Genomic DNA, 134,660 nt, shown 5'->3' on the forward strand with positions numbered 1-134,660 from the left:
GCTACAACAATAGGAGTTCGTCTTCTTGCAGAAAAATTGGTTGCTGTTTCCACAACTTCAGTGTCAGCATCACCATCACAGTGAGTTACTTGCTGTCCATCTTTCTTCAAACTCTCAGAAATCAGATCGATAAATTGAGCTTTGTTGTGTTCATTCGAAAGAAAACGATCCTGTGTAGCTGGTACAGAATTGATAGACGCCACTTAATGATAAAGTAGGCTATGCGTTTCCGTTAGAAATTTAAATTTTAACTTATAAGTATGACAGTTCAAAGAATCATAACATCAAAAGTGGGCACTTTTGGACCACAGTTGTTTTATGAAAGCGATTCAGCATAAAATTATCTTTCTAATTGGGTATAAAAGATCAATTTTAGACGATTTTGAATTTTTGGTCTGTGGGAGCTGCTGCCATCATGGAAAAATAGCCAGAACTCACTATTCCCAAGGGGGAATTATGGGGCTTTTTTGGTGACTCCACATCATCAATAGAACCACCTGGCAAAGTTTCAGCTTAATATTATTTTTTTCCGTGTTTGACCATATTTTTAAGTTCAGCGACTGGACTAAACGGGGCGGACAAATTGACCTTACATTTAAATAATCAATAATTAAGGAGGAATTATGAAATTTAGCGGAAGTAGGAAAATATTGGACTGGAATAAGATTTGTTAATTTCATGTCAGTTTGTTTTCGATGAAAAGTTATAATCCTACTAGATGATTTTGTGCATACAACTGAAATTGGTCTTCTGAAACACTTTCCTGCTTTTTTTTCTCTCTTTCCTGTTGATTTTCAATTTTATTAACTCATTCCAAGCTGTTTCCAATTGATAGATTTTTTACTTTTAACAAACTGCATCCTTAATAAATGTAGCCTACTACTGCTATCTTGATTTTAATTTTCCAGGCTCAAGGTCTGCTGCAGCCATAAAATAGCGCAAAACAGAACCGCAAAATTAAAAAATTAAGTCCAAGAATGAAGCCCTTTGACCCAACAACATTCTTAGACAAATCTTCATCTTTTCCAGACAAGACGCAGATATTAATCGGAGGCTCCATCGTGTAGGTTCATAAAACAGAGGTATAGCTTTAGTAGAGAGGTACTTTAAGAAAACCATAGACAGATAATCGATAAAAGCTTTATAAGATTGAATTGCATAATTTAAAAAATTTGGTTTGACATATTGTTACCACCTTTTGTGTCTGTTCGTCAGTTGTTGCTTGTACGCAGGTCCGTGCAGTTTTATTTATTCTCAGTCATTTATTATTAGCATTTCACGAATATTCGTTTTTGTTTAGATGAATTAAGGTATTTTCCTGACGAGGGCATAAAGTTTTGCCGAAAACGTTTGAAGTTATGTACCTATTTTATTTTATGTATTATTTTTTGAATTATACAATTCAATCTTATATAGCTGTTATCGATTATTTATCTGTCTATAAAATAGAGGTATTATAGAAAGTATTAAATACATCAAATATAGTTATTTCTATCTAAACCCTTGACAGCCTGTTTCACTTAAATGAGGATTATCAGAAGGTCCGGGTGCCAAATGTTTCGTCCCTGAGATCTTTCGTCCCGACGTTTCGGCCCTACAAGACATCGGCTACTTTGGTGGAAAGTGCGAGATTAACAGTGGCAAACACACCGCGACCGAAAAAAAGTTTTATTCGAAGTCGGCAAGGGGCCGAAACATCTCTTGAGCTGGCGAACACCGCGGCCGAAAAAAAGTTTAATTCCGCGGGCGAAAAAAAGTTTCATTCGAAGTCGGCAAGAGGCCGAAACAACTCTTAAGTTTTCAATTTAACAACCTTTGGGTTACGGTCGTGTGACACACGATGAAGAAAATCAATAACTACAGCCTTATGTGCCTACAATACAGCCACTGCAGGATTCAACATAACAGCATTTGATTATATTCGTCAGAAGTAGATGAAGACATGACTTTTAATTTCAACTGTCGGATAGTGGAAACGAACTAATAGTAGGCCTATCTGAATACAATTATGATTAAAAAAGCTATAGCCTAATTATCATGACATATTCATTGATTTAGACTAGAAAAAGAAACGCATGTCGTTTTTTTGGTTATTCACAAACGTATTTTAGCCTATAAAACATTGTTTGAAAAAGTAGGCTAAAACAGCCACAATAGGCTACATCATGTCTATTCATTGTTGGCCAGAACAATCAAGCAGCGACGATCGCTCCCCGCGGAGCAGCTGGATAATGCAATCATTTGTAGGTACTGCGGTAGCCTACTGTGTAATTTTTTCAAAACGAATTTGTATAGAATAAATATGCCAATGGTGTGTTTAGGGAAAAAATACAATTGTTACGGTATTTCAAAATAATTATTTTATAATTTTTCCCATCATCAAAACAAGAATTCGAACTCCCAAAATTACTAGGCTACATGCAGTGGCGTACGCGCGGGGGGGGGGGGCATTGGGCCATGCCCCCCCCCCTAAAATGTTTTAGTAGTTAACGATGTAGATTAAGGCATTTAATATGTTTTGCATTGCTCTGTCAAAGCAATTACTGTGTCGCCTTCCGCTTATGGATGGGTTGGGGTCACCAGCTTAGCCCTTTGCTAAGCGTCACACGGTCTACGAAGCAACTGTGATGGAAGTCGCTACGGCGACGCGACCGTGTAACTGTATAACTATAACTGTGTAGCCTACTTATTACCGTATTCACTGTTCACTGCGTCCAGTAGTTTATTCCACGTTACTGTACATCCAAAGGTTGAGGGTTGTATCTCCAATATATAATCATTACTTTGATACAAGATCCGAAATAAATCGATTATGCATTTAAACATATATCCAGTGCTTGACTGTAATAAGCGACCGTTAAGCAGACGACCAAAACGAACTAACTTTCTTTTTCAAGTTTCAGAAATAAAAATGGCTTCTTACAAGAGAGGAGCGCATCTCTCATAACGAAGAAACAAACACTGCGCTCTCACTAAATCTAACGTCACATTCCAGAACTGTGGAAGAAAGGACCAATCACGTGCTACTACGAGCTTGTCTCCTCAGTGATGCACAAAACACATTATTATTTGGGTTCCATGGAGGGGAGTACCGCGACATAGCTCTCCCTCTAAGTGGGTACGAAGTTATGCGAACACACGACAAGAATACAAAACGAAATGACAAAAATATTGGTAGTTCTGGGTGAATCGGCTGATGGTCGTTGTTACGGCATGAAGCAGGCGGAGAAGAATGATCGTTGTTCTTCTAGCATGACGGTCATTCCGAGTAGCAATCCGGATGTGATAAAAATCCCGCGGAACGGCCGCAGTATCGCGTGAGCGATCGACATGCAGAGTATCCCTGCTTGCGATGACATAATGTCCGTAATTGTCCAATCAGTCCTTAGATTTCTTCTGATCTTTCAAAGTTGTGTCACCCAGTCTACAGCAGTGTTGGAGGTGAATATCTACAAAGTATATACAAGGCAGTAAGAGTCCTTCATAAGGAAGGTGTCTAAAGTAAGTCAAAAATTTTGAATCACACTCATACTCAAAGATGTTCAAGACTCACCAGAGAAACGAAGGGACACGAACACAGAATCCCTAGACTCAAGGTAAGGTAAAAAAAAAAAAAAGGAACTGTGTACAGCAGAAAGGTACGGTAAAGGCAAGGGTTCATCACTTCCGGAAACGAGTAGGTAACCTGACTTCTCTGCCGGTACGTGTCACGTAGTGTGAAGCGGTCGATGAGACTGGGAGCTCTTCGGAAACCCTAGGATCATCCTGGGAACGAACGTACTGCATAGAAGAAGTCGAAGAAGTTAAGAACGTATCGTCTCGAAACGGCAGTGACGTTTCGGCATGACTTGAAAAATCCTCATCAGGGGAAGTGTCCATATAAGCAGGTTTTAATCTGTCAATGGTAACTGTATCAGTGCGACCAGCGATGTCAACGGTAAAGTACTTCTCACAACGATCGATTACACGGTAAGGCCCGTCGTAAGGTGGACGTAACGGTCCCTTCACTGCATCATGTCGTATAAAAACGTGTGAGCATGTGTCAAGGTCAGCGTCCATATAAACAGAGCGTTTGCCATGACTCGGGCGTATGTAAGGAAAATTGTTGACAAAATCACGTAACTGACGCACGTAGTGGGAATTGACAGGACCTACAACGGGGTCTGCAAAAAAATCACCTGGTAAACGAAGGGTGGTGCCAAGTGTGGCTTCAGCAGAAGAAAAACCAAGATCTTCCTTTATCACTGCACGAGTGCCCAGGAGTGCCAATCCGAGGTGGGAGAACCAGTTGTTTGGGTTGGATTGAGCTCTGATGGCAGTTTTGAGTGTGCGATGCACCCTTTCAACTAATCCGTTGCAAGCAGGGTGGTAAGCAGTAGTTGTACGATGATCACACCCAAGGTATTGGCATAGCTCTTTCCACAGGAGAGAGGTGAATTGTCGACCACGGTCAGTGACCATGGTGACAGGGGCGCCAAAGCGTGATACCCAACCCCAGAGAAAGGCATCAGCACATGCACGTGCAGTAATGCTGGTCAACGGTAGGGCTTCGACCCAACGCGTGTGGCGGTCAATAACGGTGAGGAGATACGAATATCCGCTGGACTCAGGTAGTTCTCCGACGATATCAACATGGACATTCGCAAAACGTTTGTCAGGAGTAGGAAAATGAGTTAGAGGCGCCGAGACGTGCCGTTGAATTTTGGCGCGTTGACAAGAGACACATGTCTTAACCCAAGCTTTAATGTCAGCCTTCATGTCAGGCCAAACGTAGCGTTGAGCAATAAGGCGTTGTGTTGATTTGATTCTTCCGTGGTTGAGGTTGTGCAGTTTGTCAAAAACTGTTTGGCGATACGTCGTCGGCAACAGGACTCTAAAGCGTCCAGTTGAGGTATCCCCCTCGATGGAGATGCCGTGTTCAGGTAGGAGTCGTTTTTCCAACGTAAGAGAGGTAGGACTCATACGAAAGTCAGCTAAGGAGGTGTCATCGTGTTGAGCAATGGCCAGGTCACAAAAGTCGAAGTTGATACCATCTTCATAAATGGCATTGACTGCAGCGCGACTGAGACAGTCTGCGACCAAGTTTTCACTACCCTTTAAGTAGCGAACATCAGTGGAGAACTCACTGACGTAGGCCAAGTAACGTAACTGTCGTGCTGTGGCTTTCGCCATCGTTGCGCTGAAAGCTGCAGCTAGCGGACGGTGATCTGTAAAGATTGTGAAATCACGTGACTCAAGGAAGTAGGAGAAATGTCGGACGGCGAGGTACATGGCTGTAAGCTCCCTGTCAAAGACACTATACTTCTGTTGAGCTGTATTAAAGAAACGAGAAAAAACATGAGCGGCTTGGCTTCGCCATCGATGAGTTGTTGAACAACAGCGCCAGCGGCAGTATCTGACGCGTCTGTGACTAGTTGGATGGGAGCACCATGAACGGGGTGAGAGAGTAACGTGACTTTCGCGAGGCTCTGTTTCGCAGTCTCAAAAGCATGCTTCATGATGTCAGTCCAGATCAGAGGTTTCTTTGACGACTTACCAGGCGGTAAGGAAGTGTACAGAGGTTGAAGGATTTCCGCACAGTGTGGTATGAACATGCGGTAGAAGTTGAGCATACCCAGGAAACATCGTAATTGTCTTACGGTGGTGGGTAGAGGAAAGTTCAGGATAGCTGAGACTTTGCCAGGAAGCGGCCGTATGCCGCTCGAGTCGAGCTGGTGTCCTAGGAACTTCAGTTCGGGTACCGCAAAGGAACATTTTTCCTTGTTGAGGATGAGACCGTAGTGGTCAAGACGTTTGAACACCTGAGATAGGTGGCGTTTGTGCTCCTCTAAGTCTCGAGAATGGACGAGGACGTCGTCAATGTAACAATAGACATAGGGAAGACCCCGCAGCACTTCATCCATGAAGCGCTGAAACGTCTGTGCGGCACCCGAGAGACCCATAGCTGTACGTTTGAAGTTGTAACTCCCCATTGGAGTCACAAGGGTCGTCTTGTGACGATCCTGTTTTGCTATGGGTATCTGGTGGTAGCTCTTCACGAGATCCAGGCTGGAGAAGATAGTGGATCCAGAGAGGTGGTCTACAAAGTCGTGAAGATAGGGTATGCGGTAGGAGTCTTTCGTGGTTTGTTTGTTGAGCAAGCGAAAATCACCCGTGATTCTGTACCGCCCATTTGGCTTGGGTACAAGGTGTACTGGTGTACCGTATGGAGAGTTCGCCGGTTCTATAATGTCCAAGTCAAGGAGCGTCTGCAGTTCCTTGCGGAGACCCTCCAGCTTTTCTGGAGATAGTCGTCGTGCCCGTTGGCACACAGGTGGACCATTGGTAGGAATATAGTGTTCCGTTGTGTGGCGAACTGGACGGTTGAAGTTCTCCAGCTCAAAAACAGAAGGAAACTCTTCCTCTAGGAAAGCTAGTTCAGCAGGAATCTGTGCCGTGCTCGCAGAAGGTGAACAGGCATCAGAATAGAGTTGAACTTCAGAAGCATCAGTAGGTGAAGTAGACAAATTCGTATCAGGAGCAAAGTCAGTACTCGATACACAGGGATCGGCTGGGGTCGTCTGTAGGAGACGGCCGTTAACAACGTCAGGTGTTAAACAAAAATGGCGTAAGAAATCCAGTCCAAGAATGGGAAAATCTACGTCTGCAACGCGGAACGTCCACTCAAATGTGCGGTCAAAACCAAGCGACAAAGTCAATGGTCTTTCGCCAAAAATGTTAACCGCAGTGTGATTAGCTGCGCGTAGACTAGATTGCGGTTCGGAAACGTCGGTATAACAACGCGGCAACAACGAAAAGGTCGATCCTGTATCAACACAAAAGTTAATGTCAGTAAGAGTGTCAAGAATCATGAAAAGAGCGGAATGTGTCGTAGGTCCTGCGGAGCCGAGGCTGCCCACTCGTGCATCCCTCGGCGTTATTCGTTTTTTGGCTTGCCTCTTGGGACCCAAGAGCAAGGTTTTTCACAGCGATGTGCCTTATTACCATATGTGAGGTGGTAATAGCATAAAACACGCCTTGAGTCATTGGACCTCGGTTTGGGTTTGAAGTCGGTGGAGTCCGTAATTTTCGGAGTAGAGGTACTCGGCTCCGAGCGCCTAAAATTCGCAGGCGAGCTCAGTGTAGACATCGAGGTTGTACATGAACGAGAGTCAGAAGAAGCAGTAATGGAGGTTTGGAGCTCCTCCAGGCGGTCCGCGAGTGAAGAAATGCGGTTCTCCAAGTGGAAGTTAATTTCTGGCTGTTTATTGGTATCTTGTGTGGGAGCAGAATTAGATGGCTCTCCCGCAGCAATGATGTCATCTGCTCGTTCGGCGAGCGTTTGAAGATCGTCACCCTTACAGATGGTTAAAAGTTGTCGCACTCCAGGAGGAAGACGGTCAAGAAAAACTATGCGAAGGAGAGGAAAAAAATTCTCAGGAACACGACCGTTTATAGCAACTAACTGACGTAAACGCTTTAAGAGCTCGGTCGGCTTAAGGCCTCGATCTTTGTTACCATGTAAGAACTCGTGAAGTCTCTCCGTAGAAGACTTCATATTCTCGGCAGTGATCAAAGTTTTAAAATTTTCATACGGTAAATCACAATGTACACAATTATCCAAAATTTCTGTCATATCAGCCAATTGCTTAGGATCAAATTTTTGTACGATGCAATCGAACTTATCACGTGAGCTCATGTCAGGGTGCTGCATGAACGCAGATTCACACAATGATAACCATAATTGCACATTGCTATGAGTAAACACAGGTAATTTAAGTTTTTTTGATACTGGTACGTTTGCCGACAAGTTCATAATATTTTGTGCAGCAGTGTGAAAAGCCTCTGTGGCGTTATTATTTGCCTTAGTATTAATGCTACGCACTACGAAATACAGTAAGGTAGTTAAAAATGACGTCACAATAGCCAAAAGTGACACTACAATAACAATAAACTCCATGTTGGTTGAATTAGGCCAAGTTAAGTTACATAAAAAATTGTTGCAACGTTCCAAATCCAATCACGTCGGGGTCACCAATGTCGCCTTCCGCTTATGGATGGGTTGGGGTCACCAGCTTAGCCCTTTGCTAAGCGTCACACGGTCTACGAAGCAACTGTGATGGAAGTCGCTACGGCGACGCGACCGTGTAACTGTATAACAATAACTGTGTAGCCTACTTATTACCGTATTCACTGTTCACTGCGTCCAGTAGTTTATTCCACGTTACTGTACATCCAAAGGTTGAGGGTTGTATCTCCAATATATAATCATTACTTTGATACAAGATCCGAAATAAATCGATTATGCATTTAAACATATATCCAGTGCTTGACTGTAATAAGCGACCGTTAAGCAGACGACCAAAACGAACTAACTTTCTTTTTCAAGTTTCAGAAATAAAAATGGCTTCTTACAAGAGAGGAGCGCATCTCTCATAACGAAGAAACAAACACTGCGCTCTCACTAAATCTAACGTCACATTCCAGAACTGTGGAAGAAAGGACCAATCACGTGCTACTACGAGCTTGTCTCCTCAGTGATGCACAAAACACATTATTATTTGGGTTCCATGGAGGGGAGTACCGCGACAACTGTAACAATGTTGTTTTGTAGACTAAGCCAATACGAAATACATGGCCCAATCCACCTACCCCACCCCGGGTATGCCAATGTAGCATAGTGTTCTGTAAGCCTATTAGTATTATAGTGATTGGTGAGAGAGAAATGGATAAAGTCTAATCTAAACTAAAACCATACTGGGATATCATGAAGACGTCTGGGATATCAATGGCCAGTGGCATAGCCAAAGGGGGGGGAGGGGGGGTGGGCCTTGAGGGTTACAGCCCCACTTTGGCACGCGTGTGACGTCACGATATTGAGAATGATGCTTTCAGTTTCTTTATGCTTGGGAATGATGGTTTCAGTCTAAAAAAAACTTGCCTAATTTTAAACAAAACTGCATTAAAGAGCGAGTTTTGCCAATACCAAACATCTTAGCCAGGAATTAACAACAAGAAAACATAGAGACTTAGCTTTATTTCCGAAAAATGCCGAAGACAACATGATCTTATCCTTTTGCTATGCCACCTGACAGCATCATTTTACAGGAATATTCATACCCACATTTTTGTTGAAAATGCTCTCAGAATGCACCAAATTCAAAGTAATTTTTCAAAATTTTCTGGCGGAGGCTCCCCAGACCCCCCGCCGCTGGTTGTCGTCTTAAGCGAAAACGCCGTCGGGTTTCGCCCGCCGGTCGTCAAAACCCCCCTTTCAAAATTCCTGGCTACGCTACTCTCAAGGGACCCCCCCCTTGAGAAAATCCTGCGTACGCCACTGGGCACACCCGCTTATTAAAGTCAATTCCAAGGTAGATTACACTTGAAATTGCCCGAAACAGCTTGACAGGAAGCCAGAAACAAAACCATTACGAGTCACTGCCCAAGATGTTTCGGCCCTTGCCGACTTCGAATAAAACTTGTTTTCGGTCGCGGTGTTTTGAAACTCTCAATCTTGCACTCTCCTCCAAAGTAGCCGATGTCTTGTAGGGCCGAAACGTCGGGACGAAAGATCTCAGGGACAAAACATCTCGCAAGCCTAGGGCCGAAACGTCGGGACGATCTCAGGGACGAAACATCTGGCAAGCGAAGGTCCTTATTCCAATAGAATCTTTTTAATTCAATTTTAATAGATTCTACTTGAATGAGGACCTTCTGATGATCCTCATTTAGGGGAAACAGGCTGCCCAGGGTTTAAATAGTAATAACAATAGGCCTATTTGATTTAATTCGCTCTGCCTTTGGCTTGGCATTGAGCACTTTTTGTAGTACGGTATTAATAGTTTTCATTGTTGAAAGTATTAAATAGTTTATTACAAAATATATGGCGCTTGCTTACAACTTTTATTGAATTAAAATATCATTCTTTTAGTTTGGTACCGGTAGCACAATAATAAAAGTCCAACTTCAAGTAGAAATCCTACTTCACCGTTAGCCTATTAGCATACTTAAAAAAAACTGTCTTAGAGCACTGTTTCTTCACTATTTTTTTTTGCAATGGAATGGCTTCTTTCATGTTTGATAGTAGGCCTATAGGCTACCCACTAAATTTCATCAAAATTTCTCATATCAAAGTTTAACAGAAATTTGCAACTTTTAACCCTCTTTAGCTATTTTTCTGTACATTTTCAGGGTTCTGGTTAATAGAAAAAGTGGTTTCCCTTGAAAAATTCTAAAAAATAATGTATGATGTGTCTTATTTTGAAAAACGTAAAATTTTCATATTTTGGACCCGAAGGGATTGTTACGTCATTGGAAAAAAGGGCCCAAAAGAGGGTTTCCCGATTAATGGGAATTTTTTTTCTGAACCATTTTAATGGTATAGAGAAGGTCTGAACAAAGTATCAGATTGATAAAAAATTTTCTCACAAAAAATGTCACACGCCTGCACTAAAGTGTTGCGACCATGCCATATTTTAATCGGAAAATGTATTAAAAAAACGTCAAATTTCTAAACTTTGCCTGAAAACCTCCATTTCTGTTTGCCGTGCAAGATAAGGCCTAGCGTTTTGCCTCTAGTCCAGATGCTATTATAGCGACGTCGACGTTATACACAACAGTATTTTATTATTAAAAATGAATGGAGAATCAGAAGAGCCCTATTTGCAGTGGCGTAGGCCAGTGGTTCTCAACTCATGGGTCGTGACCCAAAGTTGGGTCGCCTGAAAAGTTTTTGGGTCGCTTGTTTTTCAGGCATAATGTATCTTGGGCGAAAAAAATAACAATAAAAAAATTTAAAACGTGATGAGATCGATCACAAAACTGGAAAATATAAACACAAGTCATGAAGCGTTTCATGTCGAGACATCGGAAAGCTTTGTAGCATGATCGTAGTGCAAGAAGTTTTAACAATTTTTGGTTTTATGATTGTTATTATTATTATTAAATGTTGTTACGGACAATTTTCACCAAATCAAACGTCATACAAAAACCGTTATGGTCTACTTAACCTAGCTGGCATCTTACGTCATGGAAATTGCTAGAAAATGTCCAAATATTGCACCATCGTTCGTAAGACCTGATGAAACATTGCATCATTACCTTTGAACACCTGTTTGAATTGCGTGACAATGTCTTTCATTATTGCGTCACAGTTACTGTTTACGTGAGTTTGAGATATCGCAAATTATTCTCTCATTCTTAAAATTGTTACTTGGAAGTTGGTCGCATATTCAACTGTTTTGATTATTGCTTGAATAAGCTGGACAAAATTTCTGTCTTTTAGCTAAGTAGTTTGGATTGTAGTGACAAGGTTTTAGTGGTGTATCGCGTTGCACCCCATTTTCGATAGCCGCGGGCTAATTTTACAGAAATACACTTTTTGAATAGACGTTTCAAAAGAGTGTTTTCTTTCGGTCACTGCATACAGACCAACGGATCCGGAATCTTATGTTACAATTTTCCCACGAAGAGATTATGGTTTACCGCTGTGACCATCAATAATAAAAGACGAGTTCTTGTCAGTTGGTAGGCTGCAGAAGCAAAATAATAAAAGACGATTCTCTGGCTAGTGTTTGTACGGAAGCACAGGCAAGACATAAATAATAAAACACGTTGTTGTCAGTTGGAACTTAGAAGCAAAATAATAAAAGACGAAGTTGTTGATTGGTAGTCTACAGAAGCAAAAGAAAATTAAAGACATTTCTTCTCAGTTGGTACTGAAGAATTTCAAGTTAAAAATTAAAGGCGTTTCTTTGTTGGTTCTGAAGGAAAACAACTTTGACATTCATTGGCAGGAAAGAAGATTAAAGACAAGCAATCCATCTGTGCTTGAAGATTCAAGTGAACGAATCCAAGCAAGTTTTGTGGAACTTTAGGACTTCATATACCCGTACAACTACGGTATTGTGCATTTAAATTCTTTTTGTAGTTTTACGGTCTTTGGAGTTAAGTTTTTTATAACTTAAATTTGTGTGTTTGTGTAACGTAATTTTTTTAATTGTTAAATTTAGCCCCAACATTTAATATGTCTACACTCGGTGGCGACAGGGACTCGACCGCCGTCGACTCGACTGAGTTTAAGCCTAATGATGTTCTTTGCGGTCGGGCAGGCCATTCTGGGGAGGGACCCAGTAACGATGAAGCTAAGTCAGTTCGAGAGGCCCGGCATCTTAGAAGGGATATTTTGACTCAAATTGGGGAACTTTCTGTAGCCCTAGGTTCTTTGAGTGATAAGCAGGAACTTTTAATTTTTTGATCTAACTTATCTACTTTAGAAGAGGAATTACGGCATTTTCATGCTCTTTTGACTAAAATTTTTAACTCTGCAATTCTGGCAGAACTTCGTGATAGGGTAGATCCCGAATTTAACTCGTTAAAAAATAACTTCGAACAAAAAGTAAGTGAGTTCTCAGATAGGTTGGATGCTGACATACATCCTGAGAATAGCGCCTCAAATGTAAGCACTGAGCTGCTGAGGCCACCGAAGCGAGAGCTGCTGAGGCCACCACGAGAGCTGAGACCATACGAGTTGAGGCCGAAGCGAGAGCTGCTGAGGCCGCCGCGAGAGCTGAGGCCATACGAGTTGAAGCCGCCACGAGAGCTGAGACCATACGAGCTGAGGCTGCCGCGAGAGCTGAAGCGAGAGCTGCTGAGTTCGCACTCAAAGACGCACGATTGAGAGCTGAACAACCTAAGGAGGTAGCTTTGGCTGAATATCGATCAGAGTTGGGCTCCCGGCGTAGCTCTAAGAAGGGCTCTTCTAGCCATTTCAGAAGTGAACATCAATCGCAGTTTAATTTACATAACCTTTTCCAGACGCCTGTTCAGTCCGTGAGTGGACCAGTGCAATCCACACGTTTTCCAGCTGCTTCAGGAGGTCTCGGGGCCGCGGCTAAGGGTCTTCCGAAGGCTGTAGAGCCAAGGCCTGCGAATTATAGCCGAACTCCTCCCGCAAAGCGTGCAGGTCACGGGGCCTCCATTAGAAGTAATGCTTTGCCCCCTTCACAGTTTTCAGCGCCGCTAGTTTTTGATCACCCAGCTACACGTAATTTGCGTGATTGTGAGAGGCGTATCGCGTCTCCTGATTTTAACGTTTGTGAGGATCGTGATCGGGCTGTGCATGTGACTGAGCCCCATCAGCCCCTTAAGGGATATAGCTTGTCTTCTCCCGCTAAATCGAGTTCTCAACAACAGGATTGCTTTTTTGAATACCAAAATAGCAGGACGTTTTTTGATAAGGCGGCCTTGATTGGTTACGATGGTAATAATATGCCATCTGTCTTCTTTAAAAATTGTGTTACGGCCTTGATGGCAGCTTCGCCCTTTAAAGGAACTCGTTTGACTTTGTTACAAGCAGCTTGTGTTAGAACAGCTGCGCAAACGATTGCTAATTTGGTTTCTGACACTCCTGGCTTGTCAGAAGAAGACAGGATAGAAATGTCGTTAGCTCGCTTGTCCCAGCGTTTTGGGGTTCGTGGAGGTCTTTTCGCCGAAACGGAAATTAGAAAGTATCGCTATGGTAGCAAATTGACTTCGATCTTTTCCAGTGATTTGAAAGAGTTTAAAGATGAATTGTCGCAGTGTTTGCTTTACGCGCAAGCTTATGGTCAGCGTGACAAATTAGAAGGACGTTTTGTTTTGGATTTGGCTAAGCGACTCCCGTTTGACGCTAAGCAGCGTTATCTTGACTTTTTAGGTGATCAGTATGGTAGCACTGATGAACCTACTTTTCAGAGTTTGTTTGAATTTGTAGTACGGGAGGAAACGCGCTAGTCGACTGATTTTAGCATTATGCTAATGGGCGATTCTGGTAAGTCGCAGCATTTTAAAAAGTTTGGCAAAGGAAAATTGCCTTCATGTCCGGTTAGGCAGATGTCGGTAAAACCCCATGATAATGTGATTTCAGGGAGTTCGCAGTACTCGACTGCTGTTGGCGCACCGCGCGATGGTGTAGCCAGTCGTAGTGACATACCGGCATGTTTTTATTGTTCGTCACGTGGTCAAGTTGAATATCATTTTTTGTCTAATTGTAAAGAATTTTTGCGCTTGACACCTAAAGATCGGAGAGATGTCATTGTGAAAGCTGGCAAATGCTTGAATTGTTTGCGCCAGGATATGGTTAGGGATTGCGTTCATGCAAACAACTGTCGTAAGTGTGGCCCTAACAACGATAGGAAACACTATTTTCTTCTGCATGATTTTTATGTGACGTCACGTGATTCTCTGGATTCGATTGGCAAATATGATGCTGGTGCCAGAGTTCCTGTGCGTAATGTTAAGACTGGAAATGTTAAAGCAGCTTTTAACCGCGTTACTGCTGCTCGTGTTTTGAATCCAATAACTGGCAAATCGAAGTTGGTGTAGTGTCAGCATGATCCTGGTTCGCAGTTGACGTTTGTTTCGAGTGATTTGGCGTGCGAGCTTGGCGTTTAACCGTATGACAAAGCGTCGTTTAAAATGGATACTCTGGCTGGTCAGAAACCTACTTGTGCTGACCTTGTTAAACTCAACATTCAGTCGTTAGAGACGAATGAACTATTTTGTGATATAACTTCGGTGGTTAACCCAGCTTGGGCTGACGATGTTAAAACTTTACCGCATAAGCAGGACTTAAGTGGTTTTCGTCATTTTCATGACTTGAATATGTTTCATTTGAATGATTGTAGTACTGTAGATGTAGCCTACTGATTGGCAAAGACAACGCTTATTTGATGTGGGCTAAAGAAGAGCGTGTTGGTGAGAATCGTAGTGAACCACATGCTTTGCTCACTCCTCTCGGTTGGTTGGCCTGTGGTGGTAAGTCACCCTTAGATGAAAGCAATGCTAACGTGTGCAGAGTACAGACGTCTTTAGAGTCGGATGTCATCTCTGGCTTTCAGCGTAAAATTGAGTCTCGTGATATGGAAATAGCAGACCTGAATAAAGTCATTCAGGATTTGACCTTGCAAAATGAAACCTGTGAATTGTCTCGCAATGACATTTTAGCTAGAGAACTTGTTGAAGCGAATATTGAGTTGAAAGATGGTCGATTTGAGATACCTGTACTGTTGAAGGAAGATATTGATTTACCTAACAATTTTGTGTTGGCGTCAGATAAAGCTGCTGCTTTAAAGAAGAAGGCTTTAAAACAACCTGAACTTTGTGATTTCCTTACTGACACCATGAAGGATCTTAAATCTAATGGTTATATTGAGCGTGCTGGTGAAGCAGAAAATGTAAAAGGATTTGAGGTGTAGTTACCATACTTTGTGATGTCTCAATTAAAAAAGCGTATTGTTTACGATGGCAAGTCTGAATTTCGAGGAACTTGTGTTAATGATGTAATGTTTTCGTGTCCTGATTTTTTAAACCCTCTGGCAGATCTCTTGGCTAGATTTCGGCTGAGTAGATTTGGTTTCGTGGCCGATATGACCAAGTACTTTTTTCACATTTTGGACTGTTCGCTACGTAAGCCCCATTTCATTGAACTGCTTACGTACACAGGCAGTGCCGTTCGGATCGTGAACGAACGCCCTTTTGTACCTTTGAGTGACGACCCTAGGGATTTTACTGTCATCACCCCTGCCTCACTTTTGAACCCATACTTAGACCCATATTGTGCTGTTGGGCAATCACATGGTCGTGACCAATTAAGAAGGGATTATCGGTTCAATTTGTCACTTTCTCAGCAGTTTTGGAGCAAATGGATAGATTTTTACTTGCCAGGTCTTCAGGGCCGGAAAAAATGGCTAAAAATGGCCGAGAATTTGGAGCCTGGTCAACTTGTAGTGGTGGGTTCTCTCCAAGACATTGGTAAACGTGGAAAGTATCAACTTGGGAGGGTGCATGAGGTAGTTCCACAAATTAGGAAAGGGAAGCCTGTGGTTCGTAGAACTAAAGTTGCCGTCTGCAACTATGATGAGAGTACGGGGAAAGTAAAAGTAGACGACGTGTTGAGGGATATTTCGTGCCTCGCCCCCGTAAAGAACACTTAAGTGTTAGGGTTTGAGCCTGGTTTTGTCTGCGGTGGCCGACACTTGTCTGAGCCCAGAACAGTCGGTTATTATCGCAACCATTGTATGTAGCGTCATTTTAGCGTGTACCTATGGTACCAATTTCATGTATCGTCGTGTATTATTCTTATTGTTGTTCATTCTTTGCATGCCCTTTGTATTTGCATATTAAGTTAAACGTGAGTGATTCAAACAATTTGTGTATGTATCGTGTGTTTTTATTCATTGGCTCACAATTGTCCTTAAATTTTTTTTAGTTATGCCATGTTAGACTGTCATAACTAAGGGCGCTATGTTACGGACAATTTTACCAAATCAAACGTCATATAAAAACCGTTATGGTCTACTTAACCTAGCTGGCATCTTACGTCATGGAAATTGCTAGAAAATGTCCAAATATTGCACCATCGTTCGTAAGACCTGATGAAACATTGCATCATCACCTTTGAACACCTGTTTGAATTGCGTGACAATGTCTTTCATTATTGCGTCACAGTTACTGTTTACGTGAGTTTGAGATATCACAAATTATTCTCTCATTCTTAAAATTGTTACTTGGAAGTTGGTCGCATATTCAACTGTTTTGATTATTGCTTGAATAAGCTGGACAAAATTTCTGTCTTTTAACTAAGTAGTTTGGATTGTAGTGACAAGGTTTTAGTGGTGTATCGCGTTGCACCCCATTTTCGATAGCCGCGGGCTAATTTTACAGAAATACACTTTTTGAATAGACGTTTCAAAAGAGTGTTTTCTTTCGGTCACTGCATACAGACGAACGGATTCGGAAATCTTATGTTACAATTTTCCCACGAAGAGATTATATGGTTTACCGCTGTGACCAAATGTAAACCCAACAAAAATTTCAGTCTCAAACATAAATTAACTTGACAAAGTTACGGGAGATATATTGTAACGTGCACTATATGTCACGAACGCTACTGTATGTCGGACAAACTATAACAAAGTTTTCAACACGTTGGACCACGCATAGTCTGGTGTGGTAAAACGCATCAAAGACAAAGCCCCAAGTGCTGTATGGACTTATTGCTTTCTCCACAAAGAGGCTTTTTCTGCAAAAAAGCTGTCTCAAGAGCTGCACGAAGTGTTGAATGATGTGAAGTGTGTAAATTTCATCAAAACAAGTCCACTAAATCGGCATTTGCTTTCGTCTTTGTGGATTCTGATTATTATCAAGCATTGCTGTTGCACACAGAAGTACACAGAAGTACGTCTTAGGGATGGTTCAAATATTACATAACGCTGTTTTTCCGAACTTTTGACCCCCACCCTCCCCCATGTGACGCCAACGTAACGTTTTGTCAAGCCAGTTAGAATACAGGTAGGCTATAACATTTCAGTTATACACTGCAGAACATTATACTGTACACACAGTGTACACTGCTATGATAACTTTGCAACTGAATGGCCTTTCATGTGTGCAGGAGTGGAGACGATTTTATATTTAGATTTTGCTAGTATATTGTTTTGTATTCGTTTTTAATGACCGCTCTTAAGACGTTTATTGGTCTAATTCTATGTCTACAGTAATTGTCTAGTCTATTGCACACAACTCATCAAAAGAGATGCTTTGGTGACAAGTGCTGACTGCTGAAGTTTGCATGTCAGCAATTTTAATAGCGAAAATCTAGAAAGGCTGATGTGATAAGCACATGCGAATGTACATAAGAACATGGAATACCAGTTTTTTCTGAATATCTCAATAAATATATTATTTACAAAGAAAAGTTGTTTTAGGACAGATAGAATTATGACTATTCTGCATCATTTGAGTGTAAGAACAGCTTTCTACCACAAGCGGTTCTCGAGTTACAGCATTGTCATGAAATTTGACTCCCCCATGACCTTGATGGGGGAGTTGGAGGCTGGTTTTAGCCCCAAACTCCCCAAAAATTTTTTTGGGATGTTTTTGGATCATTTGCCAGGCATTAGGAACTCCCCATTTGCAATTTTCAAAAAAAAATTTTTTTCAGCCCACCCTACTCTGAACGAACATAATAGCTTATAATAATCAGGGAGTAGTTAGATGCAAGCTGGTAGTAACTTAGTGATATATTCTTATCTGGCAAATATTAAATTATACAAAATGGTATAGTAGCTTATTCATGGAAGAGTAAAGATAGTAATGATCATCCTTATCCGGTCGTGTGTAATATATAAGATATACGTATAATAAGATATGTTAATGTATAATATAGTAATATATGATATGTAGGATAAATTTACAAAAGTGGCATTTGGAAAGGCATGCTATACCAGGATATGGTGCAACAATCAATAATACAGTCAGATAATTAAAGAGTTACAGCATAGGTTGTTAGAGGTTAATTTTCAAAACGCAAGTGCTTTTTCAGGTTACTGCAAAATATTGAAAAGGTTTCAATTTCAGTGATGGTTTTCGGGAGATGGCTCCACATTTTAACTCCACTAAACTGAATGGATTGTTGAGTCAAGCTTTTGGAGAAGTAGGGGAGGAAAAGTGATTGTTGCTTCTGGTTGATATTGAGTGCAAATTGTTATTAACTTGAAATAAAGAATTAAAGCATTGGGGTAAGTGATTGTGTTTGATTGTGGTGACAAGTTTTCTACTGCGTAGTGCATACGCCTTGCAGTGTCGTTCTTGAAATACAATTCGTGAAGAGGCTTTCAGAAGTGCGTTTCGCTGGTTATCGCATACAGACAAAAAGATTTGGAAATTTTATGTTAGCTACAACTTTCCCACCGAGATATTATGGTTTTCCGCTGTGACCAACCGCTACAAACCAACTAAAGCGCGTCAATCTACTTGTCCCCAAACGAAGTCTATTGTGGTATAACCCTCAATGGACCGTGGCCGCAATAAAATGTATCCCGCCTAAACAACAAAATAAGCCAAACTTCTCAGCAAATAAAATCATTGCAGGCTATAAAATATTTAAAGGACCATAACCAGGGCCGGATTTAGACCATGAGAGGCCGTAGGCCATTCCATTTGTGAGGCCCTTCTTTATTTTTGAGCTCAGAATTTCTTTCTAAACAACATCACATGTCATTGCTTAATGTTAAAAATATGAGTGCATTAAACTCTTCGTTCTTTTTATTTTCCACATTCATGGGTGCAAATTTTTATTTAAAAAAAAAATTTAATTGTTAAGGTTTTTTTGCATAAAAATTATAAATTTCCACAAAATTTAAACTTTAAGTCAGATGATAGATGAGTAACTTCTTTCTGAGAGAAGTGCTCCGTACGTTAGCTACTTTGTTTTTGCGTTGCAAATAGGTTTTGGATTCAATATAATTTGGTATTGTCCAATTCTGGAAAAGAATAGCCTACTGCTGAAACTGTCGACAGATTTAACAAAGGTTAACCAAAAGCTTAATAACATTTGATTTCAGATCATTCTTAACCAAAAACTTTTCAGTAAATGAGAACACTTCAAATGAATCATTTTTAACTTCTTGTTTCCAGACGTTTAATGTGTTGATGAACGCTTTAATTTTAGATTTCAATGTAAAACAAATGTAAAAAGCAGAGATGTTTTCTTTATGGAGGGACAAATTAAGTTCGTTCAAAAAAATCTGATAAATAGCTTAGCAAGCCTAATTTCAAGAACCAGATGTCATTGCGAAAATGATGGCAAAGACTGCATTTTTTTTCGTTAGAAAAAGTCACGACTTCAATTTTCAACACTAATAAACTTTTTAGCTTCAACTTTTGAAAGCCATCTTACTTCACATTTCAATAAAAAGGGTTTTGAATTCCGATTCCGTTTTACCATACCAATTTGCGAAAATACGTGTACTGGGTTCGTTACTCTCAACGTGTTTGGTTACAGTTCATAACTTGCACAGAAGCGTTAATATGCAGTTTCCTAGGCCAGGGTTTCCCAAACTTTTTTGGGCCACGGACCACAATTTGTGAATCTGTTTATTCGCGGACCCCCAATACAAAGGTAAAAATTAATAAAACCGAATTTTATTTATTTAAAAATCTGACAACATCAATGGTACGGATGGGATTGCATAAGTCATCAATTCTCGGAGTTATTTGTGAAAGGCAAACTCGTAAGTCAGGGACCACGGAAAGTCTGGACCTATATTTTGTCTTCATGTTGGTAGCCTAAGAGCTGAAAACGCTGTCTCACACATGTAGGGGAGACTCGGGTAAGTTGGCCCAGCAAAATGAAAAATTGAATTTGTGAGCTAATAACAAACATATGTTAAAGCGAATGCCATTGAAGAGTAGAGAATTCATCACTCTAGAAGTGGACATATTCTTGCATCAAACAAACATTCTTAGGTATATAATTTTTCAAGTTTTCCAAAAAAAATAAAATGGGCCATCTTGCCTTCCTGTGCGGGTAATTTGGCCCACCATGGAAGGTAAGTTGGCCACGTGGGTAACATGTCCATCTACGGTATATTAAGCAGTGGAAAATTTCTCTTTCTCCTCAATTTTATTTTCTTTCTAATTATTTCTTGGTTTTATAGAGGCATACATACCGTACATAATTTATTCTATGTATGCATTCATGTATGGTTTTGTTTGTTTTGTTTGTTTATCTTTATCCTGCATTGTGAGAAAGCGGACTTGAGCGCTATGCATCGGTGTACGCCTTCCGACATACACCTGACCCACGCTGCAGCCGACAGCAATGTCTGTTTCCGGTTGTCTACTTTACTTATGACTTAAATTTGGTAGGGGAAGGGAAGGTAATTTGATACGGAAGGTAATTTGATACACCCCCCCTGCAGAAATGTACAAAAAATATTGGTCAAAAATATTGTCATTAGGTGGAAGATCTGTGAAAATAATGCCTACAAAAATTGCACCATGCAGCTAACTCGTGCTTTTATGGCATAAAATTGTGAAAGTGTGTTTTTTGAGTATTTTCGTAAAAATTTTAACTCATGATTATTTTCGTCTGGAAAATTAAAGAAAATTTTCTGAAAGATGAAACCAAACTCATTTGACAGTTCATTGATAAGGCTTCAAGGGCATGTCACGTTTTTTCTGCAATGTGCATCCAAGCATACAAAAATCAGTATTTTATAACTTTTTTTGAAAAAGGTAAATTGATACATGTGGAGAAGGTAAATTGATACAGTATATTAAATTCTTTTTGTGACTGTAATAAATGTTGACATTGATCTACTTGATTTAAATAAGTTATTCTTTATTAACAAAACCTGCTATTTTGGGAAACAACTATTATATAGGCTTTCGTAGGCCTACACGCTATCTGCTGTCAAAAAAGGAGTAAAGTGCAAAGCACCCCCATTGAATAAAAACTCCAGCCAATGATCCTTCCCATGACCATCCCGCTGCAGAAGCTTCGCCGCACACATGGGCTTCAACAGTCATCTTTGCACCCAAGCACGCCAACCACATATTAAATTTTCATCTATTGCTTTGCTGTCAAAGGGGATTTCTGTATTAGTTTTACTGTATCAAATTACCTTCCGGGTGTATCAATTTACCTTCCGTGGAAGGTAATTTGATACATTTGAGTGACGTTTTTAAAATTTCAATTAAAAAAAAAGTAACAAAAATAAAAAAGTGAAAATGTTTTTAAAAAGTGTGTAAGGGAGCAGACTTTCATTTCAGCTTAAAATCAATAGTTTGTGTCAGATAATTTTCAGTTAACAGGCAAAAATGTTAAAAGTGTATCAAATTACCTTCCCTTCCCCTACTACCCATTACTCGAAATCGATCACTGGGTAGAGGCAATTATCGTAAAGTTTCTTGCCCAGAGAAACAACAGCAAGAGAAACAACAACAACTTTATAATATAATCTACTATTAGGCTATAATGCTGTATTTTACCTCAGTAAACTTTTTTTACATGAGTAGCCTACACCAAATAAGCTTTCGAAAATAACAAAGGCTGTATCAAACATCATGTAGTTGGAACGGCATGCCTTTATTCCTAACGATCTGGTCACCTCAACGATACTGATAGGTAGGACCTTGTTTGCAATAGGCTACAAACCCCATTTTTGCATGGGTATGGGTACCAATATCGGAACATTTTTTAATCTATCTCCGAAACGAGGTACGTTTTAGACCGTCGTTTGAGAAGTGGTTGATACACATTTCCGCGATTGGTTTTCTTGATTAGGCCTACTTACTATTATTCTATTTATTACCATATGGGTTAGGAATAAGTTGTCGCAATTTGTGGCATAAAAAGATGTTAGGAAGTGTATTATTGTTATTGATCGTTTAAAGCCGATGTAAAGCCGCGATTTATTTACTTTGGATACTTGATGATAGGCTATACTTCAATCTTGCAAAAATAAGTCATCGTATTAATTAGTCAATTATTATCATTCTATGTAATACCTCATGAAGGCAAGTTGGCCATGGTGGCCAACGTACCCACCCACGAAATGGGCCAACTTCCCTGCATGACAACCATATTGTAAAAACTAAAATTAACGTCTAACTATCGAGCTTCTAACAACGGTTTCACCGTCAAAGTGAGCCTTAATAACCACTCTAGCGCTGCACTCACCAAATAATAACCTTTCTCATATAGTAAGAAAAAACTCACTTGACATCTGAAAAATTCTAAAATCCAAAAATCATAATTTTTCATATAAAAATCGTGCTCACATGTTTTTACTGCTTGCTAGAGCCTTCCAACCTGGTGATAAGGTAGTTTCAACAGCACTTTCTTAGTATGCGTGCGATACGTAACAATAACTATTGTAGTTAAAAAATTATTTAGAGTGGGCCAACTTGCCTATTGGGCCAACTTACCTGAGTCTCCCCTAGGTCGTGGCAAAAGGCAATAAAATTTTAGTTGCCTTTTGCGATAGGAATAGGTATTCCTCCACAACACTTAACCAGAAAGACGCAATAGCTGTTTGAGTGAAACTAAGCATTAAAGTTTGATCAGATAATAATTCGGCTAATTCTTCTTCTTCGCGTCCTGACAGATCAGTCCTTGTAACAACAAAAGGGTTTAAAATCCAGTCAAAATTCTCTTACCGGTATGTCTCTTTTAAAAAGTACTTCTTAAAGTGTGCAGAAAGCAATTCCAAATGTTGTGTAACGTCAGAGAAAATCAACTCTGTATTGATTAAGGGTTTATTGGTAATGTAGTCACACAGAACAGGAAACATATCCACAACATTATCATTTATCCTTGCTTTCCATATGGTGAGTTTCTCTATGAATGCTGTTTTTTGTTCCCGTTCACTATTTGTAACTTTATCATTGCTGTTGTTTTCCGACAAAGAAAAATAAATTGAATTGAATTGAATTTTGTTTTGAGGAATACGAGAATTTTTCGTAAACAACTTTTTAACTGCAACGAAGATGTAACAAGTAAGATTTACAATACTGAATAGCAAAAGCTTTCGAAAGCATTTAAGTTGTAAAGAACTGCGGCAATTATCTTTGACAGGGTAGCCTACGTACTGTAGGCCTACTGTACAACGTATATGTGTGACTTTAATTTCTTGTCATATCGCCACGGACCACCTGTGCAGTCGTCGCGGACCACCAATGGTCCGCGGACCACAGTTTGGAAAACCCTGGAGTAGGCTAGTTTGAGTAAAATTGACACACTCTCTGTGATCCTTGAAGTTCGTTACGCGACCCCTTGCGGAGTCGTGACCCCCACTCCCCCAGTTTGGGAAGCCCTGGTGTATAGAATTTTCTACTCTGAAAAGCTTGATAGGCTATATATAGCCTATATACTTTAGGTAGGGTTTAAACTTGTCAAGTTTTTAAAAGAATTACAAACTTCGAAGTCGAATTTCGAGGCCCCTGGACGTTGAGGCCCTATTGGCTTGAGCCTGCCTAGCCTATTGGTAAATCCGGCCCTGACCATAACATCTACGCCCCTGCTGAATACTGTGCTGCTACTTGGTGCAGAAGTGCCCATACTGACCTTGTCGATGTACCAATCAACAACTGCCTGCGAACTGTCACAGGTTGGCTCCGCCCAACTCCAACTGACTGTTTGCCTGTCCTTGCAAACATTGAGCCTGCTGCACTACGGCGCCAACGTGCTGTTCTTTCCCTGAGGCATAAAGCCCTAAACCCTGGCCATCCGCTACACACAACCACGCTGAGATATCCACCAAAGCAGCGGCTAAAATCAAGAAAGCCGATTGTACGCGCTGCACAAGACCTTCTGGCAGCCTCTGGTGGAAGCCCTAGCAAACAGTGGTGCCACGCGGCGTGGTATGAACAATGGTCAAGCAGCACGTCCCCACTTCGCCAAGCATTCAGATCCCCGTCCGAAGACCAGCTGGGACATGGCCTCTCTAGACTTGCCTCATCAAGGCGTAACCGTTTGCTCACTGGTGTTCGACGCTATGGTGCAGACATGTTGCGTTGGGACTTGGCAGAGAGTGCTGCAAGTTTTGGTACTACCGGTACTTCTAAGCTTCAACTAATCGCTGCTTATAGCGACTTTACTAAACTTCCAATTGTTGCTGACTGAACTCAAAATGAGCCAGGAGAAGCACAATGTTGTTTTTGCAAAGTCACAATTTCATTGTTTAACAGTGGCTACAGTAAAAGAGAGACTCTTGTTTGATCTTTGTGTTGTATTGGCCGCAAATTAGATTTTGAAAACAGAGTAGGCTAAGTCACAAATTTTAATTGATACCAACCGATTTCTGCGCCCCAATCAATGTGGCGCCCATGGCTCGAGCCCTACCTGCTATACCCTAGGTATGCCACTGCTTGTTTGACAGTCCGAGATACATTTATAAATTATAATCTTAATTTTTTTTGTAATATTAGCCTACGATTCAATGCAAGAGCCACAAAATTTATGCTGAAGAGCCGCATGCGGCTCGCGAGCCGCAGTTTGCCCACCGTTGTACGGTTCAGCACTGATGCAAATAATAAAACCCAGAGGCAATGTGAAAACATTTGAAGAATACATTTTTTAAATCGTTTTCATATTCCTTACGTTACTGGCAAGGCAGCAAAGTAGGCTACAATAGTGTTGACATTGTCTACGATGTATATCTGAAAAATAACATCAAATTTTTTGCAAGAAACAAGCAACCATCTAGATGTTACGTGGCTGTCACAAGTAATAGCCTATTAGCCTACTCGTCTTCTTCTTAACTGGTCTGAGTTTTTGAAAAATGACAGCAACAAAACTGCGTTATATCAACTGGTTCAACAAGCTGTGATAACTTGTCGATCCAAACTTGTCTACCATTGTTGTTACATCGTTAGATACAGCTCTTAGCAATCAAACATGTCTGAGATTTCCTCGTGTGATCACGAAAGAGGAAGAAAACCGCTAGTTTTTTCATGGAATTGACAGTGTTAAGATTCAGACATTGCATAATCTGGTGTCGTGTAGGTCTTATTCATTTGTAGATCATAATTACATATTATTTTAAATTTTGAAGTGGCATGGCTAAAAGGGAAATTCACCCCTGGTAGTTGCTTTTCTGATTATATATACCCTTGATGACGTCACTATTGCGTCATACTGTACTGGTATTATTGTTATTGCTTGCAATTTCAAAATTTTAAGCATTTGCAGAACTTATAATGATAGTAGTTGATCGCTTTTTTCGGAATAAACTTACATTTGGTTTCTAAATTTCAAGTTGTCTAGTCTTAATAATGTAATGATGACGTCATAAAAAATGCAATCATGACGAAACTACTTTTGGGAATTGGTTCTAGTAACCGGTACTCCAACTAAAACCAACAGCAAACGACCAAAAACTGTTAAACAAACAAAAAAAACGATGACGTCGAAATGACGTCATCAGTCAAATTATTATTTTTTTCTCACTTAGGGGAAGGCGGGGCAAGTTGTGCAAGTCTCCGTTTGAAAGGAAAGAAATAGCGTAATGAATCTTTAACGCCATTATTATATTTTACCTATAATGCCTTTGAAGCACGTGAATCGCAGTTATCAGTTTTTTGGGCAGGTTAGGCGTGATCAACGATATAAGGTGTTTAGGATCTAAATTCGAATGCAAACGAAATTTTGATTTTTTGGATGCACAGTAGAACTAGTCGAACTTTAGCAGTAGGGGTCAGTAGACATATGATGTAGTTGTATTTTCGCAGGTAAATTTTTTTCGTACATTTGTTAGTTTTCTTGAAATTTTTGTTCTTTAAAAAAAGTGTGAATGGGGCAAGTTGTGCAATGGATGACGGGGCAAGTTTTGCAACTGTTCTGTAAACCGCCTTTGTTAAAATTGAATGTAAAAAACGACTAGTGAATGAATGTAAAAATAACTGATTTGTTAAATTATCTGTACTTTGGCTGGCCGTAATATGTTGCTCAACTTGCCTCTAGTCAAAACGAACGATTGTTGTTGCTCAACTTACCCCATGGTGCTACACAGCTTGCCCCATGGTGCTGCACAACTTGCCCCGGAAAATAATCCGGGGCAAGCTGTGCAATCGTTACTTAAACTTGAATCCTACAGTGCAAAATAATAAATAAAAACCAACCAGTTTTTGTCTAAAAACTTGGCTTATTAGCATGTTTTTGAAATGCAATACTTGAGTCTTCGAAAAAGTTAGTGAAATAAAAAAAAAACTGCTCAACTTTCCCCGCCTTCCCCTATTTGTGTGTGCTTTTTAAGTAAAAATATGCAAAAATCAAATATGTAACTGCACAAAAATGCCGTAAAAAGAGCTGAAACGTGATTTCTGGGGAAATCCCGATTTGGGGGTGATCACGGGACCCAAAAAGTTGCGGCACCCACTAAAATCAAAGTTGGGTTGACCAACTGCAAAAAACAACGTGTAACACGTTTAGCCTAAAGATTCCCCTAAGGACCTGAACTAAGTCAGTTTTCTCTGTTTCTTCCTTTGCTATAGGCTACTCATCAAAGCTAGATCACACAATCTGTCCTGACTCATTGAGGTTCGAAGCGAAGGTATGAAAGGATCAGTTTTAGTTTACTGAGAGATCGCTCGCAGCTTGCAATAGATACTGCCAGGTCAGCATTATTCGCAAAGCAATTCGAAGATTTAGAAAGAAGCATTCATCCCCAGGGTTGGAAGTCATTCGTCAAAAAGCAATGACTATTTCACTATTCGATTGTGCCCAAAAAAGCAATGACTCTCCGCTATCGATACTTAAAAAAAGCGATAAATAGCAATAACTAAAAATTGACTGGCCAAAAAACAAGTAACAAGCAAACTAAAAAAACAAGCCTAGACTTACAGTATTGCAAACCGTAAGGTTGGCAATACTGTTAACGACTCTCACTGGCATGGTTTTTCTGAACTGTGCAGCCGCAAAGTTTTCCTTGATCCTTTAAAGTTTGAAAACCGGAAGGGGACTAGGTCGGACAGTAAACCGAAAACTAAATCTCGTAAATTCGTTTTGACGACGAAGTAAACAACAAAAAATAATTCAGCAGTTCTCCTAAATATCGATTAGTGAAAAACGAATAATGATTTCGTTGCTTGCATAAAAAAGCAGTGAATAACGCGCATTCGATATTTATTTTTAAAAGGAATGGGTATAAGCATTCGATATTCAGAAAGCAACAAATAATCGAATAGTGACAACTAGTCGTGACTTCGAACCCTGTTCATCCATATATTCAACTATGAATGTCAGGAGGTCTTCAGGACGTGACAATTTTAAGCTGGCACGACTTGATACTTAAATGCTAATTTCTTCCTAGAACAGACTGAGTGCTCTGGTCAGGCCAAATTGAAGTCATACAACAGATTATATTTAAATCAAATATAGTTATTACTATCTGAAGCCTTCAGATAAGATAAAGGCTTCAGATAGTAATAACTATATTTGATTTAATTCGCTCTGCTTTGCCTTTTTGCTTGGCATTGAGCACTTTTTGTAGTATTAATAGTTTTCATTGTTTTACAGATTAGATTTATAAATTCTTATAAAAAGGAATAATAAGTTCTGGTGCTACTTCTAACCTTCAACAGCTTAGCGACTTTACTAAACTTCCAATTGTTGCTGACTGAACGCGAAATGAGCCAGAAGAGGCACAATGTTGCTTTTGCAACGTCACAATTCCATTGTTTAACATTGGCTACAGTAAAAGTCAAACTCCTTTTTGATCTTTGTATCGTATTGGGCGCAAATTAGATTTTGAAAAAAGTTTAAGTCACAAATTTTAATTTTTACCAACCGATTTTTGCTCCCCTATTAATGTGGCAGGGATGGCTCCAGCCATGCATCATTATAGTGCCTTATTCAAATAAAATCATTTTGAATAAGTTATAATAATTAATAAACAAATAGATTTTATTTGAATAAGGCAAATACCAACGTGGCGTAATCCAAAGGACCGAAATCGTACTGTAAAAAATTGAAACATTTGACTGACGTACAGATTCCAAGATAAAGACGACGGTGATATTGCAGCAGCAAACAGCTCGTTGAAGCCTGATTAACGAGCCTATTCATTTTCATTTATTCATTCATTATTTATCAAAAAGTGACGGAAAGTAGATATAATTTGATGCGTAATGGATTTAAACACTGTCTACGAAAATACATGTGTAAATCTCAACCATTGCACAACCGACGAAAAACTAAATCATTTTTACAAAGAAACAAGATTACGTTTCAAAACATGAATGACAATCGTCAGAAAATAGTCGCTCGAAAAGATTTTCAAAACATTTAAAAATGGAATACACATATACAACAAAATAATATCACTTTAGTCGTATTCTCCATAAATATTTGCTTCGTTGCTGACAAAAACCTGACGAACAAGATTTGTTTTTGTAGATATGAGATGTGTTGATGTGATACAACACTCCAAGGCTGCAATTGCAGCTTGCACGTTACTCGAAACAAACAATAATTTCAAGACATTTTCTCATTCTTATAATACATGTTACTAACGAAAATGTACGCTCTGAGATGCAAAGTCACTAAATAAGATGACAGAAAAAAATATACACACAAGGACAACAGCATCATGCTTATGTCTCAAGAAGCGGTAATCAGATCGACATCGTAAATTTGAAAAAAATTGAGCTAGCATGGCAGGCAGTATCAGGTTGAATAAAAATAAAAATATGACTGACATTATACCCCCTTTTGCGATATTAAGATAAGTAGACCAACAGTGAATAGAAGTGAGCTAAAACTATACAAATATTGCAACAATGAATGCACATTGCACACTGTAAGACACGATGGTCCCGTGTTAAGAGAAAAACAACATGATGAAATATCACTTTTACAATGGTGGAGAGCAAAAAAAAACATTTAATTAATAAAAATAATATTAATAATTAATAAGAATTAATTAACCCAGCTTACCAAACTGGGACGTGGACCTTTACCAACAAGCTGGATTCTGCAGAGAGAGTGATGTGGAAGACTGCAATCTGCACCGGCGACCACACTTGAAGTAGAAATAAAGCCCGAAGAAGAAGAATTAACAAAAAGTTACAAAACTGGGAAGATAAAGTGCATAGAACTTTTTCACGATCTGCATAAAACATAAAAAACACAAGTCCAACAGAAAAATATTTCAGTGATTTGGCAAAGTCATTGTTTTGGTTCATATCAATGAGTAATCATTATTCATTCTAGTTTAGAACAATCTCCACGATCTACAATAACTAAGTCGAGCAAAATAATATTGCTAGTGTTTCACCTGAAACTCTCGGTTTGTTGACATTTCAAGCCAATCTACAGTAGAATTCGCCTATAACGGCACCCCTAGAGGATTTGCAAAAACTGACGTTATAGCCGAATTGACTTTATAGACGAACTACCGCAAACTATTCCAAAACTGTCTTTTGATTAAAGAAAGAGGTGCATAATCCAGTCAGGTTTACTGTGTACCACCAAACTGACAAAAGTCACGCAGAAAATACAGTAAACAAAGAAATTGTTTTTAAAAAAATAACCTACAGCGAAAGGTACAGAAAATTTGCGCAATAGGCTACAGCTCGTTACATACAGTAGCCTATAGTAGAGAAGTTCATTGTTTATTAGCAAAAAAGGCATTGATTTTCAGCTGTTTCGTTTTTGACACGGATTTCTCTACTACATAGCGTTCAGCTTTTGCTAAATAATGTAGGATTTGCTCGCTATCGTCGTGACTTCGGATTTTTTCACGCGGGAAAAAAGTTAATTCAGTTAATTAGTTTATACAGTACTGCACGTACAACTGTTGCTTTGAGTTGTTTAAAGGTCAGCTGTAGAGCTGCTTTTTGCAGGTGATAGTTTTTCACGCGAAAAAAAAGTTAATTCAGTTAATTAAAGTCCCTGCTGCGAACGACGTAGCAAAATAAAGGGAAGACATTTTACAAGCAGCAGCGCTAACTGGATTAAAAGACTGACCGTTTCTGGGGAAGGTGATGGCTTAAAGTGACGTTATAAACGAACAAAAGACGTCTGAGGACCAATAAAGGGTGCTGTTACATGCGAATTGACGTTATAGGCGATGCTGTTGTAGCCGAACTACAATGTACGTAAAAGATAGGAATTCTGCCGGGACCGAGCAAAATGTGACGTAATAGGCGAATTGACGTTATAAACGAAGCCGTTATAGGCGAATTCTACTGTATTACATAATTTTTAACACTGCTTAGTACAACGGTAAGAAAATAGTGAATCTTCAATAAATTGAAAAAATGCGACTTTAATCATCATTTTGCAACATACAAATACGAAACGCTTCAAATACAACCTTTTATCAATGTTACTTTGCAAAACAAAAACGAACAAATTGTGAAGATATGTCATCAAAATAGCAAACATTTACAATACATATGGATGGCCACAAATTATTTACAGTTTTGAAAACGCCAAGTCAGCTGAAGCTGCTATTCTACATCTACGGACGTTGAAACGATGTGGAAACGAGCAGTTTTTTCAAAAGGGCAACAACTAGTTAACAATTCAAACTGAAACCAAAAAGTAGGAAATGGCTGATCATTCTGATACTTGCATTTTAACAAAACACAGACAAAAATCTTGCATCATCATTATGAAGCAAAACGTTTTGAAGCGTGTTGATTGATTAAAAAACAATCAGGAACATCTTTTAGGGCGAACCTGCAAACACGCGTCGCCCTGGCATTCAGAATGCCAAAAATAAGTAAAAACATGCACGACTGCTGACGTCAGAATGAACCAAACAAGTTCAGTTAACATCTGAGTACCCCAGTAGCAAAGTAAACAAATCATTGTAGGCATGCTGAATGCAGTCGATGTTGTTATTGCTGTTTGCAATCACTGTTTTTTCTCTTGCCGTCGTCACGTTTCTTATTGTCACCGTTGTCAGCTAAACGACCGTCCCCTTTACCGGAATTAGCAAGTTTTTTATTGGAACCTGACAAAGATATCGCATTGTTAGCGACGACTGAACAAGACAAATATGGCGTGGCAAGTTGAAAGTTTGAGAAATTGAAGTTAAGTTGGCAACTTTTTGGCTGTTTGTTATAATTTTCAAATCTCACTGTATGTTAGGAATAAGACACAATAAACAAGCCTTCAGTTAATTTTTCATTAAGAAAAATGAAACACCAGTGTCAAGAACAAGCCACTTAAGTTTTCATGTGCAAAAGTTTCAGATTGTAATTTATAATGGTGAATGTTCATGGTATCACCTAAAGTCCCTAACTGCCTTTCGTGCATGCATTTCCACCAACAATGTTAATCCGTTTGCTCACGAACACGGGCAGGTTGCGTGAATGGAAAAATGCATGACAACGCATGTTACCTGTAGGGATTCTTGATTCGTGAGGGATAGCAACATCTCCAGCTTTATGAGAAGCAGCACTTTCGCAATTCTTTGTCAACGACTCTCCAGATGATGTAATGCGGTCGTCCATTGATGAATCTGGGTGAAGGGGAAAGTTTTGTGAATCAGTGCTGTTGGGATGACTTTTTGAAGCCTTTCTGTTTCCTGGTAATTGATTTGTAGTTTCGATATGTTCATGATTTCTAACTGCAGCATAATCATCTTTTTGAGAAAGCCGATAGCGAGCATCTTTATAATCGCAAGTCTTCCTGTGATCTCGACAGTGCCTTTGATCATGAGGATCTCTATGATAATGCTCTCTGTGATCATGAGGATCTACATGATAATGCTCTCTGTGATCATGAGGAACTCTGTATTCATGCTGATCTCTGCGATGGCCAGGGTCGCTGTGATCGTGATAATTTCTGTGATTGCAGTGGCTTCTGTGATCACGAGAGTCTTCGAGAGCTCGATGGTGTTTGTGAAAATCCTTATTTTTTAAATGCTGTGGAGAATTCACGGGAACTGCAAAACCATGTTGAGCGATAGGACTGAAATCACAAATAACGCATTTAAATTTGGTATTCTTAATTTCAAGCATTACAAAATAACAAACACATAAATATTTTACATTAATTGATTTTCCAAACAAAAACACGGTATTGACACAAAAACAACTAATAAGCTTCACATGAAAAATCAGAATTTAAAGATAAAGTGAGTTTCAACCAGTAGCTAAACTTCTCCAAAGCACGTAGTTTCTTATTAATAAGCATAATAAATTACTTTGCAGCAGACAGAACGGGGATTGGCGTTGGTTTGCTATTTGTGATTTGCAATTCTGGAGACTTCAGCAGATTTTTCTTTTTTGATTTTTCTTTTCCGTACTTTTGTTGGCTGGAAGACGAATACGCGTGGGTTCCAAGATGAGAGTGATGAGGAGTATCGCTTTGGAACTGAAGTATAAATCATACCAATATGACAGTATAAACCCGTGCTCCTCAACCTATTTTCTCGTGATACCTTTTAAAAAATTTCAAGAAAGGCCTCGGAATGGCCCGTTTCAGCTATTTTCCTATTCGGCTACAGTCCGATTCGGCTAGTTCCCTATTCGGCCACAGTTTTGAATTGTATTTTATTCCACAATATCGTTTTTTTCATTCCGACAAAGAAAAATAAATTGAAATGAAATTTAGCGCAAAATGTTTGAACTATTAAATTGAAATGTTTGTTCACATCAAATCGACATGTATCCTACGTCACCGTCTGTATGCAAACTTCGAAGCTTCAGATGAGTGGGGTTTAGACCTAACCACTAACTAGGGGCAACAAAAATGGTTATTACAAGTGGTGTTTCAAAGATAAAACACTTCGCGAAAGAGATTTAGATCATTTAAACGGACTTAAAGAGTGCCGAAAGCGAAAAATATCCTATGTTGCTCTTGCCCGCAAAACAGCAGCTGATCGCATGGCTTTCTCAAACGGTATGGAAATTTCAAAGTAGATGATAGAGTAACTTACGCTGCTGGAACAGTCGCGTAACTATTCTTTGCAATATTACGCAAACCAGCTAAATTAGACGCGCTATTTTCAACGACGTCCCGCTGTGAGATCAATTATGATTCAACAGAACGCATTGTTTTGTTCGTAATGTGTGAGAATTGAATTGAAAACCGATAAAAGAAAAGGTGTTTAATGGTCTTGGACGCTGATATTGCCTGCAATAACGACGTCTCTTACCGCTTTTATCACCAAGCTAACCTGACATCATTGTTTTATGCGACCGCTTAGGTTTGACATCGACTTCAACGATCATGGAATGTTACGTAATAAGAACGATTATATCCTACACGCAAAAATAAAAAAATCGATTTCTTAAAACAGCTCTTTCTGTTTTGTCTCGTGAGCTTTGCATATTGCTCAACAAGTGCATAAAGTTTAGAATTGACAAGAAATCATTAAATTTGAAATTTAAGTTCGAATCACTGGAAATAAACGTATTCAAAACTTTTACTTTTCGACGCCGTTTCAAACTCCGTAATCTACGTCAACAATGATTTTGCGGCAGTAACTATGCGTTCAATTAGAAAACTGCCAAGCTGGAGACAATAGCTTGTCCCGTGTATAGGTTGAACCTGTCTTTTTGAGGTGATATTCACTTGTGAACATCTCGACTTATACTCGAGTATATACGGTATTCAATCGATTGAGTGAGGTAGGTGTGTGGTACAAGTAGCACCTTTGAACCCTGGGCAGTCGCCATAGATTGTTACACCATGGGTCTCGGGGAACACTGGTCTTGAATCTTGATCACACACCAAACTAACAAGTGGGTCCACGTCCCACCTCATGGGCAACAACCTCGACTGGTTGGCTAAAACTTGTTAGAAATCCTGCTGCCTTGCAGGAAATACTGTCTAAGTAAAGGCTAGGCCCACCGCCAATAACTGTGGTTAGCGTCAGGAAGGGCATCCGGCTGGAAAATCTATGCTCCAAAATATTATCTAAATGCAGCAAAAGTATGGCCCCTAGTCCCCAGCAGCCCTTAGATGGGCAAGGGGTGCGAAGAATCTCTGGGTTCCGAGAAAACAAAAAAACATTGAAAAAAGATTATGGTGTTAGAATCGGATGCTGGAATGTGGGAGGTTTGTGTGGTAAAGGAACTGAAATATGTGAAGAACTAAGAAAAAGAAGGGTGGATATATGTTGCCTAGAGGAAGTAAGATGGAGGGGACAGTCAGCGCGGTTTTTAGGTGCCAATGGGAGGAGATATAAGTTATGGTGGTCAGGAAATAACACAGGAATCGGTGGTGTTGGTTTCTTGGTAAAAGAGGAATTATGTGAGAAAGTAATAGAAGTTAGAAGAAGGAGTGACAGAGTGATAACAATGGTACTTGCTTTTGAAGAGGAGGTAGTGAGGCTAATCTGTGCATATGCACCTCAAAGTGGTAGGGATTACTTAGAAAAGGAAAGTTTTTATGATGTTTTGGCAGAGGAATGGGATTTACGGAGTTCAAAAGAGTTGGTGTTTGGATTAGGAGATTTTAATGGACATGTTGGAAAACAAGCAAATGGGTTCGAGGGCATTCATGGAGGGTATGGTTTTGGGGAGAGAAACATGGAAGGAAGAATGCTACTTGAATTTTGTGATGAAAGGAAACTTTGTATTGCCAACACATGGTTTAAAAAGAAAGAGAATAGGAGGGTGACTTACAGCTCAGGAGGACATGAGTCGGAAATTGATTTTATTGTGGTTGGGCAGGAACAGAGAAAGTACTTGAAGAATGTGAAAGTAATTCCGTGGGAGTTGCAGCATAGACTAGTAGTAGGAGACTTAAATATGAAAAAAGTGAAGAAAATTGTGAAGAAAGAACGAGATTTTGTGAGAAATGTGTGGAAACTGGAGGAAAAAGAAACGAGAATTAAGTTTGTGAAAAGAGCAAAAGAGCTGGTAAACATGAGTGCGCAGGACTTGTGGGCTTCATTTCAGAAAGGTGTCATAGCAACATGTGATGAAGTATGTGGGAAAAAGAAAGTGAGGAGGGATCGTGGAGACACATGGTGGTGGGATGAAGAGGTGAAGCATGCGATTTCACAGAAAAGAGATGCATACAAGCAGTGGTGCAAAAATGGGTCAGAAGAGAATAAAAAGAAGTATAAGAGTATGAAAAAGAAGGCAAAGAGGGTTGTTGCAAGAGCTATGAAGAATGGTGCTGAGGAGGAACTTAATAAAATGGGGGAAAGCCAAAACAATGTATTCAGACTCATAAAGCAAATGAAAAAGGATGGGAAAGATATTGTAGGGGGAAGATGTATAAGGAGTGGAGATGGGAAGTTGCATTTCAGCCCGGAAAGCAAAGGAGAAGTGTGGAAGGAACATATGGAAAATGTTATAAGGAGAATGTATGGGATCATATGACAGAGGTTGATCTGGAGGAGGGTCCAGTGGGACAGGTTACTCGTGATGAAGTGGTGGAGGCAATGGGGCAAATGAAACTGCATAAAGCAGCCGGTCCATCAGAAGTGAGCGTAGAGATGATAAAAGCAAGTGGAGAGTTGGGAATTGAAGTAATGCTGCAACTTAGCCAAAGAGTATTAGATGGAGAGGGAATGCCGGAGGAGTGGAAGCATAGTACTGTTGTTCCACTGTTCAAGAGAAAAGGGGATGTGAGAAGTTGCAGTGCATATAGAGGTATAAAACTACTAGAGCATGGAATGAAAATTGTGGAGCGAATACTAGAAAAGAGGTTGAGAACATTGGTGAAATTAAATGATATGCAGTTTGGATTTATGCCAGGAAAAGGTACAGTCTGAGTGGATGCTCTGTTTATATTGAGAAGAATGCAGGAGGAATACCGAGAGAAGCAGAGAAAACTATATATGTGTTTCGTCGACTTAGAAAAGGCATTTGACAGAGTACCAAGGAAAGTGGTGGAGTGGGCAATGAGGAAAAGAGGTATACCGGAGGTATTAGTGAGAGCTGTGATGTCTATGTATGAGGATGCAAGAACAAAAGTGAGAGTTGGATCAAATTATTCAAACGAGTTTTTTGTGAAGGTTGGTGTACACCAAGGATCAGTTTTGTCACCTCTGATATTTGCTATTGTGGTTGACGTTGTAACTGAAGGAGTGAGGGAGGGCCTATTGAGTGAAATTTTGTATGCAGACGACCTGGTCTTGACAAGTAATAGTATGGAGGGACTGGAGAGAAAGTTTGAGAAATGGAAAGAAGCATTTGAAACCAAGGGTATGAAGGTGAATCTTGAAAAAACAAAAGTGATGGTAAGTGGAGCAGAAGGAACAGTTGTTGAGAACAAAGTAGATCCCTGTGGAATATGTGGCAAGAGAGTGATGAGAAATTCAATGCAAAGCAAGGAATGTGGAAAGTGGGTACATGCAAGATGTGCTAATGTCAAGAGAGCCGCAACAAGATTGGCGAAGTTTTTTGTTTGTGGGAAATGCAGTAAAGGAAGGAATGAAATGGAAGGCCATGATGATGAGTTCTGCCATGGCATCGAAACAGTGACAGACTTCTGTTATCTGGGTGATCGGATAAATGGAAGTGGTGGATGTGAAGCAGCGGTGACAACAAGGGCAAGATTGGGCTGGGCAAAGTTCAGGGAATGTGGGGAAATGTTGCATGGCAGAAAATTTTCACTAAGGATGAAAGGAAAAGTATACTGTATCAGAGCTGTGTGCGGCCTGCAATGCTATATGGTAGCGAGACATGGGTATTGAGAGAGAGTGAACTGGCAATCCTGAGAAGAACGGAAAGGTCAATGGTGAGAGCAATGTGTGGGGTGAAAACCAGAAGGGAAAAAAGGACTGAAGAATTGTTGGATATGCTAGAGATGAGAGAGACCATAGACCAACTGGCAAGGGCAAATGGAGTAAGATGGTATGGACATGTGATAAGGAGGGAGGAAGGAAGTTTTCTTAGAAAGGCACTAGATCTTAAGGTGGATGGGAAGAGGAAACGCGGTCGTCCAAGAAGAACGTGGAAACAACAAGTGAAGGATGAATTTAAAAAAGTCGGACTGAAGGAGGAAGATGCAAGAGACAGGGTGAAATGGAGAAAAGGGATTAAAACAATTGCTGCGCGGAAACAATCGGCCACCCCCACTAGTGGGGAACAAACCGACGATGGATTATGATGATGATACGGTATTCAATAAAAGACTGTGAAGACTTTCGATAAAAAACAGAAGAGAAAACACTTCGCCGTTGTTAATGCTTTGAAGGTAAGTAATTAGCAAAACGTGCGATACGAGGTTAATAAAACCGATAGCGGTTTCCACTCTGCTTGAAATCATGATTTTTTGCGTTTTACTTCGATAACTTCACTGTCTTGATCATTGTTATTCACTAGCACGAAAAGAAAATGAACCGGCTTGTTTTCCAACTGTTCCAATTATGAGCTAACAATATTAAAATTTTTACGACTAGGCGTATTGCATGCGTAAAACTAATCGTTTCAAGCAGCGGTTCTAATAAATTCGGTTTGCGACCTAGGTGTCAATATAAACAAGACACTAAGCTTAATCAAAGACTACTTTAATTGAGTAAAATAGCGTTATGGTTGTGACGTCATCATCTTTCTCGCCCTCTAAAGTTTTTTGAAAAGTCGGCGCCTATGATTGTGGAATAAAATACTAAATACAATTCAAAACTGTAGCTGAATAGGGAACTAGCCGAATCGGACTGTAACCGAATAGGGAAATAGCCGAATCGGACTTGCCAAATAGTAGCAGACCCGGCTAGCCTACCTCACACATGGAAATGTTTAACTGCGTTTAAAAAAAAATTACAAAACTGAAAACTAGCATTAAATGGCTCGTCAAGTAATAAAAAAAAACATTGAACTTGTTTGTGCTGGGCACTACAATTAATCAAATAAAGGCAAAAAAACAAGGAGTAAACGTTATTTCAAGTTGGTAGTATAAAAATATATTTTGAATCATTTGGACATCGGATTTTAGACCTTCCCTCGTGTTCACATACGAGCAGTAGCAGATCTAGAAAAAAAAACATTTGAGAGGCTCTACAATTTCATAGCAGCAAAAATTTCAAGAGCAAATAGACAATGTGAAGAGTGATCATCCTAAAAAGCAAACCGATTGGTAAGAAGTCTGGGGGGCAACCTTGACATATTTATTTTGTTTTGGAGGGTTTTTGTGTATTTTGTGGCACAGCAATACTTTTTTTCGTAATGTGCACATTTTGCATTTGAGGTAGGCTACCTCTATTAACGTGTTGCATTATTTTCTCAGTTATTGAAGAGTACACCAAAAACTCTTTCTTTATAATCTACTGGTGAAAGCGCAAGTTCCTCATGCAACTGGTGAAGTTGAAGCTGTATGATTAAACGAACAAGAAAATTTTACAAAAAAGGGCAAAAAATTAGTGATTTTTCTCAGTTTTAGGGATGCAGGTGACCAAGTGCTTCCCCTGGATCCGCCACTGTGTACGAGTATAGGCAGTGCTGTGTTAAACCCTTTGTGGGCCCCGGGGCCAGAATAATTTTGGGCCCTCTACCGTCAAGCAGACCTATAGTATTGTGTATACTTTCACTGCACCGATATGGAAAAGTGGTTCACTTCAATAGACTTTCTCACCAGTTTAGAAAACAACATAAGTGTCAATAATCGCAAACACAGGTCTATCATTTCTCAGCTACACCTTTGCTGGGAATAAAAGCCAAAAGTGTTAACAATTTTTAATAAAAAAAAACGCTGGCAATGGAGTATAGTCACGACGCGGTAATATCACCGTACCGCGTAGATTTTTGACTGTTTGAACTTTGCCGCTGTACCGCGCAGATAAAATCTGAGGATAAAACAAAAACTGCAAAAATTATTAATTTTCATTCAGATTTGGTCACCTGGTAACATTATTGTTTTTCACCATTTTTATGGTTAATCTGGCAACACTACTTGTGCTGTCAACCGAGGTAAAAACATTGTGATGGTAGCCTAATTTGTAAACAAAAACAGTTTAAAGCGTTTTGAGAATCAAGTGTTCAATTATGTTTATTCAACATTATTTCATTCCAAGGCAAAGATTTCATTATTTTGTGCAGGCATTCAAGTTAATTAAAGTTTTTAGGGTATGGTAGCCTTGGTTAGTGGCAAGAATAATAAACAGGTCACTTAATTGTGAAAGAATGATTTTTGTTTTGGATCAAAGCAATTTCAGTAGGCCATCGTGCAACATGTCATATGCCAGGCCAATAAGGTAGTTAAAGATAAGAGCAATTTCATGAGCAATTGTGCATATATTCAGAAAAAAGTAAATACAGAAGAACGTTTCTGCTGAAAGTACCCAGCATTCAATAATGGATAATAATAAGTGGTGAAAGGTGGATAATAAGTGGTGTAAGTTATTCAATTGCTGAAATAGGGCCTAATTTTTTTCCAAAATTTGCTTTTGTTTAATAGATTCCTTTGCATTTCATGTGCACTTGCGCAAATGCACTCTTATTCTTTGTGGTGCAGAGGCAGTGTGACATTTCGAGATGTTTTGCATTGCAGTGTACGGGAAGACATGTGCAGTGCGGCAGCAGACAGGTTTTTCCTGCTCGCGACATCACTAGTTTGGATATTTATAATTACGGTATTGTAAATGTTAAAAATGAAATGATAATTAAACTATCAGAAATGCTATTTTGCTTACACCTAACAATTTTTTAAAACAAAACACTTTTGTCGATGATAATAAATTGAATGTATATATACTGTGTAGGTAAGTGAGTTCACAAAGGGCCCAACTTCATTTTTCTTCATTTCACTTTTTGTGCTTTCAGATTTCTTTCAATCAAAAGAAATTGAATAACGGTATGTGAATTCGAAAAAGGGCCCTCTAGTTTTTTTTTTTTCATTTCACTATAATATTTGTGCTTTTCGATTTCTTTCAATGTCTTCTAAATTATACAAAAAAAAAGCCAAATTTTTCAAACATATCAGTAAACATATAAAAAATACCCTATCCATATTTCCATTGATTTATTTGAAATGGGCCCAACTACATCAATTACACTTCAACTTCTCCATATTTAGATATGATGCTTCTTACCAGTGTGTTTAAGCATATAATTATTATCGAAGTTTCACCCCAAATGTAAATGACCAAAATAATTAAAACGGTTGTGCAAAAACACTTTGTGGCCCTTCTTGAGTTCACATATTCAATTGTATCCCACCCGTTATATATATGTTAAATACATTTCTGCAGATCATGTTACTAACGTTATCGCATTTTAACTTTCTTTCAAGATAGTAATGGTGTTTTTAGAGATGTTTCAGTGTAGTGAAGGCCCAAATTTAAGATGTTTTATTATAATAAGACCTAAATCACCTTCTTAATGGACAAGTACACGCAGTGAACTTTAGCAACTCAATTTTTTTTACTGATACGCAAAAGTCTATTATTTGTGGGCCCCCTGAGATGGTGGGCCCGGGGGCCGGGCCCCCCCTTAACACAGCACTGAGTATAGGCTACTTAATTAATTTTTCATATTTAAAAAAATATATCTATTATTAAAATCTTAGAAGTAACCGGTATATCCTATAATTTGCAATCTGGTATTGTGTACACTTCGGTAAACACATGGCCTTTAGAGTTGAGGCTAGCTATGCAACAATTTGTGAGCAATTTCTAAAACGTCTACTTTTGTTTTCTTGATCTTTTTACAAGTAAAGAACTGTAGTATTTGTTGAGGTTATGAACAGTTCGGGAAACTTGTTACAGTTGTTTTGACTTGATAATACTACAAACAAAATGGTTCAACTTCATGCAAAACCAGCACCTATAGAGCAATGCATGCAGCCGGAACTCTACAAACTCAAACAAACCTCAACAGTGTAATGAAAAACAGTCAATGTAGCGTACAATCGTACATGATTAAGTGGAAATTTCAAAAGTTTTGGACATAAATACTATTTTTTTGACCGGAGGTTTTAGAATATACTGCTCTATCCTAAAACCAGGGCTGAAGTTGGATTTGAAAAAAAACAGACGATTACCAACCCTACTAAGTGCAGCTCCACTAAAAATTGATAAATTAGGCTACTCATCGAACTGATGTCGTATAATCAAATTTAAATGATATATAACAAACCAAAAACAACTAAAAGTTTCCCGATCTGTTAGTAACCTCAACAAATACTGCAGTTCGTTACTTTTGAAAAGATCAAGAAAACAAAAGTAGGTCTTTTAAAAGTTGCTCACAAAACATGACATAGCTAGCCATAACTCTAAAGGCCATGGTATCCAGTACAATATACCACTTTACCCGGTTGAAGAGCACTGGTGTAAACCATAAAAAATGAAAAAGCATATACGAATTACTTTTAAGCGATTCGTCTACTATCAATCAAATGCATGTGCAGACAATTTTTTTCTAAACAATGATTTATTACTTATTTGATCTTGGTAACGAGTTGCTATACTGTGTATTTATCCTCTGTATCAGGCTACTCAATATCGTTGCTGCGAACACTTTATGTCTACAATAATAATCATGTTTTATTTTGCATCCATTGCGATGACATACATTACTCTGCGATCACAGATGCGATACAACAGGAAGCAGCGAAGTGACATATTAGTCTTCGAGTCAGCTGTTCCCCTTATTTTGGCATGTCATTAAGTGGCTTTGTCGAGACACAGCCCGTGCTCTGGAGCGGTATCGAACCCACGCCCGTTTTCACAACTCGGCCACGCAGCAGGCAAATAATGGACTTACTGTTTTGTACCATAAGTCCGTTTTAATATATATGTGACTATGTGTGTTGTAGTTTGCATTTGTGATGGTTGTTGGGTTCAGTCGTCCCTACATTGCTACAACAGTGGACACTTTTCAGTTTTTTTTTTTTATGAATGAGGAGACGACTAATTCCTTCAACCAACTCTTTCGTTTGGTTGGTGGCCGTGCCTATTTATATTTGCGAGAATTATATCTTTGCATGCACTTCTCAAGCAATTTCGGTTTTGTTATCTTTTTTGGTTTTGTTGCTGTATTTTATTTCCACAATATCGTTTCTTTCATATTCCGACAAAAAAAATTGAATAGTACATTTCAATCAATTGAATTCAATAATCCAATTGAATTGTAATGTCTTTCAAGATACACGCTCGAAATGGGCATGTTACAAGATGTAACTTATATCATACCAATTTTTCAGTCCGTTTCATTTGTTTTTCTCGTGCTCTTCTGCCTAGCCATTCTGCCTCTTCCAATTCCCTTTCGTGGATAAATCTGTATAGAAACGATGCTTAAGCACCATAGAAACAATGTCGCATTATGCAAACGTTACATCGTATGCAGTTTATGTCATCAGAAAGTGAAACGATGTTTCCCACGCGCGTCATCAGAATACAAAACAAACTAATCTAGATGGAACCGGTTCAATCATGTTTAGCTAGAAGTCAACTTTGATCAAAAAGATTGTCCTCGGTTAAACTTTTCGAAATAGAAAATGTGGTTGGGTACAACTTCAAATCATTAATGTGTTGATAACAAGTCTTGACCTTGCCAGTTCAGCATCTTGCATTTCGATAACAGTTTTCATATGGTCTTTGTTTTTCCCTTTACGCCTTAAGTGCATTTCTTCTTGTTCTTGTAAGCGCCTTGCCAGTTCCTGCAAGATGAATCTTAAGTTCACATCATTTCAGTGGGAAGCTTTCACATGCACCAATTTTTGACGTAAAACTTCGTAAACTCTTCTTCAATCCAGGTGTGTCTGCGTGGAGGCCTGCCATTTAGTAACAAAACAGCAATAGCAAGAGCAAATACATATTACTACAACTTAGAAAGCTACCTACTGAACGCTTTGGAAAGTAGTAATTGTGTGTTAGAAAAAATGGCAAAAGCATTCGAATTTTATTCTATTGTTAGAAAGATTCAAGTGGAATTGAACACTTTGTAAAACAGTCGGGTTGGAATAATTTTTCACACCATAGGATCTTAACCCTCTGTCTACCAAAAAAAAAATGTACAAGTTTTACCGTTGGGGTCCATTGGACCCCAAATTTCCCAGTACTTGTTTTGGACAAAAAAAAATCAGATCCGAGAATGAAATTAAAGCTCAATAGGAAAGGACATAACAGACTTAAAAATCATAACTTATAAACACTGTAGAAAAACCAATAATACTCGAAAATTTAACAAACAAGTCATACAGTAGCCCATGCACAAACCAAACTGATAAGGAATTGGTCTATTCTTGAGCAATGGTCAAAGCATTGAGAGATTTGGCTTTTGGATTTGGCTAAAAAACGCATATTAGGCCTACATATTAGGTCACAAGAAATATTGTGAGTTTATATATTATCGCATTCATTGCAAATGAATTGCGAATGTTCTTGGCAAACGTTGAGTTTGCAAGTAGTACAGAAATTTAATACCTCCCTGGCGTTGTCACTCCGTTTTACTAATGTATGACTTAATTCCCTTCATAATTTAAATAATATTGTCACTACTGCTCGCAGACTAAATTTATTTGTTTCTTAGCAACCGAAAAACACTATTGTTGATTTCTTTCTAAACTTAACTGCTGCATTCTTAAACTGACCTACTGAAGATTTTACTATGCCTGTTATAAAGTTGTGCTGAAGAGAATTTATTATTCGAAATCGCGATACACAACAAGATAACTTGACATCAATTGGACTAGTCGTACATTTGTCTTGAATTTATAATTATTTGGCAGTGCATCCTATGGATCCGTAATTGGGCCTCTCTCTTGCATCAGCTTGCTGGGCGTGCAGTTGTTCTCTTGCGTTATATTGCCTTTTTCATTATTTTTGCATTTAATTGATAGTGACTGTATCAATTTGATCCGTTATAGGGCAATTTTGTGTCACTTTTGTGCGAGGATGGCTTGCCTCCCCAGAATCCCTCCCTGGCGTTGTCACTCCGTTTTACTAATGTATGACTTAATTCCCTTCATAATTTAAATAATATTGTCACTACTGCTCGCAGACTAAATTTATTTGTTTCTTAGCAACCGAAAAACACTATTGTTGATTTCTTTCTAAACTTAACTGCTGCATTCTTAAACTGACCTACTGAAGATTTTACTATGCCTGTTATAAAGTTGTGCTGAAGAGAATTTATTATTCGAAATCGCGATACACAACAAGATAACTTGACATCAATTGGACTAGTCGTACATTTGTCTTGAATTTATAATTATTTGGCAGTGCATCCTATGGATCCGTAATTGGGCCTCTCTCTTGCATCAGCTTGCTGGGCGTGCAGTTGTTCTCTTGCGTTATATTGCCTTTTTCATTATTTTTGCATTTAATTGATAGTGACTGTATCAATTTGATCCGTTATAGGGCAATTTTGTGTCACTTTTGTGCGAGGATGGCTTGCCTCCCCAGAATCCCTCCCTGGCGTTGTCACTCCGTTTTACTAATGTATGACTTAATTCCCTTCATAATTTAAATAATATTGTCACTACTGCTCGCAGACTAAATTTATTTGTTTCTTAGCAACCGAAAAACACTATTGTTGATTTCTTTCTAAACTTAACTGCTGCATTCTTAAACTGACCTACTGAAGATTTTACTATGCCTGTTATAAAGTTGTGCTGAAGAGAATTTATTATTCGAAATCGCGATACACAACAAGATAACTTGACATCAATTGGACTAGTCGTACATTTGTCTTGAATTTATAATTATTTGGCAGTGCATCCTATGGATCCGTAATTGGGCCTCTCTCTTGCATCAGCTTGCTGGGCGTGCAGTTGTTCTCTTGCGTTATATTGCCTTTTTCATTATTTTTGCATTTAATTGATAGTGACTGTATCAATTTGATCCGTTATAGGGCAATTTTGTGTCACTTTTGTGCGAGGATGGCTTGCCTCCCCAGAATCCCTCCCTGGCGTTGTCACTCCGTTTTACTAATGTATGACTTAATTCCCTTCATAATTTAAATAATATTGTCACTACTGCTCGCAGACTAAATTTATTTGTTTCTTAGCAACCGAAAAACACTATTGTTGATTTCTTTCTAAACTTAACTGCTGCATTCTTAAACTGACCTACTGAAGATTTTACTATGCCTGTTATAAAGTTGTGCTGAAGAGAATTTATTATTCGAAATCGCGATACACAACAAGATAACTTGACATCAATTGGACTAGTCGTACATTTGTCTTGAATTTATAATTATTTGGCAGTGCATCCTATGGATCCGTAATTGGGCCTCTCTCTTGCATCAGCTTGCTGGGCGTGCAGTTGTTCTCTTGCGTTATATTGCCTTTTTCATTATTTTTGCTATTAGTACAGAATTGTTTGCATTTTTGGCTTTGTATCTTTCCCAAAAATAGCATTTAGCCTTCTTTGATTTTGGCACCTGATCTTCAACAGCTGTTTCTTTTATTTTGTTGCGGATTTAGATGTCTTGTTGATATTGAAGTCGAAACTGGTAATCCAGCAAGCTCTTTTCCTAGTTGGATCTAAAATTTTCTTCTCATTCATGCATGCCTGCTTCAATGTTGTGCTGCTATTTTCGCCTTGCAATTGATGCATATCACAAAAGCATTGACAGCAGTAACATCGATTATATTGTAAAATAGAGCTATCGGCCATCTTCTCGTCATTCTTTTGGAACTGTATTTCCTAAAAATTATGTCAATAGTGTGGAATACTCTTTTAGTGCTGTTGTGATACAAGATTACTTCGAATGCAGCAGGCTTGGGGTTCGTTGGACCCCACGATACAAGATGCTATTATTTTTTTCTATGCTAATAAATTTTGTTTGAGATCAATAATTATTATATCGTCATAACGATCAAGCAAAGCTGTGAAAAGTCAAGGTATATCAATATCGCATCTGCTATATGTCCTGAGAAATCGCAGAGCGAAATTTGTTTTGGGGTCCATTGGACCACACGGTAGACAGAGGGTTAATTTGTAAAAGTATTGATCTGAGGGCTTATCATATGCCTAAGCTACGAATAAGGTAGGCTACGTGTTGAAAGAACTCATTCACAATTGTTTTGAGATTACCGTAACAACTTAGTCATGGCATAAATGTTCAGCCGAACCAAAATTAGCTATATCTACAGTGTATGTGTTTGTCTATCTTGTCCACTTCAGCTACAAAGTACAAAACAGCACCTCATCGGATAACTCGTGTCGTCTTTCCCGATCCCCTAAGCTCACTCGCACATGACACATTTCTTCAAACAACCTTCCGTCATGTTCTGACCGCCGTTCATCTACAACAAAACATACATACTTTGTTTCAATGTTACTGAATATTGTACTGGCTACAATATGCCATTTTCCCAGTGTGCTAACGGACAGAAAGAGTGTCAACCCCCACAAGGTGTAAAACAGGCAGTATCATATAACCAATTGTTTGAGTAGCATATGTTATATATCTGTAACACAGCCACACGACGCAACGTTATGCACATTAACGTCGGTAATAGCACAGTATTCAGCAGGGGCATAAAGTAAGGCTTTCGCACCGCACTTTTGAAATGTCTTGCGGGCACAAGGTGGGGTGCTAGTCCCTCAGTGCTGAGAACAAGTGGTTTAGCCTTAGTCTACGACCCTGCTGAATACTGTGCTGCTATTTGGTGTAGAAGCGGCCATACTGACCTTGTCGATATGCCAATCAACAACTGCTTGCAAACAAGCAGTGGCGGTTTATGAGTTCTAGAAATGGGGGTGCTGCGTGTTCGTCGAAGGCGAATTTAACACAGGAGGTCTGGGGGCCTCCCCCAGAACATTTTGAAAAATCACCTTTGATTAGGTACATCCTGAGCATATTTTCAGCTCTAAATTGTGATAAAAGTTTAAGATAAAACTGGCTTATTTAAGAGTTTCGCAAATATGTAATATTTTGAAGGGGACGGTCAACAAACAAATGTGAATAACACGTTCTAGCTATTGTGCTGTCACAGCATCTGAACACGACAGGGTAATGTTACTCACTTGGTAAAACAATGTTAGTATTAGTAAAATATTAATATTCATTACAGTAGCCTAACAGGCGGCAGGCCTGACTGGTCAGTCATAAACAACAGCTGCAAAGCTTAAAACCAAACAAGTGGTTAGTCATGTGAACAACGTTTAAAAGGCCAAATTAAAAAATGCCAAAGAAAATTTTTTGGGCAAAAAAACAACAAAAAAGGCCAAAAAACTGACAAAAAGCCAAACAGGATTTTTTCATGCCAAACAACATAAAAAATGCCAACCTGGCAACCCTGAATGTGCTGTTTGTAACACAGCACAAGCGTTTGCTAGGGTCAAGCGGGGTCAAATGGGCCGCGGGGGCAAACGGGCCATTCTGGTACTCTGTTTACTTCTCACATTTTTTTTCAAACTTATTCTTTTCTAAAATCGGAAGTTAATAGCTCATTTTAAAGCTGTTTTCCCATAGATTTGCATCATGTAAAACAAACACAGATGTACATTTGGAAAATATACTTCACATGATGCATAAAGTGGCCAAAAAATGTGAAAATATTAAAATTTGAAAATTGATCAAAAAAACTTTGGTATACCTCAAAAACTAATTAACCCTTTAAGGGATATAATATTTCTAAGAAAGTTTTTTTCCAAATAAATATGTTTTGTAGTTTAAAATGGCAACTTAAATTGAATTTAAGAATTTTTTTTTAAATTTGTTTGTTTGTTTATTATAAAACGGTATGGTACATATGTGTACCATTGTCCCTTAGGGGAAATTTTATTGATAACTCTTTTGATGATAGTTGCTTCATATGAGGAGCCCTATTGTTTTTCATAATCACTTTCGCTTTACTGTCTTGTGATTTTAAGATTTTACCCACACGACTATTCAATGTTAGGTATTTAGGGGGTCAACCCAGCCCCATATTCACCCCTTTTATTATGAAAATGTTGTTTCCACGCAATATAACTTGATGATGGAAATCATAAATTACCACAATCATAGAGAACCAACTTCCAAGTGTAATGGTGACAGTTCAGTAAAGTTAACCACATTCATGGTACAATGAGGAGCGACTTAGTACGATTTACAAAGCACAGGTGGACATTGCACTCAACACATATAGGGGGTCAACTCAGCCCCATATTCACCACTTTTATTATGAAAGTGTTGTTTCCATGCAAAATAACATGATAATGGAAATCAGAAATTCCCACATTCATACAGAAACATCTTCCAAGTAAAATGGTGACAGTTCAGTACAGTTAGCCACACTCATGGTACAATGAGAAGCAATTTCTACCATTTACATAGCACAGGTGGACATTACACTCAATACATATATGGCTTGTTCTGTTTTGGAGTGTTTTTCTGGTGCAATGTTTGCATATATGTACAATTGTACATAAGCTATTAACATTTGATGATATTGAAGAGCTACGAATCAGCAACAACACGAAAAAACACTGCCTACAGGCTCCTCAATAAGGTCTGAAAAGTTATCTGATATTTCCCCTAAGGGACAATGGTACACATATGTACCATAAAATTTATATGATTTTTTTCAATGCTAAAATACTTTCAACAATGGTAAAAACGTTTATATATTACAATACAACAACTATCCTTTATGTTTCTGAATGAAATAGAGCAAACTGCTGGTTGTTGTTTCCACTAACATACCGTGAACAGATGTCACCGTGGTACTGCGATAACTGCTCAAAAACCGACCTTTGAAATGTGTGAAAAATGATCCAGAGTTTCGAAATTCTAATTTTATATTGAACAACCAATGTAGCAGAATACCATAAAAACGTAAAATTAACAAAAAAATGTTTATTTTAGTTGCGGAAGCCCAAAACTTTTATGGTACACATATGTACCATTGTCCCTTAAAGGGTTAAGCTGGAATTAAAATTTACTGAGCAGCATACACCCCAGAATGCTGAATTAGTATGCTGAAAAAATTAATAGTCTCACTTTTTTACTTTTTGCAATTTTTCTGTTTAAATAAAATGGGGTCAAATGGGCCACATTGGCTTTTTGACAAGTTTTAGCTCACTTCCGTAATTTTTTTAATTCTATTTAATTTATGGTATTTTTTAGGTGAACAGGCCTATTATTACTACTAGACATAGCTGTTGGTTGCATGATTAGCTCCAGACATGCCTAGAAAGAGAACACGCAAAACTAAAACTGCATACAATCCTGATCTTCTACCTGAATTGGCCCAGTTGGTGAAGGATGGCAAAGGTTCGTTACGAAGTATTGCAAAAAAGCACAATGTCCCCAAAGAAACTCTTCGCCGGTGGGTTTCAAGTGCCCCAACAAAAGTAGGTTCTGGTGGTAGAACTGTCTTAACGTTTGACGAAGAACTACTGATCGTGAATGCTTTACAGTATACCTCCAAGTGCGGTTACCCCCAGAGTAGAGATGATGTAAAGAACATGGTGGCATCTTATATCAGTTCTATAGGCAGGAAGAATCCATTTAAGGATGGAAGACCTGGTAGAGATTGGATGTTGCTCTTTGAAAAGCGACATACAGGTGTATTAAAACGACGTAAGCCTGAGATCTTAACTGAAGCACGCGCTGAAGGTTTGACCAAGCATGTTGTGAATTCCTTTTTTGACATTTATGAGAAAACTCTAGAACAAAACAAACTTGAAGAGCAGCCTCATCGCATCTTCAACTTGGATGAGACTGGACTTAGCACTGATAGAAGCAATGAGGCACTCTTTGTCTCCAAACAAAGCAAGAACGCCTACTTGAGGTCTCCTACTGCGGGCAAGACTATGTACACAGTGCTCTTTTGTATCTCTGCCTCTGGAAAGCATCTTCCTCCTTTGACGGTGTACAAGGCAAAACACCTCTATGAGAGCTGGACTGTCGGAGGCCCAAAAGGTGCATGTTACAGCTGCTCAGAGTCTGGATGGATGATGGATATTAATTTTGAAAATTGGTTTCTCAACATTTTTGTAAAATATGTCAGTGATATTGAAAAGCCAGTTCTTTTGACCTTTGATGGGCATAACAGCCATCTAACATACAACACTGTCAAGAGTGCCATGGACAATGGTGTTATTATCCTGTGTCTCCCACCAAATTCATCCCATGCACTTCAGCCTCTGGATGTTGGAGTATTCAAAGCTGTGAAAGTTATGTGGAAGAAGATTCTTAATGCCTGGTTTTCAGAGTCACGATTGGACGCTGTTGACAAAGCAGTCTTCCCTAGGTTGCTGTCAAGACTTTGGCCACGTTTAGACACAATAACTGCAATCAACGCATTCCGAGGTGCTGGGTTATATCCTCCAAACAGAAGACCTGTAATGGAAAGGGTTGTACACCTAGAAGAAAATACACAAGATGGGACTGATGGGACACTAGCAAAGCCCAGCACATCCGCAGACTCACCAAGGAAGTTGCTGCGGAATGCAATTGTTGGAGTAATAAATCCAACCCCATCACGAACAACTGTAGCAGCCATGGAACAAAAAAAAAATAAAAGAGCACGAGTTCAGGCACATGCAGGAGAAGTATTGACAGAAGAAGAAGTGCTGAAAAGACTACTAGAAGAAGAAAGACTTCGTAAAGAGAAGAAGTTGAAACAGAACAAGAGTAACATGACAATTTCAGTTAAAAAGCCTGTAAAGAAACAGCTTGTGGCTAGAATTCCAGATATGGCAAAAAAGAAGTTAACCTACAGCGATTCATTTGTTACTGCATCATCCAGTAGTGACAGTAGTTCAGGTGAGGAAGAAGCGGTGTCGATAACCAAAGTTAAAAAATTGAAAGAAGGTGTTACATTTGTTGTTGTCATCTATGAAGGATCTTATTTCCCAGGGCTAGTTACAAAGGTTAAAAAGACATGTGTTGAAGTTAGTTGCATGATAAGAAGCAGTCCCAGTGTCTGGAAGTGGCCTGAACATCAAGATCTACATGATTATCCATTAGATGATGTTGTCTCCATCATCCAACCTCCAGCTACTTGTGGCAGTCGTGGCCAATGTAGTGTGCCCGAAGTTGAAAAATACTGGAAAGTCTAACTGCAGTGTAAATGACAATTCTTGTGATCCGTATGAAAATACAAACTGAAGTAATCACTATATTAGACTATTTGTTTGATGTTTCCAACCTGTCCCGTTTGTTTTGTATATAGCATGATTGATTGAATGTATAGTATCCTATTTCAATTGTCAACTATAGACCCTGCTGTTTGAAAATTGAACATTTGTAAAATGTTTCCTTATTCATATCGTTCAATTTCAGTTGCAAAAAAAAGCATTGCAAATTATGTGTTCTACCTTTATCTGAAAAGGGCAAAGAAGGCCTTTATGGCTAAAATTGTTGAATATCACTAACAAAATACATGCCACCCAACAGGCCTGTGATAGAATAGCAAAAATGAAGTTCTTTCCTTACCATTTCGACAAATAGAAGTTGTGGCCCATTTGACCCCACAGCTGATGGGGTCAAATGGGCCACACCTACCCTAGCTTAGCACATTTTTTCATGTTTTTGCAAGATTTTAATTTTTCTGAAAAATGTCTTATTTCATTGCTGAAAGGTGTAATGCTCTGTTGCAAAAATTTTTTTTTTAAATTTCATCATAGGTTTTATGTGGCATTCAAAAAACTGAAAAAGTGTCCCGTTTGACCCCGCATGACCCTATTCGTTTGTATAGGCAACTCAAGAAAACACGCGGCTCGGTGACGTCACGATCGAGTGTTTGTTTCATTGTAACCTAGCGCAAAATATTTCACAGCACGCAGAGTTACCAAATATAATTTACACAGTCAGCAATTCTGTGAACAGAAAACATAAACTACATTTTGGGCAGAAGAAACGCTAAGATATTTGAAAAACTTTTCGTGAAAACTTATGTGGGAGTGCTGCACTGCTGCAGCACACACTAGCGAGCCGCCCCTGGTCACTGGTTATCTCCGATCAACTCCAACTGACTTTTACAAAGCCGTAAAGTCCTAAACCACGGCCACCTGTTACATGCAACCACACGGGAAAAACCTCCAAAGCAGCGGTTAAAATCAAAAAGCCGTTTGTACGCACTGCACACGACCTTCTGCAGGGATTGCCTTCTGGCAGCCTCTGATGGACACCCTGGAAAACAGTGGTGCCATGAGACGTGGTGTGAACAATGGTCAAGCAATGCGTCTCCACTTCATCAAGTATTCGGATCTCCATTTGGAAACCAGTTGGTTTATGGCCTCTCTAGACCTAGACTAGACTCATCATGGCGTATCCATTTGCTCAATGGTGTGGGACGGTGTGGTGCAGACATGTTGCAATGAGGCTTGGCAGAGAGTGCTGTCTGTGAGAGTGGTGAAATCCGGGTCCACGTCTTTTAGGTGCAGACAGTTAGGCACCGGTCAAATAAGCGTGCACACTGAGGCATCAGGATATTTAGATATGGAGAACTGTGGCACCAAGTCATTTAGGTGCTATTCCTAGTCAAGTCTGCAGATTATATCAGCTTGGCAGGTAGACAGAGCAATGCTTTTTACACAAAATGTTTTATTGAACAGAAAAATATATTATTTTGTCAATGCGCGTGTCACGGTTTCTTTCTATCTCTTACCAGGAAAGAGACTTGGAAAGGTTCAATGACGTAGTTTAATGGAATATTACCGAAAGGCAGTCAATTAAATGTCGAATATTTCTACTGGTGAAATGATAATGAAAATTCTTGAAGGACTTTAACGAACGGCTTCTCAAATAACTCTAATTTCGAACACAATTTATATCAGCACCAATTCTCATCTACTTGTATTCAATTACAGTAGAACTTGGATAACTCGTCTTCGGAAAACTCATCAGTTTGCCCAAGTCGTCAATGATTGCCAAGTCCCGGCAGAAAGCCTATCATCTTTTGTACACAATCAAGTTCGGTTAAGTGGTCATCGCATAATTCGTCAATTCGATTATGTCGTCACTGTTTTTCTTCCCCTGGGACATAAAATTTGTCTAAGTTGTCATTCAACCAAATGCTGACGTGGCATTTACAGATTCTTTCAAGAAGAAATTACGGGAGCAAGTCTTTTAGGCGCAGACAGTTAGGCGCTGGTCAAATAGGCGCGCACACTGCGGCGTCTGGATATTTAGGTGCGGAGCACTGTGGTGCCTGTTCATTTAGGTGCTATTCCTAGTAAAGTATGCAGATTGTATCAGCTTGGCAGGTAGGGCAATGCTTTTCACACAAAATGTTATAACAAAAAAATATGTTGTTTTGTTAATCTGCGTGCATTTATTTGTTGTTAGTCATGGCTTTAGTGAGTGAAGCTGCTTTATCCGGCAATGCTTTTCACACAAAATGTTATATTGAACAGAAAAATATGTCATGGCTTCCGTGAGTGAGTGAAGCTGCTTAAACCGGCAATGCTTTTCACACAAAATGTTATATTGAACAGAAAAATATATTATTGTTTTAATGCGCGTGTTCGGCATTAATTTGCTGTTAGTCTAGGTTTGCTTCGGCAAAAGCTTTATCAATTAATTATTTAAGTTTCCGAACATGACTGAATTCACTTTTAGTTAAGTCAAAAAATAATTACACTAAACATCAGTAAAAAATATATCGTAGCCTATATTCAAGCTGGTGGTACTGGTAGGCTTGAGTGAAGAGTAACTTAGTCTTCCGTCAAAACCCCAACTAGGTTTTGCCAAAGCTGAGCTGATACAATCTGCATACTTTACTAGGAATAGCACCTAAATGAACGGGCGCCACAGTGCTCTGCACCTAAATATCCAGACGCCACAGTGTGCGCGCCTATTTAACTAGCGCCTAACTGTCGACGCCTAAAAGACGTGGACCCGAAATTACTGTGCTAAGACGTGTGCACGCACACACTCTATCGGGCCAGACACACATGCGTGGAGTATGTTGGTCTGGTCGATTGCGGGTGTGCGCGCACATGCTCTGTTGCCGATAAGAGAAGCGCTGTTCAGCACGTGAGTGGCTCAAGAGGAAGAAGAGCCTGTGCCACCTCCATCTACAAAAGAAGCTTTGCAGATGGTTTGAAAGTTCCAACACTATATGTTATGCCAAGAAGACAGTGGTGAATTTGCAAGCTCACTATCAAAAATGCATGACTACTTGGTTGACAAGACACTTGCAAGCAAAACGCAGTCAAAAATATCTGTGTTCTTCAGTTAAGCTGTTAAGTGCGTTATTACTGTAGGCACTGTAGCCTACTTTATTGTGTACTGTAATTAAATTCTTTTCTCGCTTTCCTCTTCGTCTCACTTTACCACTATCGCATTTAATTAGGTCGCGGAGCACCATGAAATTAATGCGACGTGAAACAATGGCAAAATTTAGCTGTTTGCATTGGTCGTCAGTTCGCGTAAGTCGTCACTTTTTCTATTCCCCCTAGGGTGACGAGTTATCCAAGTTCCACTGTACTTCAAATCTCAATCACCAATAATTTCTGCAACTTTTACCAATCCACAACTCATAACACAACTCTCATTTATAATCATCTCTCATAATCAACTCATAATAATCAACTCATAATAATAATTTACATCACTATTTATAGCAGGTTGCTCGGTCTAGTAACTTCGAGAAGGTTACGTAATGTTACATCATAAGGACTCATTGTTCTATCACGTTGCACTAAACGTTAGGGTGGCCAAAAAAAATTGAAATTTTTTATTTTTGTTTGCACACCCTCTCATTTGAGGAGGATTCATGAAAAAATGACACTGTGAAAATTTGAAGTGAATCCGACAAGAGGAAGTGCTCTCCCACCGACCTCAAAGTTTGGTTTTATTGGCATAATCCGTCAAAATTCCTTGAATATGTGACGTAATTCTTTTTTGATTTATCTACATTGCAGTTGCAGCATTTTTGTTTTAACCATTGTTTTACTCTGAATTTATGATACAATAAGTGTTTCCACATGCAGAAAAACATAAATAATGCACAAAATAGATCACATTAACAAGCGTTTGGTATGAAATTAAATGCACTAAACTTTAGCGAAAACCGCATAAAAGTACGTTCACTAGTCACGATCGCAACGCTTTAGATGACAACACATTGCCCAGAAATTGCAAGAGAAATGTTTGTAAAGAGTCAAGCCATTGGTTGACTTTATTGCACTTGTTGGAAGCAGCTTTCTGTGGTGTTCAACCACTTGATAGAGAAGCTGGCGCTGTTATTCATTTTTTGTAAGAACTTCATTGAAGTCAGTAGCTAATTTGACTGCCCAGTGCTCGCTCTGCACAATCATTGACGGCTTTGAGATGACGCCAAACTTTGCAGGCTTCTTTATAATCATCACAATCACGCCATGTGTCGACAGAAGCAGTGACTCGAAAAGGTTAAGGGAATGCTGTGTTACAAACTGTGCCAAAGAGAGACGTTGAAACTTGACAATTTTGTTTGGGGCAACACGACAAACATCTTCGAGAAATGGGTCTTTCTTAAGAGCATTAACGATTGCTTTCTTTTCATCATCTGTGTTATTATCATTGAATAAAGGTACCGTAGTGCAGCAAGATCCTTACTGATGTACCACAAGCGCAACCTCAACTTTTTTCTGCCACTTGAGAAATTGCATTGTCAACCTCTTTATAATCCTCTGTCAGCTGTAACATTGCTAGGTCATTTGTAGGGGTAGATATTGATGAAGGTGCTGCAAACCAAAAAGTGGCATAGATGGTAGTAGTTAATATTCCTTCATCTACAACTGTACTGCACGCAAGTGGCAGTGTAATCTTATTGATCTTCATCTCGTAGTAGAAACGGCGAAGAACCACACCCCATACAGGCAGCTGACATGGCCCCTCAAGACAGTCAACAAATGGACACCCACTCGCTAGTGTTGACTCTCTTGAGGGGCCATGTCAGCTGCCTGTATGGGGTGTGGTTCTTCACCACCTCTACTACGAGATGAAGATCAATAAGGTTACACTGCCACTTGCTTGCAGTGCAGTTCTTGTGGGTGAAAGCTAATATCGCTACCACTGCAAAGACTCACGTTGTTACCAAACTAAAACACATCCATCAAGAGCATATAGGAAAATCAAAGCACAAAGGGAGGCGAAATTCAGCTTCCTAGCTGACCTCAGAAGCTGACTTCACCCAGAGCTTAAGTGCATTATTTGATATTGCATATGCTAACTGGGAATGCCGCACAACAATACCAGAAGACTGCCAGTTTTTGATAGACCAACGTGGTGCATGACAGATACTGATGACAGCAGAGGACCCAATGCATTGCAAAGCTGCTGCAAAGTATAAAAAGCGCAAAGATGATGAACAGAGACGCAACAGAAATCGCATTGATCCAGTACCATCAAGTGCTGCTTCTTTCTCATCTGAAAATGATCAGCAGATGATGAAGATTCTTCCAGTGACCCACTATTTGCACCACAAATCCAAATAACAGCAAAACAAAAATCAGTAGGAGCAGCCATTACCAAAACACTGCATTATTGATAATCCACTGTTTAATGCAGCACTGAACAGAACTATAACATCAAGTCGTCAAGCAATGATGATCATCACTCCTGATCTTGCTGCAGCTGGAATTGATATAAATGAATTGACAATGTCACATTCCTCTGTCATGAATGCTCATTCCTCTGTCTGGAGCTATCACTGTCGTGCAGCAGGCATTTAATTGAAGGCTGCTACTTCTTGCATGCCGTCGTCTCAAAGCCGTCAATGATTGTGCAGAGCGGGCACTGGGCAGTCAAATTAGCTACTCACTTCAATGAAGTCCTTACGGAAAATAAACAGCAGCGCCAGCTCCTCTGTCAGGTGGTCGAGCACCACAGAAAGCTGCTTCCAACAAGTGCAAGTAAAAGCCAACATGCCAACAGCTCCATTAAATAAAATCAATGGCTTGACTTTTTACAAACGTTTCGTTTGCTTCTTCTGGGCAATGTGTTGTCACCTGAAGCGTTGCGATCGTGACTGGTGAACGTACTTTTATGCGGTTTTCGCTAAAGTTTAGTGCATTTAATTTCATACCAAACGCTTGTTAATGTGATCTATTTTGTGCATTATTTATGTTTTTCTGCATGTGGAAACACTTATTGTATCATAAATTCAGAGTAAAACAATGGTTAAAACAAAAATGCTGCAACTGCAATGTATATAAGTCAAAAAAGAATTACGTCACATATTCAAGGAATTTTGACGGATTATGCCAATAAAACCAAACTTTGAGGTCGGTGGGAGAGCACTTCCTCTTGTCGGATTCACTTCAAATTTTCACAGTGTCATTTTTTCATGAATCCTCCTCAAATGAGAGGGTGTGCAAACAAAAATAAAAAATTTCAATTTTTTTTGGCCACCCTACTAAACGTAAACAACCAAGTTAAAAAAGCTTCTAGATCTGCACGTAGCAGTTACTGAATGATCTAGAAAACACGTTACATAATAAAGATTTTGCAATCGCAGATCTACTGGTAAACATCCTTGTGACGTCATGACAAACGTCATTTGGCAATCGTGGAAAACAAAAGAACATTCCAGGTTTGTTCTGAATGAATGTTCTGGAAATACATTACATAATAGAGATCTCGCAATCAAAGGTTACTAGATGACAATAACCGATGATAACCTATAGCATAAGAATTTTACAATCAAAACAGCACGCTCGATCAAGATACAAAGCAGCCCGTCGCGAGACCTCGCACTTAACATTGATTGTGACAGCGCGTGAATTGCGGAAACTTGAATAGCCAGAAACTTGTTCGGATGTCAGTCAAATGCAGTGCTCAGATCCAATGTCGGCTTATATGCAGGGCAATTAGAGCACTAGACTACCTGATCTCCACAGGACATGTACTTTTGGTGTAGAAGTTGCAGGTTTCAAAGTGCAGTTTTGTGCAATCTGCTACCTTAATAATTACTTCTACTTGGGACGGATAGATCGTGTGGAGATTAGGTGAGAGACAACGCTATACTACTCTTGATATTAGCACCTTTCCACAGGACATTGCTATGCATCCTGAACACAAGTTGTAACCGGATGTAACTTCACTTAATCTGTTTTATTTCGCAATTACTTCCACTCGGGATGGATAGGTCGTGTAGCGAGTACGTGTAAGACGACGCTCTGCTACTGTTGATATGAATACATTTCTACAGGACTATGCACCCTGGTTACAAGTTGCAAGCATAAAGGTGCGACTTTGCTCGTCATTAAACCCAGTCGGGGTTTTGACGGAAAAATAAGTTACTCTTCACTCAAGCATACCAGTACCTACAGCTTGAATATAGGCTACGATATATTTTTTACTGATGTTTAGTGTAATTATTTTTTGACTTAACTAAAAGTGAATTCAGTCATGTTCGGAAACTTAAATAATTAATTGATAAAGCTTTTGCCGAAGCAAACCTAGACTAACAGCAAATTAATGCCGACCACGCGCATTAAAACAATAATATATTTTTCTGTTCAATATAACATTTTGTGTGAAAAGCATTGCCGGTTTAAGCAGCTTCACTCACTCACGGAAGCCATGACATATTTTTCTGTTCAATATAACATTTTATGTGAAAAGCATTGCCGGATAAAGCAGCTTCACTCACTGAAGCCATGACTAACAACAAATAAATGCACGCGCATTAACAAAACAACATCTTTTTCTGTTCAATATAACATTTCATGTGAAAACCATTGCCCTACCATACCTGCCAAGCTGATATATTCTGCAAACTTTACTAGGAATAGCACCTAAATGGCCGGGTGCCACAGTGCTCCACACCTAAATATCCTGACGCCCAGTGTGCGTGCCTATTTGACCGGCGCCTAACTGCCTGTACCTAAAAGACATGCTCCCTGAAATCCAAACGGTACCGTACCCCACATAATCAAAAATTGCCCCAGTACAGACCTACCACTGGTATGGAAGACCTAGTCTCCCTTGACGATGACGCCAGGCAGTGACTAACCGACGAGTGCCCTGATATATTGCAACAACACAAGAGAAGAAATTACGCACATTGGGAGAAATTATATGTTGGTGCAAACCTAATACAATAATCGAACCCCATCATTTTACAATCCAAGAGAACAGATAAAATCAGAAAAAGAACAGGCTACACTCCTAACGGGCTTTATAGATATCGTTTAGGTCTAACAAACAGCAGTGCAGTTGATAGTTGGGTAACTTATTTTTATGTACAAAACAACCTAGATGATGTAATTTACAACAAAGGGTCTAATTTATAGAAAGAAATACGTTACACTACAGTGGGTGACTGGGTGTAGACTGTGGGTGTGTACCCGCAAATAATTCAATATGAAACAGAATAAATTTGCGATATGATTTAAGATTGTTTAGCATTTCACCAATAGAAACAGTTATTCCATTAATTTATAAGAATGTGCGATTTGGAATTTATGCAAAACTTTTACACCAAACATGCATGAATCATCTGCAAAGGAACACCAACTTACCATAACGCTCTTCCAGAGAATTCATTCGCAATGCAGTTTTCTAAAATTATACAAACAAAAACTTCTCTGTATTTTGATGTGAAATGAGAGGCACTGTTATAACGACCGAGAAAGCTATAGAGAAGGTAAATCTCATCTCGCTAAAGCCGCTCTTGTTCGATCCCCGTTTGCGAGGCCTCGCGCGCATCTAGCTGTGACGCTGTACGTTATGACGTCACAAGGTACATACAGTATTGTTCGAATTAATTGAAACTGTCAAGAAAATAGGCTGAAGATAAATGCTTGTAAAATGAAACTTAACAATTCTTGCAATGACGTTCACTTAACGTTTTTGTTAAGGTTACGTTAAAGAGCTGCTGAATGTCCTGCTGACAACGGATCCGGAGAATATGTCCAATTGTCCACCAACCAAAGAAACTGGGAAGCTATTTCTGTTCCAGGGCATTTGTGTTCTGACTTTTCGCGGCCTGATCTTTCACATGCTGCAATGTCAGGGTTTTCTCTATTTTTTTGATTTTTTTTTACACTGTTGTTCTGTGTTGCAGGCTTTGACATTGTAACACCTAAAAATTGTTCCAAACCGTGTTCGTGCAATATTGAAAGAAGGTGGAGGCCATATTAGGTATTAAACTATACACTTCTGTTAAATTATCGCAATCCAAATATATATACACAAATTCAGCCTGTTTTCTTGACAGTTTCAATTAATTCGAACAATACTGTATGTACCTTGTGACGTCATAACGTACAGCGTCACGGCTAGATGCGCGCGCTGCCTCGCCAACGGGGATCAAACAAAAGTGGCCTTAGCGAAACGAGAGCAACAAAATTTGTTTTTTTTCTAAAATGCATGTTGTACACAATGACATCACGCTGAAACAAAAAACTCGCAAAAGTTAATTTGGGTTTTCCAGCCCTTTAAGCAGGCAATCCAATGCTGGTTTTTGATAAAGTTTACACAAATCAATTAGACCAGGGGTCACCAAACTACTCATCATCATTAGTCGTTATCTCCGCCTGCGGCAGATTGCGCATCAACATGGCTTATTTGTTTCCAAGAGTGGCGATTTTGAGCCAACTCGCCCAGTGTCGTCAAGTGGAGTCCGGTCCATGATTGAATGTTGTCTTGCCATCGTTTTGGTTGTCTGCCACGTTTTCTTTTTCCTTCTACTTTGCCTTCTGTGCAAAGTTTGCTGATTCCGAATTGTGATCTTTTAGTGTGGCCGAACAGTTTTAAAACGTTTGATTTTATTATTGCTGCAATTGGATGTAGTTTTGTCATAGTTAAAAGATCTTCTATTTTTATGTGATCAAGTAACCTTTTGTTGGTCATGCTTCTCATGATGTGATTTTGGAAGGTAGTGAGTTTTTTCATTGTTGATGATGTCCAATTTACGCATTCTAGACCGTACAGCACGACTGGTAAAACGTAGGTGTTGAAAATTTTTGCTTTCAGTTTGATTGGGAGTCTATTGGATGTTAGAATCTTTTTGTTCTTTTCAAATGCTGCCCAGCCTAAGCCAATTCGGTGTTGCACTGCAGTCTTTCCATCGTTGGTTGCGGATAGTCGGTGGCCAAGATATATGAATTCTGGTACTTGTTCTATTTGTTTTCCATAGAGAGTGAGATTGAGTGTGTTGTTAGTTTTGTCGGTTGTCATACATTTGGTTTTGGACACATTTATTTGGAGGCCGAATTTAGCAGCATTTTTTGACAGAGCATCTAGGTATTCCTGCATTTTCAGTTTACAATTATTCAAAATGGCCATATCGTCTGCGTAGCTTAAGTTGGATATTACATGACCGCCGATGGTGAATCCAGTTGTACACTTATTTTCTGTTTCTGAGATTATTGCAGCCGCTACGATGCAAAACAGGATAGCAGACAAGACATCTCCTTGCTTAACACCTTTTATAATATCAATTCGTCTGGTTGTTCCGATGTCTGTTTTGATTAGTGCTTTAGAATCGTCGTACGTTGCTTTCAAGAGGTTGATGTATTTTTTGTTGATGGAAGTTTTATCCAGAAGTTGCCAAAGGTAGGGTAATTTAACACTGTCAAACGCTTTTTTGAAGTCAATGAAGGTGATATGAACGGGATTGTTGAATTCAATAGACTTTTCTATGATTTGTTCCAGCGCTAAGATTTGCTCGATTGTTCCTCTTCCTGGTTGGTAGGCTGCTTGTGTAGGGGGGAGGGATGCATATAGGTCATTTTTTACGCGTGCCGCAATGATAGTGATAAAGAGTTTGTATACATGACTGAGTAGACTTATTGGACGGTAGTTGCTGCAGTCGAGTCTATTGCCTTTCTTGTAGATTACAATTATTAGAGCTTCTTTAAAATTGCTGGGTATCTTTTTCGTTGTTAAGATAGAATTGAAGAGATGAAGCAGTGCTGTGATTAGAGGTTCGCCTCCTGCTTTGAGGTATTCCGAGTAAATGCCGTCTATACCGGGAGATTTGTCATACTTTAAGTTGCTTATAGCATTAGATATTTCGCTTCTTAAAATAGATGGGACTACTACCTTAACGCGGTGAGAGAGTTTCAGTGCCTCGATGACCTCTAGAGCTGTACCAAACTACTGCTCGAGGCCAAATCCGGCCCACGACTTTTGTTCACCTGGCCACCGAATTGTGTATAAGTGTGAATATATACACTGAATAAAACTTTATCAAAAGTTCACGCGTTTAGTTTGTATAACGCTTAAGTGATTTGCCGTTTCTCGTCTTTGTTTTCTATTCAAATCTTTAAAAAATATCTATACTTCTGTAAAGTTGTGTCTTTGGGAGTTTGTGATAAAAACAATCTTTTTTTTCCACAACCCATTTGCCTTATTGCCTGCGACAACCGGAAGTATCAATTGATGCTTACAGTTGAATAAACCGCATCCACTCTGTTGAATCACCACAGGTTGCACATTGAATAAAATGGTTATCTAGCCCGAGGGCATCTTACAGTCACCTGACCCTTTCTCAAAAAACTTTGGTGACCCTTGAACTTGACTACTAACGAAAGTTTAGTTAGAAAATAGGTTAACATTTGCTTTAGAACAAGTGTGATAATTTAAAAATAAATAGCTGGAAAATAGAAATATTTCCAAGCACAACTTATTTAACAGTTATTTTTAAAGTACGGTAGGCTATACTTCACTGTGCTGATTTAGACAAAGTGTGTACATTTATACTGGCGTTGCAAAGTGTCATTGTGAGAATTAATTGTAATTTATTTTGCAGCTCAGAAAAATACTACATAAATGCACATTATCTTTTTCTTCAGGTGTCTTTTTTTCCTCCTCTTCTTTGACATGATGTTGATAAAGTTCTTCTTGAAGAATTTCAGCAAATCTTTTATCTAAATCCCTCCTGAACAATACAATTTGTAGTTCACAGAAATGAGATTGTAATAAATATAAGAATTTTCAAAAAAAGGCTTGCAAAATTCCAAGATGTTGTAACGCAACAGACTGGGTTTCAAATGTCAGAGTTAATTTAATGCTGATGCCCCCTGCCCTCAATTTTTCTGTGGATGGAGGGGCAGGGGGGCAATGGTGCCCTTTTAAGGTCATGTAAGCTACTGCACATTTTGCAATATAACAATTTCTGCTATTCGCTTTTAACCTAATTATAATCTTTCATGTTTGCCTCAAAATAATATTCACAAAACAAAATTTTGCAAGACAGTACCAGTAGGTTACATCATTATAACATAGCATGATGCCCTTCTTTGTATACGGTACCGGACACTTGTATCATTACTCGATAGTGAGCTGATAGATGAGCATTATCGCTATATCTTATTTTAAACTTAACATAAATTTGGCTTTTCAGCAACGAAAGTGCCCTTTTTTATAGCTCAAATTTCAATAAAATAATAATCCTTAATTGACCGAAACTAAAACAATATGATTGTTCATTGTTTGAGGATATCTGTCAGCTACTGTCAAAACTTCGATCTCAAAAGTTAGCCAACCAATGCAACATTACATCAACTAAACGCAATAAAATTGCTGGTCACAGTAATTCCAGGGTCTGCTACTATTCGGTGAGTCCGATTCGGTGAGTTCCTAACCTCTAACCCTAAAACGGCAATGATAATTAGGCTACGGTACCAGGTAATTTAATAAAAAAAAAACTGAAAAAATCATTGAATAGGGATCGGACTCACTGAATCGGACTCACCGAAACGGGCCATTCCGATAATTCCAAGTCATATAGCATTGAAATCCCGGCCAAATACTCGCAACTCGTAAACCAGATTATCCAGGATTATCCAGGTTCAAAGTAGTGCAGGCCCTTAGGGGCAAAAATGAGCATCTTTAGGCTAAACGTGTTACACATTGGTGTTTTGCGTTTTTTTGTAGTTGATGAATCTAACTTCAATTTTAGCAGGTGCCACAACGTTTTGGGTCACATGATCACCCCCAAATCGGGGATTCCACCCAAATCAACTTTGAACTCTTTTCACGACATTTCTATGCAATTAGATACGTTATTTTTTTATATTTGGACTGACTGCCACTACAAAATACACGAGATAAAAATCACGCAAACTTATGTTATTAATGACGTCATTGTGACGTCATATGATTAATTTTTTACTTGTTTTTTCTTATTGTAGTCGCTTGTTTGTTGTTGGTGTTACTTTTGTTACCAATGCTAAAATAATTCCCTCTTCAAATATGACGTCAGCATTGCATCATGAATGACATCATCATTTTGTTTTGTGATTTTTTTTCAGATGTTTTTCTTATAGGTTAGTATAGTATGTAGGCAATAACTAGTATTTTATACAGGTTGATTAGCGATAGGCCTATAATGAACGTAACTACCAAAAAACTACTCATCATCGACGTATGAGCAGATCTTTCCAGGCTAGATTGGAGGGCAGGAAATCATCAGCCACTAAACAGTCTCGTCGTCCAGGACCCTCAGACCATGCGCACTGTGTGGAGGCCGGTGGGTTATTCAGTGGTGGACGACATGATCTGCGGTCTGTTCAGTGGCACCACACTCGCATTCTGGTGAAGGATAAACCCTCATAAATTCTGATATGAAGACATTACTCTGGTTACAACAATTGGGAGATGTAGCCTGAATTGCTGCCTCATAAGCAAGAAGAAGAAGATGGAGGAGCCAGGCCCCACTTGTGCATGTCCGAACGAAAACGAATGTCGAATATAAATGTCGTTTATTAGTGTCGAAAACGAATATAATGTCGTTTATAAATTCAGTTGTTTGCGTGATGCAAGCCTGACATACATCGGTATGTCAACAAGACATTTATCGACTAGAGCTGGGGATTAGGGGAACACCTGAATTTGAATTCTATACAGAAAAGCGCAATTAAAGATCACATTTTTTCATGTACAGAATGCCAAAATAACGTTTCTATCAAGCAGTTTGAGATCATGTCTAGAGGCAGGTCTGAGTATCAAACTAAGATCTTGGAAGACCTGTACATAAAACGTCACAATCCACTTTTAAACAGACAATTGTATGCTTGCGGCTCATCTTCCTTGCTCTCTGTATTTTAAAATTAGTTTTTTTCGCACCTTGCCTTTTTACCATATCATGTGACCTGTTTAACACCTTTTGATGCAGTTACCTTTGATTCTCGTGGAGCCTATATCGTTGAGTTTGAGCTAGTCAGAAGTACTGTGCAGTTTTTTGTCTTTTTCTGTTTATAGATTTAGTTAACCATTGTATTTTTTTCAGATGTAGTTAATTTGTATGTATGTTATTCCTGAAGAGGACATCTTGTGATGTCGAAAACGTTCGATACTTAATTTGTTGCGTAGTTTTATGTTTATGTAAATGTAATAAACTTGAAGATGCTAAACTTGATCACGTTGCTCGGCTTCGTATGCCTATGGTTCAACAAGACAAACTCTCTACCGAAGCTCTAAATAGTCAAAAGAAGAAAATTAAAGTATTTTGGACACACAATAAGGCAAAACTCGTTACAAAGATCATTAATAGAAGGGAAGATAAACGGTAAAAGAAACAAAGGTAGACCAAGAATGATTTGAACATCAAACATCACTAAATGGACAACATTAAGTTATGAAAGTGCAGTACGAACAGCTCATGGTCGAGAACAATAACGCATTGTATCCAACCCTCAATACGAGGAAGGATCGTAATGATGATGATCATAGGCGTCGATTTTTTCTTTGAAGAGAGGAATTCTGGGTGGGCGAGAGTTTTCAAACAGATTTCATTGAATCTGTATGTTCGCAAATTCGCAATGGTTTAGTCCAGCGTTTCTCAAAGTGGGCGAAATCGCCCCCCTGGGGGCGATTTCGAGCGCCAAGGGGGCGAAAGAATCAAAGGGGGCGATCGGGGGGCGAAAACGATCGAAGGGGGCGAATTTATCAAACCACCAATAACAGTCCAACGGCCAAACCATTTACTGCAAATAGATGAATCCAACTTGACCGACAATGTATCGCTGCTGCTGCTTGGATATGTGCGTTTTTTTTATAATATGAGAACAAGAAATGATTTTTGCGCTCAGTCTTCCTACAGATATTCGGGCATCAAGCATCTATGCAGTGAAAAACTTCTACCAGGGATATCTAAAGAAGGGGATACGAAGGCTTTTATTACGTCTGACAATAGAAGGGCTTTTGTTTATCGTAAATAATTTGTGTTTATCATAAAATGACAATCGGCACCGATAGTAGTTTAATAAATTTTCTTATGATAACTTCAATTGCGCTATTAGCATCAGGCCTGGATATTCACAGCATGCACATGGTTGCTTGTTAATTCAACTACCCATATACTTGCTTTACATCTAGCCTACTGCAAAGGCTTTGTTAAAAAAAAACAGCTTACTGGTAACTTTTCAACTGTCTTTGTAAACAAGTATTCCTTAAATATGCTCTATGTAACATTTGCTAACTGTCTTCTGTAGCTCATTGTACCAGTTGCACTACAAAACTTTCTACGATTTAAAAAAGAACCACCTGTTTAAAGCACTGCAAACTACCGCCCTGGTAGTGTCATGAGAATAAGGCAATCGCTTCGAGCCTTCATATCCCCTTCTCTAGATATCCCTGACTTCTACGAAGAGAAGGGGACTCCACTGAAGAATATTCCACAATGCACAACTAATGGTGCTCCGACAATATGGTTGGAAAGCATCGAGGGTTCATTGCACTGATGAAAAGAGCAATTCCTGGACTTATTGCAGTACATTGTGTAATTCACCGTCAACATTTGGTTGCCCGTAGGCCGTAATGTCAGTCCTGAACCACATGAACCACTGAATATTGTGATAAAATGCGTCAACAACAAGATAAAAGCGCAGGTCAAAATGTCTTGCAGTCAAAATGTCTGCAGGTCATCTTTCGAAACTCAGTTTCCCAATTTGAGCGAGAATGTTATTATAAGAACAACAGAAAAAATACTGCTTACATTTAGACATGTTTCATAGAGACATGAAACTTCGCTTTGCAGATCTCGTGAACCTCCAATCCTCCATGTTCCAAACTGGGTGGTAGGCTACAACCATTTTCTACCGAACCTACAGACATACTGTAGAAGTGGAACTTCAAGAGCAGTTCATTGATATGCAAACAGATGATGAGTCAAGAGTGAAATTCAGAAATGATCGATACGATTTGTTTTGGTGCCAGGTTGCTGGCCAATATGAGCTTCTCTGGAAAGAAACTAGAATGTGGATTTTGTCGTTTCCTACTTCATATATGGTTTAAAAGGGGTTTTCGGCTGTGACATTGATGCTTTCAAAGCAAAGAAATCACTTGCTAGTTCATAAATGTGATGATCTTCGACTCTATCTTACGAAGATGTCGTCAAACATTTCAAAACTTTGTAAAAGTCGCCAAGCTCATCCATCCCATTGAACATTATCATGTTACTGTCAACTTCGTTGATTAAATACCCAAAACTAAGTTTGTCTGTCACTGCATTATCAATGTTTATTTTACTTAACAGAATTAGGGGGGCGAAATTTTATTTCAATAACGAAAAGGGGGCGATAGACTAAAAAAGTTTGAGAAACACTGGTTTAGTCTTTGAAATTAGCATATTTTTACTTTGGCAAAAACGTTGCCGAGGCCAAATTGCCTCAGCAATTGCTGTGAACACTTATTACGAAAAGATTGTACTAAAACATGCAAAACGAGAAGCTAAAAATGTACTAGAGTAGTCTATCACGAACGCATTGTTTGATTTGTTGTGATGTAATAATACCAAATATCCATAAACGCTGTCAAGTAACCCATGTTGATGCGCAATCTGCTGCAAGCGGAGATAGCGAATGATTATTGATAATACCAAAAGTAGGGATAAAGCGAGCAACGCGATACGCCATGGATTACACACGCTGTTACGGTAGGTAATCCACGTTAAAAATCTCACGGGGAGGGGGAAAGTAAGTTAATTATGGGTTGATTCAACGTTCAAGTCAGCACAAATCGATTTAATTTTCCCGGCGGGTTATATTGCGTAACAACAATGCCCAATAAGAAATTTACGTTTGTTTTACATTAATTCGACATCTAGCGACATTGAATTAATTATCATAAAATAACGTTAATTGCTCAACCAGGTACAGGTAACATATTAATAGCTCCCTGCGAGAAGATTGCCTTGATTTACGTATATAAGCTAACATAATTTCGGCACAATTGGGACACTGCGAGCAACACAAAGTCTGTTTGATGAACTAGTCAGAATCGGTGTCATCAGATGCTGTATCAGCTGGACGAGATAATGGAAAGCGAGGCGCAATAAGGAGAATAGATGCTTAGAATAATTTGACATCTACTGGAGTTAAATCAATGCAAATAGAGTGATATTTCTATAAAAGATTCTCCCAGCTGGGCTCGTGTCTAAGCGCTGGCGAAGTAGGAAGTAACCCAAATAAAACATCCAGCAATAGTAAGATTCGATCAACATATTAGTCTGGTGTAGTCTCAGAAAATTAGTTTTTTTGTAATCTTGTGGTCCTTATAAGCGCTCGTGTGGCTTCGGCATTTTTATTGCCGATGCTAATGCGCCATTCCATGCATCTGCGTCGGCAATTGCCGATGCTAATTTCGAAGACTGTGGCTGGTCGTTCTCACAAAGACTGCATTTAGCGTCGCTGCAGCAATTAAGCTTTAATAGGTTTCATGTTTGCTTTCTTGCACCTTGCGATCTTATGAGCGCTGCTAAACCAAACAAACTTCTTTTATGTTTTCCTTTGCGACCTAAAAAGCGCGTGACTCGTGAGTCGTGACCTGTTATCTTTAAAGTGGCGCCTTCGGATTTGCCGCATTTTGATTTGTAAAAAGCAAAGATTTGTAAAAAGCGATTGTTTCAGTGCGTCTTTAGTTTGTATCGGTTATTTTATTGTCATGTTTATTATGATGTCATATTCCCTTACACTGACCCGGAACTGAAGTTTGATTGTGACGTAACGAAAGTGAGACCATTTGGAGAAAAGATCAAACGTGGCTTTCTCTCACCAGGAATTACCAGCGTGTGGCAGTTGCCATAGCAACAACAATGCAGTGAGTATCACCTTTTTTTCACGCAGCGTTGTTGCGGAATGGCTTTGTTCTATCGGATACCTAACGAGAGACATAGCGTAAAACAAGAAGTTGCGCTGCAGTTGGTTGGATAATTCAGCGTTTAACAAAAACGGAAATAATTGTAACGAACACTTCATAAGTGTCATGAAAACAGGATGGGCAAAACATATTTTGCCCACCCTCGTTTCACGGCAGGGTGGGCGTCGCCCACCCGGCCCACCCTATTTCGACACCTATGATGATGATGATTTTGCGTGCGAGGATTGCGAGCATCGCATTAACATGCTCACTGCACAGCATGCATGTGAATTTTAACGCGAACATCTCGCATGTGCGACGTGCGTGTGCGGCACGCTTGATTGCCATGAGAAAAAGGCACGTCTCAGCAAGCAAACACGTGGCGACCTGAAAGTACAGTATTTTTTTATTTCAAAACAGTTTGAAGGCTTTTAAAAGTTTTTCAATAAATTTTGCTAAAAAAAATTTTTGTACCAATATTTGAGTCAAATTTTGGGGTGCGACTTATACACGAATGCGACTTATACACGGATAAATACAGTAGATTTGTTTCAAACCGAAGAAGCTTTCTTCTTCTTTCGTATGAGAGGTTGTTTTTGGACATTTCATTGGGGTCAAATGTCGGGGCATTCTTCGAGCAGCCACTTGATTGTAGAGTCCTCCAGCGTTGACAGGCCAACTGCCCTTGGTGAACTCTGGGCATATATGGTCTGGGCCCGGTGCTTTACCTGGCTTTAGGAGGTTTAAAGCATGCTGGAATTCTTCGAGGGTGAAGTCTCGGGATATGTTTTGCTCAGGTGGTGTTGGAATCTTCCACAGTTCAGACACTTCCTTAGCCACTTGGCGAGCCGTGCTTTTATCCCCTAAGGGGTATACCCCATTATTCACAAGTTGTGATGCAATAGAGTTGGCTGTAATGGGGCGTTCTCCAAGCGGTTGTCTGGACCTGCCAGTTAGCCTGTTTATCGTGGACCATGCTTTACGGCTTGAGTGGGTGAAGTCAATGTTTTGGACCGTCTCTTCCCATCGTTCTCGTCTGTTGTTATCAAGCCTTGTGATCAGCTTGCTGGCCGCTAAATCTGATGCGTTGCCAGTGGAGGCTTGTGTGGTGAGGAAGAGTGTTTCACATTCATTATCCCAGCACAGTATGTAGAATTTTCTGCAGCCTCGAGGAATGCACTTTTTTGCAGCGTAGATGGTTAGGTCGCAGAAGTCCTGGTAGGCTTTGTCCGCGTCAGTAGCGTCTGGAGAAGGAAGCTCCTTAGCGTACTGGTTGGTAATTGTGCCGTAGCGCTTCCAGTCAGCCTTTGCTAAAGTTCCATGTGAAAATTCCAAAACGAAGAAGCTTTGAAACGATGGATGATTTCTCAACCAATGATTGTACTGTAGAAACGGTGACAAAATTTCATGACGAAATTGGCTTTAGTGACAATGTGCTCAAGGCAAGCCTCCAATGATGAAGGTGTGCAACAGCTTGTAAACCTTCATAACTTTGGGAAAACACAATTTGAATTGTATGTATCTTTCAGTTTTCTTGAAGATCGAAGATTGGAGAACCAATAACCAAAGTATCGTTAGACTTGTTCGGCAAAACGCGAACACCAAAGAAGAACACACAACCCATAGTCAATTATAAATCATCCCTTCTTGATAGAGGGTTTGTTTCAAGCTATGTTCGTGGCAAAGATGCTTTAAAACTGTTCTTTAAGCACAAAGTATCATTTTACCTTATAGCAGTGGTTCCCAACACATGGGTCGCGACCTAAAGTTGGGTCGCCTGATTATTTTTTGGGTCTCTTATTTTTCAGGCATATTGTATCTTGGACAAAAAAATAACAATAAAATTTTTTTAAAACGTTAAGAGATCGATCACAAAACTGGAAAATATAAACACCAGTCATGAAGCGTTTTATGTTGAGACATCGGAAAGCTTTGTAGCATGATCGTAGTGCAAGAAGTTTTAACAGTTTTCGTTTTTATTAGGGTTAATATTATTAAATGTAAACCCAACAAAAATTTCAGTCTCAAACATAAATTAACTTGCCAAAATTACAGGATATACATTGCAACATCCACTATAATATGTCACAAACACTATGTAGGACAAACCATGACAAATTTCTCCACACGTTGGGCCACACATAGTCTGATGTGGTAAAACGCATGAAAGGCAAACCCCAAGTGCTGTATGGACTCATTGCTTTCTCCACAGAGAGGCCTTTGCTGCAAGAAAGCTGTCTCAAGAGCGGCACGAAGTGTGTAAGCTTCATCAAAACCAGTCCACTAAATCGGCGTTTGTTTTCGTCTTTGTGCACTGACATGGATTTTGATTATTATCAAGCATTGCTGTTGCATACAGAAGTGCGATGGTTGTCACGATGTCGTGTCCTGAAGCGAGTTTGTAATTTGCGAGATTAGATTGCTATCTTCCTGAAGCAACAGAACTTGTGAGATTAGCCAAGAAGTTTTTGCAAGAAGATTTCAATGCGAAAGTCATTTACTGATATATTTGCTGATATATTTGACTCTCTGAATTCTCTAAATTTATCTATGCAAGGCAACGGTTTAAGGGTGATTGATCTAGCCGCAAAAGTTTCTGCTTACTACAAAAAACTCATATTTTGGAAAAATTATGTCACCAGAGATGAGTACGATATATTTCCTCACTAATGCAATATATTTGTGGCAAGGAAGTTAATATTAAGCAAACTATAATTGGACACCTGGAACAGTTTACCAAAAAGTGTGTGCACTACTATTGAGAATCTCTCACACTTAATAGCCAAAATGATTGGATAATTGATCCATTAGTTGGAAAAGATCTGCCTCAACTTCCATCCATGTTGCAAAACAGTTTATGGACATAACGACTGTCGACAGAATCATATTTCTTTTGCGTCCTTCAAAAACAAATACCCCAAAGATTCTGCAAACATCCACTTTTGGGCTTCCATGTACAAAGTGTATCTCACAGTTTCAAATTTAGTGATTCAAAAACAGATTCCATTTGCAACAACTTGGCTTTGTGAGACTGGATTTAGCGCCATGTGTGTATTGAAAGCTAAACAGCAAAACCGGCAGGAGGTTAAAGCCGACATGCGGCTATACCTAAGCAAAATAACGCGTCGATTTCAAAAACTCACTGATAGCAAGCCAGCACTGCTACCGTATTTCATTAGTGATTTGATAAACATAATATTTTCGGAAAAAGTTACTGCTTTTGTAGTGCTGTTTGTTTGCAACGCAATCTTGTATGGCTTTTAAAATACTACGACAATTCGCTTGGGTCGCAAGATTTTACCGAACTGAATTTTTTTTTAAATGGGTCACCTTAAAAACGAGTTGGGAACCACTGCCCTATAGCATTCTGCAAACGGTTATGTGCAAACAGTTATTTGAGATGTACAACAAAATCGGCTCTGCTCACAATTTTAGAATGCTTTGCATGTCCACAATGTACTGCACCAAGTTGCAATGTCTATGTTAAAAATGGTTCATCACTCATGCAAATAATAAAACCGAGAAGTATTGTGAAAACATTTCTTAAATCGTTATCCCTTACGTTTCTGGCAAGGCAGCAAAGTACAATCGCGTTGACATTGTCTTCAAAGTACAATCGTGTTGACATATGTATATTAGGGTGCCACAGGCGCCCTCATGTGGCCGAAATCACCTGAACTTTTTTTCTGGTGTGACATTTCACATATTAAGGCACTTTGCAAAGTTTGATTGAGATTGGACAAAAATTGGATGTGCAGATTGAAAACGAAAGTCTAAACTGAAATACAGTAAAATTAGGGGATTTCCCTAGTTTGAACATCAGTTTTTTTGCTATTTCTCATCTTTTTCTCAACATTGAAACAAGGTAAATTCAAGACGACGACGACGACGACGACGAGGAGACCAGTGCCAGTATGTCATGAATCAAGATCTCAATTGAAGTCAAGCATGACAGCTCCGCGCCTGTTACATTGATTCACCATCTTGCAACATTGAATCAACATAGCTGGCTTGACCTCACTCAGGGTCTTGGAATAATGGCTTTAGTATTTCTTCTTCTGTTGAATCAGTATTGCAGCGCCCAGGAAAGCTTAGTATTAAACCCATGCAAGTTGTGACTTAATCTGGGAGAATATAGCAGACAGCAAAGATAAGGCAGGTAGCCTACTGTAAGAAAGGGTTATGTTACCTTTGCTTCTTGCAGGAAAGGCTAATAATGTTGTAAAACCTATGGTTGTATTGTTTTTTAGGTTATTCTACTAATGATAATTGATACGGTAGTGCTTTTACAAATCGGTCTGGTTAGTATTACAATCATGAACAGCCAGTCTCAGAATGCTGAGAAACAGTATCTTCTTTCTACTATTCCAACGAAAGATGATCAGAAAATCAAGGGAAGTAAACTGCCAACTTATCATCAAGTGATTTTAAGCTTTCTTGCCTTTAAGCAGGAGCTTGAATCTCAAAATCCCACGAAAAGGAAAATCCAAATATCAGTAGATGCAGCAAACGAGACAGTGAAGGACATCTTAACGTTTTACTACAAAGCTAATATTCCAACAATTCATCCAAAAAAAATGGCTCAAAAAATTCAATCTTTTCGAGATGAAATGAGTCTTATCTTCAAAATTCAGATGGAATACTTCCATAGGAGTGATGGAAAGCAATCGGAAAGGATTAAGGAATTTAAAAATAAATTCAATTGACCTTTCCTTTCTGGCCTCGCGATGTAATGAAAAAGATGTCAATTGAGGAAGATAAAGAATTTTTGTGGAGCATGCAAACTACCAGAGAGGCGTCAATGGCAGGGAGAGACAATGCTTTGCGTAAGATGTTGAAACGAAAGCATTCTAGAAAAGAAGCAGAAGTGCAAAGGAAAAAAAAGAAATAAAACGTCAAGAGGCTGAATCCAGCAGCAAAAGTAACATTTTACTTTCTTCTAGCGATGATACCAGTGATGAAGTGATTGCAGTTAACACTGCCGAGCCTTCTACATCCACAGGAAGTAAAAGGAGTCACCGTCGAGTTGTAAAAACCGGTACCGCAATATTTGTACCACACGACATTTTACGATCACCTGGTTTAGTGGCCACAAGTTTACTAAACAGAATAACACCAACTGCATTATCTGCAACACTACACTCGTTAATCAAGAGTTGTTCTGGTGAAACTATTCGCGTAAACTTAAACCACATGACGGCTCAAAGGTATAGAGTTGAAACGATTTTCAATATTTCTGAAGCGGTTAAAAAAGGTTGGATACCTCCTGAAGTTGGAACCATTCATTGGGATGGTAAAATGATGGAGTCACTAACAAACCCTAATAAGCAAGTTGATAAGCTTCCGATATTACTATCAGGTATTGGAGGCTCAAAACTGCTTGGTGTTCCTTATTTGCCTGCACAAACATCCGATCCAAAAGGAAAGCAAATAGCCAATGCAAGCATGGAATTGTTAAACAATTAGAACTGTACTGCATGTCTTGCTACAATGGTGTTTGACACCACAAGTAGCAATACGGGCCACAAAACTGCGGCCTGTATCCAAACACAAGATCATCTTGGAAAAGACCTACTTTGGGCAGCATGCAGGCATCATATTGGGGAGATAATACTGACGCATGTTTGGGAAGAACTCAAAATAGAAAGCAGCAGTGGACCCAACATTTCCATATTTCAACGCTTTAAAAGCAATTTTCAAACTCTTTCTGATAGCGCATCAGGTTGTTTTCATACATCAAAATCGCACGAGGAAATTGATCTGCTTGCCAGCAAGCGGGAAGAATTGTCTAATGCATGAAACCTCATATTTTTAGGCATTTTTCATAAATTGTTGAACATATACAATTGACACATGGTCTGTACGATTGTAAATTAGTGAGTAAGTTCACCAGAAAGTATTTGAAGTTCAAATACTCCGTAACTGAGAAGAAATGTCTGAGTTTTGATGATTTAGAGAGGATTTTACTATTGAAATTGTGAAAATTTACCTTTAAAAACTTTAAACTTAATCTGCACGTCCAAATTTTATCAAAACTTATTGAAATTTCTCACATATGCTTTTTTTACCAAGTGTCACATACAAAAAAAGTTCAGGTGTATTGGACGCAATTTTAATTTTTGAGGGGCGCCTGTGGCACCCTAATGTATATCTGAAAAATAACATCAAATCTTCTGCAAGAAACAGGCGAGGATCTGGATGTTACGTGGCTGTCACAAGTAGTACTCGTCTTCTTCTCAACTGGTCTGAGTTTTTGAGAAATGACAGCAACAAAACTGCGTTATATCAACTGGTTGAACAAGCTGTGATAACTTCAGTCGATCCAAACTTGTCTATGATTGTTGTTACATCGTTAGATACAGCTCTTAGCAATCAAACATTGGACATGTTTGAGATTTCCGCGTGTGATCACGAAGAGGCAGACACCCGTATGTGTCCTCCATGTGAAAGATGGAAAATCCGATGCCATAGTCAAAACAGTAGATACTGATGTGGCAATTATTGCAATTTCGTGTTTTGACCAATTAGAAATCTGTAAACTATGGGTTGAATTTGGAGTTGGAGAAAAAACTCGCTTCATTCCAATCCATGATATTGTTTCATCTTTACCTCAATCTACGATGATTTGCGTTTCTTTGCCTTTGTTTTATGCTATCACAGGCTGTGATAGGCTACTGTTTCGTCTTTGGAAAAAATGGGTTGGGATTGTTAGATGCTTAATCTTACCGAAATGTGTGATTTGTTTAACTTTCTGAATGTCTAAAGCTCTCCTAGTTCTATGAATGACATACAAAAGTATGTCATAGCTCTTTATGGCAATGGTCCTACTATCACGGATGTAGACGAATGCCGTTATAATTATGATGTTTACCAATGGTTACACTATTCAAAGGCTGCCACCTACGTCAGCTGCTCTGATGCAGCATACACGCAGAGCGATATATCAAGCTGAAATATGAAAATCAAGCCTCGTAAATGTCCAGCAACTGCCTTCTTTTTAGCTTGGGGTTGGAAACATAATGATGCAAATCCGTTTTGGACCTCAAGCTAATCCGCATCATTGATTCACGAAATGATAGATCATTGTAGTTGTCAGTCCACTTGTGGCTTTCAATGTTCCTGTAAGATAAAATCCATAAAATGCACAAGCCTCTGCCCTCTGTTCATCCGAGTACGAAACATGCTATTCGACCACAAAATCTCCAATCCTCTCTGATGTTTCATCTTCATTTCACATTGACGTTTCATCTCCAATCCACACTGACCATTCAAGAAATGCTTTTGACTTTCTGAATTCTATGTTGTAAGTTGTAACTTAAAAAAACTTGTCGTACGAATTTTTTAAATTTTAAATTTAACATCGAAAACCGCTAGTTTTTTCATCTTGAATTGACAGTGTTAAGACTCAGACATTGCATAATCTGGTGTCGTGTATTCATTTGATTTGTAGATCATAACTATTATATTATTTTAAATTTTAAAGTGGCATGGCTAAAAGGGAAATTCACCCCTAGTAGTTGCTCTTCTGGTTATACCCTTGATGACGTCATTATTGTGTCATAGCCTACTGTACTGGTACCGTATTATTGTTATTGCTTGCAATTTCAAAATTTTAAGCATTTCCAAAACTTACCTTTGGTTCCTGAATTCAAGTTGTCTAGTCTTAATAATGTAATGACATAGGCGCCGGGTTTTGAAAATTGCGGGGGGGGCAAACTTTCTAGCCGACCGATTGCTTACATTCAAAATGCTGATGTTTGTTTGTCAGCATTGATGTTTGTTTGCGTCTATCTGCCATTGTATATCGCCAAGTTTTATAATGTAGGCTCAGGCCTCGAAATTCACGGCTGACCGCCGTCACAGCATGTGATGTCCGCGGGAAGTAGGCTACCATCTAAATCGGTCATATTTGTCCGCCGAGAAATAACACAGGAACTAGCGATACAAATCGTCATTGCATAGCACGAACAATTGTTGCGATAATATATTTTCCAGCGCATTCTAGTGCGCATCTAGAAAATGTGAATACTGTATCCCTTATCCTTTAGCGTCCATTAGCTTATTGTCCATTAGCTTATCCCTTAGCGTCCATTCAAGGAAGAAAACTTTCGATTTTTACGTTGCTTCGACGATTGATGACACTGAATGAGCGTAACAAAGGTGAATTCTTCGCTAAGAATCGGTAGGAGTACAGGTAGCCCTACTTCTACACTAATCACGCGCAATTTAATTCAAGTTTTACGTCACAATGTCTGGCTTTGATCTCCGAGTAATATTGATAAGGCAAAGTTGGTTACTAAACTAGATTATACGAGTAGGCTATTACAGCAAGATGCAACAAAATTTGTTAAGTTTTGGTATTACAGAAGAAAGAAAAGACCCAAGAAAAATTCATTTTCGCTCACATGACACGCAAAAATAAACTTAAATAAAAAAGCCTGTGAAACTTTGCACAGCAGAAAATAGTAGCGTTGGTGTAGAAATTTTAAGTAAGCAATAAGCCACACGACCTTGTTCGGTGGAATTTAATCAGTTATGTGACGTATTGACCAGCTACACGGCGCTTTGACTCTTCAAGCGCAAGTCGTTGGTCTTGATGAAAGCCTTTCAGAGTGACTTTATTGATTTTTTAAAAAGCCTTCTAAAACCGTAGTTATAGTTCTGAAATGGCGAAGAATTATTATCAAGATAAAAATTAAGCATGACAATCGACGGCTAAAACTGGTGTGTCCACCGTGAGACTTGATTTGTCCGCCGAGATAGCTGCTCAGACCGGACACGTTTGTCCGCCGTCAACAAAAACGAATTTTGAGGCCTGTAGGCTACTTCGAATTATATGCTGGTCACTTTGAACTTTAGCTCTTAATACGCGTAGATACTAAAATGAGCAAACTGCACCTCGTTATTGACACTCCCAAGAAAAAACAAAGCAGAAGAAATCAAGAAAAACGTTTTTCAATCATTTTTACTATGCTTCAACGGCACCATGCTGGCGTTTATCAGCTACCGTACTTCTGTTTCTTTTGTTATCTTAGGAGCAGCGCTCTTGTTGCAACAAGTAGATCTTTTAATTGAGATCGATCCGCAATGAAGGTCAAACTAACGCAAATCTGAACTTAGAAACATTTGATTTAGGATTTTTTTTAAATAATTTGCGGGGGGGCAGCCACCTCGAGCTAAATTCACGGGGGGGCGGCGCCCCCCCGCAGTCGGCGCCTATGTGTAATGATGACGTCATAAAAGATGCAATCATGATGAAACTACTTTTGGGAATTGTGAAATGGTTTTAGTAATCGGTACTCTAACTAAAACCAACAGCAAAAGACCAAAATAGGCTAAAAAAGCAAAAAAAAAATTTGATGACATCATAATGACATTATCAATCAAATTATTTTGTGTTTGTTTTGTCTCACTTATTTGTGTGTGCTTTTTAAGTTAAAATATGCAAAAATCAAATATGTAATTGCACAAAAATGCCGTAAAAAAAGCTGAAACGTAATTTCTGGGGGAAATCCCTGGTTTGGGGGGATCACGTCACCCAAAAAGTTGCGGCACCCACTAAAATCAAAGTTAGGTTGACCAACTGCAAAAATCGGAATGGCCCGTTTCGGTGAGTCCGATTCGGTGAGTTCGATTCGGTGAGTTTCCTTTTCGGTGAAAGCCTTTTTCGGTGAGAGCCCTATTCGGTGATTTTTTTTGAAATTATTGGGTACCGTAGCCTAATTATCATTGCCGTTATATGGTTAGGGGTTTAGGGTTACAGGCCTCGAAATTCGTTTTTGCTGACGGCGAACAAACGTGTCCGGTCTGAGCAGCTATCTCGGCGGACAAATTAAGTCTCACGGCGGACACACCAGTTTTAACGTGGATCGTCATACTTAATCACTTTATCTTGATAAGTCTTCGCCATTAGAGAACCATAGTTACGGTTTAGGCTTTTTAAAATTTCAGCGAAGTCACTCTAAAAGGCTTTTATCAAACCAGCGAGGTGTGCTTGAAGAGTCAAAGCGCCGTGTAGCTGCTAAATATAATGATGATGATAATATGATGATTGTTAAAATTTTGAATTTTATGGACTTTGTGTCTGATGCAAATAAATAATAAAAAAAACAATACGCCGCATAACTGATTAACTTCCACCTCCAAGGTCGTATGGCTTCCTGCGTCACAATGCTCTGGGCACGAGTCGGAAAACTTCTACACTAACGCTATTTTCTGCTGTGCGAAGCGTCACTAGGCTTTTTCCTTAGGTTTATTTTTGCGTGTCATGTGAGCGACAGTGACGAAAAGAATAAACAAAGCATTAAAAAAAGCATAATTTTTTGCTCTCTCCGTGATGCGGTCGCCTCTCCAAAATAGTATCAGTATTCCACGAGATCACGGCAGGCTCGGGGCTATAATCAGCGCAGTCAGGGCCGTCCAGGCATATGCGCATGAGAGCTTCAATAGTATCGATCTTCAAAAACGTGCGCCAATCTCCACGCGATCATTGCTTGTCGTTATGATACGTAATACCGAGATCTACTCCGTGTCTTCTCTCCAGACTGGCTAATTGAGGGAAAAGCGTAAATGCACGCTCTTGTTTAGCGATAAACTATGCGATTTCAAACGACCTCTTAATTTTGATTATTTTCGTTGTCACTCATATTGTCGAGGGCCTTGGTGATCGGAAATTGATGGCTTGGGGTATTGTCGGCCAGATATGTTGAAGCTGCAGCCATATGAGGTAACGATGTGTTGTGATCTTTGACAGAGCTAATCCTTACATTTGTTGTTCCTTTAATATATGCGTCTATCACCACTAAATATCCTAGTAGGAGGTTCATCGCCCTCATTCTCGCTTTCAGAATTTTTCCTGGGTCTTTTCTTTCTTACTGTAATACCAAAACTTAAGTTTTGCTGCATCTTGCTGTAGTAACCTACTCGTATTATCTAACTTTGTAACCAACATTGCCTTACCAATATTACTCGGAGATCAAAGCCAGACATTGTGACATAAGACTTGAACTAAGTTGGGCGTGATTAGTGTAGAAGTAGCGGTCAGTACTCCCATCGATTCTTAGCGAAGAATTCACCTTTGTTACGCTGATTCAATGTCATCAATCGTAGAAGCAACGTAAAAATCGAAAGTTTTCCTGCTTGAATGAAAGCTAAGGGATACACTATAGGTGCAATAATTTCGCATTCTCAGCGAAAAATTATATTCTTGCAACAGTTGCTCGTGCTATGAATGACGATTTGCATCGCTACCGTAGTTCCTGCGTTATTTCTCGGCGGACAAATATAACCGATCTAGAGGGTACTTCCCGCGGACATCACATGCTGTGACGTGAATTTCGAGGCCTGGGGTTAGGTTTAGGGTTAGGGGTTTAGGGTTAGGGGTTTAAGGTTAGGGGTTTAGGGTTAGGGGTTTAGGTCTTATTTCAACGTTTAGCGACGTTAAAACGATGTAAAAGTGGCAATGATAATTAGGCTACGTTACCCGATAATTAAAAAAAAAATTCAAAAAAATTACTGAAGAGGGCTCTTACCAAAAAGGCTATCACCGAAAAGGCTCTCACCGAATCAGACTCACCGAATAGTAGCAGACCCTGCAAACATATGCAAAAAAACAACTCGTAACACGTTTAGCCTAAAGATTCCCCTAAGCGCCTGCACTATAGGGGGTAACCTTAAAACTGGCAACAGCGATGGCAGTCGGTTTTGCTAGAATTCGGATGCGGTATTCTAAACTGCCTATCCCTGGACGCAAATCGGCAATATCACAAGACAACAATGTTCTTTGACTTGACAGGACCAAGTGGTGATCACTGTGGGAGCTTGTTGCGTAGCCGTAGTCTACTTAGTACTTACGCTGCCATGATAAGCTTGATAAGTTTATTACAAAAAGGTTAAAATTTAATCACAAACTGATCAGTTCATTAAAGCAAACAAATTACATGGATTTTTCAAACATCTAGCGACGTAGAAACGATGTAAAGTTAAACACTTTAAGGCGTTGGCTTTTCAATTATGCAAACCTGGTTCGACTCCCGGCTTCAGCTGGTTGTTGAAAACACCGCTCACCTCTACCCATGGTGTAATAAATTGGGTGGGCGTAGTTGCTGAAGTAAAGGCAGCCGAAGAAAATATTTCATGTTATGCAACCACGAAGATTAAACAACCAGTAGCCTACGAGCACCGAAACACTTTTCAGGTAGTATGTAACAAGACTTGGATTTTTGTCTGACACAAACAAAGAAATAAAAAAGGAAAAAAATGTATTGTGTTTCTTTGTAGTGTAGCTGTGTGGATCGCACATCAGAGAAGACGGCAAAGCATTGGGGTTCTGGGGGCGAAGCCCCTAGCTCCTTGGATCATCACAAAAAATTTCTTTTCCCTATTGGAAATCTGATTAAAGAGGCCCTAAAGTGTGACAATGAGGTTATTCTTCCAGAAGCCCGAGGTCCACCTTCAACACCCAGAAGGTCCGGATTCGGACCGCGGTCCGCAAGTTGAGTAGAGCCTTGGCTTAGTACAATGAGAACTTTATCTTCTCATACCTGACACTTGAATCAAGTATCATATGGGACCCCCTTTACCTTAGTGTCCTTATCTTAAAAGTTTTGGCAGGTATTTTTGGATCAATGTTCAGTTACTCTTGATTCTGTTTTAGGACTATGCTACCGGGGTCTGCTACTATTCGGTGAGTCCGATTCGGTGAGTCCGATTCGGTGAGTCTGATTCGGTGAGTTCCTAACCTCTAACCCTAACCCCAAACCCCTAACCCTAAAACGGCAATGACAATTAGGCTACGGTACCCGATAATTAAAAAAAAAAAATTGAAAAAATCCCCCGTTAAGGGATCGGACTCACCGAATTGGACTCACCGAAATGGGCCATTCCGATGCTACCGTATGCTTACGAAAACCCGCAATCTTAAAGTCTGTGTAAGAATGTCTGATACACTAAACAGTATTGCCTGTAACACGTGAAAAATAAAATGTTTTGTTTTTCAAAAAAATATTATATTGGACTGTTTTTTTTTTACACAATTTGTGACTAAAAGTCGTTTTTTGCTGATAACTATTTTTCAAGACTTTTTATAGTGAAAAGTGCACTGAGATTTAGAGCTTATATAAACATGATGTTTCTGCAGATTTTGATGTGTGTTTTAAGTTTCTATCTCAAGCGGTTATCAAAATATGGCGAGTTTAGTAAAAATGGCTATCGGTTACCATAGAAACGCCCAGCGCGACCTTGTGACGTCATTATTCGCATTTATGTTTTTTATTGTCTACTACAACTTTTAGAAAATTTAAAATATCCTATCTCAAAAAATTAATTTTGACCCCATTTTGGGCACAGCCTACTATATCTTATATTAACTGCCGAGCTCAGAGTAAAATTCTGTGCAGAAAAACGTAGGCATAAGTATTACTTATGGTGTAACAAAAAAAAAAGTTTAAGTTATTTTGGCAGCCGATTGTAGCATCGAATAGACAGCGATAGACACGTGTTTCGCCCATGAGGCTGGGCTCATCAGTATCGCACCGTATTCTTGCCACTTGAGTAATCGACCGCCGCTTTACCAGTCAGTTTAACTCTTATCTTTGTGGAAAGAAAGAGCCAACAAAACCAGCAGGTGCCAGGGGTAGGTCAATGTGAAGAAAGGCGTTCTTCCCGGCTATCAGCACAAGGCTGATTACTCACTAGCACAGCGAGCTGCAGTGACGCTTCGCTAACCAGAACGGTGTAGCTTCCACGCCAGCCATTGAGACCTCCAATTAAACGTTTAAGTTATTTTGGCAGCCGATTGTAGCATCGAATAGACAGCGATAGACACGTGTTTCGCCCATGAGGCTGGGCTCATCAGTATCTTTCTTTCCACAAAGATAAGAGTTAAACTGACTGGTAAAGCGGCGGTCGATTACTCAAGTGGCAAGAATACGGTGCGATACTGATGAGCCACGTGTCTATCGCTGTCTATTCGATGCTACAATCGGCTGCCAAAATAACTTAAACGTTTAATTGGAGGTCTCAATGGCTGGCGTGGAAGCTACACCGTTCTGGTTAGCGAAGCGTCACTGCAGCTCGCTGTGCTAGTGAGTAATCAGCCTTGTGCTGATAGCCGGGAAGAACGCCTTTCTTCACATTGACCTACCCCTGGCACCTGCTGGTTTTGTTGGCTCTTTCTTTCCACAAAGATAAGAGTTAAACTGACTGGTAAAGCGGCGGTCGATTACTCAAGTGGCAAGAATACGGTGCGATACTGATGAGCCCAGCCTCATGGGCGAAACACGTGTCTATCGCTGTCTATTCGATGCTACAATCGGCTGCCAAAATAACTTAAACGTTTAATTGGAGGTCTCAATGGCTGGCGTGGAAGCTACACCGTTCTGGTTAGCGAAGCGTCACTGCAGCTCGCTGTGCTAGTGAGTAATCAGCCTTGTGCTGATAGCCGGGAAGAACGCCTTTCTTCACAAAAAAAAAAGTTATGTTTGGTTAGCAATTTTCTAATCGGCCACCCCCATTAGTGGGGAACAAACCGACGATGGATTATGATGATGATGATGAAATGGTCTAACTAAAAGAATATCAAAAATTTTTTTGAAAAATTTTGTCGTTTTAGCAAGCCCCATGGCCCGTTTCCATGGCAATCGGGCCCAATTTCACAAATGCTGTCTAACTCTGGCTACAAATGTCGTGAAGAGCTAAAATTAGTGTCAAAACACTCGGAATGGCCAAGTTTATATATCACTTCAAGAGCAACTATGGGTCTAAACCTTTTGTTTTTTGAGATAATAGCCAAAATGTGATATTTCCATGGTTTATCACTACTGTAGTGTACAGTAGAATTCGCCTATAACGGCAACTCAAGAGGATTGCAAAAACTGACGTTATAGCTGAATTGATGTTATAGACGAACTACTGCAAACTATTCCAAAACTGTCTTTTGATCAAAGAAAGAGGCGTATAATCCAGTCAGAATTACTGTGTACCACCAAACTGACAAAAGTGACGCAGAAAATACAGTAAGCAAAGAAATTGTTTTTAAAAAAATAACCTACAGCAAAAGGTACAGGAAATTTGCGCAATGCAGCTCGTTACATACAGTAGTAGAGAAGTTCATTGTTTATTAGCAAAAAAGGCATTGATCTTCAGCTGTTTCGGTTTTGACACGGATTTCTCTACCACATAGCGTTCAGCTATTGCTGAATAATGTATATAGTAGGGTGGCTCTTAAAATTGAGTTTTTGAATTTTGCATGGGACACCCTTTCAAATGGTGAGGTTGTCAGAAAAAATAACTCTTGCAAATTTTTTTTAAATTTGAAGTTGATTTAGAGGTGGCCCTCCCCCCCTAAAGTTCTGTGCCCTCTCTCGAAATACCAAATCTGCGTATCTCGAAAACCACTTGAGCTAGAGATACGGTTTTTGTGTTAAAAGATGCAGAAAACATGGTTTTCTATCTGCTTTCTGAACATTGAATGCATCTATCTTGAGTAGAAAAGCAGTTATTTAGAAAAAACGCATTTGACCAAATCTTGATTTTACAACCTTTTTTGTGACCACGAAACCGTCTACAAAATTTCGTTTTTTTTTCTTAATTTTTGCACCTTAGAGGGAACACTGGTAACGATATTCATTTCAAAATGTAATTCTGGTCAGTACTGCAAGAAGCGATATTATCGACAATATTTTACATATTGCCTTGCGTATCGTGACAGGATGTCTGCGACCTACACATTGTACACAATCGGACAATTTCCCTGTCCTTGCAGGCAACCAACCAGCTGAGTTTTGTCGCGAAGAAGCCATCCTGTCTCTTTCTCGGCATTACGAACCCCAACCACTTGCTCCACTCAAGTCTCTACAAGTCTGTGAGCGAGCAATCGAGCATCCTCGCCAACTGAAATCGAGACACCCATTTGTATGTGACGCACAACTCCTGATGAAAACCGCTGAAAACCAATCCATCAGCGCGGCTACCTGGGAGGACAACAAATAGAGCTCAGAGAGGAAGAAGAACTCCTCAAGGCTCTAAAGTTTTATCTCCGACACCAGCCCCCATCCAACCAGAATGCATAATTTGCCAAGGAAGGCCTGGGTGTGGCACAACCGCCTGCGTGCTGGGCTACTGGAGTCAGACTATTCCGCTCAAACATGCACAAATTGGGGATGGCTCCATCCGCAATCTGTGAGTGTGGCATAGAGGAACAAACCACAGACCACACCATCTGTAACTGCGCCAAATGGTGTGCGTGGTCTGCTTGAACTGGATGACGAATCAATGCAATTGCTACTCGACACCTGCTCAAGCATCTAAACCACATCGGCACTGCCCAAGGGTGGTAAAAGATAGAGCCCCTTGACCCCTGGAGTAACAAAGAAGGTTTAAACAAAGAAGAATCGACAATATTGTTCTTGTTGGAATTTGGATTCAACAGTTTCCTGTGTTCAGTAACAACTTGCAAAAGAAACTGAAGTTGGTACTCATCTTCAGTTGAGAGTTTGTTAAAATCCGGGATTAGACTGAGAGCAACTCCTCTCTCTGCTCTGTCATTGACTACTGAAAGTCCCTTCGCCATGTGTAAAGCTTGAATAAATGCACCATCTTCAGTCCAATGAGCAGGATCCTTTGAAAGTCTAATTATTGCTTCATCTTCACCCAACAGCTGAAGCCATTTTGAATTAGAGGTGCAATACTGTTCTAGACCCTTATTGCTAAGAAACGCATCTACTTTGATGCTTCGTCTCCTTGGTGGACGTTCTGCTGTTTCATTTAACATGGTTGCCACCATTACCTTGTTACTTTCCACAGACAATCGAGAGTCAAACAAGGCTAGTTCAACCATTTCTTCAGACAGATACCATAAATGCAGACCAAGCTTTTGCATAAATCGCCTTCGCCTTCCAACAAGTGCAATGCATAGCACCTGAAGCTTGAAAGCAGATTCCACACTCAGGAGTTTCTTCAAGGAATATGACAAAAAACGGGCATTTTAGCTATTCATGAATGCATAAAAGTTTAGGAATACTTATTTCGTTTATTACTTTACCAGTTTTACAGGTTAGTTTATGAACTTTGTTTATTGAATAGCTTGGGCCACAATACTTGTTTAGCACTGTTTTGTGCTAGAATACCGAAAACAGGTTTTTTCTAAATAACTGCTTTTCTAATCAAGATAGACGCAATCACTGTTCAGAAAGCAGATAGGAAATCATGCTTTCTGCATCTTTTGACACAAAAACCGTATCTTTAGCTCAAACAGTTTTTGAGATATGCAGATTTGGTATTTGGGAGGAGGGCGCAAAACTTTAGGGGGGGAGGGCCACCTCTAAATCAATTTCAAAGTCAAAAATTTTTTTGCAGGAGTTATTTTTTCTGACAACCTCACCTTTTCAAAGGGTGTCCCACACAAAATTCAAATTTTTTTCATTTTTTGCCAAATAAGAGCCACCCTAGTATATAGGATTTGCTCACTATCGTCTAGACTTCGGAAGTATCGGTTTAGTTTATCGGTTTAGTTGAGTTATTTAAAGGTCAGCTGTAGAGTGTAGAGCTGCTTTTAACACGTGAGTTTTTCACACGGGAAAAAGTTAATTCAGTTAATTAAAGTCCCTGCTGCGAACGACGTAGCAAAATAAAGGGAAGATATTTTGCAAGCAGCAGCACTAACTGGATTAAAAGACTGACCGTTCGTGGTGAAGGTGATGGCTTAAAGTGACGTTATAAACGAACAAATTCGTCTGGGGACCAATAAAGGGTGCTGTTACATGCGAATTGACGTTATAAGCGATGCTGCTGTAGCCGAACTACAATGTACGTAAAAGATAGGAAGTCTGCCGGGACCGAGCGAAATGTGACTTAATAGGCAAATTGACGTTATAAACGAAGCCGTTATAGACAAATTCTACTGTATTTAATTGCAATTTCTGCCGTGTATGACCAGACAAATAGCAACATATTTTCAATTAACATTTATTTTACTTAACAAAAACATTTTTGCACCAACACTTCAAAAAATAGCATAACCAAAAGAATGTCAATCACGGTAATAAGAATGATTGATATATCCTTGCAATTTGTGATTAATGTCTTGATCATCATGCAGCATTTTCTTAACCAAGACGTCTTTCATACACCCAATTAATCTTTCACAACAAGTATTGTTGTTGCGGAAAGCCAACCAATCGGCTTTAATTCCTCTGGTTAGACAAGGTGAAGTTGCAGACGAAGCATTCAGGAATGCAGCAAGTGGTCGGTTTGACCACAGTACAGTCTTGGACCACTCTTGGTGTCAGGGTTGCAAGCAGCCAAACGAGTTATATCCACGTCTGCTTCTAAAACTCCAAGTGCAACTGTTTTTGGATTTAGCGAAGTAGCAGCATGGTCCATGAAACAGTTCTTTGCAGGTGATGATGCTGTTGATGCTTTCATAAAATCCCTGATGTTCAACACCACTTTTGGTCCTTGAATGGCGCTCGGATTGAAATATATTTCAAAAAATGATGGGGCATAGACATCCACTATAAACTGAACAATGTTGTTCAATGAGATTTGTTGCTCAGCATTAAGTCTTAAATGCCAAGCAGCTTGATTCTTAAATAGCCATTTGCAGATGTTAGCCATCTAGCACGGCCAATTGTTTCCTGAGCAAAAAGCATTTGACTTGTACAAAAGTTGAAATTCGGGCTTCATGCCTTAATGATATGAATATGAAACTAGGCTGTTATAAAAATATAGTACGCACCTAAGTATGAAATCGGTACAGGCAGAAGCGTTGCAGGATTCGTTTTCCCCAAAGGTTTTCAGGCCAAGAAAATACTCCCCATCTTTGAACACTGCTAGAACAGCAAATCTTTCTTTACCGAGCACCTTTTTGCCATCAATTGCAATTTAAAAAGGGGCATTTTTCAGCTTGTCCTACTTTTTCAGTAGCTTCAACATGCAACTTCTTTTTTTGATAGAGTGTCATGTGGCTTCGTTTACTACCAACACATGACAGATTTTAAGCGACATCATTCAAAATATAACTGGTTGATCGCAGACTAATAATTGCGCTTGTCACTTATCTTGCATGCACCAGAGCTAAAGATCGATTTTTTGGTATAACTGCACTGTATTATGTTGCTGGGTAACTAACAAATGGAGAAAATTTGACATTTTGGCTATTATCTCAAAAACTAAAAGGATTAGACCAATAGTTCCTCTTGAAGTGATATATAAACTTGGCTATTCAGAGTGTTTTGATACCAATTTTAGCTCTTTGGGACATTCGTAGCCAGAGTTAAACCAAATTTGTGAAATTGGGCCCGATTGCCATGGAAACGGGCCGTGGGGCTTGCTAAAATGACAAAATTTTTCAAAATCTTTTTTGCCACTTTTTAGTTAGACCATTTGGCATTAAAAAATTACTAACCAAAACAAATTTAAGAAAAAAAGTCAAAAAGTGTTATCTCTTACCAGGAAAGAGACTCGGAAAGGATTAATGACATAGTTTAATGGGATATTACCAAAAAACAGTCAATTAAATGGTCGAATAGTTCTACTAGTGTGTTAATAAATGAAAATTCTTGTAGGACTTTAACAAATGGCTCAACACTTCCAACAAATATAATAATCAAATACTGAACAGCAATAGAATATTCCAACGCTTGTAACTCTTATCAGGGGTCGATCTTAACTTTTTTTTCACTAGCTCACCGGACTAGTTGCTCCCCGTTTTCACTAGCCCACACGATTTTTCACTAGTCCGACCAGTTTACTGACTTTTCTATTGTCTAATGACGTATTAACAATAGCGATAACTACCCAGCCAACACTCAGCGTTGGACACTTTGTAGTAACGTTGAATCAGCATTTGATCACGATATATCAACAAAAAACGTTAATTTTGCTAACTGCTGCTTGCTGGGATGCTGGCTTCGTGCTGGCGACCTGCAGGGTTGCCAACCTGTCTTCACCAAAAAAAGCCAGACCTAGTCACAAAAAAAGCCTAAAAAAAGCCAGCAAAAAACAACTGAAAAAGCCAATTAGTATTCATTAAACATACACATATAAAAGTGCACAACCAAATAGTGTCCCACTGAACTTTGACTTCAGCGACAACGCAGAAACATAGTTAATCAAAAGACAAGCAACTAGAAAATTTTCTAGTTTCGGCTTCAAAACGAAATTCGGTCGGACACTACAACCAAATATAAGGTAGAAATCACTGCTCGAATTGATGCAGACTGAATTTTTTTCCTAAAAAAATTGCGAAAGAGAAAATTAAGCCAAAAAAAGCCAAAATTATGTTGGCTTTTTATTAATTTGACAAAAATTGATGAAACATGAAAAAACCCAGAAAAAGCCTAATTTTTCTGGCTTTTTTTTTATTTAAAAAAAACATTAGCCAAGCGAGTTGAAAAACAGCCAGATTCTCAAAATCTGGCTTCAAAAAGCCTAATTGGCAACTCTGGCGACCTGGCGTGCTCACTACTATCCTACCACGTGACGTGTCTAGCGAAAATGCGAGAAAAAAGTAGTCACGTGCTCAGGCCCGGATTTGGGGGGGGGCAGATGCCCCGGGCCCCCCGACTTTTAAAGGGCCCCCCTACGTGGAAAAATGTAATTTTATGTTATTTTTTCTTCCTTTCAGCCTTTGAAATTTCTGCAAAATGCTGTGCAGTGCTGGATTGATGCTACTGTAGGCGCAGAGGTTGTTTTTCGCGCCGTAGGCGCAAACATTTTTTTGCAGGGGGGCCCCCCCATCAGCTAAATCCGGCACTACACGTGCTCAGTTGACCGACTTTGCAGCCTTCTTCGTGCAATTTCGCCTCTGGCAAGCAAATTTCTGCAGTATTTCAGAGTGAGAGTGACGTCGCCAATCGCCATTTTGTAAACTAAAACTTTTCACCGGCAAATATTTTCATTAGCCAATCGGACTAGTACGGTACTGCAACATTTCTACTAGTCCGCGCAAATTTTCACTAGCCATTGGCTAGCGGACTACCGCTAAGATCGAACCCTGCTTATTATAATCAACTTCAACGCAATTCACTCACAGCCTCTCATATCACTCCAATCTCGATCATAATAATAATAGCACCAAATCTCATCCACACGTATTCAATAACTTTAACCTCAATTCAACTCTCAACAATCGTCACACTATAATCTCTACATCTATTACCAACTACCACTACTATAATTTACGCAAATTACACCACTATTTATAGCCGGTTTGTTTGTTCTAGTAACTTTGAGGAGGTACGATAATGTTACATCATAAGAACTCATTGTTGTGGCCAAGTTTTACTACACGTAAACACCCAAGTTGTGACATCACGAAAATCTACACCTGGCAAATCCTGAGAAGCAAGCTGGAGAAGCTTCCAGACTTGCACGTACGCAGAAACTTCTAGAAACACGCCACACAAGGATGTCGCAATCAAAGGTCACTATAGGACAGCAACTGATAATAACATATCGTACAGTATAAGAATTTTACAATTAAAACAGTATGCTCGGTCAAGACATAATTAATGTAGCCTGTCGTGAGGCTTCGCATATTGATTGTGACAATAACCATATTATGATTTTCAAGTTATTTTTCCTTTTGTTGTACCACGATGCTCAACCCTTTTCATATATGTCCCCCTGTATAATGTATATGTCCCCCCCTGTATAAGTGTATATGTCCCCTTTCATTCCTCACAGTTCATTTCATCTCGGCTTCTTTTGAACTTTTTACAATAACAACCAATTGAAATAGACAAATGCAAATAATTCAATTATGACATCACAGTGTTAATGCAAGAGACAAAACAGAGCTCAACATATAAGAACAGCCCAAGCAAAAGCAAGCTTCCAACAAATGAAACCAATTCTTTGCAATAAAAATACCTCTTTCAAAACAAAACAAGATCTAGAGTTTTAAAATGCTATATTTATCCTGTTTTTTACTACAACTCTGAAACCTGGAATATTTCAACAAAAATGGCAGAAAAGATTAATGCTTTTGAAATGTGGTGCTTCCGTAGAATGCAACGCATTTCATGGCTGGCAAAGAAAACAAATAAAGAAATTCTACACCAAGTGAACCAAACCAGAACTCTGTTAAAAAGCATGAAAACCAGACAATATAAATTTCTCGGCCATGTAATAAGAGCAAAAACTGGAGCATCTCTTTTTAACTGGTAAAATTTTTGGAAAGCGGGCAGCTGGCAGACGAAGACAAACACATCTGGAACAATTTAATGACAAAACAGAAACAATCATTCATGCAACATATATTATATATAATAGAAACATTTGGTCTAATTATTTATCTGAGGCCGTCGATGCCTGGTTCAGGCAAGGCAATTGAAGAAGAAGTGTTAAATAGTGATAAAATGAAAGATTTTATCTATAGAAAAGCTTTCGAGTAACGACTTCAAAAATTCTTTGTCAAAGTAGAGCCAGTTCGAAAAAAACAAAGTAAATTTTCACAGTCATTCCTTTGTTGCTTATCATAATTTCTTTTATTGGTTTATTTATTTCTTCCATTGTATATAACCTATAAATGTTCTTAAGTCTAATTGGTGAATGCAGTCTGGTCGACTGATATCCTACAGTTATCAATAGAATAAAAGAGAGTAGGCCTACACTAAATTGTCAGATTTAAGTTTTTTCAATTCAAAATCAAAACTAATAAACCGAACTTGAATTTGAAAATAGTGTGGTACTCTTTCCTTTGTTTTCATTATTTTATCACACTGCTCATTGCTCAATACTCATCCTTTTGGATCATTGGTGAAGCCAAAGAAAGAATTTAATGAAAATTTAGTGACAAAGCTGTATATTGGTGACTTGTCGATGTCTAGACTATTTCAGAACAGATATATTTCAGACAAGAAAAAGTGCAAGTTTTGTTCCAGCATTTAAATTCTAGACAGATCGTTTGCAGCTAGGGGTGTTCAATTTCGATTTTCGATTAGTTTAAGGTGATATTCGGAATTCGTTTTTCGTAACGGACATATACGAAATTATAGCAGCCCTTTCGGCTGAACGCGGTTGAAAGTAACGCGAGTGGCGCGAAATCTGTCTTGTCGCATTTTGCAAGCGAAAAAAGACTTCGACACATGCGCATCGTAGATCACGTGACTATCACACGTTCTCGCGGGTTCAACGGCCAGTCCTGCACCAGGGATGCCAGGTTGGCATTTTTAATGCCAAGTTTCTCTCAAGAATGAAGATAGCTAGGTTGTGCAATAGCAGAAAGTGTAGGCTAAGCTTTGTCGCAGTTTTATCCATTTTTTACCGAATCCATAGGCACCTAAGCCGTGGGGGCAGGGCCGTAGCCAGACCGCCGAGCAAGGGGGGCAACTTTTTTTAGGGAGGGGGCCAAAAAAATTTAAATGGGCAAAATCATTATAATTGTAGCTGTTGCTTGAGAATGTTGAGATTTTGCCAAGGGGGGGAGCAAAAATTTTTTCAGGGGGGCGAGGCTCCCCTGGCCTGCATGGATGCCAGGTCCCCACGCATATTTCTATGTGGGGGCAACTTTTTATGCTGTATTGAATATTGATACATAAAACAATAGATGAACTAGCGATCGGCAGTGCTCACTGCTCAGGAAAACACTTTTTGAATGCAAACCGCAACAGCTTCGCAAATCACTATGAACAAGTTGCGATGCTACTATCCAACACCAGACAACAAAATCTGTCATTTTTAAACTGATTTAATGTCTGCAGACGTTGAATCAATGTAAAAATGACTGATTTTGTTGCCTGGGACATAGCAAAAATCTACCATTTTGTGTCGATTCAATGTCATCAGATGTTGAATGCACCCAAAAACAACATAATTTGCTACGTAGACGGAGCGTGCGTTTAGCTTTATGCGCTTGCAAACATACTCGATGTCGCTTTCAAGTCGAAACCTCTGCACTCTGCAGTGAAATGTCGCGGCAGTGAATCGCTCGCTGTGAAAATGAACTTGAACTGTTTGGGATCCCAGCGACCTCGGCTCCAGCGGAGCGATCGTTTTCAAAAACTGGCCTGACCTTCACGAAGCTGAGATCCCGACTGACGGGTGACCATGTCGATCAGCTTGTGTTCATAAACACCAACACAACATGGGCCTGGAGCTGTAGACGTTATTTTGTGTTCTTTTTTTGCAAATTTTCATGGCCTTTTTTCGCGTTTTCTAGCGAATTTTCATGTCGTTTCTTTCAATAAAATCTCATTTTGCAGTTTAGTGAATAGTTGTGATATTCGAAATCGAAATTCGGAAATTGAAAACAAATTCAATTTCGAATATTCAAATGATCGAAATTGAACACTGTAGTGCAAAAATACGCGATTGTTTTTTTATTTTCAGCGAAACGACATTTTCAAAGAATGTGTATTGTAGCCTACAAGTCAGAACTCACAGCAACTTCTTCATCAAGTACTTACAGCTCTTCTTCTTCATCAAGTGCCAGTGACTGTGCTCTTCTGTCTTCTTCATCTTGCCACTCTTTTGCAGTTTTTAAATCATTTATAGCAGTACGACGTTGTTCCACATTGAGAGCAAGATGGTGCTCAACTGAAACAATATCAGAGTCCCACTCACTCGCACTCAGGTGCCATAATCGTCAAAATAAATGTGTTATATACTTTAGAAATACAGCACAGTGTAATGAAAAGATTGATATGAAAAGATTGATTAAGAAATGCAAACACTAAAAATACAACATAAAAAAAAAGAAATAAATTGACAACTTTAACACATCAGTGAGTCAGTTTAAACAAAATTGACTAATTTACTGTCAATTTTGTGAGAATGATGTGAGAAAACTTTATCTTACACTTCTAAGTTGCAATAGTCCAAACCAGTGGTTCTCAAACTGCTAGAAAAACCCTTCAAATAGCCTACAATACAACAAAAACGTAACAAACAAAAAAAGAGAACAAAAAAGTTTCCTTGAATCAAATGAAGCCTTAGACAAAAATGTAAATAAACATTTTTATTGCAGATCGCAATAACCCCACATACACCGGATTTTTTTTTTTGAGTGTTGTATCCATAAATAAAAGCGAGTCTTCACTTCACATGTTTACTAGCAAATGTCCAAGTGCAATTGTATAGAAAGATAGAACCGCTGGTCCAGACTGTGGAATCAACAACTAAGTTTGCAGTAAAATATACAATTTTTATTTCCTTAAAATAATATGACTTATTAATCTACCCGTCCCTAATGGGCAAGCAATTGTATGGTAGATTAATTGTAAACGTACTTTCTCGATTCTGCAAATGGTGTGCTAGAGCTCTATCTTCAATTACTCGGAACTCTGCAACAGCTGCAAAGTAAAATTTGAATTAATTATATATATGGTTTTGAGTTGCATGCTGCATACATGCTGGTATGTCAGAATTCATATACTTGATTCTTGATATATGAAGACTTTGAAGAGCCTAATTCCAAAACCATGTCGGCGCCACTTTTACCAAAATCGAGTTTAGAGTGTCATTAGGTAGAGCAGGGGTCACCAACCTTTTCGCATGTGGTCCACTTTGGCACTAAGGAGAGCTGTGGCGGGCTGCACTAATAAAATTTTAGGTAGGTTGATTCTTATGCTAGAAAAGAATGCATTTCGTACCCAGTGTAGAATATTTTATACCTTTTTGTTTGTGTCGTAAGTTGTGTGCGATGCCATCACGCTGTTCACTTAAACGAAGCGTAAATTGGATTGCTAAAGAATTGTTTTTGCTTAGGCGACAAAAGACAATGACCTCATTTTACTGGTATCTCTGGGCGGTCGAGTGTAACGAAGATTGGCAGATGGACAACATCAACGAAAGCTTCATTTGTATGATGTTTAATAAATTATTTTCACTGACCAAGTTTTTATGTAGCCTACAGTATTTGATTTCTTGAGTAAAGTTACAATGTCAGAGCTAGAGGTAGGTCTAGTCATAACGCAGAGAAAAGCAATAGTTGAAATGTAGTTGTGTTATTTGTTTTATTTCAAAGCAAAACTTTGTATTAGACCTTTTGCAGTGGTATTGTTATGTTTGTTGCTGTGTATATTGGATAGCCGAGTGGTGAGAACACTGGAACGGCAATCGAAAGGGCGCCGGTTCGACAGCGCTCAAGAGCATGCGGCTGTGTCTGTGGCAGGACACTTAAAGGCATGCCTGAAGGTGGACACGAAGATTGGCTTCCTTGCCTTCCCGTCCACTTAATCTAAATCTTCAACCACCGGGCGCAAGCCTGGATATGACAAACAAAACTACTTATTTGCGTCACTTTGGATGATCTGCACCTGGGACACAAACCAGTTTGGTAAATAACATTGTAACTTTATTCTAGTACCGTACCATAATTGTCAAACTAATACACCAAAATTATTAACTTTCGTATTCTGTGCCAACAGACTATTTATATGTGTTTCGTTCTTTAATAGAAAACCACTAAAACTCCGAACAATTGGTCTGCTGCTGTTGGACAGTGAGGAGAAAGATGCGCGTTAACACAAAGTGGAAGTCGCAGATATTGTCAGATGCAGCTAGGTGTATCCTGACTGTAATAAGGAGAACGCTTAGCCAAACCGAGCTGCAGTGTACACTAGGATGGGTTGATTTCTCCATTTATCATATAAATTTAAGCATAATGTGCGACTTTACCTTCTAAAAATATCCTTAAAGTTTAAAATCGTTTTATGCATAGCAACCCATTACCCCAATGATCCTCTGTTCCTATAACAGGGTTGCCAGATTGGGAGAAAGGTTTCAAATTTTTTTTGTCATTTTACCTCATCTTTTTGCCCAATCCTGCGCAGTAAGCGAACTTCTAATAGCTGTGCGGTTTAACACGCCACAAGAAGCTTTGTGAAACTGACTCTTTATATTATTCATCTGATAATGATCCGAGTTTCATGGAGAGTGTCTCAACAAGTAGTGCCTAATGCCTATAGTATTATATATCCTAATCCCCTGTGTTGCAAGGGAAGCCAAGCGAGAGATGGTTTCTGACGAAACAGTTGCTGCTATTGCCAATTATACTTTGCAGCATGTGTTAGAAAAAGACTTCTCCACAGACATCATTATTGACCCACGGAAGTGAGACATAGCCTCGGAGTCAAGAGGCGTATTGGATTAAAACCAACCCAACATGTGGTCAATAATTTTATATCGCTCTATTTCGATGGGAGAAAGGATGAATCATGTGTCTTTGATGACTACCACCACAGGAGAAAAATAAAAGAAGACCATTATGTTTTACTGACACAACCTGGTGACATCTTCATCTCTCATGTCACAACACCAAGTGGTCGTTCAGTTGACATTTCAAAATGTATGATTGACGAAAATATGAGCATGGATGGAATTCGAATAACAGGTTGTGACGAGACAGCAGTGAACACTGGGAATCGTAATGGAGTAATTGATAGCATAGAAGATAATATCCATCATCCAGTATGAAGTTCAGTGGAATATATTTTGGCCTATGCTGCCCATCAGTGAGTTACCATTGCGCCATCTATTTGGATTATTTGGAAAGACATCTGTCCAGAAACATTCTTTGGTGAAATTGGCAATATTTTGTCGTCAAACCTTATAGCCTTGGAGATCGCATTGTTTGATAAAATTGAAACTCCCCATTTGCCGCAATTGGACAATTCAAAGGATCTAAGCACAGACCAGATGTACCTTTTGGAAATCTGCCATGCAATCAGTTTTGGGGAATGCTCTGAAACACTCTTACACAGAGATCCTGGGAAATATAATCATTCACAGGAGAAAATCGAATGTGCCGCTATTATGTTAGTTAGTCAAACCCATCTATCAGAAACTGTTAAGACTTTGACACGATTCATTGCAACTGTATATGGGTCTGTATGGTTTGCCACTAAGATGGCCACAGATATCAGCGATGCTCCAGCAGTACTTTTCCTTATGATACAACTCAGCCGTGGACTTAAGCCAGTGGAAGTGCAGTCTGTCATCGACAAATCGATCAAGCAAAATGCAGCTCACCCCGAAAACTTGCTATATGCCATGTTTCATGAAAATAGATCTGCCATTCGTGAGGTAACTGCTGGGCGAATTCTGAAAGCACAAACACTTTTATCTCAGGACTGTTTCATCTACAATGAATGATATGAAGATTCCATCGCCTTGCTGATCAACTTAATCTTAATGCAATAGATTATATTGATATGACTGACTGAACACAGATTGACGTTACTGAACCACCATTATTAGCATCTAAGAGTGAGGATGAACTTTGGGATGCAATAAAGTCAGTCCCAGTAAAGTCGTCATACACACCACAGACTCAAGCCATTGAAAGAATGATTCGTGTAGTCGCTGAGGCCAACCTCAAAACTGTCGGGAAGGAGTAAAGGAACTCTATGATTCATTCTATCTTAGATGCACGAAAGCAGTACAGGGATATCTAGAGAAGGGGATATGAAGACTCGCAGCGATTGCCTTATTCTCATGACACTACCAGGGCGGTAGTTTGTAGCGCGTGAAACAAGAGGTTCTTTTCAAAATTGCGGAAAGTTTTGTCAGGCCTTAAAACTCGTGTTTTTTTCCGGCAGCCATCGTGGCCTACTGAGAGCTTCTTCTCGGCAGCCAAATCTGCGTGCTTGGAGGCCAAAATACAATTAACGAAAGCACAAGTAAATAGAATTAAACTTGCAACAATGCTAAAATGATCACTTAGCGTTGTTGAAGTAGAATCGTTGTAACGCAATAACTGCTTTATCGGGATTGTAATCCGGTATTGTGGGGCCATCTAACGACACTAAATTGCTTCAACTGCTCGCTGCTCAGTAAATTGCTTGAACTGCATACCGCCTTTCATAAAACCTGACGATTTATACCGTTATGATGTCACCATTGAGGGTGTGAAGTCATTAACACACAGCGCGAACATTTCTCAACTATGAAGAAACGTGTTTTCCCCTGGGATGTCAACTTTGAACCTAGTTCTCCTTTTTAACAACGATTAAATGTCCGACAACATTGAATCAACATAAAAACGACAATATTGCCAGCCACCAGCCGGTCATTAAACGTCAGGAATTACAAACAAGACTTATACATTCCATACAATGGCAAATGTTCTCGCACAATACAACATTGGTGATTATGACGCGCTGACCTAATTCTGCGTCACTATTTGATGCTTCATATTTTCGGCAGTTAACCTACGATCATTCTATTGTGAAATTAAATGATTGGCTAGAAGAAACCGGCGGCCAAACTTGGCCGACTGAGGAGGTAGCACCGGCGGTCATTCAAGCACTACTTAGCGGCCATGGCCGCCGGCTGCTTAAAGGCTTGTTTTGTAATGCAACTGGTACAATCAGCTACCAAAGACAGTTAGTAAACGTTACATAGAGCATATTTAAAGAATACTTGTTTACAAAGACAGTTGAAAAGTTACCAGGAAGCTGTTTTTTTAAACAAAGCCTTTGCAGAAGGCTAGATGTAAAGGAAGTATATAGGCAGGGTTCGATCTTAGCAGTAGTCCGCTAGCCAATGGCTAGTGAAAATTTGCGCGGACTAGTAGAAATGTTGCAGTACTAGTCCGATTGGCTAGTGAAAATATTCGCCAGTGAAAAGTTTTGGTTTACAAAATGGCGATTGGCGAGGTCACTCTCACTCTGAAATACTGTAGAAATTTGCTTGCTAGAGGCGAAATTGCACAAAAAAGGCTGCAAAGTCGGTCAACTGAGCATGTGACTACTTTTTTCTTGCATTTTCGCTAGACACGTCACGTGGTTGGATAGTAGTGAGCACGCCAGGTCGCCAGAGTTGCCAATTTGGCTTTTTTGAAGCCAGATTTTGAGAATCTGGCTGTTTTTCAACTCGCTTGGCTAATTTTTTTTAAATAAAAAAAGCCAGAAAAATTAGGCTTTTTCTGACTTTTTTTCATGTTTCATCGATTTTTTGTCAAATTAATAAAAAACCAACATAATTTTGGCTTTTTTTGGCTTAATTTTCTCTTTCGCGCTTTTTTTTAGGAAAAAAATTCAGTCTGCATCAATTCGAGCAGTAATTTCTACCTTATATTTGGTTGTAGTGTCCGACCGAATTTCGATTTGAAGCCGAAACTAGAAAATTTTTTAGTTGCTTGTCTTTTCATTAACTACGTTTCTGCGTTGTCGCTGAAGTCAAAGTTCGGTGGGACACTATTTGGTTGTGCACTTTTATATGTGTACATTTAATGAATACTAATTGTTTTTTTCTTGGCTTTTTCAGCTGTTTTTTGCTGGCTTTTTTTAGGCTTTTTTTTGTGACTAGGTCTGGCTTTTTTTGGTAAAGACAGGTTGGCAACCCTGCAGGTCGCCAGCACGAAGCCAGCATCCCAGCAAGCAGCAGTTAGCAAAATTAACGTTTTTTGTTGATATATCGTGATCAAATGCTGATTCAACGTTACTACAAAGTGTCCAACGCTGAGTGTTAGCTGGTTAGTTATCGCTATTGTTAACACATCGTCAGACAATAGAAAAGTCAGTAAACTGGTTGGACTAGTGAAAAATCGTGCGGGCTAGTGAAAACGGGGAGCAACTAGTCCGGTGAGCTAGTGAAAAAAAAAGTTAAGATCGACCTCTGATAGGTAGTTGAATTAATAAGCAACCATGAGCATGCTGTGAATATCCAGGCCTGATGCTAATAGCGCAATGCAAGTTATCATAACAAGATTTATTAAACTACTATCGGTGCCAATTGTCATCTTACGATAAACACAGATTATTTACGATACACAAAAGCCCTTCTATTGTCAGACGTAATAAAAGCCTTCGTATCCCCTTCTTTAACATCGGTTAAGCTAGGGATGGGCAAAATGAAATACCGAATATAGAATAACCGGTTGTAGAGTCTAACCGGTTTCAAAATGCATATAAAATCGGATAATTGAAACCGCTTTAACGATCTACTTCGTACTAGTCCGTTTGATCGCAACGAATTCGCTGCAGCGAAAGTAGAATTGTTTATCGATTCAGTGCGATTCGGCGTCGGAAAAACGCACGAGTTTCATTGTTCGCATTAAAGAGATCTTTCTTGTCAAGCGCTTTGTAGTCCTCACAGTCTTGCGGAAGTGTGGTACGAAACAGCTTAATCCGCTTTCAGGATTTTTCTCTATTTCGGTACCACAAACCTAAGTTGTTTCTGGTAGAATACAAGGGTCCTTGCCTTCGCTGAGCCACCCAACATCGTGAGATCCCACTCAAAAAAAAAATGCAAGGCAACGTCGACCACAGGGTGTGCGCATTAGCGACCCTCCCCGCAGAACTACGTACGGGTAGTTGGCTTTGTCTTAGCTTTTACTGTACTACCGCAGAGCAGGGGGGCAACTTTTTTAGGGGAGGGGGCGAAAAAATTTAAATGGGCAAAATCATTATAATTGTAGCTGTTGCTCGAGAATGTTGGGATTTTGCCAGGGGGGCAAGGCCCCCCCTGGCCCCTGGCTGGCTACAGGCCTGTACTACCGGTATGCCAGTACAGTGACATGGACGACTTGTTGAGCTGTGGGATTGAAGATGCTACTTGCAGTAGTGAAGATGAATCAGCAAATTTGGCTTCCCCTGTTTCAGAAATAGATACCTATCTCACGTTGTTGAAAGCATCCACTACATGGAAAGCAAAACAAAAACCAATTTTCTTGTTTCTATCAGTTAGTTTCAAAATATTTTTGTGTACCTGCTACATCTGCTTCTTCAAAGAGATGTTTTTCAAGTGCAGGTTTAACTGCCACCAAGTTAAGATCTCGTTTGACTGGTGAAAATTTAGAAAGCCTAAATCTGTTACACTGCGATAAGCAATTTTTGTGATGTTCATTGTTTTTGTAAAGTCATAAAAATCATTAAAATGTGTCGATGGTAAAAATTGTCAATTATTCTAGAATAGATATCTGTATTCTATATTCGGTTATCAGTATTCTAGAATATTCTAGAATAGCTAATTATTCTATTTTGCCCATCCCTAAACCGTATACCGCTTAAAAGAATCAGTCGGATAAAAGTATCAGGATTTGCTTCTCATTTGCATACTTCATTCATTTAATGGTATAATTGTACCCTTAAGCGAAAATGGAAGGTCTCTTTTTTTGATTGGTTTAATTGTCTGCAATGTTCAAAGGCGCCATGAAACAAAAGTGATAGACGCATGCGATCGAAACAAAGACAAGTGTCTGTAATCCCAGGCCATCATCTGATGTGCTAGACATCGCACTGCAAACAACCAACTTTAGCACAGCTGAGCTTCGTTAAAACAAAAGAGCAGACAAACGGAATAATCACACCTCCCAATAACGTGTGAAACAAACATTGAGACAACAACATTTTGGATAGGAAAAACTCCGTTAGAATTGTAATGATATATCTAAACAACTTTTGAAAAATCATTTAGTTATCCGCTTTGTGAAGTCAACATGTCAAGCAAATCTGTAAAATGAAAAGATTTGTCTTTAGCTGAAAAAGTAATTGTACTCAAAGAGTTAGAGAAGAAAACTCCGCAAAGAGTTGTTGCAGCAAAATTTGATGTGTCACAGGCACAAATTTCACGGATATGGAAGGTACGGGAAAAGCTCTTGAACAATCATCGTAACAACATCAATCCCTCGAGGAAACGTTGCAGAAACAGTTCACAAAAAGATGTGAAAGAGGTCTTGTTGCGTTGGTTCAAACAGGCCAAAACGAGAGGGCTTTCAATCAATGGTCCAATGCTTCAACAAAAAGCAAAAGACTTGGCCCAGTCAATGGGCATCACTTTTGACCCATCAATGAGTTGGGTTCAGCGATGGCGAGAAAGCCAGGGCATTGTTTTCAAAAGACAGCATGGTGAAAAACAACATCACGACTATGTAGCAGCCGAACACTGGGTGTCAAAGGTATGGCCTGACATACACTCCAAGTATGCAGCTTGCGATATTTACAACTGTGACGAAACAGGACTGTACTTCCAAGCGTTGCCCGAAGGAACAATGTGTTTTAAAACAGAAAAGCTATTTGGAACTAAAAAGTCAAAGCAGCGTTTAACTGTCCTACTGACGGCGAATCTGGATGGTTCTGATAAAAGAAAGCCGTTTAGTGATCGGAAAATCAGCAAAACCCAGATGCTTTAGGGCAGTGGTTCCCAACCGGGGGGGGGGGGGGGAATTCCCCACTAGGGGGGAATTTTGCAATTTTCAGGGGGGAATTTGGTGTTAGGATTGTAAAGCATTTTAAGCCTAGTAAGTTGGCCTAGACCAGAGCTTTAAAGCGCCAAGGAGGAGCCCTTAACTCCCGATTATTTAAGCATCTGTGCAGTGTGCACTGACATGGATGCAAACCATCACGTAGGCCTACTTCTTTTTCAGGCAAATACTCGATGACTTTCAAGAGGAAACGTATCCAAGCGAGTGTTTGAGCTCAGAGACAAACTTAAATTATTTTTTGACCTTTAAATAAAATTGGAATTTGTTTCATTGCTGAATGATGACAGATGGATTAGATTCCTTGCTTATTTGGTTGATATGTTTGGTCCATTGAATAAACTGAATCTGAAAATGCAAGGGAAAAACGCCAATATTCATACGGTACGGTATATGTTCAATCGCCATCTCAGTTTGAAGCAGATTGCGCATCAACATGGGTTATCTGTATCCATGCGCCATTGACATATTGATACCATGTGAATTTACAAACTGTAGGCTACTGCTTCCATGCTGGCTCAAGGCAGGTCAGAAAAGAGTGATTGATTTATGTCACTGTCATTAGAAGATTGTCTTAAGGTATGAGAAGGCTCTGCTGTCCTGATCGGGGGGAGACTACGTTTTGTCTGGCCTCTACCTTTCGACCAGCCTGGCTTGGGTGGCCCTTCTAGGAGCAAATGCTTGTACCGCTCAGCATTTAAAGATGCTTTGGAAGCTTTCACTAGCAAGCTTGATGATTGAAAGAGAAAAGTTAGAATGAACAATTGAACATGTCACCGTAGTTAAAAAATTATCATTGGTGTTGGTTGTTGACGGCAAAGAACAGGTTCTTCCAGAGTTGGAAAAAGAATTGATTCTGCAACATCTCACAGCATTAGAATTGGAATTCATTCGATATTTTCCTGAAATTTATGACGATGAGGTTGATTTCATACAAAACTCATTTACATTGTTGATGGAAAAACTTCCCGATAAATTGCAGAATGAATTTTTAGAAATCAAAACGGATTCTTGCACAAGAGACTTATTCAGAAAATTAATTCAATCACTGGATTTTGGCCATTAACGTGTAATTCCTATCCCAAAGTGGCAGAGAAAGCTAGTCGAAGTATCCTTCCTTTTGCTTTCACTTATCTATGCGAATCAGGTTTTTCAACTCTTGCAAATGAAAAGAAAACAGAGAAACAGATTAGACGCGGGTCGCGGAGAATGATATTCGTTATGCTCTTTCGAATACTCTTCCACTAAGTTACATTTTGTTGTTGTCGAGTTGTCGAAACAAAAAATCACAAGCTTCACACAGACTGTTATGCATTGACTATTATATTTTGATTGTCGTTGGCTCCAGCTCGTGTCCATTCGAATTTGGCTTTGGACGGTGATGTCATATGTGGCTTTGGAGGCCCAGTCTATGATCGGAAGGACGTTGGAAAAATCATATTGTATGGATGGTGAGGGACGTGGTAGTTTTAGCTTTTCTTTTCTAGTGTTTCGTTTTTCATGGGACTTTTGTATCTTGCTGTTTTCGAAAATTTTCGTGCTTTTCTTAATTTTTTTTTTTTTTTTTTCAGAGTTGATCTGTCACTAGCAAGTTGTTCCCATCAATCCAGAGCGATGTTTGCATGGTTGAGAGAGACTTTCAGCTGGTCTTTGTATCTCTTTTTTTTTTTCTTTGAATGAAATACTTTTCAGCAACGTTCTTCATTCCCGTAATTAAATTATTTTAGTATGAAAAGGAATATTACAGGCTAAAAAGCTTATTACTAGTGAAAGTTTAGTTTATCTTACAAGACTTAAATTAAAATGTTAATGTAAACGAGTTTTTAACAAACTAAATTTATAGGGGGGGAATTTAGATTTGAATATTAACAAAAAGGGTCCACCGGATGAAAAAGGTTGGGAACTACTGCTTTAGGGGCATGAGTGTATTGCCAGTAAGCTACAAGGCTAACAATAATGCATGGATGACGGCAACTATTTTTCAAGAATGGATAAACGAATTCGAAAAAAAGATGGAAAAAGAAGGAAGAAAAGTTTGTTTGCTGCTGGATAATTGTTCTGCACACAACATCGACAAAACTCACCTTAAGCAAGTAGAAGTTGTGTTTCTTCCAGCGAACACAACTTCTTCTGTCCAGCCTTTAGACCAAGGTATCATCAAGAATTTCAAACATCATTATCGATGGAGTATGTTGCAAAAACTTCTGGTCACCATCGAAGCTGATGAAAACGCTACAGCCACCAACGTAGCACGTGCAATTAATGTTCTAGACGCTATAAATTTTATGTGCGCCGCATGGCAGGACATCACTGCACAGACAATACAAAATTGTTTTTTCCGCGGATTAACTCCTGCTGTTTCGGATGAACCTTTTTTAGGATTTTTACCAGAAGAAGTCCCCCCAGCGTTGACACAAGAAGCGTATGCCGAGTTTGTTTGCATATATGACAATTTACAAGGGAGTGCAAACAGATGAGGAACTGTGTTCCGAAGTAGTGCATGATCAAGATGACGACAGTGAAATTGTTGACGAGGAAACTGATGAACTAACCCCTCCGAATAATAAAGAAGTTTTAAATGCTTTTGATGTCATCCGTCGGCGACTGGCCTTCCAAGGAATGGACGCGGACAAATTATTTCAGCTTGAGAGGGAAGTGTTGGAAAGCATGTCCAAAAGTTTAAACCAAAAAACTTTGGAGAATTTTTTTTAAATTGCTGAATAAAAGTACTGTTGTGAAATGTAGTGCGTAATTTCATTTGTGCAGTTTCGTTTAGTTGAAGAACATTGCAAATTAATTATTTTAGGAGACAGCGCAAAAGACTTGAAAAAACACCTTTGCGATTTCAAAACAAACAGTGAGTGTGAGCGGCGTTTTTCTACGTTCCATACTCAAAACTACACAGCAGGTAGGGAGCTGAAAATAGAACGCATGAATCAAAAACTTCAATGGTCAAAGTTCGAGTTGTGACTTCACAAAGATTGGTGATATGAAAGATTGCCGATTTGCAGTCCGATTGCAGCACTTTGCAGAAAAATGCTTTGATGGTACACGCTCTCCCAGTCAGCAAAGCTGGTCTTTTTTACATTGACTCAATGTCTGCAGACGATAAACCAATGTAAAAAGGACCAGTTTTGCTGGCTGGAACATACAGCATAGTGTTACGTAACACAGAACTAGTAAACTCTTTAAAGTTTAAACCACAATTGTAAACCGTTGTAAGAAGTAGTATCAGTTGTAACGTGCGTTGCAGCCTAGTCAGCATAGACGTCTTTTCAACAATTATTCACAATAAACCTTTTTTTAGTAAATTGGTTAAACGAATCAATCGCATAATCGTATCAAAACGTCTGGCAAATAGGTGATACGATTAACCGATTTCGTCTGTATTTATCTTAAAATACTGCAGCAACAAAATAAGTCGAACAACTTGCCAGGCCAAGCTCATTTAACAACATTTTTGACTTCTTTAACAATGCCTAGTAAACGAGGCCAGTTGTTTTGCGCTGTTATAGCGAGGCAAGCGGTTTCATCAAAATATTCATCGCCAAGCAAGAGTATGGTGTTGTTACTTCATTTCACAAAAGATATTGCAAGTTGCAATTAACAGTTTCAGTAAACAAGGAAATGTTTGACACATCGCAATACAGGCAACAATAGTGACCTGCAAACATATCAGCGAAAAATAGGCTTCAATAACAGGGAGAAAGAAACCAGGCACTATGAAACAAACGCTTGTGGAAATCATCGAAAAAACGTTTCTATCGTAACTCATGAACAGTGGTTCCCCCTAAAAAAGAAATGAGTTCGTTTTTCATCCATTTTGTGAGAGTCTATAAAACTTTCTTTGATTACACTAGCCGACAAAAAAAAACTTTTTTTTGGTGCCGAAGATATTTCAGCTGTTTTTACTTTATTTGGGGTCGCTGATTTCGAAAATGCAGTCAGTTTTTGTCTATCAGGTCTAGTTTTCTAGTTACAGTGATTCCACTGCATGAGTGCATGTGCACTTATGCATAATTGCTCATGTGAAATCTATTCACGAGTCAAATATATTGTCAAAAGACACATATCAATTTCAGCAAGCCAACAAAGAACTTAAAAACGTGCACGCAAACATACTATTAATAGGTAATTTTAGGTATAGTGGCATTTTATTCTTCACCTTGCTTAAATGTCTGCCATAAACTTGCCCAAGAAATCTACGAGAGTGAAATGCAAAAGCATCATTGCGTTTAATAGACCAGCAATAGCAATAGTCAGCTAGCATCCCACTTTCCTTGATATTTGACTTCCTTCTCACTAATGTCTTGATGAAATCGCTCCCCTTGCTCGTCACTCAAATTGCCAAGATTATCAGGAAAGTAGTCTACTCTAGATGATTGTGCAGAAAACAAAGTTTGATGCTCGTAACACCAATATCCTGGAGCCTTCTGAGTAAGTTAAACGCAAGCTCTTTGTAATTGGATGCCTTTTTATTTGCCAAAAAATTCTTAACAACTTTCACAAAGGCATCCCAGGCACTCAGTTCTTTTTCATTCATAGAGGATGGGAAGTTTGGATCATTGATTAATTTTCTGATTTGAGGCCCATCAAATATGCCGGCTTTTAACTTTTCAATTGTTAATCTTGAAAATTTTGTGCAAATATATTTGAAACAATTTCCATCTTTATCGAGTGCTTTTACAAATTGCTTCATTATACCCAAATTTTCTACGTAAGTTATCATGAAGGTGAAAAAGCATTAGGCCTACTGTGCTTGCAACACCATTACAGTATTCTTATTATATTAATATGAAGAGGAGGTAACACAATTTTTGATCGTTCCACAAGAAAATGAGCTTGAACATTTTTCTCGCCAGATATCATTTCACTTCTCATAGGCCAATGTTTCCTTTTCCAATGCTGATCTCTTGCCCTGCTGTCACACAAACAGAGAAAACAAGGAAACTTTGTGTATCCACCTTGCATTCCAAGCAGAAATCCAATCATTTTTAAATCAACGCAAAAGTCCAATTGTGTTCATAATATGAAATTTTTTCCAAAACAAATTTGACTTTGTTATACGACACTTTTCTTTGAGAGTTGTTGAATGTCCAAGTGATACAGATCCATAAACATTTCCATTATGCAGTAAAACACATTTTAGACTTCGTTTACAGCTGTCAATAAAAAGTCGCCAATCTTGAGGATTGTATTCTGCTACACCAAACATTTTGAGAAGACCTTCCACATCGGTACAGTATACAATATTATTTTCTTGAGAAAAATAGGGCAAAAATTCGACATGGCATTTCCGATAGAAAGTGATTACAGTACCTGGTTCAAAAATATTTTTTTCTTTCAGACTTTGTCGTCGTGTGTGCCTCTGGGGCCGAGGGTCTATCCTTTTACAACCCCAGATTCACAATGTTTCCGGACTACACTGGAAGGCTACTAGAGAGCAGCCAGTCTTTGGTTTCATCATCCATGACACGCAGACCTTCCGCTTCATTAGGTGGCTTGAAGATGGAGCAGTCATTGATGATGTGGTCTGCGGTCTGTTCCATGGCACCACATTCACAGGAGGAGGAAGAGGCTATTCCCCAATGGTGCATGGTTGAGCGAAAAGCCAGACGCCCGTACAGAGACGGTTGAGGCACAGTGGCACACCCATGCCTGTTTTGGTAGTGTTAGACCGATGGGGCATGTGTCGGCGTCGGGGATGAATGAATATAGTCTGGTGGCGGTTGACTTCCATTCAGCACTCCATTTATGGTCCGCCCAAGCAGCCGCAAAGATGTCTTGTACAACAGCTTCGTTGATAAGAAGTTGAGCGGCTGGCACGAATGGGTGTCTTGACTTTAGTCGACGGGGGTGCTCGTTTGGGAGAGCAGAGATCTTGTGGTGGAGAGGGTGGTGAGGCCCCAGCGCCCGTCGACCGAGGGACAGAGTGGCTTCTTCGCGACAAAGCTCAGCAGGTGGATGCCAGCGAGAATGGGGAGACTGTCCAATGGTGTGGGACGCAGGCATCTGGTCACTGTGCACAGGGCGCTGTTAGTGGCAGTGCCGATGTTATGGCAGTGAACACTGCGGCACCAAACAGGTGCACAGTACTCTGCTGAAGAGTAGACAAGGGCTAAGGCTGCTATACGCAAAGTGTCAGCCCTCCCCCCCCCAGCTAGAGCCTGCCAGGCGCTTAAGTATCGCAGCATGGGATGTGAGTTTCTAGCGCAGTGACACCAAATGGTGGCGGTATGTGAGCGATCTGTCCAGTGTTACCCCAAGATATCTTGGTTCGGGAAAGAAGGACAGAGATTTTGCGTTGTTCTGGACGTGTAGCTCACAATCAGCTTCCCAATTATGGAGGTGGAAAGCTGCTGCCACAGTTTTGGTTTCGCTGAGTTTCAGTCGCCAGTTCTGGAGATAGCCTGAGAGAGTTGCCTTGTAGACCCCGTTCTGCACTAGCTGGGAAGTGATGGCATTAGCAGAAACGGGGCACTGACGAGGGGAGTTTGCCAAGCGCCCAGTGAGGTTGTTGATGATGCTCCATGCTTAGCGGCTTGAGTGTGAGAAGTAGGGTGGATCAAAAATGGCAAAAAAAAATTTTTTTCTTAATTTTAATTAGCTGGATATGGCAAAAGTTGCCAATATATCACCAAAACACTATGTAAAAAATTGAAGAGGTTTGAACAAGTTTTTGATCTCCCCCCGCGACATACAAATTTAGGCACTCATACATACAAGAACTGCATGGCAAATTTTTTTTCGATTTTAACTCGCTATGCAGACATGGCAAAAGGTTTTAATATAACACCAAATACAATGAAAATGTGTGTACTTAAGAGTTTTGACTTCACCCTCTTTCAACATATTAATTTTAAAGTGACTTGGCGGATGGACCACCCGCGGTTCCTACAGGTAAACGCCTATTAACATTCACCATCAGGTGGCCGAGTATAGACTCACAAGCTTAAACTTTATATGACTGGGTTGACAGGTGGCCCATTGGCAAAGTCACTTCCTATTAATTTATGCGCTCATGCATACAAAGACTGCAAGCAATAGCCTATAATAAACAGTTACAAATTGAAGTGGGCAAAGTCACGTTTAGACTCAAATGTTGGCATTAACTGACGAGAAGCAATTCGGGCACAAATGAAGCCGTCTCGATATTTCGGTCCACAAACTGCTTTAGATGCGTCGGTAACCAGCTTCACGAGCCTTTTAACAGCCTGCGTGTGACATGGAAATTTGGGAAAAATTACAGTGGGAGTCACATCTATCATGATGAATTGCAGGAGCTCAGCATCCGTCATTGTTTTAATTACAGGAGGCTCCGTGATAGGAAGATCTGTCCAGTTAATCAATTCGAAGTATTTCACTGCATCAAAATTAAGCTTTGCTGGAACTTTAAATTTTCGTATTTTTCCGCCCGGTTTTGCAGCTCTACCTTTCATCACTCTATGCAGGCCTAGTTCTCGAATATGTGGTCGATGGTAAGTCGTCATGGCCAAAATTATATTTTCCGGATTCCGGATGAGCAAAGTATAAGTTGCGATGTATAACTGGGTCGATAGTTTTCTTGTGCTTCTGACTAAGATATTGTGATGGGGTTATCAGTTGGTGAATGTGTCTAGTTCCATCTTTGCAAAATGAGTGTGATTTTATTGTGAACCACATTGGAGCATAAACACGGATAATGAACATAACCAATGCTTGCAGTTTCTCATACGGATTGTTATCGCTGAAATATAATCTAAGGGTTCTATTAATTAGCTTTAGTCAGCCATCGTGAGTGTCTGAGTGATTCAAGCATCCTGGGTTTCGCATCGCCAGATCAATTCTACATTCACCAGAGCAGTCAAACTGGTACGCTGAATGGTGAAGATTGATGAAGGGAAGCACCAAGTAATAATAAAACTAGGACATCGCCCAGTAGGGTTACCGGTACTAGTCTAAGTGAACTGCCTTTTAATCTGTAAGAAGCGCATATAACTTTTATTAAACTTTGTGGAACCTGCAGTGCAAGCAAACTCCAATCTACTATAAAGCTTCTTTTATATCTAGAATTCTTTTGAAGAATCAAATTCTACATCACAGCTAATTGTTGAGATACACAACCAAGTATTTTATCCATGGTGATAAAATGGTCAACTGTAGCCTATTTGTTTAAACATAAGTCGCTTATTATGACATCATAAAGCGCAAAGGTGAGTCACACAGTATTTATGCTTTTGACCAATTTTGTGGGAGACTTTTTCAAACCCGATATTAGGGAAATTAAAACCTTGCGGGGGGCGATCAAAAAGTTGTCAAAACCCCAAAAAAATTTGCATGTATGTTATTATGGGTATTTCGCACCTTTTTCACATACTAGCTTAGAAAAATAAAATTTTTGGATTTTTCGATCCACCCTAGTGAGAAGTCGATGGTTTGGACAGCTTCGTTCCATCGCTCAAGCTTCTTTGTGTCCAGCCGCTCAAGTAGTCTGGTGGCGGCGGTGTTAGAAGCAGCGCCACTAATGGGCATTGGGCAGTGGCACCTAGGTATAAGCGATAGAGAGCTTCACACTGGCATTGCAGAAGTCCTGGTAGTGGTATGCTTCGTCTGCGTTGCATGTTTCAGTCGATGGTAACTTTGCAGCAGACTGATTGGTCAGGAGGCTGTATTGATTCCAATCGGCCTTTTTGAAGTTCCTTTGGTTCACCGGTGAACTCGGGACAAAAGTCACAAGTGTTGGGGTGATGATGAGGGACGGCCGGTGTTGGGACCGCGGGAACTTCTCAAGCACACGTCTTCTGGAAGAGAGCTGTCAACACTCGCGAAGGCCAAGTCAGGATTTGTTCCTGTTCCCCAGCGGCTGGAGTGGAAACAGGCTGGTTCCTTTGGATTGAATAAGAGGGCAAGGTGGTTTGTAGAGGCCCAGTCAGCCAGCAATTCTCCGTCGCTGCTTGTGTTGCTGTAGCCCCAGTCGATGTGCTGGCAGTTGAAATCACCAGCGTAGAGACTGGGGGAGGGGGACGTTGGAAGGGATGGTGGCAACATTCACGAGGGTGTGGGGTAGGGTGAATCATCTGCCCTTTTTTGTTTAAATTTTGTTCTGCAGTTGTCAGAAGTATTCCTTATGTCAAAGTGAACACACCTGCAAGTTTTATGCGTAATGATTTGGATCTAGGTGTACAATTTAGGATGCATCATCTGCCCTTTTTCGTTTAAATTTTGTTCTGCAGTTGTTAGAAGTGTTCCTTTTGTCAAAGTAAACACACCTATGAAGTTTTATGCGAAATGATTTGGATCTAGGGGTACCACATCGCGAATGAATTTTTGACATATAGACGTCGAGCGAAAAATGTGAAAAGCCTTGTTTCAGATGGCATGTCTGTGGTATACATTAGGGTGTTTTTAGCGTAATACGCAAAATTCTAACCATTGTTAATATTAATGTACAGGGTGGTGTTCATTTCCTTTCAGTAAAAAAATCCTTTTGGCAAATTTTTGTTGAAATCCGTCGACATTTACTACTTGCGCAAGGAAGCTAAAGTTTAGGTTGTTTAGCCTATAATTTAGCAGCGGAATATAAGCAATTACCGGTACTTGTAGGCTACGTCACTTCACAGAACAAATAAAGCATTGTTACGTCACAATTGCAACACCTCGTAAAACTACAAAAATTACACTGTCAAGTCTGTTGTGCTGTTGCATTTATTTCAGTTTGCTTTTGCCTATTTGGAGTCGAGCACGAATTCCAACACGCCATCAAAACCATGTGATTAATCAGGTGAAAAAATTACACCAGAAATGGCAAAACTTGAAAAAATCTATCAATCGTAAGAGTGCGCTTGAGTTAATCAAACGGACAGACTTTAAGAAATCATTGGATCACCTATTCGATATAGCACACAGTAATGCTTTGGAAATGAGCAACATAGAAGATCGCCAGTTCCTTCTTGCCCAGAGAGAAGAGGGACGCCTAGGTTCCATGGTTGGCGTTGATATGGTTCTATGCAGGAGAGACGAGCGAGTGAGGAATAGAGCATTAAAGGAGAGAGAGCGAGTTGAGGCGGAAGCAGTTCGTGTTGCCGAATCTACTAATTTAACCATACTGGAATCCAATGGTTCAGAAATGTATACTCAGCAAGAAGATAATCTCGACAAGTCTGGAGATGGGCGTCATCCATTAGCTGGTGGATCGACGTGCTCCGAACAGCCTGGGTCCAGTGCTGCAAGCTGTCTGCCGAAATTCCGACGAGGTAAAATTGCTGTAGTAACCCTCGAGATAGCAGCAGCATTGGACAGGACCAATTCTACCTCGAGGAAGGCCGTTCATATTTTAAATGCACTGGCGGTGTCCAAGCAATTGCTCCATCCAACCCGTGATCTGATGATTAGCCCAAGTTCAATTCACAAAGCTCGCCAGATCTATCGCCAAAAGCTGGCGGACGAAATTAGGGAGGCTTTTGACCCTTGCACCCCACTGACCATACATTGGGATGGGAAGATCATGGGTGATTATGAGCAATACAATCACATCAAAGTAGACCGTTTGCCAATTTTAGTGTCTGGCAAAGACGTTACCAAACTTCTGGCTGTACCAAAACTAGAATCGGGAAATCAATCGTCGAAGCTGAAACAGTGGTCTCCGAAATATATAGTTGGGGCATAGCGGATCTTGTACGTGCAATGTGTTTCGACACAACCAGTGTCAATACTGGCTGGCAGAACGGAGTTTGTGTTTTGATCGAAGCTTCTCTCAAGAAACAATTCTTGAATTTAGCCTGTCAACATCACATTATTATTAGATTCTGGACCGCTACACGGCTGACTGACACAATGTATTGCCCCCCCCCCCCCCCCTAATAAGCTTTCTAAATACGCCACTGCTTCTGATCATCTCGGTTATGGGTGAAACACGGTGTAAAGGTTGTTAGAGGAATAGTTGCTTTGTTGCTATATTTGCTTTGTTATCCTATAAACGTGCCTGAAATGCGTGCATATTAAAAGCACTGAATAAAGCTGGTTATTTGGTTGCGTGTTGTAAAGTTGCTTGTTTTATTGATTTTGCGAATTTTTCAACCTCTTTGCGCAAGTTGTAAATGTTGAAATAATTTCTTGAAATTTGAAAGACATTGTTTTCTTACCAATTGTAACAACCTGGTGCCCTGTACAAATCAAACTTACGATATGAGAAAATTAAAAACACCCTAGTATACATATGTACCGTTAGTCCAAAAGCGTTAAATCATTCATTTTAGGGTTTTTCTCTCTTAACTGCACACCTTTTGATCATTATATTGCAAAAAAATATTCGCTGAACTTTATCTAAACTTTAACATTCACTGTTTTGGTCACAAAACACCAATAAATGCACATTGTTTTGCCGAATTTGCAAAATTCTGTATTTTCCGAATTGAAATAACTCAGTTAGAAAAGGCACAGTTGCCTGCTCAACAAAATATGCAGTATCCATTGAACATTGTTGTTCATTTCCTTCTTCCGTAAATTCGGACGCTGCCGATAGCTGCCTTCAACAGTCTGCAGAACAGTTGGGAATCTCTGTTCAGACTTTGCCGATAAAACATGGTCGCATCCAAGCTTGACGCCCCGTTCAGCTGCATCATTCACTACTCTCAGCTGCCTTACAACTGTGCAGCAAGCTGCATATGAAGGACAGCTGTCTCACTGAAGAACATCTTCATCCATGAAACTTGTACAATGGCCAAGCTTTAGTGCTGCAAAAAGGAACCAGGAATCTTCATTGATTAGATCAGCCAACTTGGTGGCTGACAACATTGGAATCAACCTTAGTTTTCCAAAACCTTCTACAAATCTTTTTAATGGCTGTCTGAAATTTTTCATTTTCTTCAGTATTGCTCTTGCCATTGCAGCTTTCTTAGCTGGCAGTGTCTTGGTGCTGAAAAGGGCTAAGGGAGAAAGTTCTCCAGACAAGTACCATGTGTGTAGCATGAAATATTTGAGCGCTACCTCTGCTACCAGCTTGTCTTCTTCTTTGTATTGGTGTAAGACTTCAATAAAGCTCAAGTCGTTTGTTGGTGCGTTGACTTGGCACGGTGCTAAAAACCAGCACCAGCCATAGCACGACAAGATAAATTTGACAAGACGTTTAAACTTTGCAATTTGCATGTAATACACCTTTTGCACGTCATGAACCAGTATGTCTGATAGAATGCAAAGGGATAAGTGTTCAACCATGTCGGAGTCGGTGTTTTTGTGATAGCAAAATACTGGATGCACAGTTGCTTGGGCATGTGTCCAGTGAAAGCCCTGGATTTCATTTTGCACATGAAAGGAATAATTCTCTGAAAAGTCCATTGCAATCAAAACATCACCTTCTTGCAAATTTTTTTTTCTGGACTTGTAATAATTTGATTGTGCTTTGGACACATAACTATGTGGAAGAAGTTAGACCAGCTTCTCAATCAAGGTTTCTATGAAATCTGAAACACTCGTGATCATCGTAACAATTTCTGCTCTATCAACTGTTGTCCACTGTTTAAAAGTGATGTCTTCATCATGATCCTCAAACAGCGAGTTAAGGTGGCTTCTCAAAACTTCTGAAGATGGACATTGGTTGCACTTGCAAAACATGCATTCTCTTGAGGTAATATCACATACCATTAAAGAAAGCAAGTCTGTAAGATTCTGCCAAATTTCCCGCCTCTATCAGTAACTTGGAATTATCATGAATTAGACACACACAAACTGAATGGGTTCCGGAAGCTCCTGCCAAAACGCACCACTTTGGCCTTAATGTGCAAAATTTTGACAAACCAAACTTCATATCTGATTGTCTCTTTTAAACTCCTGATACAATAATTCATTTAGTGTCACCAAAACCAATCTGTTTTGTTGATAGCATTTTTTGCCCACAAACACTTTATCCTTTTGACTTGGAAGTAACCTACTAAATTCATCATCTTCATAGAACTTCAACACAGAATCAATAATCTCTTGAGGGAAAGCCCTTTGTCGACGTGGTTGAGGTTTTGGAAGATTGGATTTGGTGACACTAAATAAGTTGTATCAGGAGTTTAAAAAGAGACAACCAGATATGAAGATTGGTTTGTCAAAATTTTGCACATTAAGGCCAAAATGGTGCGCTTTGGTAGGAGCTTCCGGAACCCATTCAGTTTGTGTTTGTCTAATTCATGAGAATCCCAATTTAACGTTGTAACTGTTGTATAAGACGTTGTAACCGGCCACGGAATTGGTTTTAATGTCTCCCCTCAGTCAGTTGTTTAAACTGTTCTACCTATCCTTTCTTCACTTTAAAAAATGCATGGTACATTTACTACAGCAAACTACCTCATTTCTACTCAATTATCCCACTTCATATTTGGAAGCTAGAAAGCCAAGGATATTATCTTTCATTTAAGCCAAGTTGCAGAAAAATCGAAGGAGAGTGTTTTTTGCTATAAGCGATCAAAGTTTCGTCATGCATGAATGATCACAAATAGTCATGTGTGAAACTAGCCACTTGGTGGCCTGTAGTGATATAACAACAAACAAAAAATATATCTTTTCAGAACCTCCTTACTTTGGATAACTCATATGCATTGGAATTTTCAAGTTACCATTTGAAACACCTTCATAATAGCCTAATAGGTCAAACAAAATTTGCAGTTAATTTTTACGCATGAGCAATCACGAAAAGGGCCAATTTTCAATTGCCGATATCTCAAAAAGTACTGGGCCAATTTTGGTAAAATTGGTATCATTTTTCTCAGAATTGCACAGAGATTCTACATATAAAATTTCATAAAAATCTACCACATACGGTTCCACAACTGTACCAGTAGCCACGAAATGACCCCAAAATAACAAAAAATGACATAATTTAATCCAATTGTGGTACCCCTAGATGTTAATGAATTCTTCTGAAAAGTTGCACATCTTCAACAATCATAAAAAGGAACATTTTAATCCACTGCAGAAAATCAAAGAATAAAATGAGGGGCAGATGATGCACCCTAGTACTGTACATTGCAAATGAATTTTTGACATATAGACGTCGAGCGAAAAATGCAAAAAGCCTAGTTTCAGATGGCATGTCTGATTGTCTGTGGTACACATATGCACCGTTAGTCCAAAAGCGTTAAATCATTCATTTTAGGCAGTGGCTATTTGACCGGCGCCGGTCTTTGAATCTGAAATACTATTTGACCGTCATGACGTCATTGTCCAGTCACTTTTTTCTTTTTCTCTTTCAAAGCAAAAGATGAGAAGCGCGCATATAAGTTCTGAATCCAACCGTTTTATTCAACTCGTTATGTGGCGCGTGTGGTACGTCGCCGCTTCCTATTCTAGAGGGACTGAGTTCGATACTACCCAGAAGCGTTCTTTTTTTTTTTAACTAAATTTTGACCCAAAGTGCATTTTGTTGAGAGCAAAAATGTATTGCTTCGTTCGGCAAACACGGTCACATCAATCAATCATTTTATTTTTCGTCATTAACGCGTCCGGGACGAAAAAGATACTAACTACAAAAATCGATATAGACCTCCCAGCACGTTAATGAACGGGAAGACGTGGCAAAACCTTGAAAAGTTTAAAACGTGCCTGAATTGAAAAATTATGTAGGCTATATACCGTATCAGTAGTTAGCACGGCCACAATCGGAAAATTACCCAGAGAAATTCTCAAATTCCAGCAAATTAAAAAAACTCTAACTTTATTACTCACATTTGAAAAGACATAAAAAATAATTAAAAACTGACTACAAAAATGCACTTCGTGTCAAAATTTAGTTAAAAAAAAATAAATAAAAAAAAAAGAACGCTTCCGGGTAGTATCGAACTCAGTCCCCCTAGAGTCGGAAGCGGCGACGTATCGCATGCGCCACGTTACGAGTTGAGTGAGATGGTTGGATTTAGAATTTATATGCGCTTCTCGTCTTTTGCTTTGAAAGAGAAAAAGAAAAAGTGACTGTATAGTGACGTCATGACCGGTCAAATAGTGTTTCAGATTCAAAGACCGGCGCCGGTCAAATAGCCACTGCCTTCATTTTAGGGTTTTTCTCTTTAAACTGCACAGTGCACACCTTTGATCATTTTATTGCAAAAAAATATTTGCTGAACTTTATCTAAACTTTAACATTTACTGTTTTGTTCACAAAACACCAATAAATGCACATTGTTTTGCCGAATTTGCAAAATTCTGTATTTTCCGAATTGAAATAACACAGTTAGAAAAGGCAAAGTTTCCTGCTCAACTAAATATGCAGCATCCATTGAACATTGTTGTTCATTTCCTTCTTCCGTAAATTCGGACGCTGCCAATAGCTGCCTTCAACGGTCTGCAGAACAGTTTGGAATCTCTGTTCAGACTTTGCCGACGAAAGATAGTTGAATCCAAGCTTGACGCCCCGTTGAGCTGCATCATGCCTTACAACTGTGCAGCAAGCTGCATATTATGAAGGATAGCTGTCTCACTGAAAAACATCTTCGTCCATGAAACTTGTACAATGGCCAAGCTTTAGTGCTGCAAAAACGAACCAGGTATCTTCATTGATTAGATCAGCCAACTTGGTGGCTGGCAACACTGGAATCAACCTTGGTTCTACAAATCTTCTTCATAGTTGTCTGAAACTTTTCATTTTCCTTAGTAATGCTCTTGCCATTGCTGCTTTCTCAGCTGGCAGTGTCTTGGTGCTGAAAAGGACAAAGGGAGCAAGTACCCCAGACAAGTGCCATGTGTGTAGCATGAACTACTTGAGCGCTACCTCTGCTACCAGCTTGTCTTTTTCTTTGTATTGGTGTAAGACTTCAATAAAGCGCAAGATGTTTGTTGGTGCATTGACTTGGCACAGTGCTAAAAACCAGTAGGCCTACCAGCCATAGCAAGACAAGATAAATTTGACAAGACGTTTAAACTTTGCAATTTGAATGTAATACACCATTTGCACGTCATGAACCAGCATGTCTGATAGAAAGCAAATGAATAAGTGTCCAACCATGTCGGAATCGGTGTTTTTGTAATAGAAAAGTACTGGATGCACATTGCACAGTTGCTTGGGCGTGTGTCCACTGTCCAGTGAAAGCCCAGGATTTCATTTTGCACATGAAAGGAATAATTCTCTGAAAAGTCCATTGCAATCAAAACTTCACCTTCTTGCAAATTTTCTTTTCTGGTCTTGTAATAATTTGATTGTGCTTTGGACACATAACTGCAGAAACAAAGGCGGACCAAGAATGATTTGGACATCAAACATCACTAAATGGACAAAATTAAGTTATGAAAAAGCAGTACGAACAGCTCATGGTCGAGAACAACATTTGGCGCATTGTATCCAACCCTCAATACGAGGAAAAAAAGTAATGATGATGACTGATACAACCCAAAAAAAAACCTGTGCTTGCTTTGCTCACCTGGTGCACAGTCCACAGTCACATTTTCAGAGGTTTGCAGACTGTGCACCTTAAGGTAAAAAAGGTAAAGAAACCCTAACACAGTACAACAAATGCTTTATGCCTTACCTTTGTTTACCGGTCTAAGTGAGTCAGTTTCTATGCAGTTTTCATTCTCCTGTATAGATTTGTTAGCTTCCATATCCAGCTCTAAACTGTAGCAAACATTCCAATTTCCAAGAAATCCCTAAAGGTCTGCAGCAAAAAAAACAACAAAACTTTGTGTCCAAGGTTGCCAGGTCCAAGCAGGGTCATGTTAACGTCTGCCGCTCCGATCAGGGGGCCCAGTCTAGGGTGGTCCTTAAATTTTTTTTTTAAATTGAATGGGCTACCCCTGATTATTGTTACATATGATGAAAAAACACCTACAAAAAAATTTCATCCGAATCAGAAAAAATTTAGTACGTGCTACCAGAGTCACTATATACCGTAGTGGCTCTGGTGCTACCGCACATTAAACATCTGGAAAATTCAAGATCAAATTTGGCAATTTGATTGATTTTTTACAAAATATTTTAATGCCACTAATGGATAATAAATGCTCAAACACAACTTTGTATGACAGATGAAAGGTCTTAAACCAGTGGTTCTTAACCGGGGGGGGCACGCCCACCAGGGGGGGCGTGAGCTCTACAACAATTTTAATTTTTTTTAATTACTTTAATGTCCTAGGACCTATGCTGTTCGTCATATTTTGTATTTTATCTTATTTTATATTGTATTCCGTAATCCTTGCTTCTATTAGTTAGACTAGAACTTTACAAAACTATTTTGCGCTGAACTCCTTCAGATTTATCAAATTTTCTTGACGCTGCTTCATTTTACTTTTTTGTTCAAATTGATATTTTCGAAGAAGGACAAGAGGAATTTCTTAAGATGAAGCTCAACTCCACAGCTGAAGAAGACTTCAAAGAACTGGAACTTGAGGGTGCAACCTAGTTCGTACCTTGAACCATTCGTACAGTCAGTTCGTACCCTGAAAGAATCAAGAGAAAAAATTAAAAAAAGCCGAAGTCGCTGATCGGAGTTTCCCCAAACAATTTGAAACAAACTCGAGGATTAGGGTTAGCGGAAACTGCAGAAAAATGTTTGCGGAAACTGCGATCAGCGAGGGTTAGAGCATAGATTACTCTATGGTTAGAGCAACGAGGTTAGAGTTAGGGCACAGACATCTTATTATAACTAGACTGCGCTTCTCGTATTTCGATTGAAGAAACTAAAAAAAGGCGGCGGCCATTGTTAGTGTCTCAAACTCGCGTGAAAGCTGCGCTGTTAACGATAACATTTCTGAGCTGGTTGCGCTTCTGCAGAAAACTAACTTGTTAACTATAATTTAGAACTTTGGTGTAATAGAGGTTTTATTCATCTATGAAATGAATAAAAGCATGTGTTAAATTGCACAGAATTATAAACACCTGAACTGAATATAAAGCAAAAACACTGCGATGCGAGAGCACGTATACGATACACTGAATGCATCATTTCCAGCAGTTCAGCAGAATTCTTACCGTACGGTATTCAATTTGGCGTTACAGCTGAGCTGATGATTAGCCTATTGTAAAAATAGCAACAAACAGTTTATTACATCAAACCTAAGCGAATGATACGCTATATTATAGCGGCTATAGCGTAGGCCTATAGCTCAACAAAATCAAAACAAATTAAATATTCACCAATACTGATGTGATGTCGAAAGGAAGTGGTTTATTGGTGTTTGAAAAGTACTGTTTTGTTAAGCGTTTTACGAACCAATTTGCCTTGTATTTGCTTGCAGGTTTCCTTACCAATGTGGTAAAACCTAATTTTTAAATAACATTTGGACACAGTTTTGACTAGCGTAAAAATGTGATTATCGGTAACGGTGCATTCAAACACATGATCCGTGAGATTAGTAAATATCTTGGAATGATTTATATTTCCAAGCACAGCTACCGCAATAGCTTCCACAATGCCTGTTACCGCAATAGCTTCCACAATTCCACAATGCCACTTAACTCTCAAGAAAAAAAAGCAACAACAAAGCAGACATAAAAGCTATTGGAAACAGCAAATAGCGGTAGGCTACCGTACTGGGAACTCCACAGCATGTGCAGCTTAAAGCAAAGTAGCTTGCATTGATTTTAAAGTTGTATAAGCATAACGTTTATTAAAACCAAGTCTCATTTTTCAAAAAAAGTTTTGAAGTTACATCGTTTTAATTTTATAAGCATAAAATTTACAAGCATACCAATCGTAATTTTTTATGAAAATATTATCATGTCTAAGCATCTCAGCTTTCAAATCACATTATTTCAAGTGAACAAGGATTCCGTGACCGGTTTCGCTCTTCTTAGAGCACATCAGACAGACTCAGGTTTCGAACCCAGACCTCCTGGTGTCTACAGCCAGACAAGTCTAATATTTTAACTACTCGGCCCCCCAATGTTCCATGTCTCAATGGTGGCAGATTAGGATTATGTCTGCTTGAACCCCTCTACTCGACAGAGCTTATGCGATCTCATAGTAGCCTATATACCCAATTAAAATTCACAATATGTCACTCTACAAATAATTTTATTCATTTGGAGTTATGTTTATGCGTCTTGCATAGCCTACAAGTCGCAATGCACATAGGCCTAGCCTAAGCGTCTGTCTTCACTAAGCAGATACAATATACAAGGTAGGCTATAGGCTATTTGAAAACTGGAACTAAATTCAAAAATAGCCTATCATTGGCCAACAGTGCGCATAATCATAATAATAATAGTCGTGTTTTATTTAAGCCCATTGCGGCAGTTAACTTTTCGTACGTTTTTCAAATGATTAGGCCTACCTTGTTCAAATGCTTTGAAAATGCCTTAAAACGAGTGGGGACAGCGTTGTCTCGTAAAGTCACTCGCTCACCACAGCGATACATGAACTCTTCCTTGAAATGATCAGAACAAATAAATGTGTGTTTAGAACGTGTCCAATTGGCACGCTTGACGTTTGCAATCCATAATTTTCTTCGTTCTTCATTGGTTGGAAATCTAAGCAACGTAAAATAGCATGATACGTTATAGGCTAATGTAGTAGCTAGGCTATATATTGAAAGCCCGATTTCACATTTGTTTTGTTTTTTTATAAGAAAAGCGCCACAATTTTTGTCTAACAAAAAAATTACAAAAATCTCCGCCTAGAAGGAAAAGAGATTAGTCAGTGTCAGTCCGAGGATAAAGATTCAAAACCAACCAACCAGTGTTATCGTTACAATACTAGTATTTTCTATTTTCTCATAGCTCGCTAAAAGTATCACAATATTTCCATACCTGTGAAATGAACGCGGAAATGTTCTCTTCGCAATTGACTCTTCATCCTCGCTGCCTTCACTGCTACTCCTTTTATCATCTGAATAGTGTTTTCTTCGTTTGCTACATCCATATGCACAGCACGCCACATCCAAAGTCCAGGGGTTTAAGGTTTTTAATGAAATTTTATTAACCCCAGAATTTGAAACACTAATTTTTGAACTAGCGTTTTTTAGAATGAATAGATTTTTGAATTTGAAACGTAAGAATTACGGTATCGTAATTGTCATACTATACTATAGGCCTACTATATTATATGTAAAACGTGTTTGTGCGGAGGTATATAAAGCACTTTCAAAATAAAAGAAAAAGCAAGCAATTACGTAATTTAAAATTAACAAATTCCAACAATATGTTTGCAATTGTAGAACAGCAAAGGTGAAATCATATAAAGATTTCGTCATAGGCCTACTAGGTGAATTGCAGAGATATTTATTAGTTGTTATTTCACAGCAACTTGAAACTGAAGCTAGGCTATTTCTTTAAAAGTTATTGTTGATGAAATCACACGAATTTACGTCATAATGCAACGTTTTGCTACAACGGAGAAAATCGAAAGCCATCAATGTCTATTGAACAGAATCCTGGTAAAAGCTGCGGTTGTGTTGTTGCATAGAAAACTATTTGTTTTGTCAATTATTTGTTCACAACAACTGAGTTTTTTAAGAAACGCAAACATTATAGGAGAATTACATTTTGTAGAAAGTTAAGTTGTGTTCAGTCGTGTTCTCATTGCTTTAAGAATTGGCGCTCCAGTTGTTTCAGGAACGAGGAGGCGACTGATTCTTAACTAATTAATTCATCTACTTCTACTTGTTTTAAAGGGTAGGCACTTTAACATGCAGATATCCAATCCAGCACGAACCAATCAGAAGCTACGCTGTTCATGACTTCATCAAGGTTGCGTTGAGAAAGAACAAAGGAAAAACGCACATTCTAGCTAAATTAAGTCATCGCTTTGCCATCGGTTGGCTTGGCGCATTGGGTTAGGGCGGTGGTAAGCTAGTCATTTCATTGACGTGGGTTTGATTCTCACCACTGCTATAGCTCTTTTTTCTTGTGTAATTACCGAACAAAGTTCAAAATAATAATCAAGTCTCCGACTGAATGCTGGAATGGTCACAATTGGACAGACAACGTAACATCTGGTTGGTTCGTGGTGGATTGGATATCTGCATGTTAAAGTGCCTACCGTTTTAAAGTATCAGGTTTGGTGGCCGTGCTTAACTACTGTATATTTATCGATTCATATACCGCAATATTAGATCCTTTCATGCACGTCTTAAACCATTATAGTTTTTCCACCTTTTCCTTTTGTTGGTTTTGTTCCTGTATTTCTTTTTCACAATATCATTTCTTTTGCATTCTGACAAGAAAAAATAAATTGAATTGCATTCAAAACAATGAAAATTCATTACGGGTCCCTACAAAAGCATTGGCAAACGCGCGGAATAGGTACACTAATAATGGCTGACGTCTGAACCTGCTTTCTTCAAAAATCGTAAACGAGAGAAGTGACAATGCGCGGTCTAGTTATAATAAGATGTCTATGAGTTTAGGGTAAGCGGAAACTGCGGTTAGCGGAAACTGCGGAAAAATGTTTGCGGTAACTGCGATCAGCGAGGATTAGGGTTAGAGCATAGATTACTCTATGGTTAGAATTAGGGTAAGGGTTAACGGAAACTGCGGAAATTTTTTGCGGAAACTGCGATCAGCGAGGGTTAGAGCATAGATTACTCTATGGTTAGAGCTGTCCCTAGGTTAGAGTTAGCGGAAACTGCGGAAAAATGTTTGCGGAAACTGCGATCAGCGGACTTCGGTTTTGAGCTATTTTTTCTCTCGATCTTTTCAGGGGGAAAATTTTAAAATGATTGCGGAAACTGCGATCAGCGACTTCGGTTTTTTTTAATTTTTTTTTCTCAATCTTTTCAAGGTACGAACTGACGGTCCGAACTGTTCATGGTACGAACTAGGTTGCATCTGGAACTTGAGACGTTCTGGGCCAATTACCTTCCTGTTTACCCTCTTATCACAACTCGGGCTCTTCGAATTCTAACAATGTTTGAATCCACGTATCTTTGTGAAGCTGCATTTTCTGCTCTCGTTGCTATCAAGACCAAGTACAGAAACAGGCTGAGAGTTGAAGGAGACTTACGTTGTTCACTCTCTGGAGTTAAACCTCACATTAAAAATCTAGTCGCTAAGAAGCAGTGTCAAGTATCTCACTGATGTGTACACAAAACAGACAAAAATGCAATTTTTTTGTATGATATACTTATTTAAAATCTAGGGGGGCGCGAGGCACATGACCATTATTGAAGGGGGGCTTGATAGAAAAAAGGTTAAGAACCACTGTCTTAAACACTATTTAAATCTATGTTAGGATCACTAGGTAATGATATGAGCTTGCTGGAGGACTTTGAAAATCATGGAAAATTCAAGGAATTTGGCGATTTTTATGAATTTTTTGAAGTTACTTTAATGGCACAAGCTAACAGCAATAACGGCCCACACCTGTTTAGGGGCCAACTCATGTTTGTTTGTTCAATGTTTTTGCGCTCTTTAAAAAATGAAAAAGCTGCTACAGGAGCTTGGTCATCAATGACAAGAAAATGTTGACGAATTTATTTCAACCATAGATAAAAAAAAAACACATAGGCCTAACTTGTTCAATATTTTTTGACCTTGCAAAAGCATTTGATACCGGTGCAGTAAATCAATCATGATATCCTGATCAAGAAATTACAATAATATGAAATACGTGGATTACCTTTGCAACTATTAGAAAGTTATCTCATACACAGAAAGCAATACACAATTATTAATGGTATGGCATCAGGTTTGCGCAGTATAACATGTGGTGTTCCACAGGGTTCTACACTTGGACCGTTGTTATTTATTATTTATATAAATGATCTTCCTTCCATTTTTTGTTTTCAAGTGAGCCTTTCTGCGGATGACACCAATTTAACTATGTCCAACAAAAAAATTTCTTCTCTAGAACAAAATGTCAATACAGAACTGATCAAAATTGACAACTGGATGAAAATGAACAAGCTCTCAATTAACTACAACAAAACTGAGTAGCCTACATGATACTAACTAAACAAAAGCTTAATGTAAAGATGCACGTTACGATAAACGGAAATGAATTGCAAAGAAAAAAGTGTAAGTTATTAAATATCTTGGTGTATTAATTGATGACTCCCTTAATTGGAAATGTCACATTCAAAATGTTTGTAAAAAACTTGCTAGAGGCTCCTGGGCCATTCTTCAACTTAGAAATTAAGTGGATACTAACACTCTGAAAACTGTAGCCTATATTACAGTCTTATATAGTCTCTTCAATACTGCATATCCAGCTGGGGTGGAGCTTGGGACAATGCACTGGATCACTTATTTAAGCTACATAAAAGAGTTGTTAGAATCATGACATTCAGCAACTATACAGCTCACACATTGCAATTTTTCCATAAACTACAGCTGTTAAATATACAACAAATTTATAAACTAGAAATAGCAAAATACATTCCCTAAAAATACATGCACAGAGTCCATTTAAATTTATTACCAGAAACGTAATGTGATATCTTCCACAGACTATCTGAATGCTGCTCACACAATAATCCTACTCGCCAATCATCCAGTCAAACAAGGTGTCAAACTTTTGCAAGTAGCCCAAAATGGAACCAAAGCGCATTTTATGTAAACTTGAAATGATGAAAAATCTTGGAAAAACAAGTTTTGTTCATAACAAACACCAATTTTCCAAAAACATGGGAAGTTTTCATTGCGAGTTACGTTAGTCTGCGAAAGTTGGATTTTAGCCTACTTGTTGTCTGCAACTCAGCCTACTCTAAGACAAGGGTCTCAAACATGCGAGCCGCATGCGCTTGGTCCACAGAGCAGTTTGAGACTCCAGCTCTAAGAGATTATTGATTAACTACTGATTATTGTATCTATTCTGTTTGAACAAGATGAATGGATGCCTAGGTAATTTGTGCTTAAAAACCGGAAAGTTCAAGTAATTTTAATCTTGCTTAATATTTCTTTTGTAGTTCCTGTTACTGCCACACAATAACTTATAACTTTCAATTATCTTGACAAGAAAAATGGATGGTCTTTAAAGCATGATGAAGCAATAGTCTGAAAAAATAAAATAAATTCAAGAGGAGCAAAATAGCCTACCATCAAAGGGTACCACACTACTTAAACCAAAAGCTGATTGTAACGTACATCCGGTTTTATAGAACCTCAAAATATCCAAACTTGCTAGTGGAATAGATGAAAAGGTGTTGCCAATTTTTAAAAAAGGCAAAACTGAGTCAGGGCCGACACCTGGTTTTTTGGTTTTTCGCTTTTGAACGAAGTGGAAATTGGTAATGCGTGCCGAGTTCCATGAGCATGGCCATTGACACATAAAAGCTGCCACCAAGTTTTCTTATTGTGTCCAGACAAAGGCTAAAGCCTGGTCTACACTACAAAATATTTTGAGTTGAGCGTGGCGCATTCTTTGTTTATTTAACACAAAGCTTCTCTCGGCAACAGCGCCGTGGTCGGCCTGAAAACGTCTGGTCATCGCGAGCTTTTTTTACGCTCTGGAGAGATTCGCTTGACCAAGGTTCTGGCTCAGAATTTAGTTTGAGCTCAGGTCTTGGCATTTTGTGGGACTTTGGTGGAAAGGCATAGTTTCAGTTTTCTGTAAAAATAAAATAAAAATAAAGTAACTTTCAGTTATCATTTTGTGTGAGCGAGGCAGTTTCTCAAATGTTTAGATTTGACCATATTTTTTGCTGTGATACTATATGATTCTTTAGCATTTCTTTTAAAAATATATTTTCTTATAGGCTTGAAAAGGGCTATATGACTAGCCGAAAACGTTCGCTTTTTGTTTTTATAATGTTAAATGTAGTGTTGTTGCTGAGTTATGTCTGTTTATGATATATACTTTTACGAAGGAGAGCATGAAACGTCGTAATTTTGTTAGTTACCATCACAGAAAGTCTTACATAGACCTACTTAGCTGTTAGTTTGGTTAAGGTGGTACTTCACTGGGCTTTTGGTATGATTAAAGTTGGCCTTCCAGCTAGCCTTGCATTGATTGTAGTGTTCAACTGTACAAGTTAAAGGATAGCTCTAGGTCTACAATTCTATTCTAGATTATTTTCAGTTGACCTATTACACTGTGTAAGTACAGCGATGGATGCGTTTGATTGATTGAAGGCGAATTTTTAGCCAGTTGACTTAACCAAGCAGAAAGTGACGTTGTTAGCGCTTGAATGCACACGGTCGCAAGATCAAATTTGCCAGTGTAGACAGTTTTTAGTCAGTCGAGGCTTGACAAGGCAGGCGTTTGCGCTTTTCGGGCTTGTAGTGTAGACCAGGCTTAAGAGCGCGAAGCAAAAGTGCCATGAAGGGCTGCTGTTCAGAAATCGACTTTTGTGATTTTGTGCATAGTGAGAGCGACTGGCACGGACAATTTGTGGTGATGTGCATTTAAAGGATGTCCGCATCCCAGAAACCCCCTTGTTTACATATCCCGCAATTTGCATCCCCCCTGACTGCGGACGTCTTTTATGGACTGCCTCTGAAAGGTTGCATTTATGCACAAGCATTTCAAGCAGCAGTAGCCTACTTTATTCATGTAATTTATTTGCATATAAGTCAGATAGTTCCAAACATTTCTGGGTAAAATTTACGATTGTTTACGTAGCATGCATTGCTGAATCTTCCACATCTCACAAACTTGTAGCCTATAGCCAATGGCCATGTAAAAATTTGCATGTAATACTGGAGAAATGTTAGGCTGGATCGTTGCTACAATCGCTGTTTGATCGCACCCCTCCTAGAATGGTTAAAAAATAAAAAGTAATAGTCACCTACAATTTAGAATGTTTGTTAAAAGCCCTGTAAACACTAAACAGGCATAGTTTTTACATCCTTTTATAACCAACCCCAATTAATTAACACTCACGCACCCGCTTAGAACTGGTCTCGTATCACTGCCTTTTTATGACTATACCGGTACCAGTGGTTTTCAAGCAGGGTTCCGCCAGTAAGTCTAGGGGTTCCGCAAGTTTACATTCAAAGCCGAGATTCAATTTTATTATATGCATATTGTTTAAATATAATCAAATATTGATTAGGTTTGCTACTACAGTCAACCCCGCTTAATCGGCCCACGTTTAATAGGACCACCCGCTTATTCGGACCATTTTGCACTGGTCCCGAATCCAAATCCATTTTTCTGTACAATTTTCCCCGCTTAAACGGACCACCCTCCGCCCTAAAATAAGCCTATTTATGGTTAACGTTTTTTGCTTTTTGTACATTTTTCTGCGAGGTGACGCGTCAAGAGTTGTTGATGGGCAACGTGCTACGTTCTCGCTAAGCCATTTTAAAGTGAAGTAGGCTACAGATAAACGAACGCTTGTTGTCACGTCATAAGGTCAATTGTCATCTAATCAGAATTGCAGTAATTGTGATGCAGCACCGAATACTGTACTGTACAGAAGAATGAATGAATGCTTTTAGTGCTTGACTAAAAATGGCAGCAATAACTCGCGTAGATCGAACACTTAAAGAAAAAATAGAGATTCTTAACAAAATCAAAAACCAGCCTTCGGGAACGTCAGAGAGGAAGTTAGCCGAGATTGTTGGCCTACCAAAGTCAACATTAAGAAGGCTACGTCTACAGGAGAGGGAATTGCAAGATCTATGGGCAAAGCATGAGAATAATGGCAGCGCAGCTACAGCCTCGCGTAAACGCCAACGAGGTGCGAAATCAGCAGACGTCGACGAAGCATTGGCAGAATGGTTTGACGCGGTATCGGCAAAAGGACAGGTAATTACTGGTCCGATACTGTTGTCAAAAGCATCTGAGTTCGCAGTCAAACTGGGTGATACGGAGTTCAAAGCTTCTGAAGGCTTCCTTTATCGTTGGAAGAAGCGTCGTAGCATAGTCTACAAAAGGGCTTGTTGTGAAAAAGCAAGCGCAGATGTCAAAAGTGCCGAAAAGTGGATCGCGACAGAGCTACCAAAGCTGCTGGAAGAGTATGAGGCAGATAACATCTATAATGCAGACGAAACAGGCCTTTATTACCGCGCAACACCAGATGGTTCGCTATGTCATGCAAAAGACCAGCTCGCAGGTTCTAAAAAAGCTATGGACAGAGTCACAGTTCTATGTTGTGCCAACATGTCAGGAACAGACAAGCGAAAACTCCTAGTGATAGGAAAGAGTAAAAAACCCCGGTGTTTTAAGGGTATAGATACAGAGAAGCTTCCTGTGTCATACTGTGCAAATAAAAATGCGTGGATGACAGGTGAGTTGTTCACGAATTGGCTGAAGGAGTGGAATGCCTATTTGGCACGAGAAAAAAGAAGCATTTTACTTTTGGTAGATAACTGTAGGCCTACTGCCCATCCTCATGTGGAGCTGGGCCTGGCAAACATTAGGTTGCAGTTCTTGCCCCCTAACACAACCTCAATAATCTAGCCGATGGATCAGGAGGTAATAAAAAACCTCAAGACGCTCTATCGTAAAGAACTCATCTTCATGATCATTCGTTACATTGACGAAGATCTTTTGAATCCGAATTCAACAGCCATGGACAACAGCTCAAAAATCTCGATTTTGGACGCCATTAGTCTGCTGGCAAAAAGCTGGAGGGATGTACGTCAAACAACAGTCCAAAACTGTTTCCGGCATGCAGGATTTCAAGCGGTACACACAGAAGCAAATGAAGAGGTAGAGGACATCAATTTTGATGCATCATTGAGTGACATAATTGGTGGAGATGAATACAATTGTATTGACGACGATATACAGTGCTGGGAGGAAGTGTGTGACGAAGATTTAACGGAGAATATCGTGGCAAGGCATCGCGAAATTGATGATGAAGAAGAAGGCAACGACCAAGAAGACGACGTTGATGAGGCCGAACCTTTGCCTAAGGTTACCCATCGTGAAGCCAAGCATTGCGTTGCAATACTCCAAAAATATTTTGTCGAACAAGGAGCCGAGCAAGACCTCCACAAGCATTTGGATGTTTGTGTACAGACAGTCCGAAAAATTGCTGATAAAGCCAGGGGCGGATCCAGAGGGGGCGATTGGGGCGATCGCCTCCCCTAAAACCTAAGAAAGTAGCTTTATTCTTCATTTCTATGTATACGGTTTGGAAAACAACACATCGAAAGCAATGCTGAATAAGTCTTTTGCCATGTTCAAAGATTAGGTTAGGCTATAATAATCCATGCATCCAGGTGCCTCTGCTTCAACCATGCGCTTAATTTGTTTATGTCCAAGACGTCATCAGTTTCCAGTGTCCGTAATACAATTGGAACAATTAAAGAAGTCGTGTCCTTCTTTAACGCTTCTGCAAAGCGAAATCATGTTCTTTTAAATGTGGTTAAAGCTCAATTGCGGAGCATGTGCGAAACCAGGTGGGTTGAAAGAACAAAATCATTGGCGCAATTTCTTGACCAGTTGCGGAAGATAATTGAAGCACTTGAATACACTTCGAACTGTAATGAAACGAAAAGTGCTTCTCAAGCTAAAAGTATGATTTCATCCATACGAAATGTGGAGTTCATCATCACACTCTTTTGTCAACAATCTGTGCTTTATGTTTCTGGGCAGCCAATTTGTAGCAAGAATTGACAGCGATAGACACGTGTTTCGCTCATGAGGCTGGGCTCATCAGTATCGCACCGTATTCTTGCCACTAGGGTAATCGAGCGCCGCTTCTTCTTCACAAATCTGTGCTTATGTTGTGTCTTCCACTTAGCAGGTTGTTTCAGAAGAAGAGTCTGGATTCATCTGCAGCTACAACACTTGTCAGAGATTTAAAAAGCATTCTCAAAGCCGGCGTGAAAATTGTGATAATGAATTCTGTAGTTTATTCCAAAAAGCATCCCAAGTTTTGTCAAATTTGGACATTACCGTTTCCTTACCTCGAATTAATCAACGACAAGTTCACAGGACAAACGTTCCATCTTCATCACCAGAGCAATACTACAAAAGGTCAATCTACAGTATATTCCAATGTTGGATTCCTTCATACTTGACTTGGAAACAAGATTTTCAGCTGAGACTTTAGCATCTTGTCACCTAATATCAGTGCTACCACGAAATTGCTCAAGTATCGACCCGATAGCATTGACAAAAGTCATTTGCAATGCCTACAATGGCTTGTTACGTCATATATATATAGTGTGGAATCAGCTCTATGTTCAGAGATCCAACTATGGAAGGAGAAATGGGCAAATATAACTGTTCCGGCGACTGCTGCAGTCTTACCGATGACTGCGCAAGAAGCTTTACAACAGTGTGATGAAGATGTGTACACAATCGTACAATCTCTTCTAAAAATACTATTAACCTTGCCAGTCAGCGAAGCATCAGCCGAAAGAAGCTTTTCATCTCTTCGGTCGTTGAAAATCTGGCTGAGGAACAATATCGACGAGGAAAGATTGGCCTTACTATACCTGCATCGGGACATTTTAATTGATAGACTCCGTGATAAATCGATTTGCCAACAGTAGAAACCGCAAACTTGACTTTGTGTTGTCGTCAAAGGTACGACACCTGTTACTATTACTCGTACCGACAAAGTACGGTAGCCTTTTTATTTTCGTTTTATTTGTGAAGTCCACAGAAATAGTTGTTAGAACTGTTATTTTTAGTTTCTTTCTTTGTCTGGTGCAGCGACCGTGCATGACACGTTTTAAGGAAGACTATATCCTTTGGTCGTCATTTCACTATGTTTAACTGCCATTCTATATTTTTAAAGTACAGTACAAATTGTAGTGTTTCGTTGGTTCAAAATAAAAATTTACAATCGATACCTAGCCTATAGTGGCGATTCTACGGGTGGTGGAATAGGCCTACGACCCAGTGTTTTGACCTGGCCCCCACTTTTGTTGCTCATTATTATGTTGAATGTATGCATAACCTTTCCTCATTGCTCTTTATAACAATTCAAAACTTGTCAGAGGAATGAAATCTCGAAGTTATACATTGAGTCTACAACAACAACAACCTCAATATTATGCTGTGACATTGCAAAGACAGAATTACCTGTTAGGCCTATTATTTTGCCGTGGTCAATTTTTAAACTGCTGTGAAACAATCAAGAGTAAAACCTAGGTTGTTGAGGCTTCAACTTGACATGGCAAGGGCACATCAGCTCTTCATCCCTCCCTTTGTTAAACAACAGCATTGTTGAGGGTTTTTTAGCAGTGATGTACGCGCATACAAAAAATATTGACGCCGTCAGCGCAAACGTTCGAAAAACTATACGCCGCATGCGTCAACGCAACTGTAAAAAAAGTTGGCAGCGTCAGCGTATACTCTAGCGCAAACTCATTTTGTTTGCTAGGTGCCAAACATTCACACGGTATAAACCACTCGAAACAACACACTTCTCAAGCCACTTCGCGATTTCTCGTTACAAGAAATTATCTTTTTGGCCGGAAGGCACATCTGGCATTGAAAATATAAGTTTCTGCCTTTCGAAGAAGAGAGCTTAAAATACTTTTTCATGTAGGGCCATGGATTTGTATTATCATGCTCCATTTCACTTGGAGATTAGTATTACCGTAAGTTATTCCCTGAATACAATAGTGTAATGTAAGAAACTGTACCATATGCCTATCAAGAAAATTCTAGTATTATACTAACTGTCGCTCCTAGTAATATACTAACTGTCGCTCCCTAAAAATCCATTATAAAAAACACTATTTTTAAAATGATTCCGTTTGAATAAGACTAATGTTGCTTGTAATGCCATAATTCTCTCAGTAAGCTCCATGCTTTTTTTGATAAGATTTTTAAAAAGTGGGTTAATGGAAGACAAAACTGCCAGACACAAGCAAGTTTAGATTCTGAACTGCACAACTCTTTATTATTAGCATTCAGGGTTAGTTAGCATTACTAGTGTTATTAGCAGTAGGCTACTCAAAAGCCTCTCACAATTGGCCTCTGGATGCATGTTTTGCTAAACTGCTCATCAAGTTACAAAACATATATAATTACATAGCCTACTTACGCAACAGAATGTATAAATTGTCAAGTAAAAATTACCTTAGCTTGATAGCCTACTGTATGTAGGCCTACACATTACTACGCTACATAACAAGAATGACCGGCAAAGGCAAAGTAATGTACTACATATAACATACAGAGTACAACATCATGCAAGCAATCACGGTCGGAGACCAAATATTTGAGTTTGTTTAGATACATAGGCTGCACTGCTCATTGCCTGAGAAGTTTCTGATTTGCCCCAAAATGTAAGACTTAACTAATATAAATTAAAGTGCTCACAATTGCTTACAAACGCCTTCAACACTGCTTGACTAAAAAAACTTCACACTACGAAGCCAAGTCATTGTTTACATTTTACATGGAGCGACATTACCAACCTACCTACTTGCTTGCTTACATTACATTCCTGTTCTGACCCGTAATTTACTAAGTAATTTCGCAGTAGGCCTAAGTTGTTTTAACTAATTCTTTCTTTTTTTCTGCAAGACTTCAGTCTCCACGTGGGACTCTAGCGTCAAAAGCAGTAGTGCGATATACAAAAAAACTCCAGCTGACTGAACAATAGATGACACTGTGACACAACACTAGAAGAATGGGCAATTGCAAGACATCAACATTTCGCAGTTTGACAAAAAAAATTGCAAACAACAACTAAGACATTAAAAAGTATGCGTTGACGCTATGCGCTAAAAAACCGCGAAAACTTTACGGCGCATCCTCAAGCGCAAAATATCCAAAAAAATGTGGCCGCAAGCGTTAGCGCAAACAAAAAGTCTACGCCGCATGTATGCGGCGTAGAATTTGCGGCGCATACGTACATCTCTGTTTTTTAGGTTATAAAATTTCTCATAATTTGTGTTCGAAATGCTCTCAGAACGCACCAAATTCAACCTAATTTTTTTTAGGGGAGACCCCCGTCGTTGTATGTGCCGCGCTGATCACTTGCCTGAATGTCCATGACATCGCCCCCCCCTAACGTTAATACCTGGATAAAGCCAAAAGACAGACGACCCTTGATGCATTTTTTCAGTGACTACTGTACAGTACTGTATTTTGATTGTTGATGGTGTTTTGGTTGTGTTTATAGCCGCAATTGTAAAATGCTTAAACTATTTTCAAAAACGATGAAAAAAATAACGAAATTCGTTCTCCCCGTTTAATGGGACCACCCGCTTAATCGGACCAATTTGGCTTGGTCCCGATTAAGCGGGGTTGACTGTTAATAAATTTGCTACACTTTAACACGTTCACTGCGATCCCAAATTTTCGTTGTTTTCTTGTGGGGCGATTACCTTTAACTTTCTGCTTTTCTGCCAAATTTCGTCGACATGTTTTCTTCGCTTCAAGGAGTTCTTATTAACCAAACAATGTTTTTTGCATAAGGCAATTAAATTATTAAACTGGGCTTCCTCGAGCTTTTAGAATGTTTCATTGGGTTTCGTTCCACCAAAAAGGTTGAAAACCACTGGACTACACGAAGGTTGAGATGAAGAGCTGGAATCAACTTTGTAGCGAAAAAGACCAAACAAGCATCAGCAGGAGATAGCTTACAAACCAGCAGTGACGTGCGGTGAGGTTCCTAGATGGTGAGGCACTACTTTTTTCAAGTC

The 134,660-nt window shown here is 39.3% G+C and overlaps 2 protein-coding genes and 1 pseudogene across 2 annotated transcripts; 1 reads left to right on the forward strand and 2 right to left on the reverse strand.

The window, feature by feature from the left end:
* Positions 1–5,192: 5,192 nt before the first annotated feature.
* LOC145788462 (uncharacterized) lies at positions 5,193–7,693 on the reverse strand. The gene is made up of 2 exons (XM_082600228.1): positions 6,985–7,693; positions 5,193–6,805 (listed from the first exon to the last, which is right to left on the reverse strand). Exons 1-2 carry the CDS (start codon positions 7,691–7,693, stop codon positions 5,193–5,195), a joined length of 2,322 nt encoding a protein of 773 aa, XP_082456354.1.
* A 20,586-nt stretch (positions 7,694–28,279) lies between these two features.
* Positions 28,280–118,885, reverse strand: LOC145765447 (uncharacterized). Its single transcript, XM_082577269.1, has 11 exons — positions 118,744–118,885; positions 94,353–94,415; positions 93,531–93,660; positions 62,818–62,920; positions 59,556–59,595; positions 46,311–46,411; positions 42,708–42,817; positions 42,351–42,435; positions 32,466–32,635; positions 31,659–32,230; positions 28,280–31,268 (listed from the first exon to the last, which is right to left on the reverse strand). Exons 1-11 carry the CDS (start codon positions 118,814–118,816, stop codon positions 31,153–31,155), a joined length of 1,563 nt encoding a protein of 520 aa, XP_082433395.1. The 5' UTR covers positions 118,817–118,885; the 3' UTR covers positions 28,280–31,152.
* A 9,662-nt stretch (positions 118,886–128,547) lies between these two features.
* LOC145788463 (uncharacterized) lies at positions 128,548–131,732 on the forward strand (annotated as a pseudogene).
* The last annotated feature ends 2,928 nt before the right edge of the window (positions 131,733–134,660 follow it).

This window comes from Aplidium turbinatum, chromosome 2 (genome assembly GCF_918807975.1).
Source record: "Aplidium turbinatum chromosome 2, kaAplTurb1.1, whole genome shotgun sequence".
Lineage (NCBI taxonomy): Eukaryota > Metazoa > Chordata > Ascidiacea > Aplousobranchia > Polyclinidae > Aplidium > Aplidium turbinatum.

Coding starts and splice junctions, on each gene's coding strand:
- LOC145765447 (XM_082577269.1), bottom strand. CDS start 118,816: ATGGAAGCTAACAAATCTATACAGGAGAATGAAAACTGCATAGAAACT. Junction 59,596..62,817: donor CACCTGAAGAAAAAGATAAT/GTGCATTTATGT, acceptor GTATAATTTTAG/AAAACTGCATTGCGAATGAA. Junction 32,636..42,350: donor TGAAACGGACTGAAAAATTG/GTATGATATAAG, acceptor TTTATACTTCAG/TTCCAAAGCGATACTCCTCA.
- LOC145788462 (XM_082600228.1), bottom strand. CDS start 7,693: ATGCAGCACCCTGACATGAGCTCACGTGATAAGTTCGATTGCATCGTA. Junction 6,806..6,984: donor CTATTACCACCTCACATATG/GTAATAAGGCAC, acceptor GTGTTGATACAG/GATCGACCTTTTCGTTGTTG.